Here is a 138,225-nt window from a genome sequence, read left to right on the forward strand (position 1 = left end):
CAGGGAAATCATGATGGAGTCATGGCAGATCATGGCCTGTTAACAGCATTAGTGATGGCCACAGTGGCCACATCAATATATATTTGGGACAGTGTCATGGGCACATCAATGATCAAGGACCCATGACATCAAGACATCTTGAGAGCTCAGCTAGGCTTGTGTGATCATTATGTGCTCCCTTGCAGCTCTCTGCCTGTCCTGAATCATGCATTGGCGAGGCACTAAGCTTGCATTTACTTAAACTAAGCACCATCTTTCAGATGTGACAAATTCCCCAGAGACAGTCAAAATGTTTGCACTGGACGGCGCGCTGCTTCACCGCAGCACTCTCCATAGTGTGCATTGAGGACTCGGCCTCATTGCAATGGAGATCACAGCTGTGATATGGCATCAATGTCAACTCCATTTGCCTCCAGGATGCCCGTAAGATATTCTATCCGAGAGTCCATGTCGCCTTGAATATCGGCCCATCGCTTTCCCTCAATGCGGAATGGAATCTGGACAACCTTTGCACCCCTGCCCCCACAGCACACAAACCATGAGTCCACAACCTGTCCGTTATGATTTGTGAATCACACAGCACACTGCCCCTTCTGTTCCTTCATGTGTAGTGGAATGCAGTTTGGCTTTCACTCGCACGCGCGCTGTCTGCATGTGCAGTTGGTTTCTGCGACTGTGATATGATAGCATGGCTCAGATACAAGGAAGTGTTAACAAGGCTGACCTGGCTTCGAGGAGCCTGTTGCGCAGAACGGTGTGCCCCAAGTTTTGGTGGGGGGCCAGCGCAGCAAAGTGCGAAGGGCCGTCCACTTCAAGGGCCATCGGTGGCTGCCCTGGCACCTCAATGAGAATATCCACTGTTGCGGGCCCAAAGCTGGGGTGACTAATGCGGCCCTCAACAGTGTGAGGCACCCCGAGCTCGGACAGCGTCTCAGAGACGTCCTTCTGAAGCCTGCAGCCCAGACACAGAGCAAGTCACCTCCAGAAATAGGAAAGGATCCTGCTTGTGATCTCTATTTTATAGGATTTCATATAACCAAAGATAAATTATGCGGGAACCTTGTTGAGCCTGAATCAGCCCAAATTACAAGCAGAACAGTGACAAAGTTCAGTAAAGACTCCTCCCCTTGCCATGAGTACCGGTTTGTCTAGAAGAGAAACAAGGGTTGGCGGCAACTTATAACAATGTCAACAAACCTCGAGGTGGAGATGATTTGATCTCCATCTGCGAGCTGCTGCAGCGCTGGAGGGAGGCATGAAGGCATCTCCTGCCCGCCACTCTGCTCCATTGCTCTCACCATTAGGTCCGCCTGATGCACAGAAAAGTCTGTGTCAGGCCAGACACACCTCATTGCTGGTGAGAAAGGTGCAAGCATGAACCCTGACAGTCACAAGGAAGCACTGACAGCAACAGCCAGCCAGCCAGCCAGGCACTGGGCACCTGCGGGCATATCAAATGACCAAAAGGCACCATATATACACGTATAGTGGCAATCCGTGGCATGCAGTTTGCTGCCTTCCAACAGCCAACAATCAGGCAGTAAAAGAGCTGAAGAAAACCATGCAGATATTGTGGCCAGGTGAGATCTCAAAAAATCCAAAAGCGGCGATTAATTGATTAAAGAATCACAGACCTGCCGCAGCTGATTCGCCTCGGCCTTGGTAAATTTGTCAGCAGCGGCAGCGGCTGCGAGCTGGCCGGCAATATGCTCCAACTGCGCGCGCGTCAATTGGTCCAGCGCGGCAAGGCCCCACAGAATGTTGCAGGCCTCCTGGTGCGGCAGTGCTCTGCTGCCAGCAGAGCGCTGCTGCAGTTCGCCCAACACCTGCAGGCATGCACAGAAATGGTCATGTCACGCAGATTTTGGTGTCACTGGGCTTTGATGGCCTTTCTTTACCCTGTTACTTCACACATATCTCTTAACAGCTCTCCAGCAAGAGAGCTATTCATTGAGAGAAGTAAATTTTGAATTACTCACCGCGGGAGCAATAAAGCCCACGAACTTTGATAGCACGTCAGTACATCAGCTGCGTGCAGCACTGGACATGTGACATGAGAATTTAAAGAGCAGACTCTTCTGCCCCCCTCGCTCAGAAAGGGGCGCACCAGATCGACGGCAGCTTGAGGGAAGGGGTGTTGCAGGATGCCAGCCGCCAGGACAATGTTGGCCATGTTCTGCACCGAGAAGTTGCCGGGGTTGGTTACTAACTCCGCGCACGCCGCGTTTAATAATCCGCCGCCCAGTGGATTCACCCGCAGTCGCGCGCACGCCCACGCCATGTTGGCCAGGTGGCGTTCCCAGCCAGGCTCGGCAGATCCTAATTGCGCGAGCGCGAGCCGCGCAAACTCATCGGAGACATCGCGCAATATATTTTCTGGCAGCTCGTGCTGCAGCGTGGCGAGCGCCCAGAGGATGTTGCTCAGCTCCTGGCGGTGGAAGCGGCTGCGCTGCGGGAACGCCTGCACACAGACGCCGTAGATTTTGAATTTGAAGGTTGACAGAAACGCGGGATTTTGTGCACTCAGTTGGCGCTGCACGATGTAAATATTGACATGCCAAATACACTGCTAGTATATTATGACATGCCGGCAAGCTGACACAAGGCATTTGCAGCAGTGGAAGCTCCAACAAGCTTCTTCATGAACAAATCCCTCCATTTCACACTCCTTTTTGACATTGAGCACCAGTTTCAGGGCCCAGCGGGTCATAAAGTTCCAAGGCTGTTATTGAAGGAGAAGCTATCTCAGATCAGTCTATCATGCTTAATTCTGGGATGGAGTTTCGGTGCACACAGATAATCTCCCGTTTTCCATGCCCAAAACCTTGGCGAGGCAGCCGACAATCTGGCAAATTTTTGGGGACGCTAAAATAAAAAACACCGGTTCGCCTTCAAAATTTGCTCAGGCCTTCTCGAACCCCGAACGCCCACCTGCTTGATGAGGGCGTTCATGAAGCGTCCCTGCAGGGGGTCGTGGCCAAGTTTGGCCATGGCCCAGGCAGCGTTGCCAAAGTGCTGGGGCGTTGCCTGTGCCATTCGGCACATGAACGCCTCTGCAAAGCTGTCCAGCGCTTCAGGAGAGGCCTCGTGCTGCACCACCGCCAGGCTCCACAGCGTGTTGGCCAGGTGCTGCACGCTGAACCTGGCGCAAAAGAGCAAAATACAGGATTTTAGATGGTGGCTTCAGAGTGTTTGGAATCTAAGAACCTTCTCCATTTCGTCATTCAGAAATGCACATTCTCCTCTCTTATCCATCCTCTGTGCAAAGGGAAACCGGCTTTCGTCCGCTAAAGAAAGCTACTATCTCCAGAAAAGTGATGCTTCCTCACCTCATGGTGTTGATCGATTACATGCTTTTCCAGGCCCAGCCTACTTCAGTTTCGCTTGCATGCACAGCTCTGAGGACTGGCAGGAAACAATATACCTTGCAGGGAAGATGCAAAATGCACTGGTTATTGTGTTTATTGCAGAAACCACCCAACGCAGGAGATATGGGAACAAAGCTGCTTACTTGTCCAGGTTCTCGCGCGCATGTGCCAGGGCGCTGCGGAAGAGCTGTCCGCCCAGGGGACTCGTGCCCATCTTTGCGTACGCCCACAGCAGGTTTGACACACCCTGCAGCAAGACATCGAGTTTCACTGAGTGAAAGAAAAAAGTGTGCCTAGCTAGTTGGCCACGTTATAATCACAAATGTAGACTAATCATGGTGGCTCTTGAGGCCGTGCAGGGATGGATGCTCACTGAGAATCCAAACTGCAGAGGTATGGTGGACTTCAAGACAACCCCATTTTGGCATGCACTTTTTTTTGCACATGACCAGTCTGACTTGAACTCTGCATCAATTACATGGGGTCTCTAGATGTTCCTGTGCACTTTCCCGACCTTAGAGCAGCAGCCAGCCAGGTCCAGGCTCATTCTTGTCAAGACGGACTGAATTGCAACAGTTTTGGACAGAGATCATGCACAGCTCCTAGCAAGTGATCACAAGAAGCATTCTGCATCGCTCTGTCACCCAAGAAGACCTCCCAGCACCCAGCCCACACACAATGCCAAGAGCACAGTACTGCACCATTTTGTGAAAAAGTTTGTCCCAGGGTGTATATTTTTGTATTATTATTATTATTGTTATCATACGCTTTTCCTGCCAAGAGGCAAGGTGCGTCCTGCAGACAAGCTGCAATTATTTTTTATTAGGGTTCAGCAATTTTGTAGTGAAATGAAGGGGCGTACATGGGAGCTTGCGGATGGCATGCGCAGCAGAGCGGCCTCTGCAACTGCTGTGAGCAGCTCTGGGGGTGCGCTATGGTTGAGGATGGCCAGCCCATACGCCAGGTTGGCAATGTTCTGGAAACTGGCGTCCGGCAGCACCTTGGGAGCCACTGCAAACACCGCCTCCACCATGGCCGCCTGCACGCCATCCCAGAGTCAATAAATATCTTTATCCTCATTTAATACCATGAGTAGATTTTGTTGCCGTCTAAGCGGATCAGATTTGTGTCTTGGGTAATGAAGTGACGCAGACACTGGACTCACAAACTGCGTCAATTATAGCGTTGGTGCACGAAATGATCGCAGAACTGGAAAGCACCGGCGGAGTCACTTCAGGGTATTCCAGGGCTTCGGGGGTTCCCATATTTGAGGCTGGCTATGACCTGGATAGCGCTGAGGGGCTGGCCGGCGCGGACGCGGGAGAAGGCCCAGAGGATTCCGGAGACGTACTGCGGCTCCGGCAGCGGAAGCTCCCGCACGCGTGCGGTCACCCGAGCCGCCATGCCGTCCAGGAACGCCTCGGAGACCGGCACCTGGCCCACAATTCCATCGGTCAAATACAATCTCTGTGAGAGCCTTGCAAAAGCGCACCGCACGGAATACTTCTGGGAGCAAGGTTCATTAGACCAGTGCACATGGGTCCGCAAAGGAATAGCAATGCAAATCCATCAGGAAGCAGCAAAGAATGCTTGAATGCTTCATTCTGGGTGCGTTTTAATTCCTTTTCATGCAGGGATATTGTATTCTGCCGCACAACCAGCTTTGAAGAGGCCTCCAGCTCCAAATCATAGTTATGTTGAGATGCAAGGTCGCAGAATTGCAGCGCTTGTTTAAATGAATTGGCAAAAAGATGGGTGGCGTCCTGTTCTGCCGCACCTCAAGGCGGACGAGTGCCCAGAAGACCATCATGACAGCGGGCATCTTGAACGACGCGCGTTCCCTCTCTGCCAGCCTGATCAGGCGCTCCGCCAGCCCCTGACAGGCAACGCCTGCAAACAGACAACCATTCACTGAATACGTGCTTTGCATTGATGAGAGCTGTTCTAGGTACACTTGAACAAACATTTGCAAAAAGATCAGTTGCCCTGCAACTACCCCTCACGACTCCCTTCCTCGTCTTGCACGTCTTAGTGCAAAGTTGCTGCACTATAAACATCGGTTCTGTCAAAGCTATGACTTCTGTTGCGTGTGTGCATGTAAAAGTGGGGACATCATTTGAAAAGGGCGCACTTCACCATGAAGGGCAGGGAAGAGACTATTTGCATGGAATCTCGCCTGTGCCTAGTTTGTAATTTTCATTACTGCAAGAAATCTTAGTGTAGAGAGCAGAGCAATACCAGCCGTGGCTTCAGCGCTGAGATCTGGGTCGCCCACAGTTGAGCCCAGAGTGTGCAGAGCGGTGGAAATGTTGACCGGGTCAAAGTGTTCTGCGCCGTCGTCCACAATCCGCTCCAAATCTGCCACAAAGCTGCGCAGGATGTCTCGCTGCTTTGCTGCTGACGCTCCCTCACTGGCCAGCGCATCCTGGAAAAGCAACATTTCTCGTCATGCAAACTGCACCATGCTCTCTCACTGACATACTGCAAGCCATAAAAGCAGCAGTCCTCTAGATCAAGCTGTGAACCTTGTACAGACCAGTCGAGTACAAGAAAAACACAGTTCGCACCAGCTGAGAAATCTGTAGGCATCTCAACCTCTAAAGACACTGCACCGTCAGAAGAGGATAAGGGCAATTCAGAATAATCAAGGATGTCTTCAGTACCTGGGCGGCTGCAAATGCGTCGCGCATGTGGCCGTTGCTCTCCAGGCAGAGCTTGACTCGCTCCCGGTGAGTCAGCCGGTACGGCCTGCGCCCTGGAGGCCCCCGCCTCTGCTCCCTATTTGTTTCTTCCCTGCCCCACCCCACCGCATCACCCCCCTGACCAACCCCTGGCGGCCCATTCCCCCACCCATTGCGGGTGTCACTCCTTTCTTCCCTGCTGACTGTGCGCCTGCTCACCTCCACTGCCTCGCCCCTCTGATCCACCCCAGCCATCCCCCCACCCTGACTGCTCCACCCCTGGCTGGCACTTCTTTGGAGCCCTGCGCCACTCACTGCAGCCCCGCTCTCAAAGCAGTCCCAATCCAGGCTGTCATGTTGCACACTGCTGCCAGGTGATGCCTGCCGCTGCCTTGGACCTGATTCCTGACTTCGTGAGTCACCGCCCATCTGTCTGCCGTTGCCTGTAGCAGCATGCCTGTCGCTTGACACCTGCCCCCACGAGCCGCCGCTCACCCTTTCCTCAGCCTGTCTTCTGCGGTTGCCTCTGTCGGCATCCCTGTCGCTCATCACCTGACCCCAGGATGCCCCGCTTGGGCTGGACTGTGTCTGTCTGCTGTGACTGGCCGAAGCCGTGCTGCTGGCACCATCACTGCTGCTCTGTCGCTGCCTCCCAGCAGAGGAAGGGGCCGCACTTTGCCTGCGCGGTTGCCCTGTGGCCACAGGTGGCGTCCTATGTGCAGCGTCTGCCCCATTATGCATAGCATCCGCCGCGCGTCTGCTCTGTGCTGGCTGACTTGCACCCGAGCCTGGGGCATCTGCTGGTGTCGGCTCACCTAGCAGCGCTGTCATGTCGGCTAGGAGTGTGTCGCTCATGGAAGCAAACTGCTGCCCTGCGGGCGCAGCTTTCTCTCTGGCAGCTGCGGGCGCCGCCCTTTGTTCCATGCCAGTAGGCGGGGACCGCTCGCTTGCTGTTTGCTGCACGGCTGGCATCCTGGCTTCGGTGTCATTTCTCTTCGGCTCCCTCGGCTGCACCGTGTCTGGTTTCCTCGAGGCTCTCCTGGCAGCAGCGCGGTCTGCATAGCTGCTGGCAGAATTACTGACCGGTTGTGCAGAGGCAGCCAGCTGCCTTTGGGCTGCGCTAGCGGCGTGGGCAAGCCTGGAAGGCGGGATCTCTATGCTACCAAGAAAGGATGCGCCGCAGCGCCTGAGTCCCAGGAAGCCGCGCTGTGCGGCCCTCAAGCCAGCCCCTGCCATGCCCTGATGGCTGCTATGCATTCTGCCTGGAGCCATCCTCGCCCTGTGATGCGGCCCTGAGAAGAGAAAGTAGGCTTAGCAGCGACTCACAACTTGTTTATTTATCCTGGATCCCTTCAGAGTGGGCCTCGTTTTGGAACAACTGCCCCTGTGCATATATCATGTGTGTACGTTGATACAAAATCCAATAGAGTGACTTCAAAGCTTTTTTGGCTCGTCGTAGGAGGTGTACTAGCAAAATTCAGTCTCCAAACACAAGAGAGACGGCCCCAGATAGGCGATTACACACCTTGTCAAGCAGATCATGTGGGCAAAGCGTGCGAAGAGTCGATTAGACTGAGTGGCATGCAGCACACATGTTTTCAGTCGGGAAATTCGCAATCGAACAGTCTCGGAAGTTGGGATGGGCATGGGGGCTCTGTAGGGCTTCCCAGCGACCCTTCTAGCTAGCTGTAGCACGATATTACCCTTGCAAACCCCATCTGACTCAGCCCGCTTCTTGCTGCCCTTCGAGGACCTCTTCAAGATAGCGATCTCTCCATAATAACTGTCATCTATTTATATACAGTATATCCAGAGCTCTTGATCTACACCGGGTGTCCCAGGAGAGACCCCCGCCGAGCCCGTGAACGGCTACATGATCACGGCGAACCTGCTTGTCGCCAGATGCCGAGGGACCATTCGGAGCTCCAGCACCAATCACAGCAAACCAATGGTAAGACATTATCAGGAATACCATTATCCGATAACGAATACCAGAGGATGTGACCAGGCTCTTTCCATATTTTCGACATGCCCATGTTCTGGAAGGGTTGACTACCCTCCCTTTCTCGCTTTGAACGCGGGTCACATAGATGTCCAATAATATTGGAGAATCCAGGTTGATGATATCTCATATTGCTTATTTCCCTGTCCACCGTGCACTTTCCGGAAGCGGGTCGGTGACAAGGAAGCCCAGGATTCCCACCTGTGTCTGAGTCATTCTTTTCATCTTAACCGCTATGTCCTTAGTACACGATCTCTTCTCATAGACGTTTAGACCGATCGCGTTTAGGATGGGACGAGTCAACATGCAACGCATCAGAACCCTGGTGGGGGACCCCTAGTGAAGCCATTGATGGCCAGGCATTTGTTGTGGTCTCCAGGTTACGGGCTCGAGAAGCAGGCATCTACATCGTTCCTGACTGAGGCACAACGCTTAGCATTGGACACCGCCTTGGCCAACAAGCAATCTGCGCTTCCAGCTGTAGGTCAGAGGAAGAGTCCACCATGCCATAAACCTGCACACCCATGCCAAGATGCCTTGCATGCAGCTAGCATCATTCCCGAAATGACTACGCATGAGCACGCAGGCAAACCGCAGTATGCTTGCCGTGTTTGCAATCTGCATTCCTGATAAGCTACACACCAGCAAGAGCAGGGGTTGCTGGAAACATAGTGCATGATGTGTGGTTATCTCCACCAGCTGGCATCTGACCCTCTCACTGGGCCATGAGCTCTTTATGCATTGCAAATTTCTAACATCAAACAAGTGTAACACGTGGATATCTTGTGCAGCTGTTCCGAAATCGAACGGGCGCCTCGCTCGCTCTGGGAGCACGACACCACGAGAGAACGGCCGCACAAGTTTTGACGCCCACCACCGCAGCAGGCAAGCAGTAGTAAATCTGCAAGACACTACAATCGCCTCCAGTTGGTCAGCAGAAATTTACATAGAAATCTACAGCAGAAATTTTTGTAGGGGCATTGGCATGCCCTACCCCTGGTTTAAAAGAGCCCATCTGTACAGCACAAGAATCAACAGATTGTCTAAGAGTGGTCGCTGGGCCTGCAGCTTTAACACTTCCAGGTTGCTTGCAAGCCTCTATCTATTAGAATAACTCCCGATGACCTGCACATGCATGCAAGGCCACGGCAGTTGGCAATGGCAAAACTGTGCGGAGGACCTATTTGCCTTGCGCTTTCCAAAAGAAGGGCTGCAGGCAGCAGTGTGTGACATTCGCTGTCTGCAACGCAGGGGCCGCGGCGTGAAGGCGGCTGGGAGAGTGAAGAAGGGTGGGGCGGGGGGTAAATTCACATGGGGAGGGCTAATGTCACCGGGGCTCGACCGCGCGCCGTCGCCTGTGCTAGACCGCAATGACCCCAACTACGAGTCAGGCGAGCCTCGGAAAGCAGATTTGAATTTTGAACATTAAATTTCGACCATCCTGATCATTAAAATATGGAGTGCAACATCTGAATCTAGAAAATGCTAATGTCCTGATCTTGAAACACTGCAGTGCAAGTCTAAATCAAGAGTAATTGAGTGTCCTGTCCTTCAAAATTTGCATACAGGGTGTGATGGCCTCTTTGATCCAATATCACCACTAGTTGTCCACGTGGCAGGACAATCTAGTGCATGTGGCCAATGACCTGGAAGATGTATGAGAAAGGGGATGTGTTAGATAGGGTACTCACGGGTGCGGGCACCGGAGACATCTGCTATGTCTTGTCGGCTGGCAGAGATGTGAGTTTTCTCTCTGTCTCAAGGTGACGACGGAGAAATGGAGCAGCACATGACCAGCGTGCAGAGCCAGCAGGTGAAACAGTACAAGCAGTCGGTGAGCAGTCCCTCCACGCACTCACCTGCTGGGCTGTAGAAGTTTTTGACAGTTTGTTTGCGGCGGCACTTTGGCATTATTTGGGATTCTGAGATGGACATTCCTGGAATCATGCTGTGAAGACAGTCGCGTTTGGGCCTGCAATGTTTGCAGCAGTCCAGAAAGGTCTTCGGAAAGGATCGTCAGTGTCACTCAGTCTTTGGTTTAGGTTTAATTTCAGTTGAAGCCCACCTGATCTGAAGGTTGTGTGATGCTTGGTGATCTGACCAAAAGCGTCCTGGGATCTTCTTACCAACCCGAGTCTCCTGCATGCGGTGCCATTATGGCACTGAAGTTGAAGGGATTTGTGTCTCCCAGGTGGAAGCCCTGATAGATGAGTATTTCAACAGCGGGGACCTGCAGGAAGCTAGCACCCGGCTGCAGGTGGGCACTGCAGTTTAGATATGCCCTAAAATTAAAAAATCCTTTTAAAACAGAATTGCGGACTTGTTACTCTGCATTGTCCCGGCGGGAAGGGGGTGGTATTAATACCGAGCACATGATGTGTCCACGGTTGAGTGGGTCTTGCTTGGATTTGGCGAGTCCAGCAAGGGGTGGCATTGAGGCTGCCTTTATCTGCAGCCTGTCTGCAGGACGTACCTTGCCTTCTGGCAGGTACAGTGTGCAAAATGAGAAAAGATTCTGCATGCTTGCTTTTGCTGTTCTGCACTTGATGTACAGGCATGTGCCTGCCCCCAGTATGACAATGATGCAGCTTGATGTACTTTGTGGAATGGACTGGCACACTGGCTGTTGTACAAGGCTAGCGTGCCAAGACCTTTCCTCAAAAATGTCTTTTCAAAACAGAATACTGGACTCAGTGCTCTGTATCGCCCCGGCCGGCGGTGTGCGGGGATTAGGTTTACTGGTGGTTTTTGCATATTTCCGATTTGAAATCACATTCCGTAAATCTGTGGCAGGAGCTGGACGAGCCGGAGTACAACCACTTCTTTGTGAAGAAGGTGGTGACGCGCGCGCTTGACAAGCACAACCACGAGCGCGAAATGGCATCCATCCTCCTCTCAGCACTCCTGGGCGAGGTAAAACTTCTCCTCCCCCTCAAGACACAGTTGCATGGTTTGGGAAGCCTATGTACAGGCAAGCACCGCACGCATCACGCATTCTTGTTTGTACTGCTTGCATCTTCAGCGGAGGGACCGGCTTGTGCTAGAGAACTTGCACGATGTTTTAGCTGCCCGGCATGCATGGTCTCAGCAAAATTTTGTCACAATTCATGCTCTTCCTGCTTTAGTTCCTCGTTCCTCGTTCAGTGACAAGGTGATAAGTGCGCACTCTGCCGCTTGTGTACATTCTTTGGATGCCGACAAAGCTTTGCTCCGCGCGTGCGCGCACCGGATAGGCCTCTTCACTTTCAAGCATCCTCTCGACGCTCACAAAGCGTAGGCGCAGGGGATAAGCCTGGAGTGTTCATGTCTCACCAGGATAACAAGCTGATTTGATTTGTACTGTGCAGGTGATAAGCGCGGCACAGATGGCGAAGGGCTTCAGGCGGCTGCTGGACGCGGCGGCCGACCTGCGCCTGGACGTTCCCGAGGCCCCACACCAGATCGCGGCCTTCATCGCGCGCGCTGTAGCGGATAACGTGCTGCCGCCCGCCTTTGTTGAAGACATTCCAGCAGGTGCAATTTGTTCCTCCATATTGTTCACATTCCCAACTCTGATCCTGTGGGATCCGCACAAGAAAATGAAGGAGAAGAGAGAAAAGGGGGGGGGGGGGGGGGGGGGGGGAACCTTCCGCGCGCCATGGCCGATGACGTGCTCCTGCCCGCCTTTGTCGAAAACAACCGGGCAGGTGCAGTAAAGGGCATCAGGAATTCTGCTCTTCTCAACACAATTCCTATGTTGCAAATTGCGCAACGATGCTTTGGATTTAGTCGCAGCAGAACTCCAGACTGAGCAGAAAATAAGTGTGTTTCTATCAAAGTTGGGCGAAGTGCACGTGAGGGTCTTGTAGGGTTGAAACGTGCAGGGATTCTTCTTCTGGCATGACCATGCCAACAATCTACACCCGGTTGAGCAGCTTCCATGGTTGATGACGCATTTCAGCATGAGGTGGTGAGCATAGGACCTGGACCTGCGCATGGAAGGCAAGAATTCTTGGGTGCCCTCTGACAATACAAATGATGTGGTCGCAGATGAGCTGGACGATGTGGGAGTGGTGAAGGTGCGATCTGGTGAGCTGCTGCGCGAGCCTGGGGCGGGCGAGCGCCTTGCCAACATCTGGGGCTCCGGTGCCGGACTCGTCCTTGAAGAGACCCACGCCGCGATGGGCCGCCTGCTCAAGGTATGCGCCAAGTCCTCTTTGCATTCAGGGTCTTAGCTGTATTGTTATTATTATTACACGCTTTTCCTGCCAGAATCAAGGTGCGTCTGCAGACAAGCTGCAGTAAAGGCTGCCAAATCCCTACCCCTCGATGAACTCGCCAGATCCAAGCAAGACCCAATCAACCGTGGGCACGATGCTCAGTACTTATACCGCCCCCCGGCTGTATGGCCCCCAATTAATAGCATGGAACCCTTGACATAAAAGCTTTTGGAAAGTGAAGCTGGTGCTGGGCGTGTGCAAGAGACCCACGCCGCCACAGGCCGCCTGCTCATCTTTCCCGGTTCTCTCACTCGAGGTGTAGGAGTAAGCAGCCAGAAAGCATCCAAAGCTTATGAGGTGGCTGTGTGACTTGCAAGGTTCGACTGTTGAGCTTGACAGTCGCATCGATGCAATGGCTGTATTGTTAATTCAGTAATTATGCATCTCAATGGACCGCTGTTTATCTTTCTGCTGCCCTCTGGTACCCGCATGCTTCCTCCCCATTCAGGAGCCGCCTGCATTTCGTCATCAAGCAAGTCAAGCCTGCTGCAAGATGTTTCATGCATTTCCAGGTTTCCTCGATGTTAATCATGCAGGGTAGCGACGAGTGAAAGCTGCCTTTACTTGCTGCCTAACATGTAATAGTCTGTGTCACAGGAGTATGTGCGGTCGGGGGACTCGGCAGAAGTTGAGAAGGGGCTGCGGGCGCTGGCGGTGCCATTCTTCCACCACGAGTTTGTGCGCCAGGCGGTAGTCATCGCACTCCACAACACGCCAAAACAGGACTCCATTCTGCAGCTGCTCGGCGGCTTCGCGGAGTCCGGATTTCTGTCCACCACGCAGCTCGTCAGGGTGCGTCCTGTTTCAGGAGATCAGGATGCGCCTGTTCTGTCTTGATTGCGTGAGGCTTGCCTGTCCCGGGAGTTCAGGGATCGGGATTGAGTGGTGTTCGGGTTTCAGGCGCACATCTCTTCGCAGGATTGGGAGATGAAGTGATTGTTTGAAACACCAGGGGTTTCAGAGGGTGGCGGACAACCTGGAGCGTGACGTGGCGAGCACGCGCGAAAAGTTCGAGGCAATAGTGGCGGCCGGGTGTGCGGGCGGCTGGCTGGAGCGCGGCTTTGAGGAGGGCTACTTGGGCGCGCACGGCCGCACCAACGGCACCGCGCCCACGCCCGAGGCCAAGGTGGGGCTCGTTGGCCTTCTTCATGCCCCTTTCTGCACTGGTTCTTGGTCTAGAACCTGAGGGTGTGAAGGGTCAATCATTAGGGCTGAACAGGCACGTGGTGCTACATGGGCGCACACGGCTGCGCCAACGGCACCGCGCCCACGCCCGAGGCCAAGGCGGGGCTCGTCGGCCTTCTTTATGCCCCTTTCTGCACTGGTTCAGGGTCTAGGACATGAGAGTATGGAGGTCATTAAGCAGGGCTGTAGGGGATGCGCAGTGCCTCACGAGCGCGCCGGGCTGCGCCTCCGACAGCCTGCCCAAGGCGGGACCTAGAACTTCTTGTTGAGTTGTCAGGGTTTCTTTATATTAGGGTTTAGGGAGGTTAGGGTGAGATCCAGCAGTCTACAGGTGCGGCACAAAACCAACCCTAGATCAAGCCTGTGTGGGGGCCCCTACCGGCATGTTGCGCCTGTGTTGCGGAAAACGAGGTGGTTACATGTGTCATGGCTTGTGACCGCTTGTCTTCCCGTCACATGCGGAGCATGGTGATGCCTGAATCCGGAGCTACTTAATTCATGTTCAGGATGAACATTGCGCGAGTGAAATGCGCAGCATGGTGCGGTCCTTGACCTCACATCTCTATGTTAGCTTTGATGTGGGCTGCTGTTGCGCACAGGCGTTCAAGCAGGGCGTGATTGGGATCGCGCGCGAGTACTTCCTGTCAGCCGACACCGAGGAGGTCGCCACCGCTCTCAGCGAGCTGGCCAAGCCCGAGATGCACCACATCTTTGTCAAGCAGGTGCGTGCCCAATGCTCCGTTTCTTTTCTTTTTCGCCTAGCGGTCACTCAGATACCATTGCCCCAATGCGACAGCTTTCGGGGGACTGCCAGGTTGTTGCATGGTGGGTCAGCCTTTTTAGGTTTGTTTGGTCAATATCTCTAACATTTGCAGGAGAATCCGTTGGTAAACCCTAATGCCTGCATATTTCGTTTTGAAAATCTTAGGTTGGAATGGATTCGAATTGCTGTCAAGGACTTCCTGCTGTGTCTGCGGAGGCGATCCTGCTGGTGCTGGCCCTGAGTGATGGCACCCTTACTCTCCTGCTTAGAAAGATGTTTACACTGTCCCAACCCAGGGTGAACAACTAATATATTCCAAGCTGATCTCCCTGCGCAGGCGATTCTGCTGGCGCTGGACAGGCGTGACCGCGAGCGAGAGATGGTGAGCGTGCTGCTGGCAGCGCTCAACCCCAAGACTGTCTCCGAGGACAGCATCGCTCAGGGCTTCACCGACCTCATGCTCGCATGCGAGGTGCGCCTACAGAATGCGTTAAATATCAGGGTGCGCTAGGTCGGGGTTGGTCTTGCACTTAGCAGTAAGTGCTTTCGGCTCGACCCCAAGAGCCTCTCCGCGGCATGCATTGTGCATGGGTCGCTGACCTCATGCTCGCCTGCGAGGTGAATCCCACAAGTGGTCCTTGTTCAAATGTCAGCTTGCAATGCATCAAGGTTGTCAGTGCAGGAAGAGCAGGCAGTGCATGAAAAGGCTGTCAGTGCGCATGGTTCATGAAAAGCAGGCTGCCTCGTTACTAGCTTCTTTGATTGTTAGGGTGGACTGTGCATGTGCATGACTCTGCTGTCATCGCAGAAGTTGTTCTGTGATCGTTGTCTCCCTTCTTGAAGAATGTGTTTATGTGCTGCTGGACCCTCGGAAAGGCCCCTGTGTCTCTCCCCGAAACTTTTAAAAGGCATGAAGGCTAATTTTTAGGCAATTTGGTGTCTGCATGTCTGGCAGGACTTGGAACTGGATCTGCCGGACGCAACGCACTACATAGCGCTTTTCCTGGGCCGCGCAATCGTCGACGAGGTTATATATTTTTTATTTATTTTTTGTTTATCTCATTCAGGGTTTAGGGTTTGGGTGCTTAAACCAGTCATGCACAGGATTCCGCTAATTCTGTACCCTGTGCTGCTGCTACGTATTCAATAATGGACTGTTGTGTGTAAACTGGAGGAGCTCCCTCAAAAGCCAGAATTGCAAGACATGCAAAGTGACCTGCGGAACGTGTGTTCCTCGGGATCTTAAAGCCTGACGTGACCTCTAGCGTGGCTATTTATCACACAACACGCGAGTCAGGGATGCTTGAAGCCATGGCCATAATTTAAGTTTGTGATGTCACAGGTGCTGCCGCCCGCTTTCCTGACTACCGTGCTGGCGCGTATGAACGATGACTCCCTGGGAGTCCACATTGTGCGCAGCGCAGGTGCTTTCTTCCGCCCTCTGCATTTTTACAGAAACAGGGTTCAGATACTGTAGTACTCATTCTGAAACCCACAATCAATAAATAATGCTCTCGACAAACCCAATCCCATGGACATGATCCCTGGGAGATTTGGACAAACATGTTTGTTTATGGCCAGGCAACATGCTGGGGGCCAGGCACGCCGCGGAACGGCTGCAGCGCTGCTGGGCGACACCCTTCGCATTCTCAATCGACCACCTGCGCCACAGCTTCCAGGCAAGTCATCCTTTTCAAAGTTGCCCCTTCATTTTTTTTTCAGGAATTTAATATTTTCCGTAGTGTTGTTTCAGGATGTGTTCTCTTTGAATATCTGTGGGCCGTGTGGCATCTGCATACGTGCTTGACCCACCCTTTGTGCCTTGCCATGTCACCAAGAGGGATCCAGATTCGATGCACTTGCCAGTCATTGCCCAGCTCTCATGCTGGAACGAGATGAAAAACAATGAAGCAACTGTGTAATTTCAACCCCTACTTGCCAGAAAGCACTCATCCTGCAGGCTTATAAGGATCCCGGGCGTGACTCGCCAATACCGTCATATCAGGGGCTAGCTTCAACGTGCATTCAAATCCCTCAACCTCCTGACTGCGACTTTCAAAAGCCAGGTTGTCTAGGTGACCTTCTGGTCAGGCAAGTTTTTCTCTGCCTTCTTCTTCAGGCTTCAAAATGCACAGCTTGAATACAGTTTTGAACCGTTCACACCTGTGCAGGCGCTGCTGAAGGAGTATGTAGTAAGCGGTGTCTACGCGGAAGCTGCCGGCTGCCTGCGCGCGCTGGACGCGCCGCACTACCACCACGAGTTTGTCAAGCGCGCTCTCCTGGCAGCATTCGAGGCGCCCGAGCAAGCGCCCGCGCTGATGAGCCTGCTCGCCACGCTGACCGAGACCGGCCAGGTGTCACAGGTGGGCATTCCTCCTTGTCGTTCTCAATTTGTGCGGCACATCAACACACTGTCAAACCTTCGTTGTATACTGAGTGTCCATGTGATTGATTATGTGATTGATTATGTTGATTGCTTTCCTGGCACCTGCGAGGAGGAGAAAGGTACAAGCACAGGCGTCTTCGCTGTTGTTGCTTGCCTACTTCACAGGAACTCGCTAGTGTCTCATGGTCAACGCAGCTTCTGTTCATGATAGTGACTACAAAATATGTCTGCAGCAAGATTGTCTCTTGAGTGCCTTTTTACTTACGCGCAAGATAACGACCTTGAGGCAGATGCCAGTAGGGGCATTTCAGCTGCCGAAACTGGAGCTGAAACTGCAGGTTATTTGCGTGCTCAAATAATGACTAGTGTGAGGGGCTCTGCTTTCTCATACTTTGGTCTCACATCGATGCAGCAAGCTCTTGAAATTTAGCAGCTGCAGTCTTGGCGATCTGTTCATAGCCCTGCATAAGGTATTTTTTGTTTGTCATCTGAGGCAGGGATTTGGCAGCCTTTACATGCAGCTTGTCTGCAGACGCACCTTGCCTTCGGTATGAAAAGCGTGTAATAATAATTATAATAATAATAATATTCTGAGTCAATTGCTGTGTTTGCGCGCAGACGCAGGTGGACACAGGGTTCCAGCGCGTGGAGGGCGATTTGGACGACATCGATTTGGACTACCCAAATGCCAAAAAGCTGTTTGCTGACTACAAGGCGCAGGCAACCGAGTCTGGCTGGCTCTCGCCCGCAGCTGCCTAGAGGGTGTCAGGGTATTAAGGGGTGCAAGATTGAACAGCAGGGTCAACCCTGTCATAACCCTAATCACACCCCTCAAACTTGTATGGCAGAGATAGCTCCGAAACTTCCTCCCAGGCGACGCCAGGCGACTTTTGCTTGTCTGAGACTGGAGCTTGTGAGGTGTGTGTTCTGATGTGCCAAAAAAAGGAAGGTGACTCTGGATCAAATGTAAGACAGCAGGCTTCGACGGCTGACAGCCTGTCAGTGACAGCATAGGACTGTCGTACTCGCCAAGTATTTGGGCGAGCATGTGACAGCTGCACGTGCCTTTGTGCCGGGGTTTTGCATGTGTCATTATGGCATCAGCCGTGTTTGGCACACCCTGTTTGTGTGCACGTGCATGGAGCTTGCTGCACAGCTGCAAAGGGTGTGTGAGTGGTGTACAACACATGCATAATTGCGGCATGCTATACCAACACAGAGTGTTGCAGCGACTGTGTACTCTATGAGTGTGAGTGTTTGACTTTTCTTGTAATCAAGTGCAGCAGTCCTGGTTGGTCTGAACCGGTCTGTGCCCTTTACGGGTGTAGTTCGATGAGCCACCCAAGTTCAGTTTTAATTCACAATCCTGCTTCTGCCAGATGAATGATCCTGTAGAACTTGTGCGCATGTTGCATAGTTCCTGGATCCAGGATCCAAGCATCTCATTCCCGAACCCCCTTGATATTGGAGTTCAATTTATAGCTCCGCTACTTAGATCCTATAAAAGCGCTACCTCCAGCTTTCTGGCGGCGGCAGCGGTACCTTGAAAATAGATAGACGCAGCAAACCAATATTGTGACACATTGTTTTGTTGTTCATCTGTTTGTGTGGAGAAGGGCACTACTTTCTATAGCAGCGGTAGTGTCACTCGTAGAAACATGCAAGTCTATTAACGTGTTCCCGCCACTTGGGCACATCATGGCTTCAATAGGTTCTAGACAGCTAGGGCACGTTGGTGCCGGTGGTTTGTTTGCAGATTCAGAGTTGGCATACATTTGCATGACATGCAAAAAAACAAGCAACCACACGTAATGACATGTTGTACCGCACGTGGCAGGCTATAGAGCACCCTGAGCCTACAAGATGACATAGATGCAGAGCAGTGGGTGTGTTCAGGATCTGGCAGGCAAGGAGCACAAGCTCGCCGTCAAGGCAGGCTTGGACATGTGCATGTGAATTAATCTAACAACAATTACTTCATTAGCATCCCTACTGCTATCCCTGTAGCCTTACAAGTGAGCCGGACAGACCTCCCATTAGTGACCGCTCTACCCCAGCTTTGAACTCTGTTGCCACAAGCGGCTGGGCCGGCGTTACCTCCCAGACACACTCACTGCATCTAGGCCCCTGGACCTGCTCGGCATATATGCAACATGAAGCTGGCCCAGCAATGCAAGGGTGCAATGGCATGTGTTCAATAAGCATCTGCGTGGTATGTTGCTGTTGCATGAACAGCGTCCAAGAGCTGCATTGCCAAAAGGCGCAGCGCCTGGCATGGCATGGCACTGTCAGACCAGTCAGAAGCTGCTGATCACGCCAACCCCAGCCATGGGTGGCTGAGTGCGCCAGCAGCCGATGGCCGCTGCCCAGGGTCATGCGCTGTGAGCTGCTGATACAGGTCGTGTGCCTGGTCATCCAGGACCACCCCAGATTCCCTCATCACGATGCCACGCTGAAAACGTCAGCCGCCTTGGTGTACGGCTTGCCGACAATGCTGTTGAAGTGCAAGGTCACCAGGCCATGTAGCACATCTCACCAGGCAGCGCAGGCGGGAGAGGCTGGTTGGCGTGCGTGGCAGGCCCAGCGGCATCCTTACTCGCCATTTGCCACCACCTGTCAGTTCAGGCAAGCTGAGCGGCTTGTGACTCCATTTTACAGTGGGTGCTCGTTATTATAATTCTCTTTACTGAATGTTCTGTCAACATCTTCCAGGTGAGTGAAAATGCTTATGCCTAGAGCTATTAGCGGGATACTTAGCCTGAAGACTTCTCTGTCTGTGCGTTGTGCGTGAGGATTTGAATCCCTGATAAACCAACCTCCTGAAAAAGAAACACTTGTGAAAATGAATACAGGCGAGTGGAATTGGCACGACAGCGCGCCGAAACAGAAGCACGACCCAGAAGCTGGTGGCCACACGGTGGACCCCTACAATCCCATGAGCCTCTTCCGGCAGTACATGCGCTACCGGCCGGCCATCACCTCAGCGGTGAGTCACCCAAAGCCTAGAAGCAAAGGGCAAATATGCAGGCAAGGCCAGCGCCAGACATTTATGGAAGGACGGCGTCGCTAGGGATCCGGTTAAACTGTGTGGCAGCCGCTCAGAAAAGAGATGTCCATAGTCAGCTGGGTAGCTACCGTGCTTGGTAGTGATCCAAAAAGCACACGAATCAATCGAAACTCTTCAAGAGGCCCATCGTAGGTTACAGACTGAGCAGTCTTAAATGGAGTCACCCTGGCTCACAGGATGTTGACTGGACATTGGCAGGGGCAGAGGCGGCTTCTATTAGCCTCCTGTATTTTGAGCTAATTTCCAGATTGAAGGTGGGCAGGAAAACCAGAAAATCCGTGTGAGTGCTAGAGCATCATTGACAAGCTCATTCATCATGCTTGCATCAGCGAAGTGGCGATGGTTTGAGAGGCGAGTAAATCAGTTGTAACGGGACGCTGCTGCTCATGAAGCAGTATCACATAAATATACTATAACGTAGGCCGTGCTTAAATTTCCCAGGCATCGGATCTTTGTCGCAGCATGAAGGTACTGCCTACTGGGCACTGGCAGAAAGCAGGGTTCCCTCCTCCCCCATAATGCAACAATCAAAGTGAACAACAACAACAGTGGTGTGTGCTGTGATTCGAAGGTGGGAAAGGCTGAGTCATCCTGGCTGACTGGGTGTTGACTGGACAGGGGCAAATGGCAGGCGGGCAGAGGCGGGCTGCCCGAAGAGCCCGACAGGGCAGGGCATGGGCAGGTCACGGGCAACCAGGAACGAAACCCCTTCCAATTCCTGACGCAACGCCCGAGGGGCCCGCGGCGGCGGGGGGTCCGGCAGCCGGCGCGGCCGCGGCCGCGGCCTGCGCTGAGCTTTCCCTTTGTTTCACTGCGGGGGGGTGTAGTCCTGGAATGTGGCGGCCGGGGAGTCCGCGGCACCAGGGATCCCGGCGGCCGCGGCTGCGGCCGGCGCTGAGCGGTCCCTCCCTAATCTCTGGGGGTCCCTGATAGTGGCGGCCGGGGGATCTGCTCGCAAGATCACGTCCTACAGCTTTCAAGATGCAGGCATCATAGACTCCGATCACTGCAAAGCAGACCAAATCTGTCAGGAAGCAATTAAAGGGTTCCCTGCCTTTAAGGGACTCTTCGCTGAAACAATCCTGTCAGCTACAGCCGGACGCGCCCCTAAGCATTATTACATTATCCTGCCGCCCGGGAGAAGTGTTTGGATTGGGGGTGTAGTGCGCAGGCACCCGTCATCCTGCAAGTGGGATTCTCAAAAGCTCCTAGGCCCAGATATGGCGCAGAAATGCGCTCAGCAGAATGATACTTGTAATAACGAATTTTTTTTGTCATGGTTGGATGCACATGCATTAATTGAGAGATTTTGCAAGAAGATATCTAATCAAATTATAGAGCACTCAATGACAAACCTAATCTTTTTCTCCCTCATTAAATTTAATGTGGCAACGGTGATGCTTGCAAGGATGCGCCACTGCAGGATACAGAAATTGTAGAGGATTTCATTGTCTGCATAGTCTGCATAGGAAAAGGAAAGAAGATTACACTTCGCTCCAGTAATTGGCTGATACATGTACCCTCTAATCGAGCAATTCCCTGTCCATCAGCTGCATAGAAAAGCACTCTGGCTCCGCCTCAACTCTACAGGTGCCCGTTCCTTGCACTGCCTGCCAACGCGTGGCAGCTCCGACACATACTCAAGGTGAAGATGACAGGCTATAGGTGTTCACAGCTACTGTAATCGATCTGTAACCAACACCATGTGCTGAGGACTGATGGAGTCAGCTATGACACCGTGAGCTGGCTGCCTTGCAGCAGATTTGTGCAACTTGACCTGCACAGCTGAAAAGGAGACACCCCAATCTCTTGCAATGTACCTCCTCACACTTGCAGATCACTGTACAGCCGCAGCAAAGGCCTGCCGTGTGGCCTCATCCGCTGCGCCTGCAACCACCACCTGCTGCCGCGCACCCATATGGCAGATGACTGCCTCTGAAAAATCATCACTAAACAGCACATTGTACAGGTGCTCATCCTGCATTCTGGGGTTGGCACTCCCTGGACTGCGGAAGTCGACCACCGCATGTAGCTTGACACCACCAATCTCCAGAAGCGGCTGATACTTTTGCGGATCCAGAAACCGGTTGAGGTGCTTGGTCATGTCCTTGCCGTCGCGAGTTGCCTCCAGCACAATGCATTCTGGCTCGGAGATGTACAGATCGGCAAAACCCCGGCCGCCAAGCGTCTGCATGCAGCACTGAGGCTCAGGCTTGTACAAGCATGCACACAGCTAGTCAAACAAGTCAGCCACCAGAAAGCAGTGACGCACCCGCCCAACATCTGGAGACACCACCCGTCCAGGGGGAAGAACGTCCAGGATGACCCTGTAGAGCTCCATCTGCCAGCAACGCTCCAGGCGTTTGTCATCGCTGCCCAGGCTCTCAGTCTTTCGGAGGATGACAGGGTCCATGCGTTCCACTGCGCGGGTGATCCACTCCACCATGGTCCACTGGCCAGATGTTGTACATGTGCCCGAGTAGTGGCGGTGCATAAAAGATGCACGATGCAGCGGGCTGGTGAACATCAGCCTGCATGCCAGACATGTGCCGACCTGAGTGTATGGCAGCCTTACCCACTCATGTCACAACCAGCACACTCCGTCCAAGGCTGCAATATTGATGATGCCATGACAACTGCCGTGCATGATTGCACATTGTTTCTGGCATGGTACCCCTACCTGTCAGCAGGGCTTTCTTCCAGTGTGACTTGACCGGCTCTGCAAAGCTTGTAGACAGCTGCTGCCTCTGCAGAGCCATCAGCAAAGCGTACTGGCAAAGGGTCCACCCAGAGCAGCTGCCGCAGCAACGCAACCGCCGCAGGGATCTTCTCGACATCTTCATACTTCATGATGGAGCGCACATGGAGCAGGCGGGAAAAGAAGCCCCTTGAAGTAAGTTTGTGCCTGCAGTGCAGCAGAGCTAAGCCCGTTCATGCAGCATCGTAGATGACTGGGTGAGACAGGCTTGCCATCCATATGGAAAATGCAACTACCAAGGAAAATGCACTGACCATGCATTGTGGTTGACAGCATTGGGCGCCTTCAGCTCATTGACCAGCTGCTCCTGTAGGTAATCCAGAGAGGCTGTCAACAGCCCAACCTGCACCACAACAATCATCTAGTATTTGTTTTTGTCCCTTCAGCTGTTGGGCAAGATAATGGCGCCAGATGTACACCAATTCCACATGCGCCTACCTGCCGTCCAGAGATGGACCCTACATGGTCCTTTATGAGATCGCCCAACTGGAGCTTAGTGTGGTCCAGATAGCTGACCCACAATTCAGCCCATTCTTCTTCTGACAGCTGCAAGCTAGCCCCGTGAAGAGATGGGAAGATGGTCACCACCATGTCTGGATACTCAAAGCTGACAGGGGTAGCGGCAGGAGAATCTGGCTCAGAAATGTCGGCTGCGCTGCGCTTGGTGCCATAGGCGGCAGCCATGACCACACGCGTGTCATGCCCAGCTGATGACCCGCGTTCTAGGCGTTTCAGCTGATTCCAGAAGTCAGTGCTGCCTGATCTCTGTTTCTGGTAGGCAATCTGCACCTCGTCCACACAGAGCAACACTGATTCGCCCCCTGCAAGCACATCAATGGTTGTGCAACCCCACCATGACATATGCTCCACACCATGCAGATATTGCTGGCAAATAAAGATGATACCACTGGAGTGCACTGCATGCAAAAGGAAAGGTGGTTGAAAGCCCCAAAGCGGAAGGTCCTTTCATGTTGAACGCCGCAGTGCCATGGTCATACCTTTGATGATGTCATCGAGGGTGCCACCCAGTTGAGCTCGGAGAACATCATTGAGCTGGAAGCCGGTCATCTCATCTGCAAGGTTAATGTAGACCACACGCAGATAAGGATCTTTCTTGCTCGCCCAGTTCATCAGGAGCTGCAGTGTCGATGTCTTGCCAGATTGCGGCGGGGCCTTGATCAGTAGATAGCCACGGTCCCCAACCAGCTGATACAGCTTTTCGCAGGTGGCAACACGTCTGGTTTGGTAGTTGCGGCCATGGAGCCCCTCCCGGCCGGAGCCATACTCCACAGGGAAGGAGCGCCGCACTGCCCAGGCAGGATGTCAGCCGTTAGTCGGTTAGCCATGATGGACTTGCAATAGCTGGAAGCAGCTGGCGTTTGGGAGCCATTTTGCGGTACAGAACGAAACCAAAGCAGACCGCAGTAGCGCGCAACCTGCATATTAAAGGCAGCAAGGCAGCAGCATTTCCTGCCAAGCTTGTAAAGCAGATGGAGACCAAGACACAGATAGCCTAGGTGCTGCAGGCCAAAGACAGGTTGTAAGCTCCCAGAGTGGAGCACAAACGTGGAAGCACAGAGTGGCAGCCACACAGATCGAGCCAGATGGCGACACGATTTGTGCTGCTCTGACCAGGGCTCTGACATTTGCAAGATGCCTCACTCAATTCTCAAGTATTGCTGTGGGCAGGACCTGACAACTCATTCAGCTAAATGGCTTTCCTGGTGCTTGACTAGCTTGACTGTAAACAGTGAGAAGCTACATTCTGTATAGGCTCCCACCTTTTGTGCCCTCGGCTGCTTCCCATATGACGTCTGCATCTCCAGGCAGCAGGCCGCATATGCTGCTCAGTCTGTCAGCGCTGCCGGCTGCTAGGATGGCTTTGGGTGTGCGGTACCCTTTCCCCTTTAGTATGTCAGCGTAGGGGACGGAGGCGTCGAGATCCTCCGACACAGCTTGCAGTATGTCCTCAAGCGTGTCCATTTGAATCTGCGAAACACCAACAGCATCCATCGGGCTGCTGCATAACACGACGAGAGTACCATGCAGGGTGTAGCCACCAGAGGCTTATATAACTAATTAGTCACCGCCAAACGGGTGCTTGCATGACAAAAACCAAATCTTGATAGGCCGTCCCTATAAAACGTGCTATTCAAACGTGGTGCGCTGGTTTCATCCCTGCAGATTCTCAAGGTGTGCATCTTTCTTAATCAGTGAGGGCCGTCTGGCACACTGAGTGCCGAAGGATCGACAGGAGGCTGCCTCGCCATAGTGAGGAGGTATAGCTCTAGCCTTGCTAGTTGTATGGGGCACGCAACTTCCTGCACCATTGCGGACCTTGTGTTCTGCTGGGAACAAGGTCAAGGACCTGGAAATAGTGTCGAATTGTCGTTGCTCTTTGCCCTGCACTGTAAACACCTCGAGTCTTTATGGCGAAGAGAACATTTCAGGACCTCGACCCTGCGATCGAGGGCGGTGGAGTGAGCTCAACTTTTTCGATTGATGGTCAATTTTATATGCAGCGTTTGCGTTCCCAAGCCTGTGCGTGGTTGCTTACTGCATGACTGCCTGGCTAGTGTGAGCGCTGGCACCGTCGTATCTCCAAGGAAATTGATTAAGGCCAATCGTATCCGGATTCAGATCGAATCCGCTTAAACTAAAGCTTAGTGAATGACTCGAGCTGTGCAGTCTTTACTATTTTCTTGTGCGTGTGTCTTTTTGGGGAGTGATGATGGGCAGCTGATCCAACACTGAGAACCACAACCGCCATGCGCCCACCTTCAGCTTGGCACCCTCTTGGCATGTTGGGATTTTGAGACGGATGCACATACCTCGCCATGCTGATGGCAGGCTGCCATGCTATCTGCTAAGCACTTGTGTCACGCTTGAGGTGTGCTGGTGCAGATCTATCCCGGACAGTTATGGGGCAATTGCTCGAGCATGGACGATCCGCCAGCCTAGAGGACAACACAGCGAGTCGATGTGACGAGAATTCCAGTGAAGACAGTGCTGAGGACGAAATTGAGGTCTGCTCCAATTATTGTTGAGCAGATCAGTGGCAGTACAAGTGTTCATTTGCTGACGCTTTGCATGATTGGCATAGTATTTGTGAGTTGGCACTGGTTTGAAATGTGGGCAGCAAGCACACGCAAGCACTGACACGTATGTGGGCCTGTGCACAGGACGAGGAGTCAATCTATGACGAGCATTGGATGAACCCTACCCTGTGGCAGGATGCTGACTTCATGGAGAGCGTGAGGAACCCCCTCCGCATTCACGTCAAGATGTACGGCTACAGTGACAATAATTGGCTCGCAGTGGCGCCAGAGTGGTCCAACGCTTTGGGGCATGGAACAGATGCAGACAAGGCGCTGAAGGACCTGGAGCAGAAACTGAGGGACTTGAAGGTGGGCTTCTGTGAGTGGATTCCCAAAGCCACCTTTTCTTAGGATGAAAAGCGCACCTCCATGGCTGCTCACCATTTGAGGCTGTCCCCTTTCGGATTTAGCTACTGGCTTTCGAAAAATTATCTTCAAAGGCATGAATGCCTGATTCCTGCGTTGTGAGTAGTAGAAATTCCCTCGAAAACCTTGAAAACAGCCAAGATTGATGAAATGTCTCCAAATTGACTGATCTGCTTATGTGGCTTCATTCGATTTAAGCACAGTTTTAACGCCACATTGGCTTTAAGCTTAATCTATAAGATGTGTTGCTCGCAGGAAGTCATCTTGGAAGACATATTGGTGGATCCTGAAGAGGAGGTTGTGAACCTGCGCGCCATCCCAGTGAAATCCAGCAGGGAGAGGGCGGAGAAGTGGTGTGACTGGGCTGCAGACTGGTTTACAGAACTCAAGAGTCAGTCCAGATCTGCTGATTGGGCAATAATCACAGTCTAAGCAGTGTAATTGTACAAGATGCCTGTGCTGTCAATTGCAAGCAGGGTTGAGGAGCCCTCACTAAGACACTGGCAGCTTTTGTAAGTAACACTGTGTTCGATAATGTACAGCATTGCAAGCCACTAGAGGGCATGAAGTGTCTCAAACTTTAAAAGGAGATCACAGATCATTGCCACGGTTTGAAGAGCATGGTAGTACAAGGATGCCTGCGCAGTGTAGTCTAGACTGAGCAAGGGCTGAGCAGCCTCACCAGCTGTATTGGGATGAGGAACCCAGCTGGAACAAACGACTCAATCGGAATGAAACATGATGTACATACTATAGTTAAGTTTAGTAGCAATCGAGAGTGTATCAGTAGTACATGTGTATACATCATATATGCCCTTGGTGGAGGAGGCCTAGGGTGCCTGAACCTTGTAGCCAAAGCAATGAAGGTTAAGGGTCAGGAGCTCATGCAGAAGCACTTCTGAGCTACACTTCTGCTCTTTCATAAAACTGGTAACTTGCTGTTTTCAAAGCCACCATCTGCAATTTGTGAAGGCTTCACATTCTGCATGCCCATTAACTTAATGGGCATCCATGCATGCCGCAAGTTAAGTGATCATAGAATATTCACAAGCCCATTCTACATGCCACCGATGCACTCGTTGCGTTTGATGCACCATGCAGACTTGCGACGCCACAATCTTAAGATCGTGCCTCTGGATGCTTCTTGGGGAAGCCCTCAGACAACTTGTCGAGGAGAGCCTACACAGACGCAATCCTGTTAGTATCAGGCTGTTCCAGATCAGACACATGCAGACAAATAGGACAGAAAAGGCAAACAAAACTGCAGAGACAAATGGATATTTATGCCTGACTCGGTCTGAAGAGGAACACACAGCCGTTGTGTGTTGTATAAGTGACTTATACAATTGTCTTGTACAATTGACTTGTACAATCTTGCGGCAAGCTTCTTGAAGAGTTTCTATAGTAGCTACAAGTCACTTGTTGCACAGTGCGGTGCAGCGGGCGGAAATCCAATGCTGGTGTATCAACTACATGAATCTTCAGGATGTTGAAGGCACCTTCGGATGCTTGCCTACAAACTTTGGCAGAGAGTGCTGGGGCTGGCTGTTTCTGAAAGTTGAGGAGTGCATGCAGTGCCCAAATTTGGCAGGATCCCGTTCGTCGGCCTTCCCTCCTTTCATTTATTCCCTGGTCTCGAATGGAGCGCCACAAAAGATGTCTTGCAAATAATGATATGTGAGTGAGAAAAAAAAATCAGTCAGTGAATATCAGAAGATTCAGAAGAACATTCAGAAGTGAAGGCGCATTGCAGGTCACGAAGTGGACCCATTCGGCTGAAGTTGAAGGTGTCCTCCAGGCTGGAGGCTCCAGCGAATTACACAAGATGATATATGCCAATCCTTTAGGGTTGGATTGACCTTTTCTTCAGTGACTTTTGCCAACCCTTTCCTTTTAGGCCTAAAGTTCACTGGCGCAGGGCCTTCTTGCACAGCTGAAATGCCGCGGCGCAGGCGTGAGCGATCTATCAGCCCAGAAAATGATCAGGGCGCCACTCAAGCAAGCAATAGCACTGCCAGCCAGATCAGAGATATTGACGACATGGACCCTGTGGCGCGCAAGGTAGGTCCAGCTCCTTCTCTGCGAAGACCTCATTCCTGTTATGATTCAGATTTTTGAATCTTTTTCAACTAGAGTGAGGTTGCTGGTGATCTGGTATGCAGGAACTGCGGAAGATACTCTGTGTAGGACCCCAGTGGGAAAACCCCCTTCTGTGGCAGGACTCTGACTTCATGGTGCGTGCGAAGCAGCTTCTGCCGATCCATGTCAGGGTCTTCCACTTTCCTGAGGAAGTCATCGCCCTCGCGCCTCAGTGGACATCTGCTGTGGGGACTGGAGCAAATGCAAAGGATGCACTGGAGGAGCTGCAGGAGATGCTGCAGGCCTTGAAGGAAGATGCGCTGGAAGATGCAGAAAACATGTTGTTCACGCTGCGGCGCATTCCACTCCAGTCCAGCCAGCAGATCGCAGAGCAGTGGTGCAAATTTAATGCAGAGTGGTTTGCCGACCTTGAGCGCGAGTGCACGAAAAACACGTGGCATGTGATCAGAATCTGAACAACGGTACTGTACAAGATGCCTCTCTGCCACGTCCCAGAAGATGCTTTAAATGATTTGGAGCTTTTGTAGCATAATCCTCTGCAATATGCAAGCTGCTGAGATTGCAAGGCCTTGCCATTGTCTGAAAAGGTGCTTGCACTGCTGTGCCCAAGCATGGCTGAGCAGCTTCACCAAGTCAGTTCTAGCTGTGTTGGCTTTGAGGGCTGCAGCTACTGTAGAATGCCAATGTCCAAGACAAGAACAAACCCATGATCCATGCGCTGATGTGGCAGCGGAGGGTGCTTAAACTGAAAAGCCAGAACAGTGAAGAAAGGACGGCCGGCATGCGCTTTGTGCTCATGCAGAAATAGGGTCTGCTACACTGGGAATGGCTTTCCATCATGCAATAATCTGGGCGCTTGGCCCGTGAGGTTTCCAGTTGTAGGCTGTAGATGGTGCATGCTTAATGTCTGGCAGCAGTGCTCATCGGCTGAGGCGCTTTTATTTGTCGCTGTAATTGTGTGTATATGGATGATGAACTGCCGAGGCCCATTTGATGCTAATACAGCAGTGCCTCTCTGGTGCGCCAACATTGTCCGCTACCGGTACCGCAATTGGGTGCTTGAGGAGTAATACAGCCTAGTTGCAGCTCCATGGTTGATACTGGCTTGAACGGTGCTGACCTGCAAGTGTATCTGCACTTTGCCAAACCTCACTCTGCATGCAAGCAACGCACTTGTTGCCAGCTATCCCCACGCTGACCGGTGGTGCAGGACCCAGGAATTCTTACTGCTGGTTTCTGTGGAAGTGCTCAGACAATACAAGGTTGTTTCTGACTCACTTGAAACTTCCAAGTTGGAAGTGCACGGGGCGGCTGCCATGTTCTTGTGCATATAGTAACCCCATTCTAATTGTGTAGAATCCCCAATGCATTAGTGATTATCTCAGCAGGTGGTCTTAATGGCGCGCTCAATACACGTGTGAATGCTTGCTTTCAACTTTTGAAAGTATGCTGGAGCTGCTACATTATTGATGGGCAGGACTTAAGGATAGACAGAGCAGCTTCCATTCAAGCACATTCCCTGTCGTTCGTCGGCCTAGGGATACCTCCTTTGAGAAGTTACCGTTCATCATCCTTTGAGAAGTTTCTGTTCTCCATCCTTCCATGGAAACGCCACGAGCAAAGTATCCTGCAGAAGGACAATCTGTGATTTAGACAGGAAGTTACTCGTTAAGTCTGCGACTGAACGTGCTTCAGACGTCACGACACGGACCTGCCAATGCTGTGGGGTGCGTTCCAGCACTTTTAGCAAACGCCAAATAATCAGATCAATGTGGAAAGAAACCTGCTGCTTTCTCACCAGCGATGGTTGCCCTATGCATCACAGTATCCTCTTCCTGCTTGTTAAGCTGCAACCATATTTTGTCTGGCGGTACTTACATTCTGAAACGGTTGGACCATATATGAGATGTGCCTGCCACTGTGATATCACAGCAGGACAGTCGACTGGGCAGCCCTCCCAGTTTATAAATCTATAACCATGATGGTCATCGGCAACTGTTCTTGTTGCAAGGGTTAATATTTTCAAATATGCATGCCATACTTTGGCACATTAGGCCGAGCCCGAGCACATGCATGCACATATGTGTACAGCTGCACTTGCTGCAAACACAGCACTTATGCAATCACCCCAGTGAATGGCAGAGTGCCAGTAGCGCAACTGCTCTGGAACTCATCAGAAGTTGATGTCACTTTCAAATTTAAAATTATTTACAGGTCAGAGGAGATGCGTGTGTCCTGTTAGGGGCCACTGAAAGCAGTCAACACACTGCACAGATCTATCAAGCAGGGTGAATGGGGGGCATACATGTTTGCCCTAGAAGCCTACAGAGCAAGCTTAAGCCTGTTAGCCCGAAACAAATCAGCAAAATGTTGTGACATTGTGGAAGAAGTGTTCAGCATGTGCCGACATACATCAATAACCATGCATTCAATGCTCTACTCTACACTACTCTACTCTACTCAGCAGACTCCGAATTTCAACTGTATGCTCGGCGCTGTTTACTGGATTGTACATCTGGGCACCCTTGCGAGCTTCAGGGCTCCAGTTTCAAATTTCGATTCAAGGTGAAAGAGAGCAATACCCCTGACCTTGCCAGGTGCATCAAAGCGGCCTGACCCACACATCAATTCCCGGACACTTCAGAACTGTGAAAAGAGCCGCAGAGCATCTCTTGTCAGAATGGCCGGAAAAACTTGCCTCCACCCCTGCAGGATCCTCGCCTGCCGTTTACTGTTATTACTACTCGAATTTACTGCCAGACTGCAATGTACGTCCTGCAGACAAGCTGCAGTAAGAGGGTGCCATAATCCTACCCCATGTTGGACGCGCCAGATACAAGCAAGACCCAATTAACCGTAAGCTCGGTGCTCATTACTTGTATCGCCCCCCCGCCAGCCAGTGCTGTCAAAGAAACCAGGCAGCGGCTTATTGCAGTAAGGTTTGACAGGCCGCGCCTCAAATTTAACTCCTGCTCTGCGCATGCTTATTGCGCACTGCCAGAGATAACAAGTCTATGAGCGCAGCCGCCGGATTGCCCTGCCAAAACAACATACTTCATTCAGCAATCTAGGATAACCTCACATCCATGTAGTGGGTCTCCAAGACCCTGTCTCCCAGACCCCTTTCACAGTCAGAATCAGGGGGCTCTATATCTACTAATTTCGAGATTGAGCCGCGGGTAATAAGACAGTGTTGTCCAAGGCATCTGGACAATCTATACTTCAAAGGTGACCCGTTGCACAGCATGCTCTGTCTTTTGTATATGTGGTGCAATTCACAGCTCTGCAAGAGTGGCTTTTGTGGACCAGAGAAAGCAGTTGAGAGCAGGGGAAAGAAGTCCACCGGTTGCTGAAGTCTGCAGTGTGATTCAGGAAAGAGAAGCAAGAGAGGGCACACCTTATTGAGAGCGAGCGCAGCAGCTGCTACAGCCTCTGCTTGCACTGTCTCAGGGTCATCGCTGCTGGGCGCATATCTGCTGCCAGGTCTGTTCACCTCCCCTGCGCATAACCCTTGGATTAAGAAACCCTGCAGTGGTCTATACTCCTGCCCGTCACAGTGGCAGACAGGACAATTGATTCCTATTTGCATAGCTGAAGAACATGCTGCACTCAGCAAATCAAAGCACATGTGCGCGTATGTCTCTGTACTTCTGGTCTCAGAGGCCAGGCACTGCAGGATTGGGGGAAAGAAACAGACGCAGAAGGATCTGAACATGGCAGAACCATGATGCGGATCTGAGCGGCAGGTTTCCATGAGGCAGTACTTACTATGCAACACGCCGGACTGGGTCTGAGGGATAGCAAGTAGCACGCAACAGGGAGGCACATGCAGAAGAAATTTGTCCATCTGGTAGAAGCGCACCTTGGTTGGATTGACAAGCAGCGGCTGCAATGCTATTGTTTCCCACAGCAGATGCTTCAGGGCCAGGGGCAGGGGCTGAGAGCTGCGGAAGCAGCTGGAAGCTGCCTTTGTTGGGAGTGAGCAAAGCGATCAGTCGCATTAGTCGCCGGTTCTCCTCTGCCGCCCTCTTCGCCTGCAAATCAAGGCACGCTGCTGTTATTGTAATGGCTGTTGGGAAGGTAGCATGTATCTCGGATATAGCACTTGGAAGAGCACAAGCCGGTCACCGTGTCATCCCGGCTTGACAGGCACATGTAGTGGGTGCATTACTGCCTTGCCAAGAGGTGTTTTAAGCTATGTGCGCCGCGTCTGTCACAACAGAGAATGGCACAATTCATATTGACTGTTGAACCTAGGGCCCTTCTGTGGCTCTAGCTAGCAAGACGCCAATGGCGTTTTCCCTGAAGACTTTCTATTCGGTGATGACTCTGTGCAATTGCCGCACAGGTTCTGCTACGAAAGGATATCAACTTGCGCAATGGCCGCAGCCTCGCTGCAACCTGGTTCTGCAGGAATCCAACAGCACGCTCTGGTGCAGGTTGAGTTTCGCCCTACATCTTGTCCTTCTGATCTCAAAGTGACCGAGCGCCCCACACATCAAGCCAGGACTGTCTTCAAGCATCCCTGCCTTGCAAGCCATGAAATAGATCGCCTGACTTAGAGGACATTGGAGATCTTCGGGTCCAGAAGAATACAAAGTGCTGTGGGGCAGGGCAGTGACGGGATTTCAGGCAGCGCTCTGTGTGCTCACCTTTTCATGCGTGGCATCGAGGGCTGCATGCAAGTGCCGCTTGTGTGCGCGCAGCCGCATGCACTCCTGCTCCATTACAGCGAGCACCTCATCATCTGCTTGCGGCATAGGCTCGTCTGCCTCTTGATCCCTGATCCACACCCCTCAAACTCAGCGCACTGGTCTTGCAGATTGGTGCTCATACATACTTGCAGCCACACCACAGCGCTACCCAGCGGCTGGTGTCTGTCAGATATAGCAATGAGGGCTGATGGATTTCTGGTGGTTGCTGCTGCCTGCAAGGCCACCCATGCTGCAGGTGGAGGATGACACATAGCTCCTGATGGGCTGCATAAGAACTACCTTTTCGTGCTCGTTATGCCTGCAGGCGGGACTACGATCCTTCTTTCTTTAGTGGTGTCATCTGGGTGGCGTGCATCCTCCATTTCGTACACGAGTCCATCGTCCCTGTTCATCCAATCTGATGGTAGGGAGAGGCTGGAGCATAGGACGCCCGCCGCCTTGCCCGCCCACATACCGCCCACTCACATGGATTGTCCTACACCATATTTCTGAAACACACAAATGCATCATGCTGCAGTTCCACAACGAGCAAAACGCACATCACCCAGTATCTTCAGAACCTTGGAGCTCATATATTCACACATATGTGCAGCTATTGGCAATTGTCTTTCCTGCGAAAAGAATTCCTGGAACATGATATCAAACGTCACTCTCAGAAGTCCTGGAAAAGGAGTCTGCTCACCCGTTTCTCAGACGTATCACCTTGACTCAATCCAAAGCAGACCGACGGCTCTGCAATTGGGCACTTTCTTCTGCAGTCGCCGGCAAAATACATATATGGGACCGAATGCGGGCAAGTGCTGATGATGCTGGTGGGAGCTAGTCTCTATGCGTCTATGCGTCAGGCCAAAGATTGAATGTCTCCTGTGCAAGTGCACGGGAGGGTCGCCTATTTTGGCTCTTCCGTTGCACGACCCATTTCCTGCGATCTTTCCTGCGTCAAAGCGACTGGGTTCGATGCCCGAAGACACTGCGATGAGGGTTGTGATCCAGAGTACAGGGTTACCCGTTGGGTTCAGGCGCAATGAGGTTGACTTGCTGTACGATCGATACGTTGCCTACTCAAAGTTCTCCGCGCTGTAGGGAACTCGTACGACAGATCAAGCGGAAGACTTGATACGCAAATGCAGTAAGGTCGTACAAGGATCCGTTTCGGGGTAAACATTTGCGAACAATCATGCAAAGCTAGCTCTCTAACTTCGTGCGTGATTTAGACAACACCCTTGCCCCTACTGACAGCCCAAGAAATTCGTACGTATCTAAGCGTCAATCTCCTGTAGAAATTGCAGCCAAAGATTCTGGTTGTGTCAAGTGTTGACATTGACGGGCGTGGACCCGAGTAAGTGGGCACATTGCCTCCCTCATGGCCACTGCAGTGTCTGAGGGTGGTCAACACAGGCCAATAGGTACGTATACACACTTTTTTGCATTGTATGATTCACACTTGCTGTAGTCGCGGGAGTGTATAGAATCTTGGGAGAGCTTGCTCGCTTTGTGAGATCAGTGGCATGGCTAGTAAGGCCTTCCTTGAAAGAGTTCGTGCACTAGCACAGGTGGAGATAAGCAGCAACAGCAGCCAGCAAAGCAGCAGAAGTCCAGGAGGAGTGAGGCTGGAAAGCCACTTGGCAACTACCTTGCAGGCATCAAGCACTATGTGCAGGTGCCCCGTCACTGGTCTCCTTTGTCCCTCTCCAACACACTTGTTTCTGTCTTACTCGTGCCACTCCTAAGCAGCAATTGACGAATTTTCTAATTCGTGCTGGTTAATAACAGTTCTTGTCCACACAAAGTAATTGCTGAGTACCCCTGTGCGATGCTGTGTTCAGACGGGATGCTTGGGGCATGGTACATTCGGTATCGTCATCAAAGCACTGGACCTGCGAAGTGACCCGCCAACAGAAGTGGCCATCAAGCTTCTGCCTCGAGGAGACTTTGTGAGTCTCCTTTCTTCACTCTCCACTTTGATTCCTTGCGCCTCTTGCGCGCAAATTTGCAAATCTGAGCACTCTATCAATTCCTGGACCAGTGGTACTATCAGCCTGGGGTCAGGCAAACATCTGCAGGATACTTTGCTCGCCAATGGTGTCACTGGATGCGACCCTTCTCTACTGCTTCATTAATTTGCAGGACAAATTTGCACCGACTGTTGCCTATTGGGTATCGGAGCCATGTGTGCCATAAAATGATGTATCATGTGTCCAGGAAATTATGTGGTATCTTGTGCTGCGCAGGTGAAGAACTACCAGCTGTATGTGCGGCGGGAGATCCAGAACCAAAGCAGCCTCAGGCACCCGCTCATTGTCTCGCTGCGAGAGGCAAGCACATCTACATTTGATTGAGTCTTGCATAAGACCAAATTATTGCTGGCATCAGTTGATTTCTGTTCCTGCATGCTGCACGATCAGATACCAGGATATGTGCATGCTGGATCAAGAGGTCCACATGCAGGCCTGAGGCTGATAACTTTGCCAGCATGTGTCCTGTTGCCTTGCAACTAGCCTGCGGTGATGTTTTGTGAAGGATGTTCCGATGCCCTTATCACACGCGCAACACTCAACAAAGGCAGTGCTCCACTGGCTTAAGCGCTCAGCAGTCTCGCATGTTGCTAGTTGAACGCGCATGCTGATGTTGAGCAGCCAGATCACCACATCCATGCCATGGTGACTGCCATCTTGCTGGCTCGTGCCGAGGCAATGGGGGCAACACCCTCGCTTCCCCACAAGAATGGCTGCATGTGCCGAGGCTATGTGGCTGCATGTGCGCGCAGTTGTTTCCAAGTGTTTGCCATGGATGCGGCGCGTGCGCAACTTTATGCTGCCTAGGGATCAGTGATTCTTGGTGCCTTGGCGTTACTATTTTCACTGGGAAAGAACCTTTACAACACCAAGACAGACTGCAAGACACACAATGCACTGCAAGCACCAAGAAGGGAGGAAGAGCTGCATGGGACTGTAGATTTAGTGCATCCACAGAACACGCATGATGGGAGAAAGAATTATGCAGCCATCCAAGCAGAGCAAGTGCTGTTACCAAGGAAAAATATTCACGAGATTATGAAACACATGGCGGCATGTGCGCGCAGGTGTTCCTGACACCCACGCACCTGGCGATAGCAATGGAGTATGCGCAGGGGGGGGACCTGTTCAACTATACTCTGGGCCACCGCCCCCACGGGAGGCTGGCCGAGCAGCAGGCTCGGTGGATCTTCCAGCAGCTCATCATCGGTCTCGATTACTCCCACCGCAGGGTATGTACATTCTTGGTTCATGCAGGAGATATATTTTCTCAAAGGCAGCCTTGTTCTACCTCGTGTTTGCCATAGAGCCTCATCGCAATTGCTGTGAGTGCATCACTCTGCAATCAGGCTATTGTAAAGAGCGGGCCTGGGCGTTTTTTCCTGGTTCAACTGTGCCTCACCTTTAAACTGGATGACTTTTGCTGGTCCCTTGAAATGTTGCACCAGAGAGTTGGCCTGGAGAAATTCTTCCAGGAGAAGCACTCTGGTCCGTTCAAGCGATGGCATGAGCAACAAATCTGGACTGTCTGGACCTGTACAAGGATTCCTGTGATGCTTTTGCAGGGTGTCGCCAACCGAGACTTGAAGTTGGAGAATCTACTCCTTGACAGGGATGGCCGGGACGGGACGCGGCCGCTGCTGAAGATCTGCGATTTCGGCTATTCGAAGCACGAGATGAATTCCAGCGCCAAAACAGGCGTGGGCACACCAGTCTACATGGCGCCTGAGGTCATCCTGGGCGATTCCAAATATGACGCCAAGGTGCGACAAATTCAAATTTGCATTTTTGAATGCAAATGCATGAAACGGCTGTGACATTGCATAATACTTGCTTTCACTGCCCATAAGGTGCTTTTGGGCAATTTAAACTACAACGCTATGGTGGGGTGGATTCCAAAATGGTAACCGCGGTCAAAAGGGGAGCTCCAGCGTTTTGCTTTGATAGGATGCATCCTTGAACCTTAGGATGCATCCTTAAACCCCCCTTGACAGCAGCTCAGAGCAGCAAACCTTGTTTCCGAGGGAATGATTTACTGTTGACATGCATACGCCATCTTTTAGGGAAGCAGAGCAATAGGCCTTTGAGACCAGCATCATAGCATGGTCATGTCATTGGTCTGATGCTGCGTGCAGAAAGCGGACATCTGGAGCTGTGGAGTCATCCTGTACGCTATGCTGTACGGAAAATACCCCTTCGATGCCAAGGAGGCTCGTTTCGCGCGCAAGATAGTCACCGCTGACTACAAGCTCCTCCCGGTGAGTCATCCTTTGCACACATACAGACGCGTTCCCATGTGTGACAAGCATTCTGTGGTGCTGCTGTAGAAAGCTGGAATAATGCCAGCACAATGCTCTATTGGGATTGATCTTTGCTCCTTCATCTTCCTCGCTTGTTTTCTGAGGGCATGAAGGATGCAAGCGTGCATCTCTCCTGCCTCACTTCATCTGTTAGTCGAGAAGGACTCAGATGCTCTGTGAGACCTGCCAATGCAGCATGCTGTGACATTTCACAGGCATTGCTTGATTCAGAACTTAGGGTGAGTAGCGAAGGGCAAGGATTGGAGCCAGCAAAAATGAAACAAATCACATCTTCTCACCGGAGATGGTGATGAGCGGCAACTGCCTGCATGCGCTGATGCACACGACTAAGGGTCAGGGTCGATACTGGGGTCATGGAACAGTCATGACTTAGGTTTAGTAAGTGAGTAGTCATTGTGCTGCACACAGGAGGTGGAAGTGAGCACGGACTGCCTGGACATTCTGACACGAGTGCTGGTGGCCAGCCCCGGAGACCGAATGTCCATGGACGAGATCAAAACACACGCCTGGTTCCTCAAGGTGACAATTGAGGATTCTGTAGCTGCATTTTCCATCCTTTTTTGTTGTGCATGTGGGCACTTCATAGCAATAAGATTGTTGAGGAGGGATGGTGCAAAGCCAACAGGTGAATGCTTGAAGACGAGCCGCAATCTTGATCGTGAGCATGAGGCACCCGGCAGACTCAAATACCCATTAAGTGACGGATTTGATAATAATGAAGAGAGCCGCAGTCTGTTGGTGCTTGAGTGCGTTGGGTAGCAGCATTGCTCACAGTCAATATTGTCGAATCTGAAGGTGGTGCCTGTGTAGGAGATGTGTCTGTGAGTCTTCACCCATGCGGTAATGCCAGCCCAAATCTTCCAGATATTCTTGCAGAAGCTTGCAAATCCAAGATGTATTGGTTGCTGCAGGGGCTGCCACCTGGTGCACTGGAGATGAATGACTTCCTGCTGCAGGGGCTGGCCAACCAGGAAGAGGTGAGTCATTACATTACATGACCCGTCCATACTTGAACTTTTTTGAAGATCCCGCCAGATCACCGCACAATTTGTTTGGGGATCACCCAGCAAGACACATTATGCTTAATGGTGTGTCGAAATTTATTGATTGTACACGCCCTAAGACCAGAATTGCTCCTCAGCCAGCACCTATCTGGTCTTTTCATTTGCAGCCATGAAAAGCTTCCTGCACATTGTGAATTCCCTACAGAATACTCACTACGAGGTCACATTCGTTTCCATGCCTTCTCTTATGTGTGATAGCCTGTTTCAAATCTGACGTCTGCCCATGTGTATTTCTGCAGTACCACACAAAGATTGACGCCATCGTAGACCAGGCCCAGCACCCAGGAAGCTCCGCGGAAGGCGCCTGGTTCTGCACGCTCTGAGCTCGAGCCCTTGACCTCCCGCGGCATAGAGAATGCACCAAATATAACCGGCTCTGCAGACTGCATGCGGCAATCGAGAGCCGTGCTTCTGAAATCTGGGCCAAATGGAAGGGCAGCGACAGATGTGGGCATGAAGGAAAGCATTTGTCACCGTGACAGCTGGCAAGGGTGCGGTGTTTGATATCGACCAGCACATTCCTATGCCTTGGGGACATCACCTTATGGCAGCCTTGCTTCTGGCTGGCCTCAACGAATGGGATGAAAAATATATGAGTAACTCCTAGGAGGCCAGGTAAAACAGCTATTGTACGGGTAATACAATCATTCAAACGCTCCCTTGCAAGGGAAGCATACAACGCAGTGGTGTTTCTGTCATCTGATCATCACTGCACTCTGTTTCTCCCTGCGCCTTAGCAGCCGGTGTGTGTTTTGAATTGATGGAAAAGGGCGTGTTGGGTTTGGAAGCTTGCTTTTCAGGATGCATGACAATATTGAGATTTGTGTAAGTTTGCTGTACTGCACTGAGAGAAGGAGCGCTGCCGTGATGATGGTAGTTCGATAAGTGGGATTTAGTACAATGCTTCCGTGAAGTCGGAAGCGTGTGCTAGATTGGGTTGTCATTGCAATGCGCAAAGACGGTATGAGCGAGTGCTGAGCAGCTTCTGAAAATCTGCTCCGTATCCACTGATGGAAATCCTGACTGCTTATCTCAAGGATCTTAGCATTGTTCTAAGAATGTGTGGCTCAAATTCGTGATCAGCAGCTGGCGTCCTTGCCAAGTGCGTGCCATTGTAGGTTGGAGTGTTGCAGACAGCTGCAGTCTATCATAAGGTTGAGCAGCTTTGAACCTTCTTTGTTTTTGTGCTCGTTGAACATTTCTTTAAGCAGATAGCTTTTGCTCTTTCATGTAAGCATGTGTAATGAAGTTAAAGTTGCAGGGTTAATGCCAATAACCAGTGGTCATGCAGCTCAGCTAGGCGGCCTACAGGGTTCCTTGGAGAGCCCCTGGATGCCTGCGCACACACATGGGAATATACAGAGCTCAAGGCAACGATGATCAGAACCGAGAAGATTTTACTTTCCGTTGCACACAAAACTCCATTGCAGAATTCTTCCTGTCCTTCAGACCATTTGAACCTGAAGCCCTGGGATTACGTAACCGAGGGTTGGTCAGAACGGAGCATCAGCCACCTGATGCCTTCCTCTGATTAAGTCGCTTCAAACAACTCTGGCATCCATTTTTGGCATCTGGAGCTTTACCCAACGCTGGACGGAGACCTCGCAACATTGTGATCCCTTCGCGGGCAAAGTGCTTGAAAAGGCATGCCGCTGGCAGGTGGTGTTCCTGCCCTTTTACAATCCCGTGATAATGTAGTATCTCTTGGATCTTAAATGTCATTGATTTGATGTAAAGTGATTCCATTCAAGAGGTGTAGGTGCATAATTTTCAGACCTCACATCACGTTGCATAGCTGCAATATAGTATTGCATTGGGATGAGAGCGATTGCAGATCCCCTATATAGTCAAATCAGTCTCTTATTGTGCAATCTGCATCGCTACAATTTGGTTCCGATGATGCTGCAGGGGGCAGCCGTGTTTTGGCAGACCAGCAGGTCAAGCCCAATTGCTTGCCACGGCAGAGCCACACCTGCCCGCCTTTCACTGCTTCGAGGTGGAGCAGTGCGAGAAGACGATCGCTTGTCTGCAGTGTCACTGTCAGAGCGCATGCAGCGCAGACCCTGCAAGGTTGATTTCTACCCTGTCCTACTTTAGGCACTCACCAGATGCCAGAAGAACGAGAGGTTTTGCCGTGGGAAGGACACAATGTACTGCCTTGGGGCTCAAACAGTCTTCTTTTCGATCTTGCAGGATGCAAATTGGCTGGATCGGGGAGCAGTGTACCGGAGGCAGTGTTGAGCAACACAGATCTGGAGAAGCTAGTGGAAACGAATGACGAGTGGATAGCAAGCAGGACAGGCATCAGGTCGGGGAAATCTCCATTCTCAAGCTTTAACTAAATGGGTATCCTATCTTAATGTGTGAGAGTCCTCGCGCTGCTATCAGTCCATCAAGAATTGTCATTATGTGAAGTCCATGTTCCGGCTTCCTCCGATCAATTTCCGGTGTCAAAGTGCTGCATCACTGCGATCAATGCACTTGCCAGTCTAGTAGAAGTGAGAGAAAATTCAGGTGCATTTGTAGTGCTCTGGTAACATCGTCCGGCTGGCCGCTGCTTTGCCCATCCAATAGCAGAGCAACAGCCAGCAAGGAACGGTGTACACATAGCATTGAATTAACCCAGTTTAGCCTCTAGTTCTTGGGAAAAGAACACACCATCAGGCATCAACTCCTGAAATCATGCGCCATGAATGAAGAACACCAGGCGAGAATGTGTACATGTAAGGTGGAGTGAATGAAACACCTCTGAGTAATGCTGATGTTGTGGCATGCTCCCTGCAGGAGGCGACATGTGCTGGCACAGGGGGAGTCGCTGAGTCAGCATGCAGCCACGGCAGCGCAGCGGGCGCTGGAGATGGCAGGGATCGCCGCGGGAGACGTGGATCTCATAATCCTGGCCACCTCCAGCCCAGATGATCTCTTTGGCAGCGCCTGCCAGGTGACCTCTGCCGCCTTCTCTATATTACTACCCTCTGCCTCATCACTATCGGCAAATCGAATCTTGGTAGCGGTTTTGGCCCCTCTTGCTCGGCTTGTTGCTTGCAGCAGCAGAGCGAAGAGGTTTCTATTGGTTTCAGGTTTCTTGACCCTATGGGGATGCAATCAGAGTCAGCAATAGATGAGCTGTAATGTAAGGGCCAGTGTGATGAGGAAGGACTGGAGAAAGCAGTCACATCGGTGCATGTTCTTTGATGCAATCCGTCTGCACGGTGCATGATGTATTTCATTTTATGCTTTGACGTTATTGCTACTTGCATGATGCTCTTGAAGGGGGGGTACTTTTGCAGGTGAAGGTAAGAGGATGTGTGGTTATTGAGGGAGTCATTTTGAATCTATTTAGGTGCAAGCGCTGATTGGAGCAAAGAAGGCGCTGTGCTTCGATTTGACAGCGGCCTGCAGCGGATTTGTCGTGGGGTTAGTCACCGGGGCGCAGTTCATCCGCACAGGCACCTACCGCAACGTACTAGTCATCGGCGCTGACGCGCTGTCCAGATACGTGGACTGGCGAGACAGAGGTGCGCGCCTGCTGTGGCTCTGCCTATATGTGATTTTCGGGCAAGGCTGGTGGACTGTTCCCCAGGAGGATCTCTTCATTGAGATCTGATTTAACAGAACAATCATCAATGGGGTCATCTGTGCCTGCAAATGCTCACCCTATGAAGGCTGCAATAGGTTCTAGAAGGTCTTAAGGGGAGTGGGATCATGCCAGGGAGCCGATGACAGCTGTGAGAGAAAGGGCAGTCTCAAATGTTGCAAAAGTTTGACCTCGTGGGCTGTAAGGCATCCTGCTTTGGCCTACGAAGAGGCTATTGGCGCAGGCACATGCATACTGTTCAATGCTTCCAAGAAGGAAACCTGTGCAAAAAAATTCTTCAAGTAGGAAACCTGTGTTTAGAAATTCGGAATACATGAACGGGGTGCTTCGCTAGGGTGGCTCACAGAGTGCATTGGCACATACACTACTGTTCAACGGGCAGCTGTGTTGAGCAACCAGAGTATGACGAAGGGCTCAGTTGGTGAGGTGTGAGGCACTTCCTGGAAGCACCCAGATAAAGGTACTTAACGGAAATTCAAGGGTGATTACAGGGGGCATTGCGCGCAGGCACGTGCATACTGTTTGGCGACGGCTGTGGCGCGGTGGTGCTGACGCAGCAGCAAGGGGAGCAGCCCTGCAGCCTGCTCGGAAGCTCCATGGCCAGCGACGGGCTCGGGCAGAAACACCTGAATGTGCGCGTTTGCTTCTCATACGACAACATTCAAGGCGTTCTCCCTAAACCCAAAAACCCCTTTACGAGGGGTGATGAGCCGTTAGGGCTCTGTCGTCTGATACCAGCTCTGACACCAGCGCCGGCCGCAGGCAGACCAGCGCGAAAACAGGCACCCCTCGAAACTGAACATGCCTCTCTTGTTCTAGAGGGGGCGTTATGCAAGGTCAATTATTTTACACACGTCTGAAGGGAGATGTGCAGCTAGAGGCTTCATTGGTAGACCACCTAAAAGCACCGCTCAATATCTGTGGCCACTTTAGCCAGAGCTTGGCAGATACGCTTCATTACACTAATGTCTGTAATGCCCAGGCTAGGCATGTCTTGAGCACATCCCTGCTCTGCATGCTGTGATAGGGTGCCTCAGGCGGGGGCTAGATAGTGAACGCCAGGAGATTTACTGAAGACAGAAAGTCCCTATTTTGATACTTCCTAGCTTTCTCCGGCTCTCTCGGGCTTGCCATGGGTTGCACAAGAAGCTGCATGTGCACCCAACTGCCGAGACCAGGCTCCTTACACCCTGTCGCTGTGCATGCGTTTGTTGATGTGAGCGTGAACAGCCTCTTGTAAACCCCTTGTTTTATCGGGCAGGCCATGTACTGCGGGGAGGGAATGAAGCCGCTGCACGAAACGCACGCTTCGGCGCGCGGCTCCTTTGAAAATATCTCCATGAGCGGCCAGGAGGTCTTCAAATTCGCCGTCCGCGCCGTACCCACGGTAAGCACCTCTTTCTGTGTTCTCCTGCCAAAATCATTGCAGGATAGCTTGGTGCCTCTTTGTGCTGCCTTCGCGGGTGGTGGTGTGATGAGCTAGATACAATACGTGTCCCTCAATAGCCAGGAGGTCTTCAAACCTTCCGTCCCTGTTGGGCTCACGTTGATCGGTCAGGGTGTTCATCTCCATGCTGCATGCAATTTGAAGCATGGGTTTATACATGGCAGGTGAGCCTGGTGAGTTTGTGTTGCGCAGGTAGTAGAGGCGGCTTTGGCGAATGCAGGGAGGACGAAGGATGAGGTGGACTGGCTAGTGCTGCACCAGGTATCAGCCTTTTATTTGAAAATGAGTCATATCTTTGCTGATTTTATCATTATTACACGCTTTTCCTGCCGAAGGCAAGGTGCGTCTGCAGACAAGCTGCATGTAAAGGCTGCCAAATTCCTACCCCTTGTTGGACTCGCCAGATCCAGGCAGGACCCAATCAACCGTGGGCACGATGCTCAGTATTTGTACCGCCTCCCGCTAGCCGGGGCTTTGCTGTTGGCCCATACATAATATGGCATAGAAGTGGATGCACAGTTCATTAAAGAGCGGTTGTTGGCACTTTGCAGAGCTGCAAATGTGGGATGTAGGAAAAATCTCTCCTGCTTGCTTTGACTGAAACTTCACTTGGAAGCAGCTGTTGCAAATATCAACCAGGTGATAGCAGCCTGCTTGCGCAGATCAAGCATGCGGGTGAGAAAGGGTGCAGACCTGGTCAAGGCCCTAAACACTACAAAAGTGACCTGTTGTTATTAGTCAACAGCATCTAATGGTTTCTGATGGTGCTTAACCTGAACATTCAGGCAAATCAGCGCATCCTGGACAGCGCAGCGACGCGTCTGGGCGTTCCCTCCGACCGCGTGATTAGTAATCTGGCAGAATACGGCAACACAAGCGCCGCATCAATTCCCCTGGCGCTCGATGAAGCCGTGCGCGCAAACACCATCGTGCCCGGCAATGTGGTTCGTATATCTTCTTTCTCCCTCTTCCAATAGAGAGGGTCAGGGGTGAATATTGGAATTGCTGAGGGTTGGTATGGAGGACCCCTCTTCGGGAGATAGAGGGTTTAGAAGGAGGACGGACAGGAAGAGTCAGGAAAGGATGCAGGAGCACATAGCCTGTCAGCAGTGTGCTGCATGTGTTTGGCAACACAGTCTGCGCAGGACCATCAATGGGGACCGTGGTTTGTGCACACCCTCTCTTGATGAAGCAAGGGGTGTAAAGGGGAGCGACGGAAACAGACGGCTGATGAAATGGAATATATCGTCTTTTCTTTTGCGCCAGACTGGCGCACTTTGCACCGGTTGCATTGTGCCCATGAAAGTTGCCATCTCAGGCCCCATCTTCCTTGAAAGACTGCCAGGTGGGAAGCCAGCCACTGGAGCTTTGAGAAACCTTACATCACCTGCTAGTGATGTAGCCCAATGTATCCGTCACACCGCCCATCCCTTTATCTGCTAGATTCATCCCTGTCAGACGATCCAAAGGCACGAGGCCAAGTTGTCCCAATATTTGTCTAATTGTGTCCGCGCAGCTGCTTTCAAGCATCTGCCCAACTGAAGGTGGACAGTGCTGTGTATCCGTTGCTGTGGAATCTCTCTGCCTATTATTGTAAAGACTGGAGAGCAATAATTCACATGTTGCTTGACATACCGTGTCCTTAAGGACTGGAAAACACGCAATGATAAAATTGCACTCTGACAGTGGCTGTGACTGCGCAGCTGGCGCTGGCCGGCTTTGGAGCAGGGCTCACGTGGGCGTCAGCAATTGTGAGATGGGGATGAGTCATGCAGAGGGGTTGCACCTGCGCACCCCAGAATGTGTAATCGCCCCGATGGATTATACATAGACTACAGAAGCTGTCTTCACAGCAGTACTCCTGACGCATACACAGCGCCATACAGCCTGCTCTTTCCGCGAGCAGCAAGATTATATGTTAGGCGACAAGGCATGTTGTGATTTCTGCTAATCTTCTTGAATTGTGAATCAAAACTGGCTCAGGTCGAGAGTGCAAACCCTGCAATGCATGAGCATGCCTTGCAGCAATTTGCTTCTGGTGTGCTTGCATGCGAGTTTTATACTTATCTGAGATGGTGCGAGGTGTGAGATTCAGATACTTGGAGAGACAAATGTGAGCGGGTGCATGGCAGCTGCAGATGATTTAGTCAGTGCATCATGCATGATGGTGCGAGTACGCATACTCAAGAGACAGCGTACGAGCAGTAACGGTGAGTTAGAGAGCCAGACTGAGCTTATGTCATGGCTGAGAAGAGATGATTTCTGCGGATGAGTAATCATAAGGCTGTTGCCTTTCGCATCCAAAGTGCTGGCAATTTGCTGCATCATTATCCATTGGGAGAACTTGCGCTAGGCTGAAAGTTTCAGCCTGAAACAGCTGTCATAACTAGGCTGTCAATTGCTCGCGAGTCTGGAATTTGTATGAGGGAGGTTTATGAACGGCATGCAATTGGGCAGGCAACCACTGGTAGCTCCAGTAGCACAGGTAGCTGGCAGCTCTTCAGTGAAAGGTTCCTCATTATGATGGCCCTTGCAATCAATTGATTTGTAAAGCTCATTGTGCGTATGGAGCATCTAGCACCGTGCCAGACTGTGACTGACAATATGCGTTTGTCTGTGATTAACATGCCTTTGAAACAAAATTTGATAGCGCTCTCGATCAACGCTCAAATTTACAGTTCTGCCTGATGTCGAATCTTCCAATGTCAAGCAATTTTCAAGCATGCTGCTGAGAATTCCCCTCAAAACCAGATCACTCGTTCCTTGTCATACATGCTGGCTAGTGAAGAAAGTTACTGGCAACACAGTTCTGCCACACAGTCCCAGTCCCACACAGCTGCTACGCTACGCGCCGGCTACATTCGCATATTGCCGCGCGCATCAATTACTACTGCGAGTTAGTCAGCAACCTATTGCACAATGACCTTGCCGGCCATGCCAGCTCCCTGGTGGGGCTCGCAGTAGTAAGAGTACTCGCCGGGGGTTGTGAACTTAGACGACACTGACTCACCGGGGGCGTTGAGGTAATCCTCGTGGCTCAGAGACTCTGCGTTGGCGCCGGACTGCAGGCAGCAGGAATACACTCAGCTCAACTTCAATACTGGATTTGACATGCAGCAGGATTGATCTACGGGTCAACCAGTAGCAGTGACTCTAGACAGCTGTGTGAAGGCCGCAAGCTTCCTTGCATGTAGCACGGCAGCACAGCGGGAGGAGAGTGTGCCTGTCACCAATACTGCAAAGAGCCATCCATAATGTTGACAATAAAAGCGTTGCATGCAATACAAATAGATGTAATTGCTGTCGTTCGAATATAATGAGCACTGAACTGACAATCAGCCCGCGGACTTGCTTTGGGCTGTCCCATTCCGAGCCAGAAGTGCAAACCACAGCAAGCTGTGGTGGCCACTTTGAAACGTGACAAAGCAACTTTGCGACAAACACGCACCGGAATAGCATCCTCGTCGAAGACGACGTTGTGGGGGAAGCCCACGTTGTTTGTCCATGTGACGCTCTCGCCAGCCTTGATGGTGATGGTGGCAGGGTCGAAAATCAGAGCACCGCCGTCACCTCCCAGCTTCACGCTGGCGGCGTTGGCTGAGAGGGCAAGGCCCAGGGAGGCAATGCCCACGCCAGCAGCCTTTGCATACCTACGCAATCCCAAAAGATCCTTGTGAAAAAACCTGCTCCAAGAATTTCTCCAGCGTAAGAAGTTCATCTGTCGGTAAGGACTTGTTCATACATCATCAAAAGCTCGACTCTTGCAAGCTGTTCAACCGATGTTCTTGGCAGACACCTCTCAAGAAGCTGCAGCTTGAGGAGTCAGCCATCTGCACACTCCCAGCACCACCATAACAAGCCTGCTTCTTCTTTGACCCGGCCTACTTTATGAAGGATCTCGATCACAGGCCTGATGAGCTCTCCAATCACGACTTGGAAAAGGTGCAGCCACAGGGTTGCGTGGAAAGACCAAGGGCCACAAAATATCGCCCATCGCAGGCTCCAGGGCCACTGCGCAATCCGGCTCCGCAGCTCTCGGAGGAATGCCAGGCGAGCAGCTCCAGCGACCGTTACAAAACCGATTCAAGAAATTGTAAATCCTCTGGTACGTGCTAGCACCTCTGGTACAGGCCTTACCGGGCCACGTCCTCACGGAGAGTCGCGGAGACCACAGGCGTCGCGCGAGCGCGAACGCTGGTCCTCTGTGGGGCGACGACCTTGGTGCCGAAAGCGGTGGATGCCTTCATTGAGAGAGCCATTGTATCGATCTGAGGTGTGCGGAAATTTCTGGGACACCGCTGATCAGGGTGCCTCCAGGCTACTAGGGTCTTATCAGGATTCAGATCCCCAAACCCCTAAAAATGTGAAACCTTTTTCTAGGATCAGGGAGTGCAGGAACCCTCCAGGGGTCAGGGATTTGTAGGGCTTCTCTGTGCCGGTTTGCACTTGCGCCTCCGTGCTCACTTCCGTGAAAATTCCCTCCAGTCGCCTTCGAATTGCGCATTTAATAAGGTTATGTCACAACCGGTGGCGGAGGAAGAAGTGTTTGACGCCAATCCAGCAGGTGCTGTTCAATCAGTTGCTGTTCCCAATAACTTTTGACCTGCGGCGAAATAATCATTGGAAAATTGGTGTCTGGTGATAATAAAAACGACCGCTTTCACGACATGATTGGGGAATCGGCTGAGCAAACATGTGCATGAAGACTCTCAGACACCTCCATGGTTATTCGCTTATTGTGTGAACTGTAAACAGACGATTGTCGTGGCTTTCGCATCTTCGTTGTCGGGACTTACGATTAGGAACACAATGTTACACTTTTGCGACCTAATTGCTCTCACTATCAGACATGTTGGCATATGCTGTCCCTCCAAAGATATTCTATTGCGTAATTTTGATGAAGGGCTGGCACACACAGGTCACATGCTAGGAGCAGAAGGCAACGCTGCATTGGTCGAGGTTATTCAGGTGCTGCTCTCATCCTGCCTTCCCTGAGGGCGTGCCCAATCAGGTCCTGTGCTTTGTTCCAATTGCTGTGTGCAAGTCACGAGCGAGTGAAACCGGTTTGTTGCTTGACTGAGCACCACGCCTAATATCAGCGTTTTCCAGCGGTAAATTGCCTTGCATGCATCCAAGAGCGTCTGGCAGCAGGAACTTCTCACATCTGCGCTCTCGCAGCAACTTGCATGGCAGAGATCAGGGGCTGGGTAGCAATTTGGCCATATAGCATGCCTGAAATTTGTATGATTGGCCGCCCAGGCGCGGCTGAACACCATGATTGGCAAATCGTCAGGCTTTGTGGAGACTCTGCCCGCGCAGATCCAGGCGCGCATCCAGGTGAGCACCAAGTTCCTCTGCCAGCATATTCTGTGCAGGTATTAGCGTGCACATATTGACATTCTAGTTACCAGCACCAAGACATTTTCTAGGCTGAGCATCGTATAGCAGCATGCATAGCAGGGATGAGCCACTCACAGCACATGCCTGGTTCTGGCAAAGGAGCACTCAGTCACTGCGACTCTTGAAAGACAGGTGATGCGCAGACACTAAACCCCCGTGTCATTGCGTGAGCCTGAATTTTCAAACTAAACTCAGATGCATTTTTTCTGTCTGTGCAGGCGCTGCAAGATCTGCAGGAGAGCCATGACGAGCACGAGAGTGAGTACCAGAAGGAGCTGAAAGCGCTGCAGGCCAAGTACGACGCCCTTTACGGTGAGTCTTTCTACATTTCCTGATCCTTCTTATAAGTATACTGCGCTTATGTCAATGCGCTGCTCTGATCAGGCAGCCTGACTTGTTGCCGACTTCGCTGGTCCTGTACATGATGCCCTCAGCGTAACTTCCCGTCCTGCATGTGTGGCTGTATCTGTTCTGAGGCCATGGCCTTCGCTCGGTGTCCTGCTTCTGCACGGTTGGGAAGTTGCCTGACTGAAGTGACTTGTGCTGTATGACCTCTGTGCCAGAGCATGGTGCATTGTGTTCTGACTGAGGATCGCTAGCCTGCACGCCCTTCTCATATACTTGCAGACGTTGGCTTGCTCACGCTCAGAACCATAGACAGGGCATGGTCTGAGGTTATCTGAGGACGGCGTAGAATTTGCTAGGAACATCACAATTTGCTATGAACATCACAATATTGCCATGCTAGCCCAGGCGCAACAAATTACTTGAGCCATAAGGTTCTGGCCGCCTTTTGGCTACATAAACAAAAAACGAAAATTTGCGAATTTCTCCTTCCAGCAAGTAGAGGCAAGATAGAGTCATTCTGAAGGTGGCCGTATTTGTTCCATCTTCCTGGCACCTTCCATTGGCAAGATATGCGCCTGTTGCACCACACTTGGAGTAGTTCTTGGGGGAAGCATGTTCTTTGATTGATTTTGATGCCAAGCAGGAGCACGCTGTGTTTTGTTTGCCATGAGAGTGTTTTTTCTTCAGAATAATAGTTGAAGTGTCTGTGGATGCAGCGCCGCTGTATGAGGAGCGCAAGGCGATTGTGAACGGCGAAAAAGAAGTCCCCGCGCCAAAAGAGGCCGAGGGCAAGGCCAAGGAGGAGGAGGGGGTCCCCGCGGGCATCCCCGAGTTCTGGCTCGGCGTCCTGCGCGCCAACCGCGTCATCGGCGAGTCGGTGAGTGACTCATTCTTGCATAGGATCCCCTTACATGCAAGATATGCTCCTTGGCCCAGTGTGGAGTGTCTGAGGATCTCATTTACCGCCAGCATGTTTAGTCAGGTGCAACCCCTTGTCTAGCAAGAAGGGAAGCACATGTGATCTTGTAATCCGGCACAATGCACAGCACCACTTGCGAATTGACGAGCTGTACATCGTGACGGCAAGCGATGGTGCATGAGTTTGCCGTGCTCTGTGGCTGTTGGCAAAGCTTTCATTGTTGTTCCTAGGGCAGCAAAGGAGCATATTACCTAGTTGCCTGAGTTCCAGTCAGTAAAGAAGGCAGTGGTGTTGTTTGCACCCGATCCGCATTATGTCTTTCCAACTCGAGCTCAGGTCTGCTACCCAGGCTGGGCTGCATGTGACAATCAGGGAATCTCTTTATCGTGAACTCAGTTCCGTGATTTTGCGATGCTTTCGGGGCCGCCAATATCTTCAGAGGGCCAAAGTGATTGATAGCGCTATTCTGCATGGCTACCGCAGAAGGAGCCATTCTCACCATGCTGTGATGGGTGTGCTGAGATCGCCGGTGCTGTGTTTTAAAATGGCCTGGAGCACCTGACTCAGCACTGGTCGCGTCCTTAAACATTTTTTCTTGCAAATCCGAGTTTCTTTTTGGCTCTGCCGGTGCTGCTGTCAGTAAACGACAGGGTTGTGCTGAAACCCCTGACTGACAACAGCGTGCTTTTTTCGTTGAAATTTTGCATTTTTGTATCCGAATTTGAATGCCTGTGAGCTGCGCAGCTGTCGGAGAAGGACGAGGAGGTGCTGAAGCACCTGACTGACATCAGCGTTGCTGAGCTGGCGCCCGAGGCTGATGAGGACGGCGATGAGATTGGCGGCTTCAAGCTCATCTTCCACTTCTCCCCCAACCCCTTTTTCGACCAACCCACCCTGGTGCGCACATTTTTCATCTTTCCCATCGTTTCGATTTTCTCAATATGGGACTCTGAGGCCCTTGTAAAGAGAGGTTTGAGATTATTTGGGAGTATTCGCTGTACTTCCACTTCTCCCCCGACCCTTTCTCCGACCAATCCGCCCTGGTGCGTTGTCATCCGTGCAGCAGAGCATATACACATAATCCAGCAGGATACATGATGCTGTCTTTCTGGCGGAGTCTTTAGTTTTGGGTCTTGTTTGTTACCGTTGGGGCACGGCATGCGCCCAAACCCCTTCTTTGGCCAACCTGTACTGGGGTGCCTGTCGCATGGTTCCCTGATTGATTAGAGAGCAAGTAACAAGGCAGTCTTGAATCGGTCTCTGGTGCACGCTAGTCTGAAAGTAATCGTCCCAGAAAAAGATATTGTTCAGGGCATTTGCTCTGGTACGGTGTTCATCCTCGGAGGAAATGCCAGGCCAGGTCTCACAAGTGGAATGCAGAAGATTGGCATTAAATATTTCCAGGGCTGCTTGAAAGGTGCATTGTTGGTTTGGCGGCACAACAACGTGCGCCGTGCTTTATTGCATGTGCAGGAAAACCCTTGCCCCTCTGCTTTCCCAATGCCGCCTGCCGGGATTGTTCCTCGGCTGTGATTGTGACTCCTGACTCTTGATTGTGACAAGGCTTTTGGCGGCAAAAAATATCGGTTAGTGCTCAAAGGTCTGTGATAATTTGCACAGCATCTTTCTTGTCTTGGCATGTAGTTGGGGAAGAACTTTTGTTGAGCATGGGGCGTTTTTGAGCACCTCCTTAGGTGGAGGGACAACCCTTCCTCGTATGTGCCGAGCTCCGGCTAGCTGTGTGCTGATCTTTGTGCATTTTTTCATTATAACGGTAAACGAGCAGACACGTGCCAAAACAGGCCTAGGCGGCAGCCATGAACGCGGGATGACATGATGGTTGTTTCGCATGTGCAGGAGAAGACGTACTACATTTACGAGGAGGATGGCGAGCCGATGCTGCACCGCGCGGAGGGAACCAAGATCGACTGGGCCACCGGCAAAAACCCCACCGTCAAGGTGCCTCCCCGCTGCCATCTAGTGCCTGCCACTTGGGTCTTGCATTTGCCCTGTGCTCCCTGCTATGCAGAGCAATTCTCACCTGAAGAGCAGTGAAAGTTGGATGAGGTGTGACACATTTGGGGGCAATCAATGTTGCAAAGTCCTTCAAGTGGCCATTGCTCACTGGCGCTGCCGAGACTGATGGCCAATGAAGCCAGCAGGAACGCCAGTGACCAATTGCTACGGAAGGGGCTCGCAAAAATGGTTTCTTTGTCGCATGTATTCTTCTGTGTGATGTATGTGGGGCTGGGGCCGCACAAGGCACTGATTGGCTTCACAGCATGTTCCCTCAGGGACAGAATACGGGCATTCGTCCTGTAGGGGTCAACACATGTGAGATTATGGCAGCTCCATAGAGGGGCTCATCACTGTGCTGCAGAAGCAAGGGGGCACAATGGGGCAAGTGCTTTTGCGGCGCTTGTCGGACGTAGGGTTCAGGAGTATTGGTGACATACATCCAAGGTATCTGAGGGGGTGGTTCATGCGTGTTCTCAGGTGATGCGCAAGAAGGCCAAGCCCGGCAAGGGCGGCCGCGGAACAGCGCCCAAGATGCTCACGAAGCTCGAGCCCGTGCCCTCCTTCTTCAACTTCTTCACTCCTCCCCAGGTATCACTACATCCCACCCATCTGCAGCTCTATCACCCATTTACTACACCTGGACCCTGGAAGTAAGATAGTCCTCTGTGACTTTCGAGACAAGGATGCAAGTACAAGTGCGCTTTAGCACATGGACCTCTTTTTATTTGACTGTCAGTCACTCGCTTGTGGCTTCCTACTTCCTCAAGACACCTGCACAGGTACACGTGTCAAATTGGCATGTCCCATTCATCCTTTAAGTGCAGCTTGTCTGCAGGACGCATCTTGCCTCTTGGCAGAAGAGCGTGTAAGAATAGTGACAATAATTCGGATAGAAGCACAAATGGATTGGCACTGTGGTTGGCAGTGCATGCACGCTTGCACTGCCCCGAGTGGTCCTGGATGTTACTGGCAATGTCTGGCAGTGTCCCAGCAGCTGCAGATGACTAACAATGTGTCATGCAATGACTACAGGAGCCTGAAGAGGATGAGGAGATTGATGAGGAGGATTTAGAGGAGCTGCGCAACGCCCTCGAGGAGGACTTTGAGATCGGGTAAGCGCCCCTTACAATCGTATGCTTACCCTTGCAATATGGGCGTTAGGAGGACGTCTATGGTGTAGGGTGAAAAGGCTGTAAATGTTGAGTGCTTCTCTGTATGGCTGAAGCCCGGGCTCGTCAGTGCGTCGTTTAGATGAAATTGCTTGTGGAGGGTTTTGAAGGTGGGTGCGCGCTCAATTTGATTGTTCTGGTAGTGCTTTTTGTTGTGTCTGTGTCGCCGCCCAGTTTTGCTGTAGCTTGACCGGGCTCCATCGAAATAGAATACATGTGAGAGTCGGACAGCAGTTCCCCACATTTGGTACTGCCCGCATCTTGTGACCTGATCACATAGGGGTCTTCCTGGTGGTTTTCCAGAATTGTGTCTGCCTTGAAGTTGAAAACGATGGTTGTCATGCCAGGGAGACGATCCGCACTCGCATAATTCCCCACGCGGTCAAGTGGTACACGGGGGAGGCGAATGAGGATGACGAGGACGATGACGAGGATGATGACGAGGACGATGACGTCGACGAAGACGACGATGAGGTCAGCACAAACCTCCGATGAACAAGGCAAAGAGAGAACCTGAGACTGTGCGAGCACCAGATAGAAGAACGGGCTACCTTGCAATTTATGAGCAGTGCGTGTAAATGACAGAACACCTCCTGGCAAGGAGTACGGTTGATGCATCGCCAGCAAGCATCCGCGGATGGCTGCAGTAGATTCAACTTACTGCTTTCTTTGTGGCAAGTTCTCCTTTTTTTCCTTTTTCCCCTCTTGAGAAGCCTCCCACACAACTCAAGAGATGATGATATCTCTTGTGCAGTAGATTCAACTTACTGCTTTCTTTGTGGCAAGTTCTCCTTTTTTTCCTTTTTCCCCTCTTGAGAAGCCTCCTACACAACTCAAGAGATGATGATATCTCTTGTCGACTCAAAGTGTCTTCCAACTGCTTCACAGGTCTCGAGAAGGAATCGCCACTTTTGGGTATTGCAAGGGTGTCTGACAGGGGGAATGCTGTGTACACAGGACGATGACGAGGACGATGACGAGGATGCGGCTGATGAGAAGGAGATCAAGCAGGCGCTCAAGGGCGGTGAGGTGTGCTGCCAGTAGACAGAGCCTGCATGGTTTCAAATCCGAAATTTCAAATCACCCAAGTCAAGTGGGGCTCCTGTGTGGACCCTGGTTGGTGCGCAGAGGGTGCTGTGTAACACTGTGTACAGGGCACACCGCCAGTGATCGAGTAGGGGCTTATTTTTTCAATTTCGCTAGGTACTGGGTGGCGGAGCTGAGAGAAAGAGACAAGCGGTGTGTATATTTCTGGCTGGCTGACTGTGTGCACCCATGCACAACTGATCACAGGCTGGCAGGTTGCTCATGCCATTGAAAGTGTTCGGCGTGACTTGCCTTCTGTGTAGAAGGGCAGTGCCGTGCTCTCTTTAGGAGGATCTTGCTGTGCGTGTGATGTCGTCTGTCCTGGACCTCACCTTTTTGTTGTACTCTTTTTGCAGGGAGATAAGGGCGAGAAGCCTCCGGAGTGCAAGCAACAATGAGCCCGGTCAAGCAGGAAAATTCCAGGTGTCTAAAACAAGGACCATATGGCCTGTGGACGAGAGAGGGAGCTGACAGGGAAAAGCTTTGCAGCAGAAAATTAAGCTGACTTAATATTTGCCAGTTCATTGTTCCAGGCAAAGCGGGTGCCAGCAGGGTGCCTCTAAGCAGTACATAAGTGTGTTTGTTTTATTGCAAGCGGGGCCGGGGTTGCAAGTAAACAACATGGGGTTTCTTGCGCAAATTTGAGGACAGGAAACGGATCGGTTGATTCCATTGTATGCAGGAAGTAGTGCCTGTGAGCGTGCAATTGAGACACTAGCAATGCTTTTGATTAGTATTGGGCTTGAAGTGACTCCAGGATCACCTCCCAATTTAAATTATGATCAAGAACATCATAGTGTAATACATGCACAGCGGCATCATGCGCATCTGCCACACAATGCACACATCGCACAAATGGACATGTCTTCGAAAATAAGGCTGCCATCCCCAGCTGCAGGATAGTCATAAGTGATGGCAATTGTCAGTCAATCTGACGACACAGAATATCAACTTACACATACTATGTAGCTATAGAGAGATGCAGAGCAAACGCCAGAAATGAAAGAAAGGGCAAGTGATCACTGGTGAATATCATCCAGCAAGCAGACAACAATCTTACAGCCATACAAGCCGTATGTTGCATGACCCTTCAGACTTTGAAGAGCAAACTCAAAACTCAGAGATCTCTGCCCTAGTCATTTCTGGACCTCGGAGCGACATTTCCTTCTGCGTTGCGCCCAGAGTAGAAGGCACTGTCGCCCTAAGCCCATCCAGTCAAAGTCAGTAGCACCACAGCAATTGAGCAGTCCACATTCTCAAATGCCAACAGCAAACAGCGCCTCATTAAGGCCTCTGATAAGCGCTTTGGCGTTCAGGAAGAGCGAGTGGTTGTCAGCCCACTTGTGCTGTGCCCACTGCTCTTCCCTAGAGCCGCCGCTGTCGTGAGGCTCGGCAATAGGCAAGCACTGTGCGCGCTGCGAATGCAGCGTGGCATGTGCCGCACGCACCGGTGGTCCCCCTTCCAGACATGAAATGCGCGATGTTTACTAAATAAGCGGTGGGAGATCCATGGCCGGCACGCAATGGAAATTACGTGGCAAGGGTCATTGGAGGAAGGCATGCATCCAGGCGAGTGAGCACAAAAAAATCACAGGAGGTGCCCATTTGCGTATTTATCCAGGTCGCCAGTAGAAATGGGCCTTGTGATTGTAAGAAAAGGTGCCCAGGGTGCTCGTGAGATATACGATGACCAAGGCTGATCGAGCCTGCATACAGCGGGGCCCTCTGTGTGAGCCTAAGAGGCATTGACACCTTGAACAGCCTGAAGCAGAACAGAGGTGGGTCCCACTGAACATGAATGTATTGCAAGCATCAGGCTGACAGATCATTGATGCGCAGCAAGCATATCCGTATGAGGGTGTGGACTGTGCCCAAGAGCAAATCAGACAGTTTCAATTGACTGTTGGAACTGTGCCGCCAAGCAAAACAAAGAGCTTTTCAAGACGTATGTCAACGTTGAAGTGACTGGAGAAAGGGTCCTTCGAACACATTCTTTGCTGCAGTCCAACCTCCATATATAACCTCCATAGATCTGAATTTCCTAATACAAGTTCAGCCTGCCACCCTTATGCAGCGACTTGCATTGAATGATCAAAGTCGCCATAGTGCATGCGCATGCGCTGCCTGCATGCACATGGCCGGCATATTGGGACCGAGCCTGTCATCATGATCAGGGCAAGTGCCCTGAGCTTTGATGCCTAGGCTGATCTCTGCGCCTGGCAGGGTGCCACTAGCAGCCTGGCTGCCAGCTGCCAATGTGCTCAGCAGCCAGCAATTTGCCAGCTGCCAGCTCACATTGTGCTGACTACGAGTCAGAGCTCGAGCTCGGAGCTGCAGCGGTCAAGAAAACACCTGTAGGAATCTATGGCCATCACAGAACCACATTTCCAAATGAATTGATAATGATAATGCATTTACTTGCCAGTGCCTTGCACAGTCCTCAGTTCCTGTGCCAGGACCAGCCTATGCCCAAAGCATAGCCACTTTCGCCAAAATAAATGTATGTGCAGCAAGTTTACGGCATTCCCTCCTGAATATATTGTCATGCTCAGGAGTGTCTCAAACTGTTGGCAGTAGTGGAAAACTTGAACTGACTGCCTTGCAACACTCTGCAAGCTTGTTTGGGCTGCATCTTCATCACTGTTGGGTACTGACTGGCTGGAAGTTACTGTACAAGGCGCGTTGCAGCGGAGATCTCCACAAGCTGCTTGCCTGCTTGAGCTCTCAATTACCAAGCCAAGTTAAAGATCACAAGAACAGGTGGGCAAGCTTGTCGAGCTGCGTGCTTCAGTGTCACCGCTGAAACTTGGCTGCCTTGCTTGCCATCCCTTCTGTATCGGCTGGTTTCAGTTGGGGTTTTGCTGTTATGCAGTGGCTTTGATGTTGAAGAAAACTGATTAAAAGGGGATGCAACAGGTGTAATACAGAAGATCACTTACCTCTGGATAACTCTCCTTGTTGTCGGCCTTGCATCCACTGGACCCAGCTGGTGCTCTGCTGCGTGGTACGTATGACCTGGACGCACAGTACCGAAGGCGAGAGACTTGTTCCCAACCTGTGGGCTGCGCCTGGAACGCTTTGTTGCATGCCGCAATCGCTTGCATATGCCTTGGCTTCGAGCATCAAGCAGGCTTGGAGTAGTGTGGGGTGATGTGAAGTAAAGAGGTTTGATAGTGCAAGGTTTGTTCACCTTGCTTGTGCAGACCGGTTCTAAAACAAGTACTCAACCAACCTATTTTGTTGTGCAGGAAGGCATCTATGACACCGTCCAAGAAAGGTTGGTCTGCCTCCAGTCTGCTTGTGTGAGACGGTCCCCATGACCTTGCAGTAGCTTTGGCGGACTGTCCGTCTAGTTTTATGGACAGGTGGCAATATCATCGTGACAGCCAGTTTAGCAGCAGCTGGTTCCTTCAGGTGCTAATCTGTGTGTGTTGCATATGATCTGATGCTGTGACAGTGAAAAATGCACTTTTGTAGGCTTCGACAATGTCATCTGAGAAGTGGTTCAAGTATGGGGAGCAGCTTCAGCGAGCCGAGACTGACCCTGACGGCCACCTCAACCTCGAACAGCTCGCAGCCACGCTTGGCCTCGACCCCAAGACGCTTCAGCTCGACGGCGTCCTCAGAGCCTACAGCCCCAGCGGCTACACCTTCACTGCCATACAAGGCGGTGACAACAGCGATTCTGCAATCATTGTGACGGGCAACCCTGCAACGGGTGCGTTGTGCGTTTCCCAGCCTCCATGTTCAGCTAGTCAGCAGCGTGTGTCCTGTAGTCTACATGGAAGCTCTCACTGCAACTCAGTTGAACTCGGTCAGCGCAGAGTAACTCCAACAGGCAGCAGCATTACCTGAACTCAGCTTGCGCCGTGCTAGCCGTTGGCTGTGTAGCCTGTTGGGCATACTGCAAGCTCTCACTGTATTCCAGTTGAATCGAATCAACGCACAGTGACTTCCACTGGCAGCAGCACCAGCTGAGTTCAGCTCGAGCCGTCCTGGACTGGCTGGTGCTCTTTCAGTACAGGCCTTGTTGGGCTGCCGCTGGGTCTGGTAGCACACAAGGCGAAAGCGCTTCACCTAGGCTCTCTATGGTGGCACCTAGCAACAACTCTAAAATGATGCCCTGTTTTGCTTACCGTGCAGCACACCTCCTCACGCTTTATGAGGTGGTGACATACCCCGTCGCGCAGCTCACCCAGCGACTCAGCCCCCGCTCTTCGGCCAGCAAAACGCAGCCCAGTCAGCCCAGGACCTTTTCGGACATTCTGCCATGGCCGGACTTCATCGCGGGCTGCATGGCGTTGCTCGGCAGCCTGGACAACAGTGAGCGCATCTATAACGCACCAAGCGGCCGCATACTGCCCAGCGCATCGCACACAGTACGGTCAGCAGCGGACGAGGCTGAGGTCAGGGGCCGGGTCCTCAGCCTGCTAGACAGCATCAACGACGTTGCGGAGGTGCTGGGCATCCCTGTGGAGTGCACAAGCGGGGGCAGCGGACGCAGCAGCTCCTTCACAGACCTGGTGGTGCGGCTGACAGGCTCGGCCACCAACCCTGCGCACCTCAGCGCCCTCATTCTCGCGGCTGGAGAGGTCAAGGGCAACTGGCAGTTCGAGCTGGAGCGCGGTGAAACCCTGGAGGCGGCGCTGCATGACCCCAAGCGAATCGTCAAGATCGTGCTGGCTGTGCAGCAGGTGAGGCTGCAAGCTTTTAACTGAATGCGTTGTAAGTTGGTGTCTGGCTGCATGCAGTTTGTGAATGTGTTGCTGCATGCATGCGCCAAGCATGAACAAGATTGCTGGCTGTTAGGCAGCCTTGCAGCAGATGGTCTCAATCTCTATCGTTGTGTAACATATTTGGTACGTCGCTCAATGCAACACCTGGACTGCAGGTGTACGGCGATGCTGTGTTTGATGAGGCTCCCATGCTCATCCTCACCAACTACCATGTCACCGTGTTCCTCAAGCGCAGCGCAGACGTCCAGGACAAGCGTCTGTGGGCTTCGCCTCCCATCTGGTGGGACAGCACAGACCCACCTGCACGCGCATGCTGGCTCTACTCTCTAGAGCAGGCTCACAGCATGCGTGCAATGAAGCAGAAGCTGCCGCGATTCGCTGTGCCCCCCACAATGAAAGGGTACCACATTCCAGCGCAGTCGCAGCTGGATCAGCCGGTTGTGCAGGATGCTGGCACAGGACTGAGGCGCAGCTCGCGAGCTCGCACGGCTACCCTCCGCTTGCAAGCGACCAGCGCTTCTGGCAAGGGATATGAGCTGGACAGCCTGGCAGCCCGGCAGTCACCAGCCTCAGCCGCATCAGCCGTCAGCGCCGCACCTAGCAGCAGTGGCAGCGCACCGCCCGCCGACCCGGTGCTGCCCTTAGCAGATCTGGCCATCACTGATAAGCTGCTTGGCGCAGGCCAGTTTGGGCATGTCCTCCAGGTAATTTAGCAATATATGCATGAGTGAGCAAGCTTCTGTCACCAATCAACTTATATAGTCGCAAAATTTTCAAGTCTGGCCACAACCCATGCTGCCTAGTGGGCCAAAGGTCTGTGGCACTGTGATCTAGCGGCCGGTCAGTCGTTGCTGCATACAGAATTTGGACTTGCTGCTTGTTTACTGTGACCCATCTCTGGTGCAGGGAAGCTACTGCATGCAGCCTGTGGCAGTGAAGCTGTATCACCGCCAAGTAAGTGGTGCGACTGCGGCATACGAGAACGAGAAGCAAGCCTACCAGGCTCTGGAACAGCTGCAGGGTTCAGCCATCCCCAACTTCTTCGGCTATGGCATGCTCGCGCACACCGCGGTGCCTGTCATCGTGACATCTGTTGCTGGCACTGCCCTGCGGGAGGGAGCCCGTGTGCCGCCGTCGCTGCACAAACCCATGCGGGATGCGCTCAAGGCGTTCCATGATGCAGGAGCTGCTCATGGAGATGTGCGGCTTGCCAACTTCCTGGTTGAAGAGCAGAGCGGCATCGTGCGTCTGGCTGACTTGGGAAGCACAGTCCTCAGGGCCACCAAAGACCAGCAGAAGGCGGAGCAAAAGAAATTGGCGTCATTGCTGGCGTGAATGGACACTGCCACGGACATGAACCTTGTGTGGCAAAGCTAGCAGCTGCAAGGATGCATTGTCTGATACATGCCAGCATTGAATGGGCCACACTGTAACATGCTGGTCCAGGGGCCTAGATGCAGTGAGTGTGTCTGGGAGGTAATGCCGGCCCAGCCGCTTGGATGCGACAGAGTTCAAAGCTGGGGTAGAGCGGTCACTGATGGGAGGTCTGTCCGGCTTACTTGTTGGGCAACAGGGGGAGCAGTAGGGAAGCCAGTGAAGTGATAATTGTTAGAGTAATTCACATGCACACGTCCAAGCCTGCCTTGACGGTGAGCTTGTGCTCCTTTGCCTGCCAGATCCTAAACACACCCACTGCTCTGCCTCCATGTCATCTTGTAGGCTCAGGGTGCTCTATAGCCTGCCACGTGTGGTACAACATGTCATTACATGCGGTTGCTTGTTGTTTTGCATGTCATGCAAATGTATGCCAACTCTGAATCTGCAAACAAAGCACCGGCACCGACGTGCCCTAGCTGTCTAGAACCTTATGAGCCCATGATGTGCCCAAGTGGCGGGTATAGACATGCATGTTTCTACAAGCGACACTACCGCTGCTATAGAAAGTAGTGCCCTTCTCCACACAAACAGATGACCAACAAAACAATGTATCTCAATAGGCACGGGCAGATGCACACGCACACACGGTCACTAAGAGAGCAAAGATATAAGCAAAACAAAAATCTCTATCTTTCCCTTTTCGTCGCATGTCAGAGGACTGCATCCTGAACCTCCCTAACACCAGAGAAACAAAGCAACTCCAATCGCAGCCCAAAATCACTGAGCTTCGTCAAACCTGCCAACAAAAGATTTTGACGGCTCCATTGTCTCCTGTAGGCACCCAGCATTCAGCTGCACCTGAAATGTGCAAGATAATCGAACATAAAAAGCTGACCTTCGGATGTCCCCAACATGACAAATACCATGTCAAAAGCTACACAAACAATACTTCTGTTCCTTGGACACACGTCCACCCGCCCTTTCACTTTTCTGATTTGGAGACCAAACGTCTGCACCCTGAACGCGACAGACACAAACAGAGGAGAGCATGATCGTGCAATTGCTTCTAGAGAAGCAGGAGTGTCTGTCTATCACACAAACGAGCTCCCCCCAAGTATGCATCAAGCTGCGAAAACCCAAATGAAGAGCTCCAAGAACCATGAGATATCTGCATCCTGTCTATCCAGCTGATGCCCTCTTGCCAACATTCAGACAGGAGTTCAAATGCAAGTACGCCACAGCCCCCCACACGCCTTAATATCTCAAATGCTGACCCCTCAGGACCCCTCTCCGTGTCCTTGTCTCCTTCCAGAGGCTCAAATCAGGCAATTTCTGTATTTGTTGTTCTTCTCCCCGGAAGCTTCCGCTGCAGCTTCCTTCACAGCGTGGAAGGACTGGACGGCCGGTCATACTCTGCGTCGTCCATCCTGGGGCGTTTCCGCAAGTGTTCCTCGTCATCGCTGCCCCCTGAAATATAACCACACCATTGCTGATTCTTCTGAACCCAATCGTGTCTACCATTACCAGAGGCAACAGGCAGCCGGCACACTTTAAACCCTGGAGCCTGATCCCCCTTTTTACTTACTGCAGTACTCGTTGTGAAACCCGCAATAAATAAACATTTTGGCCAAAAAGGGTCTATAATCAAGACCCTATCTACCAAGACACAAATCAACGGTAATTTTGAGACCAGTTGTTGGGCAAGCTTGCTGCCAGGACTGGCCTGCCCATACTGGGCTTTAGCATCCCGAAAAACTTCTTCTTCTAGACCTTTTTCTCCGCCTGCAAAAGAGAAAGTCACTCACCTGCGTCGTGGGAGTGCCCAGGTTCTCTAAAAGCCTGGGGGTCCCATTCTGTCCTTACAAATTGTGCTGGGCAAGCAAGCCCCCACCCTAATTAGCCAAACCTTCGGCCAAGGGGAATGATATAGAAACGTTTCCAGAAACCCACCTGCGTTTGTGGGGGGTTGTTGAGGCCCGGGGGCCCCAGTCTGCCCAAAGCAGGCAAAAACCCCCCTAACCCTATTTTCACAACCCATGATCAAGGGATTCAGCAGAGATATCATTACGTGCGTTGTGGGCGTGCCCGGATGCCTGTTGATTCTAAGTACTTTGAATACTATCAAACCGTGGGTTCCTATATAGTGTACGTCAGGAGGGAGGGGACTGTCGAATGAAGCTCACCTGCATCGTGGGGGCGCCCGGATGCTGGGGGGTTGTCAAGTCCGGGGGGTCCCATCCTGCCCACAGATGTGGTGCTGGGCAGGGAGGGCAGCCCGCTCAGGTTGAGACTGCTGAGGCTGCCGTTGCACATGAGGCTCCCTCCTGACATCATCGCACCGGCCTGCAGCTGCAAAAATCCCAAGACAAAATTTCAAACTCCCGATTCAAATCTCATTTCTGGTAACGTACTGGGTAAGATGCTGCTCAATTATACATACGTATGCGTCAGTCATTCCATGTCTATGGAGGTTGCGAGCCTGTAGTCGATGAACAAAAACCCCGCTGGACAGCCTATAGTACATACGCTGTTGGCGCCCCTGAGAGATGTTCAGTCATGATTGCAGTGCATGCAAAATTCATTTGACGCCAAGCAATGGTCAATCTGCACCATCTGCAGCAGTCGGCAGCATGCTTGACTTCTTAGGACATGGTTTAGGAGATGCCATTATTGTACTCAATACTCCCTTCTAGGCAGGCTATCACTTGTTTGCACTCCCTGTAAGGATGCGTCTCACGAGCTATAAGGAAGCCCTAGCGGAGAAGGGAACGCGCACCGGCAGGCCGCTGGAGTTGTCCATGGCGGATGAGTTTAGGGCCTGCCAATTCAAAGCTGCCATTATCGACGCAGCGTCCGCGTGCGGCAGCGGGCGCCCACCTGGCACACACAAATTCAAATTTGAAATTCAAATAAGGGAGTCCAGAAGCTCACATTTCTGGGAGCTGTCCGAGCCTTGATGGGTCTCGTGGTATCTTCTTTAGCCAAGGGCACCGCAAGTACCCTTGGGGGGAATTCCCCATGTGATCATCACTTCATCAATTCTGTGTAATAAGTAGATGTTTCCATTCAAGCCTCTGATACGCAGAAAAATGAAAAGAGTGGCAGTCAAGCTGTTTGTACATGCACCATAGCCTGACAATCTGTATCAGCACTTGTTGCAGAAAGAGGCTGTCCTTGAATTTATCCGGGATAGGGTAACCATCTGATGGCATTAATTTGACTGCAGGCAGGAATTCAAACAAAGTTTTTTCTGGAGCAGGACGGAGTGCAGGGGCGAGAAAAGGAGTTCAGGGGTGGTCGCACCATCGCCAAAGGGGCGTTGCGTCAGGAATTGGAAAGGGTTTCGTTCCTGGTCGCCCGTGGCCTGCCCATGCCCTGCCCGCTCAGGCTCTTCGGGCAGCCCGCCCCTGCCCGCCTGCCCTTGCCCCTGTTCAGTCAACACCCAGTCAGCCAGGGTGACAGCCGTTCCCACATTCAATTCACAGCACATACCACTGTTGTTTTCGTTCACTTTGATTGTTGCATGATAGGGAACACCGCTTTCCTCCTCACCTTTGATTATCCTCCCCACCTTCAAATCGGGAAATATAAACAAAATATAGGAGAGCCAAAATAGAAGCCAATCTGCCCCTGCCATTGTCTAGTCAACATCCAGTGAGCCTGGGTGATTCCAAATGATGCTCCTCAACTAACCTGAAATATATAAAATTGATACATTTTTTTTTCTGAGCGGCTGCCACACATTTGGCTGGATCACTCGCGACGCCGTCCTTCCATAAATATCTGGCGCTGGCCTTGCCTGCATATCTGCCCTTTGCTTCTAGGCTTGGGGCATTGCAGTGCCCGGTTCCCTTTTGATGCTTCTTACCACTGCATAGAATTACTCAGCAGACCGACTGAGGGTGACTCACCGCTGAGGTGGTGGCCGGCCGGTAGCGCATGTACTGCCGGAAGAGGCTCATGGGATTGTAGGGGTCAACCGCGTGGCCGCCAGCTTCAGGGTCGTGCTTCTGTTTCGGCGCGCCATCATGCCGATTCCACTCGCCTGCATTCATTTTTAAAAACTGTTTTGATTCCAGAGAATTTAATTTTTGGGATTTCAAGCCCACACGCACAATGCACGGACAGACAAGTCTTCAGGCTAAGCAGACCATTAATAGCTCTAGGCACAAGAATTTCACTCACCTGGAAGGTGTTGACAGGACATTCAGTACCGAACATTCCTGTACACCCATGTAAAATGGGGCAATTGACCATTGCCCTCTCTTATGGCAAAAATACCACGTGACAAATTAAAGCCGGGGGTTTGGATAGCCTAGAATACAGCCGGGGGCTTGTCGAGTCTGCTTCCTTTGGGCCGAACACACTCAACAAGGCACACTCCACGACGCATGGGGTCTCATTGCGCTGTGCATGATATGCTCATTCAGGATATTATGTAACAGAGGCGCGCACCCTGCAGGGAGACTGCCCCATTCTCAGCCTCATCGTGGTGATGCATCCTGCCCAGATCCTGCAAGCAAAGCAGGACAGGCGATGAATAATACGCCAGGACTTTCTTTTCTCCCCGTTTGGCCTTGTTCAGATCTGCTGCGATGCTCTTAACCTCTTAAGACGTCTTTTTCTCTCCATTTGGCCTTGTTCAGATTGGCTGCGATGCTCTCAACCACTTAACTCTTCTTTTTCTTTCCATTTGGCCTTGTACAGATCTGCTGCGATGCTCTCAACCTGTTAAGTACTTTCGAGAAATGAAGAGGCTGATCACCTCCTTTCAGAGCTTCTTGCCATTGCATTGCTCCTTGATCTCACTTCACAGGCATAAGCGCTTTGCTTTGACATAAAAAAATGTAATCAGGACGCATGTTTTTCCTGCCAAGAGGCGAGTGCTTCTGCAGACAAGTTGCAGTCACAGGCTGCCAAGTTTCCCTTGTTGGACTCGCCAGATCCAAGCAAGGCCCAATTCGCCCATGGGCACGATGCTCGATTTTTGTGTCGCCCTTGCACCTTTCTGGCCGGGCCGAAAGATCTGGAACAATAAATTGGAGAACCTGAACCATAATTAACCATAAGCAGGAGGGAACGCGCACCGACATGGCAGCGTCCAGCGTGGCGTCCGGGCCCATGCCGTTGCCAGCATCCACCTCAGCGCCCTGCGAAAACTGCATGACCCCAGAATATTTAGGGTCAGGGGTGTCAAAAAAGAACTCTTGCATGTCTTTGTGAGAGGACATGCCAGATACCGGCTCACAGCGCAAACTGGCAAGCTGCAGCCTCATGCAGCAGCGATATCACGCTCAAACATATGTACATGGTGTCACTATGATACCATTGCAAGCTAAGCTGGAGAATCTCCAGTCCCCACATGCCTGTCATGCACTGGTGAGCAAATCCCTCCCACGTGCTCATGGCGACATTGAGATTCAACCCTTGTCTTTCTCGTCTTCCCTACAAAGTTGAAGCCTCGCATGTCGCAAGATGTATGGAAAATGATAATACCCCACCTGCACGATCTGCTCCAGGGTCTCAAAGTGGCGGTTGCCGAGGGTGAATATCATCCACCCCGGGTGCTGCTCGTCCCACCAGCAGCGTGTGGCGGCCTCTGCAACCTCGTTCACCTGGTCACAGCAATCGCACGGTCAGCTTTTATTGCATGCTTACTAATGCTGGGTACTCATTTGTAATATCAATCAATTACTTGCTTGCTCATCCTCTATACTTGTTCCGAATAAGAACTAGAAAGGGCCCTTCATTGCATCTCCTGCATTCCTCCATATGTACCAATGGCTTTTTCTCCTTTGCTGTCCTATCTAGATGGGCCCTCAAAGCGCTCTGCTGTGGTCAGCATGGAGCCACCAAGTTGTGCTGATTTTGTGTCGTGCATAATGTAGTCCTCATAACCATCAAACACGCTCTATTTTATCAGGTACATGCTGTATCAGGGATTCACAGGGCCGAAGAAGTGAGGATATTCACAGGGATCAACCCCAAGAGGCAAAGCAACGCAAGCCGTGCCTGCTTGCGCTGCTGTGGCATCTAGTGCTCGCAGGGGGATGACCTTCATGGAATCTACTGATACAAGGGTTTTTAGGGTTATACCACAAAGATTAGGGTTTTAGGGGCAATAAATTGCGTAAACCTGCTTGTGCTGCTGGGGGCAGCTGGTGCTCACAGGGGATGTATTCTCAAGGACTCGACTGGATTAGGGGTGTTCAAGGGGTTAATATTACAGAAGATAAGGGATTTCAGCGTCAATAATTCACGCGCCTGCTTGCGTTGCTGCGGCAGCTGTTGCTCGCAGGGGATGACTTTCATCGAGTCGCCGTCGCCCTCAGCCCGGTTTTGAATCAGCGCCACCGGGCAGTCAGGCCGCACCTGACCAATCACCACATCATCAAGATTTCATTCATTCTAAAATCTAAAATTAAAACTGAAACTTTGAGCAAAACGTCAACCCTGGCATTCCTTGTGACACTTGATGTTGCTGGTAGACGCCAATATCCAGTCAAGCTCGTCACTTGCATCCCCGCCGTGATAAAATGGTGTTTTGGCCTCCGCAAAGAGCTCATCAGGGCCCACAGGCATGGTTAGAATCAAATCAGAAAGTCTTTGAAAGGACAGAATCCATTCCTACAACTGTAACTTCGTGAGAATTCCTGGACCCCAGTTCGGGTAATCTGGAGTGACCACAGTTCATTCAGAAGCGCACCTCCCCGAGCGAGCAGGAGTAGAGCAGCCCGACAGCCATATTCTTCTGGTACCATGCGCGCATGCGGTTATCCACCTGTACGCGCATGCATACAGACAATTTGTATAAAAGTGAATGTATATATAATAAAATAACAAAATAATATATCTAAAAATAAAAATAAAATAAAATAGGGGCTACAATAAAAAAATGCCACGGCCCCCTGGACGCGGGGATGAGTGTGTTCAGTGATCTGCCGTGCCAGCTAAAAAGGCCGCCGGACATTACGCTCCGACCCAAGCCCGGCAACTCATGTGGCAATATGCAGATGCTGGTATGCGCAGAGCTGGATTGTGATGCTTGTGCTCTACCATTATTGTGGCATCACCGCGGTCTTTATGTGTGTATACTGTCCTGATTTCGGATCTTGAATGTGCACGGTGGGGCCCTTGCCTGCACGTGCACGACAGTATTGCCCTAGTCGCAGTCAGCAAGCTGCTTATCACCGTCCCTCAAATTCTGACCCCTGATTCCCCTCAACCCCACCGTCTTTGGGGTTCAGGGTGAACTCTGAAGAAAAAAAAGAAAAAAAAAAGATAAGGGATTCTGTGACAGAAATAAGCTGCACCTGCACGGCGGTCTTGGCGTGGTCGCATGCGGCGTCCCACTTCTCCTTGGACAGTTTGAGGAGCTGCTTGATGCGCTGCTGCAAGTGCCCATCAGCCTCGCTCAAACGCGCCAGCGCCTGGAACTCCCGAACCTTTGTAATCCTGCGAACGCCCACATTGAACCCTCATTAGTGCATGAGAAGTCAGCCCTCTTAACACAAGCAGATGCACGTGTCCAGCGTTTCCATTCTCAGAAGATTTGATATCAAGCATGTCCCCCACAATTGTGAAATGCCTTAGGGCGCCAGAGCCTTTGCAAACCTGCGCATGCGCATGCAAGGGCAGAGCCAATAACTCATGTTCAGCGGCAGCTGGGCCTTATTGGCAGAGCAAAAGTATCAACCCCCGGACCCCCAAAAAGGAGAAAAAGGAATCCCTTGGATCCCTAATTTACGGGGGGCCGCGCACAGGCGGGATGGGCAGCTGAAGCTGGACATCAACAACAGTACTATGATACCAACCCCAGAACCCTAAGGCGAGTAAACAAAGACCCCTCAAAACCCTCACCGGTACAGCTCCGGCGGGATGGGCAGCTGAAGCTGGGCCTCGTCGGCGCTGGTCTTGAGCTCGTTGAGTTTCTTAACCGTCTCCTTGCCGATGTGGTTCAGCTTTGAGATGGGGTCGTCCAGCGACGGGATCTCCTGCTTCTTCAGGTTCTTCGTTCGCTTAGTCACCACCTGCGCGCCCGGCACGCGGCGTCAGCCCATGCAATGCATTAAGATAAGGACACTGATAGCACACAGAGAGTTGCCACATTTTGGCTGGTGCAATGCAACATTAACACTGACCCTTCCATCTGTGGTGACAGGATGACACAGTGCTTTGTTCTACTCTGCATACGCGGACAAGTATGGCATTTCAAAATATGTGGAAAGAAGAGACGTATACAATACCTGTGCGAAAATCTGTGCTGATGCATACTTGGCACCAACAGCAGGCCAAAAAGAGGGAAAGTGGCGGAAAAGGCTTCCCTCTTTTTGAGGGAAACCTTGTATGCTTTGGATCTGGCTCTCAATTTAATTGATGCCGAGAAACCTTGAAAGGTTTCCTGGCATCTGAGACATGGCATAACACGCACCACGAACTCCTCGGAGACGACCGGCCGGATCGGCAAGCGCACTCCCGAGGCCGACAGCGCTCGGCAGACCAGGCGGAACGGCGGCCGCTTTGTGCCGGCGAGCACCGACTCGCTGCTCTCTGTCACCTTCATGTCCCTGCGCAGACCAGGACTGACTTTTATTGTGATGCACGCAGGGGTACGAAGTTAATTATGCATAATGCATGCGCCTAGACATGGTGGAGAAGGTGCCAAGATAGGCCAAGTTGGAAGGCTGTCATAGAAACGCTGCTGCGACGCACCTAAGCCTAATTGGCTTGGATAGGCGTGTAATAATAATAATGATAACATTGCGCTTTGACTGCAACAACTGGCTCTGCTATCAAAGGCCAGGTGAAGGACAGCAATGGATGTATGGACCTCAAAGGTCAGCAAAGGATGAAGCTCCTCTCTTTACAACAACACATACGCCATGTTGGCTATCTCGCCATGTTGGCAATGAGGACCTTCTCTAATCATTGTTTTCAAATCTGATATATACAGCCACAATGAAGCAGCTTTCTCTCCAACTATGGCGCTCGCAATGCTTTCAAGTCTTGCATTCTCTCCCTTTCCCTGATGATGCAGTGGAAGGAGATTACTAACCCGATGGAGACAGAGGGAACGCCATATGGCTCCATACCCTAGGCCGGAACTCTTCCAAGAATAGGCAACAGGAGGGTGACTAACCTGAGGGACACGGAGGGAACGCCGTGGGGGAACTTGAGGACGACCTGCGGGTTCTCCGCATCATTGTTGGCGTTCCCTGCCACCAGCAGCGGCTCGTTGCGCTGGTTGCGCATCACCTGGGCAGAATTACTCATCAGCAGCCTGATCAGGTATGGCGGGGAATGGCCTGCCCAAATACTATGTTTGTGATGCACATTGCATGCGGCAATTGGAGACCGGAGTCTCCGCCAAGAGCCTCCGAACCGCCCCTCAAAAAGCCCCTGTTCTGCCCCGAAAATTCAGATCGGGACTGCAATTTCTAGTTTGAAATTGGCCCCAGGAGGCACAGCAGAGCACCGAAGAGGGTGCTGGGGCATTGCTTGACATCCGTTGACAGAGCAGCGGCGCTGGAAGAGGCACACGAGGTATTGGTAGCAGGGAAGTGGTGGCAAACACGGTGAAGGGGTGTTGATGCTGTTTTACTGATGCTGGTCTGGTATGCAGCCACATGGCGGGCGATAAAGAAATTCAAACAGGTGCACACGGGGTGGAATTCAACAGCATATTTGCTGGATGCAGGGCCTCTGACAGCAGCGGGGTCAAGTGCAGGCTTTGCCTAGGGAATTGCAGTGGCAGCCATCATTAAAGTCCAAGATAGGAAACACTGAGAAAGCCGCCAAAGCACCCTTATCTGCAATCACATCTGCTTTCGGGTGGCAAGCTGACACATTATAGGTTCAGAGTTTTGCCCCGAGGTGAGCAGGGGTGCTCACCTCGCACTCGTCGAGGATCTCCAGCCGCTGCTCTCCGGCCTCTCTACAGCGCGACGTGTACTTGTTGCCGTCCAATATGCACACCTGCGTACGAAAGAATGTTTTTGCGTTAGTAATACATTGCCCACGGTTGATTGGGTCTTTCTTGGAGCTGGCGAGTCCATCAAGGGGTAGGCTTTTGGCAGCCTTCACTGCAGCTTGACTGCAGACGCACCTTGCTTCTGGCAGGAAAAGCGTGTAATAATAATAATAATAATACATTGACCTGTTGCCAGTAACCAAAGAACCTTTTGGTGGGGCACCCTAGCACAGCAGGCATAGCAGGCATGCAAAAAAGACAAGGCCGGGCTTTGGCAAGGGGTCACCAGTCCGATGCAGCACATCCTAACACATCCATGTCTGCAGGGCGCGCCTTGCCTCTTGGCAGGAAAAGCATGTTATAGTAATAATAACAATAACACATCCAAGATGAAAGTTGGGGGCTCAGGTCATTCCACCATGCAGCAGGTTACAGCAGGTGGCACCATCAGACTCCTCACAAAAAGGATGTTCTCGGTCATTGCGGACTGCCTGTCATTGCGGCCGTCATAGTCCCTTGCCCAACATTTTGAATCCAGCATGTTTTGATCAAGAACCAGGGGTCATCACCTCGATGCGGATGCCCTGCACCTCGTCAGACATCCTTTCCCCAGTGTCTGAAATGATGACTTCAATCAGAATGCTGCCCTTACTAAATTCCCTCAAGCCCTGATCAAAGCCTGCCTACCCCTAAAATATAAGAAGCAGGGGTTGTCACCTCGATGCGCATGCCCTGAACCTCGTCGGACATCCGCTCCCCGGTGTCCGCGTCGATGACTTCGACCAGAATGCTGCCCTCGCATTTGGCGAGAAGCTTGTCTCCGACCCAGTACTTGTGCGCGAAGTTGCCCGTGCAGCGTTTGGCCGGGTTGTGCTTGCAGAGCACGCAGGATGCCAGATTGCACCCGTGGTTCCTGCACACAGAAATGAAACGCTCTCAAGGGTCTTCAATGCATGCAGCTGTCGCAACCCCGATTTCATGCTGGTGTGGCATTGCAGGGTAGCGGGCCCATGCTTTGCACAGCAGAAAGGAGCAGTGGTTCTTGTGCTCTGCGTGCAGAATTGGGACGCTCTCACAGGTTAAGATGTGTTGTGCTCCACATTTTCAAGTTGCAGTGGCATTTTGGAGGCACAGTGTCACGAGAGCCCATGCCTGTGGATGGAAGGGCCAGGGCTAAAACTGTGCCTCTGCGCTCATCCTCTGAAAGTAGGCAAGGGGAACAGGCCATTTCCTTTTCACATGCACACAAATGATGCTGTGTTCCAGGTGGTATGGAGGGCTCTTTTGCACACGGCATACTTTTAAGCATGCAGTACACTGACAGAAATGACACTGCGCCCTCGCTATTAGGTCATTGCTATGTCTAATAGCGCCAGCATGCCGGGCGCCTCAGCCCATGCACTTGCTGAAGTCTTCTGCAAAGAAGTGCATGTCAAGAACAGTGCAAACTTGTAGCAAGGATTGAAGTTTGAATTCAAATCTGACCTGCAGTCGTGCACGAAGACGAGCTCCAGGTTGCGGTGCCCATTCTGCGGCTGCGCCAGATCTGGCGTGGCCGGGTATGGCGAGGGGTTAGTCACGCCACCCGGCTGCTGACGTGGCGACGGCTGCCCGCCAGCTCCCTCCTGCTGCGCGGCAGCTGCCTGGGAAGCTGCCTGGGTCACTAGGACCTCCTCCAATGCTTGCCTGACCGCCTGTGATTTCAGCAGAGACAACTACTTGTCAGAAGATTGGACATGACAGTTGACATCCAAGAAGGTACATGCACGGGAGTGCAACCAGCCAGTTGTGATGTCAAGATCCCAGCAAGTCCCTCGGCAAGGGAGGGACTATCCGGAGGCAGGACAGAGCCAAGCGCTGCTGACAGATCTTCAATAGCAAGACAGATATTCACAATTTCAACAACATATGCTGAATTTTACAGCTTCACAGCCCTCATTGCAGATGAATTGAGCAGCAGAAGCATTGAGGACACCAGCAAGGACGGGTGCTTGCTGAGTCATTCATGGGGGTCCAGGGCAGCAATGCTGCAACCCCGCCTATTGAGCAGATTGGCGTCCCAGAGCAGTGACTGATCACAAGGTCCAAGATTGGTAAAAGCCGCGCACCGCTTGTATCACTGCTGGCGGCAGCGCTGTGTCAGGCGCCAAGATTTCGGCTGTTCTGAAGCACACACGCTCCACCTCTCCCTCAGACAGCATCCTGAGGCTTTCCTGTGATGCGCTGGCTGACGTGCCGCCCTTTCCTCACTATTGCTTGCGCAAGCTTTTTGGTTGATGGTGCAGGGAGTCTTTAAAGATGCAGTGGCCCTTTAAATGTGTCCTACTCCCGCCTGCCCTGCACAGCAGGACATCAAGAGGTGTGAACATCGAATCGATGGCAGCCCTGTCTTTCGAATTTACAAGCTAAGACAATGACATTGCATGAGAACCACAACCCGGTAAATTGACTAGACGGTCACCGGCGCAGGTGACAATATTGTATGCACCGCTCGCACAACTCAAATTGGGTGGGCAGATGTGTGTGGGCTCAACAATTGCACAGTCAAAACGCCAAGCGCAAGAATATCTCCCACACAAGCAAACCCTTTTACACATCAGAACAAATATCACCCATCAAATCAATGCAGGTCAATCATGCTTTAGGAGACTGCCTCCCCATTTGGCAGCAGATCCGTGCCAAGAGTGCATACCTGCTTCGGAGCCACCGGCGGTGCACCTTGATGTCTTCTCCAGCTGCAATCGATTATATACATCTTTGGTGTCACAAGAAGCTCCACATCAGCGCTGCAGGGTTTTCCTGATAAGTTTCTCACTGTTGATTGGAGTAAAGCAGCTGCGGTCTACACGTGAATTGAAGCTCCAAACTCTAAAGCATGATGATACCGTCTGCCGGATAGCTCCATCGCCACGCTGCTGCTTGTCGTACAGGCGAAAGGCGCGCAACCCTTCTGACACGCGATGCTTCAGCGATGCTTACCAACAACCTCTGTTGTGGTCATACTCCTCCTTCCGATTTGCTACAAATATTTCTTTTGGACACAGCGATCAAAGCGGGCGCGTGACAACACCCAATTACGCAGATAGGTGGACGATGCTTGCGGATGTGCTCTTCCCTTCCGAGCAGCTGTTTCCACCGGGGGAACCAAGCTTGCCTGACGGCCGCGGGCCGAACGCGTCACGCTCTGGGCCCCCCAGCATATCAGCTTGTTTCTCCACGGTACACTTCGCCAGCATTGGACGCTTGTGCAGCTCGAATCTGGGGCATGCAGTTCTATATATGATGTCTGCGTCACAGCCGAGATCTCGCAAGAGATTGTGTGACCGGCACCAGACAAGGGAGATGTCTAGCGGTTCTATCTAGGCCTTGATGTCAGGGTCGGGTTCTCTGCCCAGGCCTTGGTCACCTGACGGGACTCCTCCCAACGGGAGGAGTCCCATCGGCACAGCTGGTACTGCAGCCTCGGGCTCAGGGGGCACGGCGGCGGCGCTGCTGTCTGCCAGAGGCAGAGCGGCCAGTGCTGAGAGCTGGGTGCGATTGCACTGCAAGCCAGACACACCGTCGTGGGTGAGTGGCCCAAGGAGTAGAAAGAATACGATTGTGTTATGAAGAAAGGGTTGTACGATGGACCCTTGGGGGCAGGAGCCCTGCCCCCAACTGCTCTTCTCTCTAATCACCCTTCTTCCTGGGACTACCTTGCCCATATATGTCGGGCCTACGTCAGAGCATGTGCTTTCCGTTGTTGTTTTCTCGTAAAATTACTGCTCCAGCTGGTTGCAGTCTTCTCGATTGACGGATTGCCGAACAGGACTTCACAGCAGCCTTGCAAGATTGGTTGAGAAGAGGAGCTTCCTAACAATTTGCCGTTGATTTACCCCTCGCAGGCATGCCTCGTGTTACTGCCAGTCTTCCTCCTTGGCATAGCCTGCCTGTCAGCAGCGCCATTGGCTGGGTCGAGGAGTGGATGGGGCTACTTCTACAAGGAGGGCATGGACTCAATCTATCTGCGCGACCTCACACTGAGCAACTGGACGCATTACATTCATATCGGCTATAATGAGGTGAGGAACATCCCGTCATGAGCCCATGCTGTCAGTGGCAGTTACAGGGGCTGCCAATCTGATTGCCCCTTGGTGTATGCAAAGAACAGCTTGTGGGCACATTTCCCGTCTCGCTGTTCTGGTATCTAAATTGGTTGTACGTGGGGGCAATCAAAGTGATCAACGCTCAAGTGCTGTGCGCGAGCAGATAGCCAGTTTACTTGTCTCGGTAGCTGGGACCTTCATAAACCAGTAGCCTTACCACTCTCTTGCAATTTCCTTGAGGGGTCCAAGCAGGATTGCAGTCCCAACTGTTGGCGCTTTGGCAGTAGATGCTGTAATCTGGTGATAATATCTGCCATGATGGTGGAATTGTCTTTGCAGTATTGTGCAGCCTTGAATGGGCACAGACTCGGGCACTTACTTGTGCTGACGTGTGCATTTCTCATTCGTTGCAGCAAACCAACGCAATCCGGGAGTACTCTTACCAGCATCACTGGGAGTTCAACGGAAAAGCAGTGCAGCAATATGCAAAGCTTTGGGTGCGTCCGCAGCAATATCTGTGGACCTTTTGAAAGTGTGCAAGCAGTCCAAGAATCCTCGATTCCTGTCAGTGAAGATAGCAGCACTTGCTGCTAGAGCTGTGCCAAGGGTACATGCTCTTGCAGTGCGGCGCTTCAGCCATCAAGTCATCAGTCCATACAGGCCTGAATCCTGCAAGCAAGGGCTGATCACCCTCTTTGATCAGCGCCGCAGTCACATTAACATCTCATGCTCTCGTTTGAACCTGCAATATCGCACCAAGTCAGTTGAGGTATGGCAGTGGCATATGCTGTGCTGTCAGATGTGCTCCTCTGATTACCAGTGCTTGTTCAGGATATACGCAGGAGTGGTGCTGACTGTGGCTGTGCGCATGTACTGCTTCAGGATAACTTCGAGTATGGGAACACTACTCAGCTGGTCGGCGGCTACACAGCCGGCTACCTGTTACTCTCCTGCCTGACAGCGCTCGCTTATCTAGGCCTGTGGCTGCGCTGCATCGTCTTGATCAGGCGGCAGGAGCGGGGGGACCCGGAGCGGGGGGATCCGGTGCCGCCAGCGACGGGGGGACCCGGCCGGACCGGGACTGGGGGGACCGCGGGGCGGGAATATAAACGCGAAAGCCTGATCCGGCCGCTGGGGCCGTGGCTCTGGCCTGTTGCCCTCGTGCACACGTGAGTAGCCCACCTTATTTCCTTTCTGCCTCCCACAAAAAGAGCCATTGGAACACCGCGAAGAGCTTCAGTTGTCCTCTTGGTGTCTTTGGATCTTGTGCATGTGACCTGGTTTATTTCTGGGCTCTGTTAGGGGCGCTGTCCTGCTGGGCTTATTTATCAAATTAGCCTGTGTCTCTGGGCCGCACATCAGCCTGCCCTGCTTGTCAGAACCTTCTCTCTTTCCTGCGCCACATTTCACATGGTCCCGCAGTGCTCGCTCCACAATGAGTGATTCCTTGCAACTGAGCCTGCTGTGATGGTTTGTGACATAGAGATGGGCAGTGAAGAACTGCCTGCAATACCAACGAGCCTCAGGTGGCTCTCAACAGGTCTTTGAAGTGTTATATCAATAATGTGATGATCTGTTTTGCGCAGTGTGCTTCTGGCGGTATTGGTGATAGCCTTCTTCCTGCTGATGGACGCAACGACCGCATACCAGACGACATATGTGGCGCCGGGAGAGGTGAGTCATCGTTTTGAATTCTGAGTTGCGTGCATCAGAGAAAGGGGTATGCAGACATCAAGGCATAGCGCGCACTAGAAGATATGAGAAAGGACTTGCAAGTGCACGTCAAGGACCAACACAATGATCCCCAGGCCCAGGAGCACTAAATATCCACATCACATACATGCATGCAAGCGTGGCTGGATGCATTGGTACTGCGCCAGCATCGTTCACTTACAGATCCATGGAGAAACCCTTGACTGACCGTGTTCATATGGGATTCTCCTGCGCCGAGAGGGCTTGGTGTCTCGTTTGGCATCTCTTCTGACATATTCTTGCAGTCTCATTTTGCCGTTCGGATCTCAAAGCCATCCTGATGCTGCATTGTGTGGCGCAAAACAGGCCTTTCTATTTTTGATGTTTCCGGCATCAAGTATTTGTGGATTAATTATGGTGTTTTCTAATTATGGCACAGACCAGGCGCCTTCCTGTCCTTGACTGCACTTCTTGCTTCACTGGGGTGATTTGAATTTTGATTTAGAAGTTTGGTTTTGAATTCCAGGTGTGCCACGTGGCGCCAGCGTGGGCATGGTGGTGTGCCATGTCAGCAGTCTTCGCGTGGCTAACTGTCTCCTTCATAGCGGGGATAGGTGCGCGCCATCATTCATTCTTGCAATCATTCTGTACACCCGTACCTCTTACAACCGCAGCAGATTTGGGGTTCAAGGGTCGGCATGACATGCCCGGATGCAATGTACACATGTACTATGGCGCACTGTTCTACAACAAGCTCCTGAAAAGCAGACCTGCCAAAAGTGCTGCCAGGGGGTGCACAGGCATCCAGGCAGTTCATGCCACATGTTTTTGAAGTCAGCTGCAAGCAGGGCATTCCTTTTCTAGCGAGGGGCCGATGGTGCCACAAGTATGAGTTGTGGGGAGGTGTAAGGCTGCTTTCCCACAAGGCGTTCGGTCAGTGACACCCATTTGATTACCAGATCCCTCAAGTATGGTGCGCCCCTTGAATGCTACAAGAGTGAGAGGGGTACTTCACTCCAATGAGTTGAAAGTCGCCCCGACCGGCGGGGGCGGCATTATACTGGGCACTTTGCTTGTGATTGCTTGGATCTGGCGAGTCCATCAATGGATAGGACATGTTGCAGCCTGTAACAGCAGCCCGTCTGCAAACGGACCCTACCCCTCACAGGAACAGTTTGGAGCAGAATATAGAGGAAGAATTGAAATTGAAACGTCAATTGTTTCTTGCCGTGTCTGCAGAGGCGTTCCAGCAGGGCAGAGAGGACCCGTCAGAAGGCGTTGTCCTGCGCAGCCCGCAACCGCCGCGGCCGCCGCGCCAATGCCCTAGCCGTACGACCCCCGGGTCGTTAGCGTAGGGTTCGGGGATTTGGCCATACAACCCTGACCGGGACTGGCCGTAGCCACCCCCGTGTTGTCAGTGTAGGGTTAAGTTTTGCCCATAAACCCTAGCTGAACAAGGGGAATCAGCGCGCCTGCCGAGGCCGCCGCGCCAGTTCTCTAGTCGTACGACCATGCGTCGTCGGTGTAGGGTTAGGGGGTTTGCCCATAAACCCTATTTGAATAGGGGGGTAAAAGCATTTTCTGCGGAACATTGCTGGCGTGCTGAGTGAAGCTAGTACGGCACAGTGGCTGTGCAAAAGCTGATGGCTCTCTATTGGAGCTCCAATTTCAGAAACACCGATTCAAATTCGGAGTTGAAGTGGATCCAGAGAGGGCGGGCAGAGCAGTGTGGCGGCGGGGGGGATGCATGAGGCAATGGAACCTGGAGATTACTAATGCTACGCATTAAGCAGCATTATGCCGCATGCAATTGTTCTGCAGAAGCTGCACCAAAAGTTACTGTGGTGGTGCATCTTTTCGGATCGGCTTGATCCTGGCACACTCTGGTTGTGGCCACACAGTATTGCATGTTGGTTTCTCGTTTGAACTTGTTCGCCTTGGTTTTCTTGCGCAACGTGCACTTGAGTGGCTGATGCAGACTGCAAAGCCCTCTTTTGTGACGGTGGTTGTGGTTTTCTTGTTGTCTCAGCCTAGATTTTTTTCTCAAACCGCATCTTTTCAGCGCCATGACAGGGCAGTAGCACATCTTTTATATGTGTGTTCTTCTCTCAGCCTGCACTTATTTGTACTTGTGAAACTCCTCGAATCATGTGGGCAGTGCTGGTTTAGCATGTTCCTCATCAGACAAGACTGCAGATGAAACCAGGTGCTCAGCTCTGCTGAGGGTTGGTTTGCGATCACCTGTATGCACAGCCTTAGCTGGTGCAAGGGCGATGAACTGCAAAGTGGATGTGATGTTTTGAAGGGGGTTTTTTTTGCTGCTCGCCTAGCGCGGCGGGAAATCCACAAATGCAGAGATGCAAGTCGGGCTTTCTCTGCAGGGCAGGCTTGCATCTGATACTGAGGAAGCGGTTGTGTGGTAATACTGAATTTTCTTCGGTGTGTCTCTGTATAGATAATGTGTTTGCAACGCGCTGACATCATATGACATCGACCCCCTACTTGTCTGCCATCGGGTGGAGGTGCTTTGTGTGCCAGTTGGCATCAGAAGGGGTGATCGAATTTGTGTCGGTGCACCGGTAGACAGCTTTCTAAATTGAGTATTGATAATGAATTCATGTGAGTATTCGTTATATCAGCTTGATTTGAAATGATTACTTGTGACTTCTCTGACCGTGTTCGCTTCAAGAAGTTCTCGGCATCATCTCTGGCATCATGGCAGTGCCTGGCAATCCTTGCACACTCAAAATGCTTCGCACTCAGGGCACCCAAAAGGCTACATGCATGGAATAATATCATGTGGCTCCATGATGGCATGGTGTGTACTGCTGTGGCATGGCAACCGCGCATGCAGGGCATATGTTACAGACTAGATCTAGATTACAGATATCTCTCCCCCTTGAGAGGTACCTCCAGTGAATGCACAGCTGTCAGAGCAGTACACCTGTCACCAGTTCAGTCCTGTCAGATGCCCAGTCAGCAGTGATCCCAAAAGGTCAACCTTGGACACAGAGTAACAGGGGATTACGAGAGCCAGTGTGTATAGTCCAGAGCGGTCCAGCCAGAAGACCACAACCATTCAGCCATGACTGTCAAGTGCAAATGCTCTGTAATAGCATGCATGGCAGCTGCAGGTATGCATAGTCGATCGAAAGTTGATGTGCCAACCCTTTTTTTGCCCTTGTCAACTGTCACTTCTGAGTGGGCATTTGCGTGGATTTTTTGCAAGCAGGTGCTTGATCATCCATCGCGATCGGTAGGCTGCTAGGCATGCATAATCGCACAAGTACGCCCAATTACACGGACACCTGAAGTACTGAACCTGTGGATTACAAAACGTCGCGTTGTAACAATGTATGCGGATGCACTTCAGCTAGAAAGGTCTACACATAATCAACGTTTCCATACTCATACATTTGGGCACCTGCACAATCTGGTCTGCTACTTGGCTCCGGATTAAGTGCCTTGCGCACTTGCAAAGCTTCTAACAGATCTAAAACCAAGCCGAAAACTTGTCAGCTGGACAAAAGTGTCAATGATTGCCTTGATCAAGCTGCCGCCGAGGCAGAATGGGGCAGATGGCAGCCTGAGAGGCAATTATGACTCACTCACGACTCACTCACGACTCACGATTAAGTCAAACTGCTCAAAAATGGTCAACCTTCATGATCCAGTTGCCGGCGTCAGCGTCGTAGTGTACGAAAACACCGCCCAGCTTGCGTGCATGATTCGACAGCTTGGCTGTGAACTTGGCCACGCATTTCTCGTCCTTCTGCTTCACGAGCATGCGCCTGCGCACAGCAAAGCTCACTTGAGAAGGGCAGTCGATATGATAGCAAGGTTCATCTTTGACATGCTTCGCGCGCAGAAGAATCGACAGAGGTACCAAATGGCGATATGCAATGAAAGCATCTTGCGAGTCCGCCTGCCCTGACTTACAGAAAGTCCAATGCACAATGTAGAAACGACAGCCATCCACAAGAAATTGTCAGTCTTGGTGGCAAAGGGACAGAAATGCAGCTGCTGCATCCGATGCTGGCATCCAAAACGCGCTCTTCACTTTGCCCAAATTAGACTGATTTTGTAGAGCCAGATGCACATTTGTTCAGACTAGTAGCAGCTGAAAGCTACCTGAAGGTGAGCAGCGCGGGCCTATTTAGGCCCTCGCCGGCCGGCGGCCGGGGGGACCCGCCGGGCAGGCCATAAACCTGTATGCGCCCCTTGTCCATGTCTACGACAGCGTCCAAGTCCACCCCGCGCAAATCCACTGCGTCGATGAAGGCGACCTCTCCCACGTCCTTTCTTCCCACCACAAAACGCTCTACGGCCTGCGCATAGTTCTATTGTAGTAATCTTTCTGCTGAGCCAACCCTGTTTCTGACATGCAACAGCTTAGGCTGATTAGGACTGATCAGGAAATGGCCGTGTCAAAGTTCCGCTCAATGTGAAAATGAGGCTCACTACACAATCGCCTCTGAGTGGCGCCGTCAGCGGCATGGTGTGACAAGGCCTCAACAATGATCTTGGGTTGCCCGGACACCACTTCTGAACGTCTCTGGAAAATCCCAGATACTCATGACCTGGCTAGTGGATAAGTAGAGTTCAATCTCTGGCCTTGAACGTCACAAATAAAAGCGCAGTATTCTCTGACACATTTAATCAGTGTGCTTGTGGCGCGCCTTGAGCTCGTCATCACGCATGCGCCGAAGACGTTTCATGTCCGGCACGGTGAAGTAGTCATCCTTAGTCAGTCGCGGCGCACCGGGGTTCACCGGCGGCGGCCGCCTAAGCCGCCGCTGGTCAGATCCCCGCACATCGTCTGCGAATAAGGAGAAAAATATTTAATTGAAACATCCCCTCTTTCACTTCTCGGCAAGGAATACTCACCATCTGAAGTCTCAGGGTAGTGTACTGATGAGATTAGTGAAGAGACCACCCTATTTATTCATCGTGTTCAAGAGCCTGGCAAGAGTGCATCGGCCCCGGAGCAGCAAGCTGATTTAAGGCCAAGAAAGTATGTCATGAACACATCAATGTGATGTCGATTTGATGTGTGTCAACATCAATGATCACATCAATTTATATTGGTGCTAAATAAATATCACCTTATTATTATTTTATTCAACAACAGGAACCCCCTTTTGAAGGCATGCCGACCAAATGAAATGAGTGCCAGGGTTTTGCGTTAGCATTAAGAAGAAGCTTTGACACACCGTCTAGGTCAGGAACCATGACTATGAGGCCGCCGGCGTCGTGTGCGGCCTGTATTGGCCGTTCAAATTCTGCAGCGCTGTCCGTCATTTCCCGCCCGTGTCTTCCCTTGCCACTCCTTTTAAGCACTGGTGCCCCTTCTTGCAGCCCCTTTGCTGATGTCACCTCCGACCCTGTGACATCTGCACGCACCAGCGCACAGGCAGTGAGACAAGGACTGTGTTTTTTGTCAGTCAACCTTTGCTCGGCCCAGTCTTTACGCCCATAGACTGGACACAAGAACGCCGATTTTAGGATTCAAGCATGCCAGCAAGGTGCTGTCACTCTCATCAGCAGGACAAATCATGGTAGAAATTACTCCGTCTTGAAGGTTATAGATCCGCTAAAGGCAAAAGTCGGTTACTTGTAGAGGGACATGAAGACTCAGGTGCGCACCTGCAGCGGGCGCAGATGGGAGCATGTCTAATATGAGATCCGTAATAGACTCCGTAGTGGGGTAGTCGAAGATCAGGGTGGTGGGCAGGTCGAGGCCCGTAACGGAAGCCAGCTCCTTACGGAGCTCCACGGCGCCCAGGGAGTCGAGTCCCGCTGACATCAGCGACGCCTCAGCGCTGACATCAGCGCCCAGCACCGTCTTGACTGCTGCCAACACCTGTGCAACGCAACTTTCAGCTTATCGCCCTATTGATTCCCAGAGGATGTGAGAGTCATGGAATTTAAACTCCAAATTGCTCTCGTGATGATAATGGCAGCCAAGTAAATCTGTAAATACTGTTACATGACATGCAATTCAAGAGCAGAAAACGAGCAGCTTGGTTTGATCAAGCTAGCCTCAAAGCAGAACCGTTGCAGGACCTTTCACACAGCAATATGCACAGGTTACCTGAGCCGTGATGTCATCCCTCTGCGGCGGCCGCCACGCCTTGATCTGCCGGGGCGGCTCCGCACTTTTAACATTGGCAACCCTTGCCATCGGTTCGTTGCCCCTCGCCTTGCCGCGGCCTGATTTGGCAATAGGTGGCCGCGCCTGTTCTGGCACCGGTAGCATGGTGACTAATGCCGCCGCCAGCTCATCCGTGGAAGGGTAGTCAAAAACGAGAGTCGCCGGGAGGTCCAGGGTGGTTACGCGAGAAAGCTCTTTCCTCAACTCCACAGCGCCTGTGCAAAGTGAATTGTAAACTGATCAGCCATACTGCGGCTCATTAGAGCAGCCATGCATTTAAATCATTCTACTGCTGCCAAACAAATTGTAGCATGCTCTGTGCAGGTCTCTCAAGCATAGCTCTTTTCAAGTAGACCCGACATTAGCTTCAATGAAGTTCCTTATACTTTGCAACCTGAATATTCCGGGCTTTCTAACGCTAAATGTGGTTGCTGCGTCAATGTCAAAGGCCTCCAAGTAGTTTGATATTTGGCAGTGCTAATGCCTTGAATGGTCTTGGAAGGCAACGGGTGCTATCAAATGCTTTCGGCCATATCGCAGTGCTGATTTCTAAACCCAATCGGCAGGTGATACTCAGGCGCGCACCTAGCGAGTCAAGCCCGGCGCTCATGAGAGGCTCCTCTGGCCCAACAGTCCGGCCCAGAATGGCTATGACGGCTTGTGAGATTGCCCCGCGGACCCAGTCGGCACGCTCTGCCGGCTGCATGCCCGCCCACTCAGGGAGGTTATCGTCGCGGCCCTCGTTTTCTTCCCCTGCATTATTGAAAGATTCAGGGCTGTCAGCATCCACTCAGCAAGGACAAACAGGGTTACTAACAGGGTTTGTCATGAAACATGCTGTCTCAACGGTACTTGCACAAGACAGCCTTTTGCCGGAATTTGTGCTCATGCCCGAAGACAAACGCAGCCAGCAGGCATATATTTCGGCTTTCTTGTTCAATCCTTTTCAATTCAGTTCAACTCTGCAAAAGTGAACCGTGCTGCTGGTGGGCTTGCGCAGCATCAACATGCCAAGACCGCACAGAAAGTAACAGAACCTCCACCTTCATTGCAAAGGTCCTGCTAAATAGCAGAATGAACGACTGCAACCTTAGAATAAGTGATATTTCTTACCTTGGACAGCTTGTTCCGCTGACTTCACCGCTGCAAGGGTCTTAGAGGCATCACTGTGTGCCACAGCGTTCAAAGCCTTTTGGGCTTCAGGCACCGGCAGCTGCAGCTTCTCGGCAAATTCTGCGTAGAATGGCATTGATGCGCGCTCTCCCGCAAGCAGCCGCTCCCACTTGAAGACCGCACCCGCCATCTGTGAAGTGGCGTTCCCTGCCGTTGTACCCCAGCATAATTTCAGGGTGCGAGGGTGCAGAAGTAAAAAAGAAGGCTGTAGGTTGCCATATATTTATGGTTTAGGGTTAAACCTAACCCCAAACCCTAAATTACAGGTTCCACAAATGGGTGGCAGTGGCAAGGAGGAGCCAGGAGGGCCACCGAGCTTTATAAATTTTGTTAATCTGGGCCTGTTTAGTTTGAATCCCCAGGGTGAGAGCACTGCAGCGGTGCTACTCGTTGCCGGCAATACACCATACAAGACCCTTTTGCTATTTTCGAAATGAACGAGTTTATAACCTACATTTGCCACATGCTTTGGCCAGGTCTGGATAGAATACTATTTGGGCACGTGTGCTGTGGGCAAATTGCCTTTCTTCCAACAGGCTGCCACATCAATGCCGAGTTTTCCAATCAAGCTTATTTTATCGAGTCTGCTATACAAGCATGCGGTACAAATACTGAGCACCGTGCCCACGGTTGATTGGGTCTTGCTTGGATCTGGCGAGTCCAACAAGGGGTAGGAATTTGGCAGCAGCTTTACATGCAGCTTGTCTGCAGACGCACCTTGCCTTCGGCAGGAAAAGCGTGTAATAATAATAATAATAATACAAGCATGGCAGGCAACGTCAGGTAAAGAGCAGATCACCTGACAGCGCCTGCTGCAGAGCAGCGAGGCCTTCCGCAGGTCGGATGGCGCCGAGGCCGACTCTTTCCAATCGGCTGAGGATCGTGTTATCGTGCGCTGCCATTCCGGCCCCGCCCCATGCGCCCCATTGCAGGCTTACCGAGTTGATGCCCTGCAGGGTTTATAGCAGAGGGGTAAGATCCCTGCACTGGTCCGGTAATCAAAAGGAAACATGTGTTAGCTTGCCCAAATATGCCGTTGCCTCGTACTCCACAACTTTCATACAGTTGGTCACTTAAGGTTCCCTTATTGCATGCATGTAGGGACTCTGAACACATTAGAGTCGAGTTGACATTCTTTGACAGAATAACGTTGATATATGACGAAGTGTCAAGGATAAATTTCCATGAGATACCAAAGGTTCAAAGTGACTAGAGCCCACCTGGCTGCTTTGCAATGAGGACCACTCGTCTAGGACGGCGTTGGCAGCCGCGTAATTCCCCTGCCCGGCAGATCCTAACAGCCCGGCGATGGATGAAAACGCTATGTTTGTTGTCAAGGGAAACAATCCGCTTGATCTTCCACCCAGCTGAGCGGCTCCGGCTGCCTTGACTGCAAATGATTGCCGCATGCTTTCCGCGCTCTGATTCGCCAGCACAGCGTCCTGCCACGTCAGCATTGCCCTTGTCAGACGTCTTGCGTGCTCCTTTGTGGCTTCTTTAATCAGAACAGATCTTTTCTGAATGTTGCCTCTGCCGTGATGTCTTTCAGCAGCTCTAGTATTGAGACCAGAGCCCATCTGCAAGGAACAGTGCCCATGGCCGTACACCAATGGGACATACTACTTTTGGAAAAATTTCTCATTTCTTTTGAACTCACTTGGGTTCTGCCAATATTCTGATTATCTGAGTTGCATAGAAGCCCTCAAATCGGAAGTCAGCATTACGGAGCAAGAGTGTAATAATAATAATCTGTACAGCCCTGCAGGGTTAGTCTGCAAACCGCTCGAAACTTTGGGACGGATTTTGAGTGTAACAGCACCTTCAGAACGCCGCCTGCATGGATGATGCAGTCGATGGCAGGGCAACCGGATAAAGTATTCCCTGACACCATGGCCTTCGCGTCGCTGGCAAGCGCCACGTCACACTTAGTCATCGTGACCAAGGCCTGCACACATTCAACAGGATATTATTTAAACACACCTAAGCCAACTGTGGGTTGGATAGGCGTGTAATAATAATTATTTTCATTACTTAGTCACCAACCATTTGTTATTCATTTCAAAAATTGATTGGTGTGTTTCTGATCTCGTATGCCATGGGAGTTTCATGGAAATCCATTGCGGCCGCCTATTGCGGCCACAGTTGACAGCAATAGCCAAGCACATATTGCTCATGCGACTGAAATGTCAAGTGCAAAATCAACTGGCTTGCCTCAGCTGCTTCAAGTAACCTTTTTTTGCTTACAATTTACTGGATTACCTATGCGCGCATTAACAGCATTGTCTGTGAGCTTGAAATGTCAAGGGGATGCACCTGGTTCTGGCACTCAGCTAAGATGCTGAGGGTGTGCGGGTCAGCCACCCTCCCGGATCTACCCAGCAATGTCAGATTAGGCGCGTGAGAATTCGAATTATGCGCTGACAGCCACGCTGCCACAAGAGAGCCCAGCGCTCCCAACCCACCGGACACAATAACATTGCCTGCCCCACAGCAAGGAGACAGGTCAGTCATTCAGATAGTAACCTATAGTAAGCCACAGGAGGCTGATCAACACACTTCTGGTTATTCAGAACCAAACATGTGTCTGCATATGCGAGCATGATCTGAGCATTCAGTGAGAAATATGAGCGCATGGCATTTTAGTGTCACTCAAGCATTGCAATGAATGCACGTCACACGATGCAGATGGATTATGGTTCGGTGACTTCAAGTCAGGCTCTGGGCATCCCATTCCCTTAGCAGTCTAGCAACATCGGTACTGCAATTTTTCATCATGCTGTTGCTGATCACATGACCCGGAAATGAGCTTATAGGTAGTGTCTGTAGTGTGCTCTTGCACAGACCATGCTCCATAAAAATACTAGGGGACTATTAAAGTTTGAATATTTCAATGGCTCTTGAAAGCAGATATTACTCACATGGAGGCGAGCCAAAAGTGGCGGCTGGAGGGGTGGATGAAACTGGCAGCAGCCTGGGTACAGACCACAGCCTGCTCTTAAGCTCCGGTCCGTGGATGTCCGAAAACGAAGCTGCCACCTGATGATGCACAACTTCAATCTTATTGTACCATAGTGGACATTGCAAAGAACGCATATTCAGAACGGCACGCAAACTGAATAGAAAGGTCCTTTTCGCTACCGACTAGACACTATTCCGTCCTCACAGAACTCCGGTGTCGAGACCTGTCCTTATGCAGACTTTTTGCAAATGCCTCACAAAGAGATGTCTCCTACTCTGGCAAACTGCATGGTTTTGTGCAATTGCTTGATCACTGGGTGATGACTGATTCTGAGCGAGTACCTGATCAGGCGTTGAGGTTCCCCCGTCCCCGCTGTGCCCCCCCATCTGCCACTCCCGGCCGCCCATCTCAGCCGCCGCTACCTGTGCAAAATAACATAATGCACTGTTCAAATTCAGATTTAAAATTCAAATGTCCTGGCATGCAGATGTCGGCAAAGCCAGCCACAAGGGGCTTGTTCGCAATCGATCATATAAATCAGACATGGGCTGACCGCATAGATCAAGTGCAAGCCTATCTGCTTTGAGGCCATCTCTTCACCTCAAGGCCATCTTTATGCACATTTCCACAATGCACGTTTTCATTGGCGTGGAAATTAGTACTTGGTGAAAGAAAACGGCAGCACCTTCAGCAGCGCCCATGCAGGGGCAGCAGAGAGGCCTGCAGAGGAGGGCGCTCCACAGTTTTCACTGCTCTGGTCCCCGCTCCTTCCACCTCTTGTAGCCAGAGTTATCCTGCCTCCGCCCTTAGCGCCTGCCAGCAAGGACTGCACAGTGCAGCAACACACTCTTGAACGCCATGCGAACACTTAATAGTTAATCAAGAACATAATACACGCTTTTCCTACCAGAGGCAAGGTGCGTCTGCAGACAAGCTGCAGGTAAAGGCTGCCACAGATCCTACCCCTTGATGCCAGATCCAATCCCGCGTGGGCGGGATGCTCAGTATTTATTCGGCTTGCCAGGCAAGCCCCCTAAAGACCTCTTTTAACTATGTTGTAATTTAATGCAATCTATTATAGAACTTGCAATCCTTCAGCCATTGCCAAGGCTGGAAAAAGTAACTGAACCGCCGACTTGATCAGCTCAGCATGTTTAATGGGAAGCTGTAAGTGGATTTTGAAGCTTGCCTGTAAGTGGCGCAGATGGTGCTCTGCATGCTGGCCAGCGCGCTGCAGCGCCTCAATTGGCGACTCAGTCTTTTGTCTTTGCCACAAATGTCTCATGCTGGATTTGCTGTTCTCCTTGCCGTTAGTCAGCAGCCAAGTGGCGACAGGCTGGCTGTGCTGCCTGCTGTTGCGTAAAAAATATATCAATTTTCTGTCAAAACGCTTTTTCCGCCCCTAAATTTACCCTGCAATCTTATTTTGTACAAAAAATGGAGAAATGGACCCACTATTATCTTCCAAAACCTAAGATCAAGCAGGTTTGTCACAACCCTGAACCCTAAGCCTTGGATAGAAAGAGTAGGGGCATTTTCTGCTCGGGACATTGCCATTTATTGAGTTTCCGATATAGATAGTTGTCGACCCTTCATCCACCCTCTTAACTAAGTTCCCCAACGTATTTGGATAGAGACAAAGGCTTGCCTTTCATAATCTCCCAAATCCTAAAACCTGATCAGGTCAGACTCAAAGTCCAAAAAAAAAATGGGTGTGGGCATTGCCTGTTTTGGCGCGCTGATGTGGCGGGGTAGTCAGCGCATGTCATGGCCTGCCACTGCACCTGATAGCTGATGTTTGCCGCTGCCAGAGCCGGCTTTGCCTTTTTCGCTGCTGGCATCACCTTGGCTAGCAGATTCAAGATCTGCACAGAAAGCACAATACAATGTTGGATGCTGGCAATTCTGAGCTGGCCAGAACGGAAAACTCCTTCAAAACAGCCACCACCACCATTCCAGGCAGAGCTAGGTGTTAAAAGCTGAAAACAACACTGCAGTTCAGGCCTCGGCCCCGGCGGACGGGGGCGGTGTAAATACTGAGCACCGTGCCCACGGTTGATTGGGTCTTGCTTGGATCTGGCGAGTCCAACAAGTGGAAGGATTGTGGCAGCCTTTGCATGCAGCTTGTCTGCAAGACGCACCTTGAATTTTGGCAGGAAAAGCGTGTAATAATAATAATAATAATAACAATAATAATATTAATAATAATAAGAATCTAGTTATTATTAGTTAAAGAAAACATTCAGGCCTCTGTGAATGCATGCGCAATGCGCAAAGCACCTTCATCTGTGCACAGGCTCCAGCAAGGCAGAAACGATCTGGTTTTTGAAATTCTGCATGCACATTGTATTTGACAGATACGCACAATATTGGTGTTGTACACATTGCAGTTGTGGCAGAGAAGAAGCCCGGCCTGGAACCGAATCACTTCGAGTGATCATATCCAACCAAAGCCATCAAAAAAAGATTGACCACTTGGTGCCAAACGGCATTCTCCCTACACCTCAGCATCGCATGACAAGTACCCACTGGCAAATGGGAATGGCAGGTTAAAAGTAAGTAAAAAGAGACACCAAGCAATTAGGGTAGACGCGCCTGCATGAGAGGCCGTCCGTTCTGCGAAACCCAGTGCATGTGGTTGAGCGTGGAGTTTTCGGCGTTCCCTCCGTCCGGTTGCGCCACGCAAAAACCCGACGACGTTCCCTCCGCATGGACAGATCCTGTTCTGGCGCCCACGGCTACCGGCACCCTGCAGCAGAACGTGTTAAGGTAATCTTAGATGTAATGTCGAAGCTCATGCCCAGATTTGAAGAGATACCGGTTCTTGCTCTCCTGTGCTATACTGTCTTATGCAATAGTACCCTCGGATAGATCAGATCATCTCTTCGCATCCAGTCCAGAGGTCCAGAGCTTTGTGCATGACCCCTTTGTTCCTAAAGCATGTACTGCTCATTCCCGGAAAACCTCATTCCTACAGGCTTGCTACTACAGCGTCTAACCCCCGAAATCTAGGTGTCACCACAAACCTGTCTGCAGTCTCAGCAACAACTGCCAAGCAATTTTCTGCAGGGCAGCTTATCGGGCATGTCGCAATACCCCACCTGACACACTGAATGGGCTCTCCGGCAGGAGGCACCGCCGCGAGATGGATGCATGCGTCCCCCAGTGCTGGGTGGACCCCGTAGCCGGCGGCATCCTGTTTAGGCAATGCCTGAGCCGCCCAGTTGGCTGCCGCCTGGCGTTTACTCATCGGCCCTGTCGACACAGATTGCAGAACTTTCAGTTCAGAAATATGCAAGTGAGGGATGCACTTGAGGGAGAATAACACTGTTCGCTGAGTCTGAGACGTGGGGCTATGGCAAGGAGAGATGCAAAATGTTGTCATAACAGCCAGGATAGTGCGCTTACCAGGTAGTTGTGCCGACCGCAGAGGAAGAAGAATTCCAGTGAGATGTGTTATTTGAGTCACAGCAGCGGCTGCATGCGCTGATTCAGCAGGCAGCATCTGAGTCAGCACTCCGCTGAGGTGGACCTGGTCGCTGGCCAGCTGCACAGTGCCTTGCCTGCAAGAAGTGCATCATGTACTTTAGCAAATGGCTTACCATGCGCCCATGCACTTGTTTCTTAGCGAGCTGCACATGAAGTAGAATATAAATTGCAGCGCATACAGGTCTTGCAAGTTAAGTTTGGGTCCCTGAAAACTGCCAACCGGCAGCCCTGGTCTTCCAGGTTCTGGAAGGGCAATAGAGGCATGGTGGCAGTGCAAAAAAACACTGTACGCGAGAGCAAACCAGACTTCAATGCTGAAATCTTGCCGCACCGTGGATGCACTGTGCATGTCAGCTTTTGGGTAGCGCTGCCGACCCCCAAGCGGCAGGGGGCGGTAATGGAAGCTCCGGCCAAAACTGGCATTGCGCCTGAACTGGCAGCGGCCAGTGCAGCTGCGGCGGCAGCTGCAAACTCAAAGAGGCCTGCGCCTGGTAACAGCGCTCGCCCCATGACCTGCAAAGAGAAACCCCTCAGAATTTGACTCCGACATATTGATTTGCCCACAGTACGTCTGGCATAATTGTTCAAACCGGCTCCTTTCTAGAGGGCAGAGAATGAGTACAATGCTGCACCACTGCCTGTATCTCAACAAAAGATCAATTGTTGGGACAAGAACGTGCTGTCTTCTTTGCATGCATGTGTGCACCTTCAGCACATTCATAGGGTGTCTAATCGCAAAACTTGTCATAGATTGACATACAATTCTGCTTTTTTAGGGCTGACCCTGAACCCTTATGAGGGCAGGGAGATACAGGGTGTTTATACCTGGTGGTCATGGAGGTACGCCAGATTTGGCCCAGACAGGTCGCACGCGAAAACGCAGGTCCCCCCAGCGGCTTCAAGGGCGAAGCTGCGGAGAAGCCGGTGTGCGGCCGGGGCCGGCCAATGCCGCGAGCGTTGCCAGATCGGGCCGCACGGTGACTCAGCCGGTGACTCAGCGGCTGCTAAGGCTAACGTTGGCACGCTAAAGACGGCGTGCGCATTGACGCCGCTCATGCCGAAGGACGACGTTCCCGCCGCAACTGGAGATGAGTCATCCCCAGCCTGTGTGCAAATAGAAATGCTCTTCAGACACATGTGCTAGGCGACAAAAGGTATACGTCCTGTCTGTAAAGCAGGGTTGCATTGATATATTGCTGATGGGTGCAAATTGGACTGAGACATTCTTCACTGCATGCTGCAGGTAGCACATGGCTCCGTGCGGGTACAGGGCAGTGGCAATGCCTTGAAATCACAGGATTGCATCAAAGTACACGGCATAAAGTTCGCATGATCCACTGCAGTGCACTGTAGAATGAAGGACGCTGCAAACCATGAGCGAAGACGCAGGTGCTAGCTGGCGGGGGGCGTGCGCGTGCAGGCTCTTGAGGGAACGCCAGTCAGACAGGGCGGCTGTCACGTACAGATTTACGGACCGCAGGTTCACGATCGGCGCGGCCGCGGATCGGCGCAGCGCCGTAACCGCCAGCAGCGCACCCGTAATTCCAGCTGTGCCCTCCGTATGCCCGTAGCAGGCCTGCTCACACACATGGCACCCACGTCTGCTTTTGAAGCTGTTCTGTTCAAATGCACATTTGTTCAACAAGGGGAATGCAAGGTGCACTTTCACATCTGATGGCCCCTTGAGGGGCAAGCAGGTTCGAAAGATCTCTCTCCTGAAGCTGCATGGCTCTGTGATCAAATGACAACTCGCGCTAGAAATAGACACTTGCCTCCCATTTGCAGGTACTGTTTTGTCAACAACAAACCATGCCGGGATTCCATCCTCTTACTTGCAGCATGCTCAACACAATGTGCACGCTTACTAAGCATTATCAACAACATCTCCAGGTGTACCTTGTTGGATCCTATTACAAGACCACGGCTCCGGGAGGATTGGCCGAGCGCGCTGCCGAGCGCGCCGACCTCGATGGGGTCGCCCAGGGGCGTTCCTGTCCCATGCACCGCCACATACCGGACAGCTTCCGCACCTAGACTGGCACTTGCCAGACACGTACTCACCAGTGCCTGTACCAGAGAAAGCACCTCTTTTTTTTCTTATAAAAAAAGGCTGTGATCGCACAAGAGACTGCCAGGATCCCATAGAGCCTACATTGAGGCTCTGTGACAGGGGCCGAGGGAGGTTGTTCCTGGATGATGTTGTAAAATGGCAGTAATACTTCAGCTATGAATTTTTGGCTGCTTTTGGCCAGGGGCAGAATGATCACACGGCAGACAATGTGAATTCTGCACTTTCAGAATTGTCATTCAGCGAGCTGCAACCTGCAAGGTGAAGTAGTGCTGTAGTAGAAGGAGATCCATATCAAAATATTCAGTTCATTTTTTGCAGCTTGCTACTCATGACATCCACGCTGTGCTTCACCGCCTTCTGAGCCTTGTTTGGAAGCTTCTGGGAGCGGCGGCCGTGTCATGTATGCTCTGTTTGGGGTCCAGCAAGGTCTGAATGCTGATGAAGTTAAAAGGTAAGCAACAAGTACCTGCTGTGATGGGCCGTTGGGGGCAGTGAGGCTGCTAGATCGGCCGTCCTGATTGATTGCAGATGCGCGCATCATCGCCATTGTGTTGCCCTTTGCAGCGCTTGCACCGCTCCTGCAGCCGCATGTGCCATTGTGAGCAAGAATCTTAGAGGTCACAGCCTGAGTCAACAGCCAGAATTTTATAGACCCCGTGCCAAAACTGTTGAGGCATATTTTAGGGTTTAAAGTTTAAGGTTTAGCCTGTACATAGCCTATAACCCCAAACCCTAAAAAATTCATGGCTGCTTTGCAGCCAGCCAAATGCATGTGCAATGCACACAGTAGCACACTTATCTGAACTTTAAGGGCTCTTGGAGTGTGAAAATTATTCCCCTTCACGTGAGGGAAACTCAAGGGGTTTGAAGCAGCGGACCTTAAATAGGCAACAGTGAAACCCTCGCCGCGTCCGTACCCGTCTCCGGAGGCGTCAAATGTCTTGCAGCGACCCACGGGGGACAGAGCCTGTGGGCATCATGCATGGTTAATCTTCTGAATTTTTGCTTATGCAAGATGCTTGATCTGGTGTTACTTACCCAATCAAAGTCTCCTGAAAATCTTGCAACATCACATTGAGCATCAATCTCTAGTCTTGCTGCATTTTTAGGGTTTTGGGGTAGGGTTTGGGGTATGCAAATGGTGCGGGGTTCTGGCAGGGCAATTTCAGCCAGACATGCCTAAGATTACCGCGTGCTGTTCCTGCTAACAAGCAAGGCTCATATGCAGCCAGATTGTGAGAGCTGGCAGGCGAACATTTTCAAGGAAGTTGTAACTTAGAGAGATTTCAGGGTTCATGTTTGGCCCCGACTATCAACTTTGACTTGGTCCTCAACCCTCAACATCACTTGCTATCATCTTGCCATCATAAATCTTCATCTCAGGGTTCATGCTTGGCCCCGACTATCATCTTTGACTTGGCTTTAAACCCTAAATCATCACAGAGTATCAACTGACCATCAAGAAATAATCAGAGAGATGCGCGCCTGCAGCAAGCAGATGCGCGCAGTTGTCTGCGGCGTCAGCATCACGTTGACGCCCCCGGCCGCCGCGGCCGTTGTTTCACCGCCCAGCAACCCCTGCAGTCAAGGTTTTCGAATTATAATCTACCATACATCATATGCCCCGGCTGGCGGGGGGTACAAATACTGAGCACTGTGTCCACGGTTGATTGGGTCTTGCTTGGATCTGGCGAGTCTATCAAGGGGCAGGATTTTGGCGGCCTTTACTGCAGCTTGTATGCAGACGCACCTTGCTTCTGGCAGGAAACGCGTGTAATAATAAGTATACATCATAGACCCTTGCTGTGGCACTCTGCAGGGGGCTTCATGGGACTGCATTCGTGCCCTGTCGGTTTCGGCCACTTCCGTTCAGCAGCCGCGGCAGAATGTTCAGGCCGTCACCAGACCCATAAGCAATTGAGAGATGCAAATATATGAAAGACACAAGAGGGTTGCATGCTACCATGAGACTGCATGAGCTCTCTTCTCGATGTGTCAAAAGAAAAGCTGATCCAGATTTCAAAACTCTGGATCTTTTCTCCTATCGCCCGGAATTTATTCCCCACCTGGTGAGCCATGTGCAGGGCCACGAGCGAGGAGGAGCATGCAGTGTCAGTGGAGACACAGGGGCCGCTGAGGCCGAAGGTGTAAGAGATCCGTCCCACTAAGAAGCTGAGGCCATGGCCCGTGATTGCCGCTGAGTTCGAGTCCGCAACCCCCTGCAAACCCAACAGTCAACCATTGTGAATTAGGGGACAAAGCCTACTATGTCACTGCAGAAAGTCCAACGGATTTTGCAGAGGGAGTCTCTGAAGAGAAGTTCTTATTGCTCAGGACCAATGGAGGCAAGGATAGTCAGCAGGCCGTGTGGTGTTGTCCTCTTCAATTGCTTAAAACAGTGATGTAATACCTATGTTTAAGTTGAGCTGGGTTGGGGAACAAGTTTTGGAACTTACGCTTGGGCCCAGTATGGCATCCAGGTATTCAGTGTACATGCACCCAAAGTAGACGCCAGTGGCCGCAGCCTCTGATTCCAAATCACCGCTTGCCGCATGCATGCATTCCTGCCCCACCAGGCAAATGGATCAGTTGGAAGGTCAAATACACCTTCAACAGGGTTGTATGAGGAGCTGTAGCTCATGAAAAAATGCCAGCTGATGAACGAACACAGGAGGACTGCTAAATCGACACTGGCGGTTTTAAAACAAGCACTACTCCCTGCCATTTTCTTTTCTCCCGGCTGTACAAGAAGCTAGCAAAGTAGTAAGGCAGTGAGCACTCCTGCTGCCCTGCTAGCGTGTCCAGTTCCTCAGCAGCGCAATGCTGTGTGGTTCATTGCAGTGCATTCATGCAAATAAGATTAGAGACTCGCGGTCTGCTGCGCTGGTGAATTGTGATCTGTAAAAGAACGAGTGAATATAAGGGTAGGTAATGCATGCACACCTGCGTCTGTTCAAGGGCGAGCCTGGTCTGCGGGTCCATGGCGGTAGCTTCCCCGGAAGCCAGCCGGAAGGCGCCCGCGTCGAACTGCGCCACGTTATCCACAAAACACCCGAAGCGCACGTACCTAGAAGCATGCAGTACTCATCAGTCATCATAAAAGAATTTGTCACATGCCTTGCATGCTTGCAAAACATGTGCTTTTCTACGCGGCTTTGCAGGTGACAGGTTTGAGCTGGTATCTCTTGGCATAGCACGAAGCAACAACGACATTCACCAGTGCACAATAACGTGCTCTGATTGCTACGGGGCTTCAGTGGAGCATCATAAATGAGCAGTTGATGAAAATAGAGCATGCGTGGTGTGCTCACATTTTCTTCGCTATTCACGTCACTTCTTAGAGCTCTCCTCTGCGTGCTACCGAGCTGAATTTTTTGCATTTCCTGAAAACACGGGATGCAAGTTTGCTCACATTTTCTTGGCGGCGGCTTCAGGAGAGTACACGTCATCGATGTCCCATCTGCTGACGGGGACGGGGACCGGCAGGTTCGCCCCCGCAGACAGGGTGTGCCAGAACTGCTCCGCGCCTGATCTGGCGCTGTCCAGGGGTTGCAAAGCCGATGGCAGGGGGTATCGCGCCGCGACGGCGCAGACTGTTGAGAAGGTGGTGGAAGCAGATGTTGCCAATGTGAGTCTATTATCCTGCAGATTGACAACAAGGAGGAATTTAACTAAGTTCACGCACCCAAGGTGCCCCACAATGTTTGGAAAGGAAACGACACGTGACGAAACACTGCAAGGCAACCCAGGTCCAAATAGAACATATTCTGGACGATTCAGTCCCCTTCCCACAAGAGAATTTGCACATAGTCCGCCAACTAGCCGAGCCGCTATGATGGCACCACATGCCAGAGAACCCTCAACTTTCAGAATGAGGGTGAAAGTTAAACCCTAACTGCATACCTGAGGTGGTTGGACAGGGTCGGCAGGGGTGAGCGCGCCGCGCACATAGCCGGCCAGCGCGGAAGCCGTGGGGAAGTCGAACGCCACCGTGGCGGGCAGTGCGACGCCAAATCTGGCCGCGATCGCATTTCGAAGCTCCACTGCCCCCAACGAATCCAGACCCGCCTGTGCCCATGATGAAAAGTTTTTGACGTCCCCAATTTCTGCCATTTGAACATGGCAGGCTCATTGCTTTATTTAAAAAATTCTGCAAGCTGTGAATGGAGACCTTGTGAGCCGTACACCCAACACACGACTTCATTCAAAAAGTGCGCCCAACAAGCTGCAGGCTGTAAGGAGAGTGGTGTGCCTTGTCTGTATCCCCTACTTAGCAAGCATGCGGCTATGAATGTGCAAGGACTGTTAAAGTTGCAGGAGAAAAGTTCACCTGCATGAGCGGCTGGTCTGGTGCAACATCCGCTCCGAGTACAGAAGCGACAACTGACTGGACACTGACGAGGACGTCCTGCGCTGGAGGCACGCTGCGGGAGACGGGGACCGCCGCCTGTCTTGGCACCATACTGTCCACCACAAAGCGAGCCATTGCCTGCCAAAGCCACAATCACATAATCTCATCAAGCTCGCTGTCAGATTCCGTTGGCATCAGTTTGTCAATTTTGGGGGAAACAGGAGAGCTACTTGACCTTTTGGGCACTCTCTTGGACCGTAAAAGCATAGAATCGGTATGGAAATGATTTGCCTGCCTGGACACGTCCCGGTCAACCCAAGTGAGAACGAAATGGCAATCTTTATTTGGAGAAAGGGACAAATAGCTGGAAACATAGGGTGCACAGATTTCATAAAACACGGGATGTCCTTTGTACCTGGATTGTGGGGTAGTCGAAGGCGACCGTAGCAGGAAGGGTGACGCCAAATCTGGACGCCACTCCATTCCGGAGCTCTACGGCGCCAAGCAAGTCGAGCCCCGCTGACATCAGCGGCTGATCTGGCGCCAAATCAGCGCCCGTCGCCTCGCGCGCCAGGGTTTTGAGGACCTCAAGAACCTGTGCCACATCGAGTCATTCCCCTTCAGTTAGTGCTTCAGACTGGAGAGCTATGTTGTTTTTTACAATTGCCACTAGAACCATGCGTCACACACGCATTTTGTCTTCCACCGCTGGCAGTGCACTAGCTGAAACCGCCAATTCATAAGCATGACTGGCCTAACTATATGGCTACTCTGAACACCACATGAAAGCCATGAACTTGCCATTCCTTGAACAAACCAGCACATGTTAGTATGATTCTCAAGCCAAGAGCATCTTCGCACCTTGGGAAGTACTTCCTCCGCTGCTGCCACCGCTGTAGCCTCTGGCCGGCCGCCCCATTTTGAATTTGGATTTGAAATATTGAGCTCATTTGCTGCACTGCTCTCTGGCGCCATGTCAGCAAAGAAGGGCATGCGGGCCTGATCAGGCTTCAGCAGCCGGCTCCAGTCAAATCCGCTCACCGCGATCACAGCATCCACACCGGCGCGATTGCCGAGCATCGCACCTGCAAAACAACAGTTGGGCACAGTTTCCTAGTGTCTTTTGTTGACTAGATTATGATGCATGCGCCCTCTTGAAAACTCCGCACCCAAAATTATCTTGAGGGTTACTTGAAAGAAGTCCAGGCTGCAATAAGGGCGGGTGGTCATTGAGAAACAAGCTACCCTTGAGGCTTCTGCTTGGTCACTATGATTAATATTAATATTAATATTATTATTATTATTATTATTATTATTATTATTATTATTATTATTATTATTATTATTATTATTATTATTATTATTATTATTATTATTATTATTATTATTATTATTATTATTGTTATTGTTATTGTTATTGTTATTGTTATTGTTATTGTTATTATTATTATTATTATTATTATTATTACAGGTCGGCAAATCCAAAGCCAGAGGCCATAGGGCATACACAAAGGGCGTCTGCAGCCACATCTGCGGGGCCTTCATTAGCCTGCAGCCTCTTGGTCATACTGCAGCCGAATAGTGTATGCATGAGAGGGCTACTAATGACAGATCAAACAAAGAAGTACTGCTGTTTGAGTAAGACTAGTGGTGCTTAGAGAGGTTACCTAGGGCATTCAGTCCGAGGGAGGGGGTGACTAATCGCAGCCCGGAGCGCGTCAGCCGCTGCGCCAGATCTGGCGCGCCTGAAGCCATGCCGGAGCCTGCCCAGGCCCCCCACTGGATGCTGCAAGAGGGGAGACCCTGCGATTGCAATCCCAATCTCTTTCAGGCCTCTGGAAACCCCTCTTTATGTGGATTTGAGAGCTATCTTGTCACATGAATGGCAGTGACAAATGGCAAGCCTTGGCCGAGATTTACTGTCATTCTTGACATGTGTTATTGAGCGATCACATATATTCGTTCACATGCACAAAACTGTCAGGAATCTTGTGTGCAAGCGAGCATGCCAGCCTCTCAAAGTAATCTACTGGTATATCTCTTCTAGAGTATCTTTAATAGATCGCAATTGCTTATAGTTGCAGATACTATTATCATGAAAAGATACATTACTAGGAAATTGACAAATCACCATGACAATTTGCATGATGTCAGGCAGTGCGTCTAGCGCAGCATTGGCAGCCAAGTGATTCAGCTTACCTCAATAAACGCTTGTCACTTATCTACGCAATCAAGCAATGCTCATTTGAATAGAAATGCAAGCAAGGAGAATTCACCTGTTTATGCTGGTGTGAGGCGAGCACGTCTAGCGCGGCGTTGGCGGCCGAGTAGTTGGCCTGCCCGGCGTTGCCCAAGAGGGCAGCTATCGACGAGAAGTAGGCAACGCCGCGCGACGGCGCCGCGGCCAGGGCTGCAGCGGCGTTCCTTGCCCCGTCCAGTTTAGGCGCCAGCACCTTTCGCAGCAGCGAGGCCGTCTGCTTCTTGACAAGGCCGTCTGATACCACGCCACCTGCAGTGGGTTTATGGTTTAGGGTTTAGGGCTAAGGCTTAGGGTTAAACCCTAAATATAGAGGTATTTGGCAGCTGAGAGAGGCTTGTCCAGACTCAAAGAAGTCATGAAAGAAGTCTCAAAAATACCCACAAAGCACAAAGCTACAACCGCATAACAGCCACCAGAAAAACAACAGAAAATGTTCTTGGAATGGCATGCCACTTGAGCTTCCAGCCCACAGTACGACCTCCTCTTGCTGTTATCTTTTTTTTTTTTTTTTATTGATATGATTTGGCAGTGGCAATGATTAAATGTCTCCTATATGATTACCCTGCATAAGAAGATAGAAGGAAAGAAGTATTCTTATCTTTCACCTGCATGGATGAACACTGGAGACGGCCGCCCCTGGCCAGAGGGCTGCACAAAAGCCGCTGCGCAGTCTTCTGCTGCCGACAGATCGCACATTGCAAACTTCACCACAGAGCCACTCGATTTCAGCGCCTCAAGTGCCGCATTTCCTGTTTTAGAGGCGCTTCGGCCAAGAAGCAGAATGTGCTGTGCGCCCGAGGCGGCTGCCCAGCTGCCCACCAGGCTGCCCAGAGCGCCCAGACCCCCCGAGATGACCACTGATGACTTATGAAGGCCGCCTGCATATGTCCGAATTGCAATTCGTTGTTACTGTGCCCGGCTGGGGTTTAAATTTCATGTCTTCAAGGAGGGCTCTTCTAACATAGCTATACACTCTGTGAATGTGCTGAATGCTCTCATTTAGGTCACTACACAAACACATGTTAATTTGAATTTCAGTGCTTGCAACTGGCACAAATTCTGTGCCAGGCTCTGCCATAATGCGTTTCAGGAGTTGGCATTCTGCAAGGTCTGACCTTCGGCAAAGTTGTTGGCCGAATCACTGTCAAAGGGAGTTGCATGCGCCAAGAGCGGCACATGCGCCGCTCCGGCTTCTTGGCAGCTGCCGTTGTAGTCACCGGAGAGACCAGCGCCCTCTGAGGCATTCTGAGCATGTACCTGCGTAACATTTGGTTCTCAGAAAATATACAGCTGAGGGTAAAATTCGCACAACCTGGAGATCCCAAGCTGTGTCACATTTGCAGAGCTGCAGCAAACCCGTGCAAGCATCAATGAATCCCTGCGATTCACAGGCATGAGAATACTTGAGTGATTCAAGAGATGCACGGAGGCGTACACTTGCCGGGGGGATTTTAACAAGGTAAAAGGGAAAGGAACGCTATATTATACGGGGTACGCAAATGATGTTGAGAGAAGCGCACTTGCAGAGGTGTGGTCATTTCCATACTGACGGCGATGCCGGGCGCGAGTTCGGCGGCGACAGATTTCAGGAAGCCGTGCGCAGCTGCGCTGACAAGGCCCGCCTGATCTGGCGTTGGCGTGTGGCCTGCCGACCGCGCCGCTGTGAAGACGGCGTTCCCTCCTGCACAGAGGACTTTGTCAATGAGAACATTCCCCTGACCCTAGATTTTAAATATCCCTGAGGATATTGCTGCCTGACTGTGTTTGTGGACTGCAGGCCGAGGCATGCTGCACCCAGCATGGATGCCAGATTTTTCCTGTTATGCGGGAAACGGACAGTTTACGGATGCGTTGAAGTGAGCAAGAAAATGAAAGCTTTGAATTCACAGGAACTGATACGTTTGCAGCAAAGTATCATGAAGCCACCCGCACCTTGTAAGAAGCCATCCCCTTGCATAAAACACAGCATGCTCTGCAGAGCTCGCTGTACCGCGGCTGACGCAGCGCCTGAATTACTTCCCGGGCATCTGAGAAGCAGCTGCCCTGCACGCAGCTGCCACGCAGCTTCCTTGCTGCGCCGCTGCACCCGTGTCGAGTGTTCCCTGCTCTGCAACGGGCTGTGCGCCTGCCACAGTGTGACATACCTGCTGCGCTCCAAAACAGGCTCCTCCACCTTTGCGTCTACATATTGCACATAGCACCGTTCGAGCGCTGCACTGAGTAAAAACCAGACTATTTAGGCTCTGGGTACATGATATAGGGTTTTGGGTCAGATTACAATTGTCATGATGATCACCGAAAGCCCTCAAGGCGGCCATGAACGAAATCTGTCAATGGCATGAGCAAGAGGTCAATTATTTGCACCTAACGCACAAGCATCACTGCACAGCTGTCATAACATGTTTTGCATGAAAGAATTGATCTCTCAAAGAAGTCTTGCATGAGCGCACCTGCAGTGTTTCTTGCGACGGGCTTTGAGGAAATGAGCTTGGCGTGAAGTTCCGACAAGATTGTGTTCCCAGTTCGGTATGTGTTGAGGCGGCTGCTGTCTGAAAGCTGGCCACCGGCGTCCACGCATGCAAAGGAAACGCCGGACTTTGCTGTTTTGCCAGCAAATGCTCCTAGTGCACCTGCAGAGAATCGCAAAGTCGTCAGTATTATTATAATAGTATTACACGCTTTTCCTGCCAAGAGGCAAGGTGCGTCTGCAGACAAGCTGGCATGTAAAGGCTGCCAAATTCCTACCCCTTGTTGGACTCGCCAGATCCAAGCAAGACCCAATCAACCGTGAGCATGATGCTCAGTATTTATGTGTGTCGTCAATTTGGCTCAAACTCTCATTGAGAATCCTGCAATGAACTTCATGAGATCTTGACACCGTGGGTAAAGTGCTTCCAAAATGGCGGCTGTAACTCAACAGTTCCATATTGCTCACAAAGTATGTTGTATGCAGCGTCAGCGTGAATAGGTAAGTGGTGCTAAGAAAATAACGATTCCCGCAGATTGTGACTCCTGGAAAGCTGTTTGCAGACGTGCTGCCTCTTTCAAGGCATCACTTTACAGCGACAAGTCACACAAACCACGGCCTATGCTTCCAAAGCACAATCTCTGAACCCTCAGCCAGCTTCTCATCAAGTTTGAATGTGCATTTTTAGACTTCAGTATTAACTCACCGGGCACGCGGGTGCGCCCGTCCGGGCTGCCCACAAACACGCCCAGGTGCATGCAGCTGTCCACGACTGCGGGGTGACTAACGTAGCCAATTCTGGCGTGCTCGCTGTCCAGATCCACGCGGCCAACGGCGTTGCCTCTCGCCAGATGTTCAAGCATGGGTTTGGGAAATTTGATTGTGCTCGCCAGGGCAGACACGGGCAGCTGGGGTGTTCCCTTCCCACCCTGCACACTCATAATATTTCAATTTATTCGATGTAGTTCCTGTAATGCAATGCTGTCTCCGCCAAGCGTCCAGATTTTTTTTACACAAATCAAGAGATGCAAAAGCAGTTTTCCTTGCAAATCAGTCATTTCGCCGAGCTTTGAGGAAAAAGTACTGCAAAGGTTTCAAAATGATGCGATAGGCAATGCGAGAAGGAGCCACCTCGGATGGAAGGGTTGGTGTTTTCTGCAGCGCTCCTCTGAGATGAGTTGTCCACGCATTGGCATAAGCGCTGCTCTGAGACTGCAGCTGCACCGCTCCTGAAGAGATGTCCAGAATAGCGCGGGTTGGAAGCAGCTCGCCAGACCCCTAGCCACAATCACGAACACAGCTCAAATTAAAGGCTTCATTGCAGCACCCAAAGTATTGCCGACACGTGCATAACACGTGCATTCAAGCCAGAAGGGGGGGGCACATTCAAACATGCTTAAATGCGAATGGTGATCCCGACATTGTGTTGCACCAATTCAGCCTGGGAACATTGCTAGACGCTGAGTTTTCTGCGCTGCAATTCCCCTTACACTACACCAAGGAATTATGGATTAGGGTAAGGGTGCCAACCAGGGTTTTGGGCAGCAGCAGGGGCGCGTCTATGACGGCGTGCGTCAGCGCCAAATCTGGCAACGCGTCAGTCACGGCAGCCCCGGCCGCGCGCGCCGCTTCAAATATCGCCGCGCCGGGAAACAGCACGCGCCCGCTCACCTGCACGCAGATTATTATTTAGCCCTTATCCACAAACTGTACTTTCATCTACATGACGTCATAAATATCAGAACTTCAGAGTTTGAGACCCAAGAAAGAACATGTCGCATGTTTCTTGGGACTTTCTAAGCTGTTGCATGCACGAAACCGAAGTCATCTGAGATGCGCGCATGTCAAAGTATGATGACAACCTAAAATAACAATCTTAGCATTGGTATTGTCCTTCACAGGCCTTTGCAGAGTCTTCCTGAACACTTCCAATGCAACACTTTTAAGCCCATCTGGAGTCATGAATGCTGAGATGACAAAGCAATTTTGCCCTATTGGCAAAAATGGTTATGCTTTGCAGAACTTGCCTGGTGGTCCCAGAGGTACGCCAGCGCAGGCGCGGCCAGGTCAGCTTCCAGGGTGACTAACCCGCTACAGCCTGCCGGACCGTTAGTCATCTCACCTACGCGCCGCGCAAAGCGCAGCGGTGACGGCGCGTACCAAAACCGGCGGCGACGCCATGCGGCCTGGGGCGTTCCTGACCCTGTGACAAATCGCCAATTCATTGCATGCAGAGCTCCTAACTCACAAGGGTGTGTACAGTACGCGAGTCGATGCTGAGATGGACATAGAGCATGCACGGGCTGAAATGACTTAGGTAACCTGTAGCAACTACTGATATGCAAACAAAGTTCGGTCCTAATGGCTGTTGAGCTCGCTTGTCATGTAGGGCGCGTTGCATTTGGACGCAAAACAGGAAGGCGCATACGCAGACAAATAGCTGAAGACATGTCCTGCAAACCTTGCATCTCCGCCACTTATGGGCCCAACTTCGTGCATCTTGTTTTACCTTGGAGTTCTTCTGCAGGAACAGTGCGCAAGAGCACATGTGCATTTGTTCCCTGGAAGGCAAATCCGCTGATGCCCGCAACGGTGTTCCCTCCCGCATGCGCCAAATCAGGCGCAGCCTGTTCAAAGGAAACAAAATAGTAAGATTCTCAAAATCAGGTTACAAAGATTAAAAATTATTCAGCATTAATTCTCAAAGCAGGCAACTATCAGCTGCAATCTTGAGGATGGGCTAAACCCGAAGGCCCACGCAGTGAAAGGCCAAGTACCAACCAGCAAGTCGGTTGTGCCTTGTGGGTAAGAAAGGGAGTTTCAGGGTGACTTACTTGGCGTGGGATGTTGGGAGACAGTCCAGGGACCTTCGCAGCTGCTTCCATGATGTTGCGCACGTACGGGTTGAAACCCCTGGGCAACAGACCCTTTTCAGTAATTTTGCTTTTGGAATCTACCTGCAAACTTTTCCGCCACACCGTGTTGCAGATCTCATGGAGCTTTGCATGATAATGAGAGGTAATAAGGAGGGTGCTCGGCCCCGGCTGGCGGGGGCGGGTGTAAATACTGAGTACCGTGCCCACGGTTGATTGGGTCTTGCTTGGATCTGGCGTGTCCATCAAGAGGTAGGATTTTAGCAGCCTTTACTGCAGCTTGTCTGCAGACGCACCTTGCTTCTGGCAGGAAAAGCGTGTAATAATAATAATAAAGGGGGTGGTGAAATCAACTGAAATGTCTGAAATGGTAAGAACGGGCGTTGTGTCACCTGAGGTGCAGGATCGGTATCTGGGAAGAGCTCGAGAGGCCCAGAATTGAGCGTCCGATGCCGATTGCTCCGGCCGCCGTCTCCGCATGGCCCAACTGTGACTTCGCCGCCGTCAGCCGCAGCCCTGCACACGATATTTGGTTTTTTTTAATATTTTTCTTATTCATAGGGTTTGATTTTTTTGGTTTAGGGGTAAAATTTAGGGTTTCAGGCGCCGAATTCCTGTATCTCATTCTGGGCGCTGAGAGCGCTGACTTCGCCTGCCAGATCACATGTGCTACCATATTGTGGAAGATGCAAGCCTTCTCACAGCATGAAGATGCTTCCATCTAACCACACGCTACAAAAGTCAGCATGTTTCTGCTGCTGACTGCCAAGTTCTTTGCCATTTGTTGCAGCAAGTGCGATGTGCGGTGCTGCTGAGCCTACAGGCTGTGTTGTCACCAAATTGCCAACTTGCCACCAGTATACTGCGCTCGCAGGAAACCCTGATTATATTTTAGGGGTCAGGGTTTCAAACCCTCACCCCTTAATTAACATCAATCTTGTTTTTTATACCATCAATCCAGTTATCAACACCAATCCCTAATGTGGTGGGGAATTTTTACTCGTACTGCCGTTGCTGCCGGCCACGGCGAATGCCGCGCCGATCTCGATTGGGTCGCCGAGGGCCGTGCCGGTGCCATGCATCTCCAGCGCGGTCCAGTCAGCCGCCGCCACGTCAGCGTCCGCCAGCGCAGCACGGATGACCTGGCAAGACATTAGATAATGACTTATTAGTGACGAGTCATCTTCACACTTGATATTCAGGCTGCGGAAGCGTGAATGAGTCATGAGTGATTCATTGCACGATGTCTTGCAAAGAGGCAAAGGCGGCTCTGCACGCAGCTTGCAGCTGGTAGATAATGCTCTAAAACCTGTATTAAGTTAAAACTTGGCGTGAATCACGTCCACTGTGGTCTGAGAGCAGCATGAAAGCAAGTTCTGAGACGGGAGATATGTTGCTGAAATCAGGCAAGTGCTTGCCTGCTGCTGGGAGGGTCCGTTGGGGGCAGTCAGGCTGCTGGAGCGACCATCCTGATTCACAGCCGTGCCCGCAAGCACAATACCCAGTTGAGGATTGCCAGAATTGTCAGAGACGCTGTCTCCGTCCCCGTTCCCTGCTAGCCTGTTACATACCAGATATATATAAAATCTCCATGTGCAGCCACCATTATATTGCGGTCTCTTCGTCTTCGCTTCATGCCCTTGCACAGCAAAAATGTTCAGGACTGCGAATGCTGGTGCTCACATCAAATTATTGTTTTTATTTCTATTAAACGCTTTTCCTGCCAGAAGCAAGGTGCGTCTGCAGACAAGCTGCAGTAAAGGCTGCCAAAATCCTACCCCTTGACGGCTCGCCAGATTCAAGCAAGACCCAACCAACTGTGGGCACAATGCTCAGTATTTGTATTGCCCCCCGCCAGCAGGGGCTCACATCAAACTAGCTTGCGTTTAATGGCCCATTGATGGCAGCAGCCCAGCTCTCAAAGTAGATTGAGGAAGGATAGATATTTCACCGTAGATTCGCAATGCTGTGATGCCTGTATTTGAATTGAAGGGTGCTTGCCTGAATAGGATTGCGACACACGCCTCCGAACGGACGTACCCGTCTGCAGAGGCGTCCAACGTCTTGCACCTGCCGCAATGTGCCCCTCAATTCTGTCATAATTTGAGTACCATATTCACAGAGTGCGTGCTACTGATTGGTCGAGATATGCGGGGACACTCAAATCAGCCCTGTGTGGCTATAATGACGGGAATTTCTGGCACCAACGGTACCTTTTCTGCTGATTCTGCATTTGCGCTCGTGCGTGAGTCAGGTTTACTTCTTGGTGGTACAATCTCTTGGGCCAGTAACACCCCCTGAAAGCTACATACGTTCATTCATGCCCCTTAACACAATTGATTTGTCGTGGCAATTCTGTTGCTCTTACCGCTAGGTGCAGTCATGCCAGTCAAAGTCTTCCATCCTTATGGTACCAGTTCTCTAAACCCCACCCACAACCCCTAGATCCTAAAAGGGTGAAAACAATAACCCTGAACCCATGTGATGTTTTCTCAAGGAATTACCGCACCTGCCGTCAGGTGCGGTCATACCGGCGCCGACAAACATGACCGAGGTTTCCCACTTCATGATTTTTTATGACCCAATTGTACCCCCCAACCCTTTGACATGTTACCAAAAAACACCCTCAAACCCTATATCAACACTCACAAACTATTGGCCGCACCTGCCGTCGGGTGCCGTCATACCGGCGCCAACAAACATGACCGAGGTTTCCCAGTTCATGGGCAGGTTCGCCCCCACAGACAGGCCCCGCGTGCAGCCGCCGTGGCGCATGGCATTACACACAAAATGGGTCGTGACTAATGATGACGAGCACGCTGTGTCTATGCTCACGCTTGGGCCCTGCAAAGCACAACGAAAGCCTGAGAACGATTTATTTTGTGCAAGCTATTCTGAACGACATCAGTCAGGCATGCGTGCTTCACTGAGGATGACAATGGATGAATGCTTCAGATGTTTATGTACGACTTTTCCCAGCCTGCCAACAGCAAATAACAGTAGTTTTGCGCAGGTCTTGATGTTAAAAGATGTCTAAAACTCCCGTCAGTGAGCCGCTATATACAAAAGGAAGCCTAGGATAAGGGACCCCAAATCCTAAATGGTAACCCTCAACGAAGGACGTAGGAGATTACATTACATGAGCAAGAGTGAGCCGCCTTGCATCTCCCTTGTGATGCATGCCGCCTTGCAAGCCACACAGGCTCAAGAAGTATTTGCCCATAATTGCAGTATAAACAATGGGAATCGTAGATCCCATAATATTCTCAAAGCCAGAAACCCCGCATAATGGTGCACCACCTGATGGCCTCTGGCTTTGGGTTTGCCGACCATGTAAAAATAATAATAATTACCTTGAGGCCGTGCACGTAGGAGAGGCGGCCGGCGGCGACGCTCAGAGCGCGGCCGGTGCCGACGAACGAGCTGGCGTCCTTGTGGGCGCTTACTAATGCCGGCTCGCCTAATTTCGCGACCCCCACCGCCACCGCAGTCAGCCGCCAGTCGGCGTCCCCTCCCGCCAGCATGCCCCACGTGTCCTGATCAGGCATAACTTGTTTGAGTCTCAAGTTCACTTCTGACAAGGCATCTTGTTGATCGATACCTCATCCTCGGAGGGATAGGATGCTATTGCTACCGGCGAATTTCTGTGCGCGCACGTTTGCTATTGCGGGCGCAATATATTCTAATTTGAGGATTGATGTGTCACCGGGAAGGACTTCTCTTCCATATGTTATGCTTCTGGGGAGGATTGCAAACACATTTGGTGAGGTGCAATGTGCTGAAATTCATCCTGTAAGATACATCTGTTGATTTCTAGGATTAACAACATCTAAGAACAATTGAAGAGCATACCATGTGATCTTAGGAAGCACTTTATTGTTAGAGTAGACTGCGTTTCTGGCAAAGCAGTGAGTATGACAGCTCATGGGAAACCAGGAAACTTACCTCGAGCATGACCCTTTGCTGAGGGTCCATAAGCGCAGCCTCCGAGGGGGTTATGCCAAAAGCCGCCGCGTCAAACTCAGCCCAATATTTTACAAATCCCCCAAATCGTCCCCCGAGGTTGCTTTCAGGGATTGCGTCCGCCTCCCAGCGGTCCAGGGGGATTGCGCGAATGGCATCGCTCGCATTCAAATTCGAATTCTCTTGCGATGGCATATTAGGCAACCGCGTGCTCATGTCCTGGACCACTATCAGGGGCCGCGCGTCAACAGCAGGGGTCGATAATGCATATGATGGCCCCTCCCTGCATTCAAACAACGTGCATTTCATGTTAGCCACAAGCGAGAAGGCAGAAAGCTGTTTGTTCAGCGCAGCTATGTTGCTCCTCTTGTGCACATTCCGGTCAGAACAAGAGAAGCTTGCACCAGACTTTAGTAAAGGCTGCTTAGTAAGCAGCCACATGCGCAGCAATGATCACAGCAGTCTTCGACATGTCCTCTGCCTTGTGCTTTTTACAAAGAGCAGCAGATGACAAGAGGTGAACCGACCCTCTTCGAGTCAGCTACAGGCCGCCATCTGGCACACCGAAGCACAACAGCACATTTCAGGTACAATCACATTACCTGAGACGCAGCGCCGATGTGACGGCAGCCTCGGCTGCCGCGGGCGGCTCCAGTTTGACAGAAAGCAGTCCGGCTATAGCGGAGATTGTAGGGTAGTCAAAGATGAGCGTCCCTGGCAGCTCGCTGTGGAACGCTCGGCCGATCTCGTTTCGGAGCTCCACCGCACCTGCGCAAGGCATGCGCCAGATATACTGAGAATCTGCCTTGCGGAGGAATTGTGAGTCCTATATTGAGCCAAGCTACTGACAATAAGCCCATCGCTTGGGTGTGTGCCCTCAAGAGGGCGTGCTGCACTTCAGTCCCATAGACATGCCAGAGAAAAGGGCTCATGCCCTTTTGCCCTTAGTATCTAGTATCACATGCTAAGCCTTAGAACGAGATATTTATGTTGCAGGTCAACGTGTGGAAAGGGTAAGAAGAAGCTTGTGTGCCTGAGTAATGGGGTAGGCTCACCGAGGGAGTCCAGGCCGGCCTCGACTAAGGGTTGGTCATCCGCCACGCTGGCGCCCAGCACGGATGACACAGCGACCCGTAGTAACCTGGTTATGTCATCAGCAGACAGTCTTGCGGCGTTGCCTCCCGCCCTTCCTGCTGCAGCTTGCACAGCGATGGCTGATGTGCCCTTGCCCTGGGTTGGCTGGGCGCCCCTGAACTCCCCATAGTAGGCGGCTGTCGCTTTGAGCCTGCATACACAGCAGAATTTCATGTCAGGATGAAATATTAATTGGGAGCCCGGTGTCCCTATGGGGACTGATCAGAACCTCTCAGAAAGCTATGTTATCTGGCAGGACCTCTAAGCCCCCGCCCCTAATTTCCCATACAGACCTGGAAGCTTCATATGTAGGGGTCTTGTTCCTCACCTCTCCTACAGGATGACGCCAGCATTAAGACATGCCGAAGTCCATCCTGCCTCACTTCCCCTAGCAGGCAAACCAACTGCAGCTATGCCGGACCTCTCAACGCCCCTAAACCTCTATACACCATACATACCCTGGACAACTTTTGACCATTTGGACTGAATCAGATCAGATCAAATCAGACCCTCCACGTGCTTCACAGTATGACGCTGGCAGTCCGGCTTGCCGGCGTATTTCCTGCCCGCAGCCCACCCAGTAATCCACCCAAAGCAGCCGCCGTTTTGAGAGCGCCAAAGCCGATGCGCTCCATCCCGACCCCCTAAGCGCTACTGACCAAAAAAACCCAACCCTCTCTCTAGGCGAGATGCCCTGTCTTGTGTAAGTCGCTTCCAAACCTGTCCCAGAGAATTTGGCTGGTTTGAGCCCAGCAGGAGTGTGTCCGGTCTGCAATCCCCCAAGCAGCGAGCCAAGTGCGGTCATCCCGGCCGCCGATTTCAGAGTGCCGAAGCCGTTGCGCTCTATTTCTAAACCCCTAAAGGCTACCCTCTACTTAAACACCACACCCTATATAGAGCAGGCTGATTCCCCACCTGTCCCACAGAATGACGCTGGCAGTCAGGCTCGCTGGAGTCCCTCCTGCTTTTAATCCCCCAAGCAGCGAGCCTAAAGCAGCCATGCCCGCCGCCGGCTTGAGAGCGCCGAATCCGATGCGCTCCATCCGCTCGATGCCTGCGCGCTCGGCCATCCCCGAGCCGGCCCACGCGCCCCAATTGACGCTCACCGCCGAAACCCCCTGCATGCAAGGGTACAGAGAATCAGGTTTTGTGGCTAGGTTTTGGGATTGCCTGAGGGGTCTAGGCGGCCCAGAGTACGCTCACCGCCGTAACTCCCTGCACGCAAGGGTGTTCAGTTCAAGGCTCATAGGGTTCACCTGTGATGATATACAACCTCAAATTGACCCACCCACCCCAGTAGCTGCACACACCCATTTCTTCCACGCAACACTTGCTGAGAGTAGGTTTGCCGCGTTGCTATATTGAGTAATTGTGAAAATTGGTGCTTGGTGCTGCTGAGGAAATGACCGCTGCCGCACTTCTGCGCAATCTTGTGGTTGGCGAGAAAAGCATGCAACTGGCAGTGACAAGCAATTGCATTGCGAGACAGCTCTGCCGCTGCAAGCCTTCAGGAGATGCAAGAGACATCGTCACCTGTGTTTGCAACTGAGCGGCAGTTGCGTCTAGCACAGCATTTGCAGCCGCGTAGTTGGTTTGACCTCCCGAGCCCATGGATGCAGCGATGGAGGAGAACAGTTTTACGGCCGAAACGGGCGCCCCGTAAGTGCCCGCAAGTACAGACTCCGTGCCCGCAACCTGCACGCGGGCCGAGTGTCAGCTCGAGTCCATTGATTCCCTCTTGGCATGATTGACACCACGGCTCTGTGCTATGCCTAATGAATTGCTGCTTTGATTTTTAGCATCCGAAAATCTCTTGTACTCCTTTCCCGCTTTAACGTGTCTACAAACAGGATAGATTTTGCGATATGAGACACTAACGTCCCAATCCCCTGTAAGCTCCACTTCAAAGGGGTTTGCTTGTAGCGCTCTCATGTGCCAGAAAGAAACTTGCAGCAGTGAAACGCAAGGGAAAGAAAATCAAAAGGAGAACAGGAAGGGATAGTACCTTTGGTGCAAATACTGTGCGCATGCCCGCTGTGGTCTGCTTTGCCAGCGTGGCGTCGCGAAGAACACCCCCCGCCAGAAGCACACCCGCCACCGGGGGGCCTGCGCCAGTCAAATTAGGTAATCAAAGACAAACTTCAAAATCGATGTTGCAGTGGAGAGACTGCACTTGTGTATGGCAACCACCTAAAACATTTGCCACCTTGCATTGCGTAGGCCTGCTGCCATACATTTGAGGAAAGAGCTTCCAGGAAGCAATTGGAAAAGATTACTATCATGGATGAAGGTACATTTTGCTGGATGTTGTGATCAATCATATACTGACAAAGTAGCATGGGGGACGGAACATGGCGGGGTCTCACCCAGGCGCCTGTCAGGCGCCAAAACAGAGCGTGTGTCTTCAGTGAACGCCACGTCGCACTTAGTAATGGTGACGGCGGCGGCCCAGCCGTGAGTCATCATCCCGGTCAGCGCTGAGCTGGCGCCCTCCAAGCGACCGCTCCTCCCCAGCGCCACGATATGCTTCACACCTGCACAGAATGTAAAGTACAGCGTTTCAGCTGTGCCTACATTCTTGCTTGTGTTGTTCTAGAAGACTTCTTTGGATCTTGTTTTTGGAATGCCAGTGCCCAGATGGCACAGTGAAGGCTTGGCTAGGCCCTAGAAAGACAAATTTTCAGAGCTACTTGAGACGCCCCGCCCACTAGCATGCACCAGGCATTTAAATGAACAGAACTATTTCCCACTGTAGACGGAAGATAGCTTGGAGCTTTATCTACATCACTTTGGCACTCCCTATAGAATTTATGGTATGTAGATACAAATGGCACGTTCTAAATTAATAACCCTACCTTGACTTGCTAGCCACTCCATTGTCAGCGATCCGATCGCGCCGAGACCACCCGAGATTATCCACCTGCCCACCACATGCACTGCAATCAGTCATCTCTCATTCCATTAATGATCAATTTCTCTTTTAATTTCCATGGAATCTTTGATAGCTCCTACTGCCAGAGACTGGAATGCTCTGGTGACCATGAACACTGCTCAGTGAATATCAAGCAAAGCAGCTTCACTAAAATCTGCGCGGGCTATCCTTTGAAATAAGTAACCCCGCACATTACAGAGAGGTCATGCACAGCAAGTGTACAAACAATGCTTTGATCAACTCCTGAAGTGAGGGGAGCGTGAAATTGTGCACCTCCCCTGCGCCTGATCAGGCACCGGCAACGCGGGCTGAGCTGTCACCACGATCTTGCCCACGTGGCGCGCAGCCGACAGCTGGCGCAGCGCAGCGTGCACATCGGCCAGACCGTAGATTATCGGCGGCAGCGGCTTTATTTGGCCTGTGCAAAAGATCCGAATAACACATCAAAAATGTTTATGGTAAGGAGCAGCTGGACTTTAATACCCGCTGCATCAAGCTATGGAAGGCGTTGCCTGCACACTATTGTGCACGCCACATGAGATTGCGGCGGTCAGCCAAGGAAGTTTTTAGGGTTTAGGGTTACCAAACATGTGTACTACCCTACACGCAAAAATTGTACTGCGTATGTACTACCCTAACCCTAAAATCGTACAAGTGCTTGCACAATTTATGGCAGCGCAGGTGATCAGAAGTAATCACCCAAATTGTGCTTTGCATGGGAATGACACCATATAGAGGAGATTATAGGTGCCCTGCTGGCAGGGGTGTTGACATATTCTTGCCACGGAACATGACATGACATGCGTGTATGCGCTATGGCCTCTGGCTTTGGGTTTGCCGACCATGTAACAATAATACTAATAATAAAAATAACGTTGATGATAATAATAATTAGAATAATAATAATCAGCCCTGATCAGTACACATGCATGCAATATCTCAACATCAAGGTTTGCTTGCTGAGAGCAATGCTAATTAACTTTCTGTGCCCGCACCCGCATGCAGCATAGCAGCCAGGCGGCGCATGTTTGCCCCGACGACAGCAGGGGTCCAGAAATCGATGGCGATGAGGTGGTACGCCAAATCAGGCCGCTCCTGAGCCGCCCGCTGGGGGGACCAGATATCTCGCTTGCCCACCTCCACAAAATGGGCCCCCCGCTCCAGCACTGCGATTGACGCCGCCACCATGCCTGGCAAAATATCCCGGCATAAAATAAGCGCTTTATTTTAATGCAATCCTTCCACTGCTGTCTTTGTTTGCCGAGTCGATGTACGTAATCAATCATTTTTCATGTGCCCATAGTACTAAAGCGGGCCATGTGCTACACAATGGCTGAAAAACTAATTAGCCAATTCCCCAAGATAATTTCTCTTTCTTTGCTGCTCCTGCCAGTGCTGGACACTCAGCTGCGCAGCGGGATGGCCTGATTGAAATCGTTCCGGCAGTGCTCAATATGGTGCCCACTTCAGGCAGGTTCCTTCTTGTATTTGTTATACTCACCTGGGGAAGTAAGTGAGTTTAGAACAATGTTCGGCCGCCGCTTTGTTGCAACAAAGACGTCGGCGAACTCCAGGCTTCTGGAGGAGGCAACGCAGTTGACGCCCAGGCCCCGCAGGTGCGCGCGCTTTGCCGCGCTGCCGGCCGTACCGATGACGTCAGCGCCGTTCGATTTTGCAATTTGAATCGCCGCCAGGCCCAGGCCGCCTGTTTGGGCAGCAAAAACACTATTTAGCAATAACAAATAAGACCCACATGTTGCCGCTTGCACAAGCACACGGAGCCATTCCCCGGATCAGCGGCTTCGCGAAGGCAGTCATAGGCGGTGAGGAACAATTGGAACTGCGCCGGCCTCCTGAAACCTAATTTCTGGACCTCTAAACCCTACAGCTCCGGCTGGCAGGGGGCGGTATGAATACTGAGCACCGTGCCCACGGTTAACTGGGTCTTGCTTGGATCTGGCGAGTCCAACAATGGGTAGGATTTTGGCAGCCTTTACATGCAGCTTGTCTCCAGGACGCACCTTGCTTCTTGGCAGGAAAAGCGTGTAACAATAAATTATAAAAGTCTAGACAAACCTTATCAAAAGGAAAAATGAGCCCCACCTGTTGCGGCGTGCACTAGCACGCGGGAGCCACTCCTCGCATCAGCACTTTCGCGCAGGCAGTCGTAGGCCGTCAGAAAAACCGTGGGAACCGTGGCAGCTTCGGCGAATGACAAATTCGGCGGCATCGGAACGACGGTCCGCGCATCGCACAGCACCGCGCTGCCGAGACAGCCGGCCGCCTGGCCGAACACCGCGTCGCCAACCCTACAGGGGAGATAAGAAGAATATTTCACAATTTTGAACTTCAAATTAAGGATGGGCTTCTGTAAAACAATGGCATGCAGCAAGTTTTGAGGGAGATATCTCCTCATGTGCATATTCTGGACCACTCTGCGACCAGGCCTTTTGATTTTCAGCAGAGGATTGGATTCACCTTGCACTGCCTTTTTGAAGAGCAAGCATGGGCTCTGCAAAATAGTCAGCTGATTACAGAGTTTATGTGAGGGTTACATGAGAAATTAAGCTTTGAGTGTGGGGGTCATAGTTGCACCATTCGGTCAGAACACTTTTTGGGGACCGTATATACGGCCGAATATATGGTCATACGGTGTTGAAATATACGGAACACGGTAAAAACGGCATATTTTGGCCCAAAACACCGATATACGACCGGATATTCACCGTATGCCGAACGGCCGAATCCGTATGGTGCAACTATGGCGGGGGTGCATTACCTGTGCAGGTGGCGCGCTTCAGATCCAACAGCCGCCACGATGCCTGCCACGTCACCGCCCGGTTCGCCCGGGTCCCCGGGGTACATTCCCAGGACGTTCAGTACATCCCGGAAATTCAGGCCCACCGCCTTCACCGTCAGCAGCACCTGGACAGAACAAATTGTGTGGGATTCACAGCTTTCAACTTATGTCAGAGCAAACCTGAGCATTCTTCTTTCTCAGGTTTCATGACAGCAGTTCCTGCAATGTACTCTTCAAGCTTGGAGCGCTGCATATGAACATCTTTAAAACCTTAGCTAGGCACTCTCATCCCTTGCCAGCAGCTGACATCGATAAGCTTGCCTCAAAGCCCCATCGAATTCAATACTAGCCCCTCGCATGCATTAGCTGATTCCAATTCTCAGGGCTTCACAGTGAAAGTGACAAGGTACAATACCACTCTTTACCAGAGCCGTCTTCCTGAAGACTCACCAATGGCAGAGGATGTCCCGAAAGGGTACAGTAAACCATTGTTTTGTAATTCGCAAATCAAGGCAAGGGTCCCCCACCTGGTGCGGCAGTGGGGCGGTGGAGGGCAGGGAGACCGCGATCAGATTGGAGAGGGAACCCCGCGGAGACGGCGTCAGGTGGTACGGGCCGTCCGGGTGACTGACCGCGGACCGTAACAGCCGCGCGCTACGGAACACCGCGCCGCCGCAGCTGTCGCCCGCCACGCTGGCGCCCGCGTCCTGAACAGGACCGTCATTCGTTTACGAAATACAATTCTGACAGGTGAGTCAAAGCACTGCCTGCCTTATTATGCTTGCTTCTACATTGTGCCATGCCTGGGCAAATGAGTTCCATGTGAATGCCTATGCAAGTGACATTTCAGGATATTTAGGAATATTAGGAATTGCTTTTCTGTCTCGTAGACCGGGACTATTGGGTACATAGCCACAGTGCACGCCAATCGGCAGCAGCTATGCATGTAAACTGCCACCCATGATGCACATCGTCTTCAAAGACAAGGACAGTGGCCTGTATATCCATTCAGTAGCTGACCTGTTTCAGAGTGCCCAATGGTGCTGCTGCGCTGTGGTCCACCCCGCGCCAGTTCAGGCTCGGCAACTCCAGCGCAGCACAGCGCAGCATGCCCCATAGAGCAGCGCCCCCGTTAGCCTTATTTGTCACCCTGCAGATTTGTATTTTTTCATTTATTCATCATGAATCTACTTTGCGTGTATTAGAAAATCTAAGAAAAAAACCAAATTTGGGCATTTGAGCACCTCAAGCTTCGGACACATGCAGATGAGCAAGACTTTTTGAGGGTACAGGTGAAGAGACTTCAAAATCACCACAAAGAAATAGACATTCGGGGTCAAATCCAATTTATTGTCATCCTTGACGTGGCAGTGTATTTTGTCTAAATGCCGGTTTTGACGAGCTGCAAATGCCGATGCATGAGGTCCTGCAGCTTGTTTTCGGACAGCAGACAACTGCAGCTGTTTTCAAGAGATAAAGCAGTCCTCCATGTCTTCAAGAATATAAGGCGATTGCAGCTATCGCAAAAGGAGACTTACCTGTTGATGCTCGTGCTATCCAGCAGGCCATGCGTGGCGAGGGCGCAGCTTCCGCCAGCTTCCCCGGATTGTTGCCTGCCGGCCGCCACCCGCTGCCACAGCTCGAGCGCTTGCGCACCGGCCTGCGCGGATTGTGGCCTGCCCGCTGGGAGCCCCAGCGTGACGTCGGCATGTGCCGGCACATGCAGACCTGTTGCAGCAGCAAAACAAATCTTTTACGTCGGTGTGGTCCCAAGTATACGCATCACATGCAGAGCTATTGCAGCCACACCGCTGCACTGGCAGAAAATTATGTATCTCAGCAAGTCTCCTTGTCTCCTTTAAATCACTGATCCCTTTTATGCTGCCTTCTGTTCTGTCTTGGTTCCACACCGTCCCATCTTGCCCCACACTGACATGGCAAGCAACGCTTCACAATAATAGCAGACTTTGCAAATCTGTCATAGGTTTCCAGTCCCTATTTTCCACTTGTCTGTGCCCCTTGTGTGTCCTGCAACAAACATCTCAAGGTTTTCACTTCAGTGTAATGCACCAGAAAGTTGCACACCTGAACTTGCTTTGGGTCCGCGGCTGGGCACAACGATCGAGCGCTGGTCATTAGTGATATCAGTAATGCTGACGTGGAGGCCGCGGCGCCAGTGCCTGGTTTGGCGCGGTCCGGTCAGCGCGATGACGTGATCGGCCTGCAGCTGCGACTCATAGACCACGTTCTCCTGTACGTTGTCTGCCTTCGCAGCCCTCGCAGGCGCCTGTGGCACAGCAAGACTGTATAGATATTCACAGCGCTTTAGGGATTATGGTTTTCTCCCTAAAGAAAACCTACATATACTAGGAGCCGGCAATTTTTACCACGATCACGCAACTCTGCTGCAGAAAAGGACATCTTAAGAAATCACCGTTCATGTGATTTCAATATAATTCCTTTGTGCAATCAGCGCGGGTGGGTGCAATTTCAAAAGTGGAAGGCCAAGTGCTGCTGCTAGCTTTTGGGGACTTGGTGGGTTTGTGAAAAAAGAAGCAAAGATCTCCTCATGACAGCGATCCGGCAATTCTCAAATTTTGTTGGGCTTCATATAAATTTTTGCATTGCAGCTGCTGGCTGTTGGTTGAATAAATACAAAAAAAAGTTTTAAGAGTTTCACCAGTGGAGAGGACAGTCGCTTTGCAAGCAGGCCTTCCAGGTTCATGCCAAAATTAGCAGAGCCTGTTTTGGCGGCGGGCAGGCACCAAGCGCTGCTGACTGCCGATGACTCATCCAGCTTCTCCGGCGCTCCAGCCACGGCCCATGCTGCGCCGCCTGTTTTCCAAAATTCATTTGAATTTTCAAAAGCCTGAAACGATTCTTTTCTTAACTTCATGCGGATCTTCAGCAAGCAGCATGTGATCCATGTGTCACCCAAAAGCCCCGCTGCACTGCTGTGAGCCCATTCGTCAATGCCTTCGTTTGAGTTTCCGACATCTCAATCTAATACTTTTTTATAGCGCTCTTTCTGCCAGAGTCCTACTGCTCGATGGACTTGCTAGATTTTGGGCACGGTGCACAGCACTTATACCGCCCCCTGCCAGCCGGAGTCAAACAACATTATGTATTATTATTACACGCTTTTCCTGCCAAGAAGCAAGGTGCGTCCTTCAATTGATGCAGTTGAAGGCTGCTATAATCCTACCCCTTGTTGGATTCGCCTGATCCAAGCAAGACCCAATCAAACAACATTGCAACAAATTTATTGCACAAACTAACTATCATATACAAGAGGATTGTGTGACGGGTGCACACCGGGCCCCGTAGTGTCATGTGAAGCTGTCAAGGCGCCAAATCCTACAGGGATCTTGCTCGGCTGCTGCGGCGCCGAAGTGTCGGTAATGTAAGGCACGGCGCCTAAATGCAGAGAGCAATCGGCAGATGCAGGATGTATGTTATACCCGCTCTTGCCAACTTGACCTGCACATCAGCCGGTTCTCTGGTTAGAGCCCTTATTATTATTATTATTGATACACGCCTTTCCTGCCAAAAGGCAAGGTACGTCCTGCAGACAAGCTGCAGCTAAAGGCTGCCCCAATCCTACCCCTTGTTGGACACGCCAGATCCAGCCAAGAGCCCTGATATTCAAATAAATTCAGATATATTTGCTTTGTCGCTGTGGGGTGGCTGCATTGAATGGCTGCCATTTCCCAGTGACAGAAAACCTGCTGCAGGAAGAGCCAGGCATGCAATCACCGAATGAGAGCAGCGCAGGAGAAAGTCACAGATATAGATAAGAGCGGGAGTTGTGTTCTTGCGTGAAGTCAGACCTGCACAAGAGAGAGGCGCCGCCACAGTTGCCACGGCAGAGGCAACCAGCACTGTCGTATCTATGCGCCACTTCTGACTTGTGCATAACACCGCCGTAATAGCCCTCACAGCTGGTCCGCTGTGAAGCTGCATGGAGAATTCATTTGTGCTCCCCGGTGCAAGGGTGGTTGCGGCGCAGGACAGGTGCGACGACCCGTTTGTAACGGCAGTATCGGATCCCCCGGAAGACCCCCCGGTCCGGGAGCGGATGACTAACTCGCCAGAATTGGCAGAGTTGCCAAAATAGGCCGCGCACTCCAGGGTTTGGCCAGACCCTAATGCCGGCCCCTCGGCAGGGGTCGCCGAAGCGAGGATGCAGGGGGCGGAAATCGTGGCGGCAGCCAGGGCAACAGTGGCGGCAGGGTCTAAGCAGAGGCTGCATGCTGCCGCGAGAGCCATTTCGAAGAAGGCTGCCCCCGGGACCAGCGCTCTCTTGGTCACCCTGCAAGCAGTAAATAGCATTTGCTTTCATCTTGAAAGAATGTGCCAGATTAGTAAACAACCCTTTTAGCTTCCACAGCGTTCATCAAGCGCGATCTTCTAGCTACTAGGCTAGTGCTGTGAATTTAGAGACTTGGAATCCACCAGGCTTTGTCTCAGACCGGTGTTATGCGTAGCCTCAAGCAGTCAGCATTCAGCCCCATAGCTTGGGCTGCGGAGGCACCTTGTCTCTGGCGAAAACAGAATGAAAGTATCAGGAAATATAAATCAACGGCATTGTTGCATAGGAACACGGTGGATGACTCACTGGTGGTCCTGCAAGAAGGCCAGATGAGCCGAGGCAAGGTTGCATGCAAAGACGACGCTATGCCCGGCTGATGTCATCGCCGATGTCACCGCCGATGTCAGCAACGCGCTAACGCGCGGGGCCGCCCAGCAGCGCAGCCGCCGCCACGGGAGCGCCTGATTTGACCCTGGGGTTCTGAGTAGGGTTTTGTCTGGCGTTGCAGCGCCAATCAAAGTGTGGCAGTTTACCCCGCTCAGCCCGAAAGAGCTAGTGCCTGCGCATGTGCGACGGCCCTATTTAGCAAAATATGTATTCTAGCAGAGGAGCATATGAATTTTGCTCGGCTCGACTGCATTGACCAACTTCTTCCAGTACACATGCAGCGTAAGTCAGTATGCACATGACTCGGGGCTTTTCCTTAGTTCAGTTGGTCTGCCAAGAGTGTGGACATGTGCAAATACTCTCCCAACCACTGAGGATAGAAGAGGCTTTCTTTAGAGGTGCTTCCACTCATGGGAATTCCTCTCTGCATTACACTGTAGGCGCTCTTGCTTGGTCCTGACTTTGCTGCGATGTGAAAACCTTTAAAAGATTGGCCTTGTATCTCACCAACATAGCGACCGCCCTCAAGTTCCGTCCCCGGCGCCAGCTGGCGGGGCACAACGGCGCGCAAACCCTTGGCAGGCCAGTCAGCGAGCGTGCTGCTGACGTAAGCGTTCATGTTGCGCAGGTTACTAATCGCCGCCGCCGCCCGCTGAGTCAGCGCGCACATGGCTGCCAAGATCCCCGTCAGCCCTGCGCATGACAAGAGCTCAGATTGACATAAGAGATCAGATATCGAAGAATAACCTGATTGCGTGGATGCCTTTGCAATCTACCCCTTACAATGGGTCATGCCAGGTGAGTTCATGTGTGCAAATGCAGCCTCGTTTGAGCTTGGGCTGCATAGCAACTGCACTGCGCTGATCAAGCAGAGGCGCTGCCTATCCAAAACCCAGATATTATGCCAGAAGTTTCGCTGTGTGGGGCCACAACAAAGTTATTTGGCGCATGGTGAGGTGTTTAGAAATCAAGATGAAGCAAAGGAGGGGCGTGCCTGCAGCGCCCTCTGTGTGCCCGTAGACAGACTTTACGGACACCAGCGTCAGCCGCCGCGGATCCTGCCCATGGCCCGCCAGCGCCGCTCCAACAGCGCCCACCTCTGCATATCAACTGTTCATATTTAAACCCAAATTTGACTCCCTGGAGTCGCTCAAAATGCATCTAATTTTCATGCCTAGCTTTATGCAATTGCAGCTGTATCTCTTCAGCCATGCTACTGCCACAGTCCATAGACACTCAGGATGTAGGTCTAATGAAATTCCAAGTTTTGGAGAAGGTGTGTATGGGCACCTATGGGGTCGCCCAGGGGCGTTCCTGTCCCATGCACAGCGATGGCCGCCATGTCAGCGGGCGCCAGCTCAGCCGCAGCAAGTGCCGCGGTGATGAGGGCGTTTTGGGATGGCCCATTCGGCGCAGTCAGCGAAGATGACCTGCCATCCTGGTTTATTGCTGACCCCTGCACATGGCAAGGACAAACGCGGGCCACAACTTTTCAAGATTTGCATTGCTACTTTGGATGATTATCTGTCAGCACGCAGGGATATTGCCAAGTCCCCGCTGCACTGACAAGGGGGGGGATTTTGCACTTTCAAGGTGCGCAGCAGAGGTCAAGAGACATACATCACACTACAGCTTGCCGTGTCTCAGGCCAGTGAGACGAACAGAATGAGAATAAGCTTTCTCCTGATCTTGACGTTCAGCTGTCAATGCTTTGCTGAAGGGAAAAAATAATACTGGCCTGAGGATGCGGGGCAGGTTGAGATGGACCCAGCTAAGAACCCTTCTAGACAGCAGTAGGAAACAATGAAGCATCGAGGGAGTGAAGGAACCATAGGCACCATACGGATTCGGCCATTCGGCATACGGTGAATATTCGGTCGTATATTCGGTGTTTTGGGCCAAAATAGGCCGTTTTTGGCCGTAATCCGTATATTTTAAAACCGTATGACCGTATATTCGGCAGTATATATGGTCCCCAAAAAGTGTTCTGACCGGTTGGTGCAACTATGAAAGGAACTCACCTGGATGGTGGCGAGAGGATGCATGGCAGATCCAGAAGGCCCAAGGCATACGACGGCGAACCCTTCTCCGCGGCCGTAGCCGTCAGCGCTCTCGTCAAACGTCTTGCAGCGGCCCACGGGCGACAGCGCCTGCAATCATTGGTTCATGTATTAGTCACCCTTATCATCAGGGTGTGGGATTTAGGTTTCAGGGGTTGGAGAAAAAATGTGCTGCAGGCTCTTCCAAAAAAGAAATTTGCAAAGCTGAAATCTTGTGTGGCTGCCAGGCCCATGACGCTGCTTGGGAAAGCACCCACTTGAATGCTTGCTTATCTAAAAATGACCGTCTTGCTTGCTCTTCTGGCCTTCTCCGCGCGAAGGACATGAACCAAAGAATCCAAAGGCGAGAGTGTGCATTATTAATATTATTATTACACGCTTTTCCTGCCAACAGGCAAGGTGCGTTCTGCAGACAAGCTGCAGTTAAATCCCACAATCCCACCCCTTCTTGGACTCGCCAGATCCAAGCAAGACCCAATCAACCGTGGGCACGGTGCTCAGTATTTGTACCGCCCCCCGCCAGCCGGGGCCAGTGCATGACGTTACAAAAATAATGTAAGGAGCAGAGGCCAGCGCGCCTGCAGCTGGCAGATCTTGACGGCGGTCTTTGGTGACAGCATCGCGTTCACTCCCGCAGCCAGCGCTGACCCGCACTCCCCCCTCGTGATTCCTGCCACATAACAAGTGAAATATTACCTTGCACTTGAGCGCTCATGAGACTCTCTCATTGACGGGAGATAAATTATCTGTCTAAATATACCGTGTGCATGTGTTATTCTGAGGTGGTGTGCTGTGGTCTCTGCAAGGCAGGCCTTGCTGAAGGCTAAGGGTTATTTCTCATTATTATTATAATTAATAATACATTATATACTTATTCTTATAAAGGCTAATTTCTCCTGCAAACCTCACTGCACCCACCGAGACACATACGGCAGATTGTGGATGCCAGAAACTGTTTGAACGTGCCACATATCAACAGCGGGATTCAAGGTTTGGCTGCTCCACCTGACTGCGCAAGGTGGGTTGCCACGAGCGATGAGGAGCAGGCAGTGTCGGTTGAGACACAGGGGCCGCTCAGGCCAAAGGTGTAAGACACTCGGCCAACCATGAAAGGGAAGGTGTTGCCAGTGCTTGCCGCTGCGCTGATGTCCGAGACCCCCTGACAGCATATTTGCACCATTCGGTCAGAAGGTGCACCATTCGGTCAGAAGTTACACCATTCGGTCAGGATCCCTTTTGTGGACCGTATATACGGCCAAATATACGTCATACGGTAGTAAAAAATACGGAATACGGTCAAAAACGGCCTATTTTGGCCCAAAACACCGAATATACGACCAAATATCCGCCGTATACCGAATGGCCGAATCCGTATGGTGCAACACTTTGCCTGACAGTCAAGTACGCACTGCTCAGACTTGGCTGCAAAGAGCAAGAAACCCGCATGCTTTTGCAAAGCCGGCTGCACAATGCCACGCCTGATGTGACACTGATGATGAGCCTCGGCTACGAATCTAAATCTTAAAATTTCTCCGAAGCCTAATATGTACGGGGTAAAAACGGTTGGCCCCGGCTGGCGGGGGCCGGTACAAGTATTGAGCACCGTGCTCACGGTTGATTGGGTCATGCTTGGATCTGGCAAAAAGGGGTAGGATTGTGGCAGCCTTTAATTGCAGCTTGTCTGCAGGGCGCACCTTGCCTCTTGGCAGGAAAAGCGCGTAATAATAGTAATAATAATAAAAACGGTGAGCGGGTGGTTACTGACCAGCTGCGGTAGCACTTCCAGGAATTCGTGTGCCCACATGCAGCCCACATAGACACCTGTCCTGCCATCCGAGCCGATGGATGTTGCTGCGTCCAACAGAGCTTCCTGCAAAAAAATTAAAAATTTATGTAATTTGGGTTTAGGTTAAATTTAAACATCAAAAACCCTAAAGACCTGCCCTTATGTAAGTGGACAATCTGTTTCAGAGAGATTTATCATTTGGGGCCATGCAAGAGCATATGTCGCTGGCCTCAACACGAACTTGTGAAGTGTACATGTGTTCTTTAGACAGCAAAAGACCCCTGAAGACCCACGCCTCCGCATCTGAAGTGCCACAAAGAACGGCAACAAACGCGTGAAAAATTCCAAAATTCGAACCTGGGACAGCTCGAGTAACATGCGCGTGTGGGGGTCCAGCGCGACCGCCTCGCTGGCGGGCAGTCGAGAATAGGCGGCGTCGAAATGTGCCACATCAGCGCAGAACGCGCCAAATCTGGCATAGGTGCCAGACTTGGCTCCCTGCTGGCTATAGTGAAAATCCACATCCCACCTGGCAACGGCAAACTGTCATATTTGACATTGACAAAGAACAAAATAGCACCAATTCTGTTAATGGACTACTTCCTGACAAAGAGCCTTGCACGAGCAAATGAGGAATGGGTATACAATTGAAGCTGTAGATAAAATTGCACTGACATGGTAAACTCACGTAGACACGGAAACCCGACTCCGAGTTTTGCACAAGTTGACATCAGTGCTACCATGATGCACTGCGGGTAAAAAAATGACTCATTCTAGATCCCACCTGTCAGCAGGCGTTGTCTCCGCCAGATCCCTGCACCTCTCCAAGCTCGCCCAGAAACCCGCCACCCCTGCAGGGAATCATACTACAACTGAAATATAAACTGTGTGCTTTTGTTTCCTGGAACATTTGAATCTACTTGCCCAAGCTCAGCGCTAGGCGCTTGTCGTTCTCAGAAACTGGCACTCAGAGAGCCATTTGTGACAGGAGACATCTCGAAACAGCCAATTCTTTTGCATGCATCCGACAGGTTAGTAATAGACTCTTACCGCTATCTTCTGCACCGGGGTATTTAACGGCTGCTGCGATGACTTCAACGGAAGATGATGTGGACCTTCTTTCAGCCAGCGCCAAGATGTTGCGCGCCCCTTTTGCCATCGGGGCAACGACCCTCTGCGCCATCAGGGTCCCTAGAAAGGCCGCGAGGGAATTAGTCGTGGGGTAGTCGAACGCCAGCGTGGCGGGAATGTCTACGGCGAATGCGGAACGGACCGCGTTCCGTAACTCTACGGCTCCTAGTGAGTCCAGCCCGGCCTGTGTATGACAGCACCGTTACTTATGTGAGCACATCATTTTACTGATTCAGCAGGGAAGCTTTAACAGGGCATTGTGGGTATCCATTTCAAGGCAATCCCGAGGGGGTTGTGTTTACAATATTCGAGGCATGTAAGTGCGTAGAAGCCCGTGCACTACAACCAATGGGGTCTGTGTGTGGCGATCTTCTTTGACGCACTTACAGGCTCAATTTCGGTCAGGAATACAGTGCCAGTCTTGCCTGAAAAATCTCGTCTCTCTTAAGACCTGGAAAGATTGAACATTAACATTTGTGCTTTCAGAGTCCGGGCGATGCCTCTCCAAGAGAACACACCTCCATGAAGGGCTCTGAGTCGGGTACTTCAACGCCCAGGTTATCGGTAACGAGCCCCTTGAGCGTCCGTAAGACGGCGCCCCTGTCCACCTCGACCTCCTGAACAGGCGCTGTCACGCTGCGGACGCTCTGCACGCTGCGATGCGTAAGAGACTCGCCGATGTGGGCGGCCAGCGCCTGTGCAGCCATTACCCATGTCATGGATTCTTGTATCTGTTACTTTGACACGCTGTTCTTGCCAGAGACACAAGGGTCAGCAGACAAGCTGCAGGTAAAGCTGCAACCGATTCATCCCCTTGTTGGGCTCGCCAAATCCAAGCAAGACCCATTCAACCGTGGGAACAGGGCTCAGTAAATATCTTCCTTCCGTCAGGCGGAGTCATGCATGCCAAGTATAATATCAACTTTTTCAATCAAATTTGTTGAGGTGAGCCTGTCGCCCCTCAAGAACATGCATCGCATGCACTAAGGAACAGTTGGTGATTGTTCTGAGCTGAGCAGATAAACCTACAGAAAAGGTGTTTCTGATTATGTCTCACGCGATTGATTTGGCAGTCTAAAGGACTGCAAAGAGGAATGGAAATGTGCTGGTCCTTTGCAGAATAGAAGGCCAAGCAAGTGGCAGGCAGTTTTACAGTCATTGCGTCTTGTTTGCAGGACAAAGCAGGTTGCATCCCACTGCAAGAACAGCGTATCCCCTGGTGATTATTATTATTAACACACGCCTTTCCTGCCACAAGGCAAGGTGCGTTCGCAGGCAAGCTGCATGTAAAGGCTGCCAAATTCCTACCCCTTCTTGGACTCGCCAGATCCAAGCAAGACCCAACCAACCGTGGGCACGGTGCTCAGTATTTGTACCGCCCCCCGCCAGCCAAGGCCCCAGGTAATATGCGTGTTTAACTCACCTTGACTGTGGGGTAATCGAAGGCGACAGTGGCAGGCAGGCTCACGCCGAACCTACTTGTCACTGCATTGCGCAGTTCAACAGCAGCCAGAGAATCAAGACCCGCTGACATCAGCGGCTCGTCCGGCGCCACGTCAGCGCCCATCACATCGCGCGCCAACCCTGTTAGCGCCCCCAGCCTTGCAGTTGGGGTTCTCTGAGGTTGTAACTTTAGGGGGTAATCATAACCCTGACACTGAATAATGTGTTCTTTCCATCAGGCGCCCACAGCACAGCACCAACCTGTGCTCGTCTGCAACACCATTTTCAGATTAGGACATTGTTACTGCTTTGTCACAACTTTGCCAAAAAAGCACTCCCAACTATATCAGAAAAACCAAGAGATATCATCCTTACATACACAGTGGATTTCTAAGAAGAGCTGCCGCCAAGACACTCTTGACATCAGAACTGGGATGGAAGGTGCTAGAAGGTCGACACTGCCAGTGGATAAAGAGCAAGATCCGCTCACCTGAAAGGATTTCAAGGATGTCCTTTTGAGACATGGCTGGCTGCGTAGCAGGCTGACGGTGCGTCCAGTCAGCCTCCGCCTCCGGCGCCACCTCAGCAGCACTGACGTCAGCTTTACTAAGATTCTGCTGACGTGGCTTCACGTCTGCAAAGAACGCCTCTGCAGACCTCGCTCCTGCACACAGCATGGCATATGACAGTTCATCAGGTGCTTGCCAGTCTCACACGCCAGTGTCAGCTCAGAATGATGACCAGAAAGCTTACACAAAATGTGCACCTATATTTAGGGTTTAGGCCCTACCTAAACAGAACCCTAAATATATTAACCCTAAACCCTAATTATACAAAGGTGCTTGCCGGCACCTAACACAAAATGTGCAGCTCTTTTTGGTGGCAGAGGTGCATGGTAATCTGTGTCAAGCTTATCATGATATTCACCTCTGGTGCCTCTATGCTGAGGTGTTACCCATGTGCTCGCAGTGCTGTGCGGGCTCTCCACACTTTTAAGCTCTTTGGATCGTTAAGTTTTTTGTATCGTTACTTAGAATCTGTAGCCAGGGAGGGAACGCGCGCCTGTCAGGAACAGGGTCCAGTCGAAGGGGTTGACGGTGACGGCGGCAGGTGACGTCACCTGATGACTCAGCAGCTGACTCAGCGCCGCAAGCCCCTGTGCAGGCGCCACAGCTCCGTAGCCCTACGCTCAAATATTCAGAATTGACATTTGAATTTCAAATTGTCAATTCTGATCATCTGAGCAACACTGGTTGCCCAATCAGTGTGTGACTGAATGTGTATGGCCGGTGCAGTGCAATCTGCACGTAGCAAAGATGCGTTTGCAGGTAAAGTGGTCATGCCATTTATGGGGTCCTGGCTGGTATTAGTAGCAGCAAATATTTTCAATCCTGAAACTTCGTTGTAGAACCTGGATGGGGACAATGCTGGGCCCCAGTATTTACAAATGCCAGAATGGTTTTTTTAGATCAGGTGGAGAGTGACCTGGCGTTGTAGCCTGCCGAGCAGCGCTGAGCTGGCGGCAGCCATGCCCACGGCGGACCAGGCACCACACTGCAGACTGGTCCATCCAGTGCCCTGCATACCAGAACACTGTGTCATCAGTTGCAGTTTAGACAATGTATAAAACATGCATTACTGCAAAGCATCCTGATGGAAGAGCAATGCCCCTTTGGGGATCACCACACGTATGTGGCAACCTCTTTCTTTGGATACAGGGCCTGTAGTTTAAGGGTAAAACACGTTGCTCATGCCATGGAGCTATGATCTTGCTGCCTGGAATGATATGAATCTACATGTTTGACCCTTGAAGGCAAAGCTGATCGGCCTGAAATGAGGGAGACACCTCAGCCCTCCGTACTTCAACCCAGGCGTCCAGCGCAGCGTTGGCAGCGGCGTAGTTCCCCTGACCGGGGGATCCCAGGACCCCCGCGATCGATGAGAATGCCGCGGCCACCGCGGGGGGACTCGCTGCCACCGCCGCCGCCAGGTGGCGCGCTCCCGCCAGCTTCGGCGCAAATACCCTGTGCAATATGAACAATCCTCTGTAAAGCTTCTAAATTTTCCATATGTGTAAGATCCCTCAAAAGATGTGACAGGTCTGCGTTTATCTGCAAACTAAGACCTTAGATGACCTCTTTGAGGGCCTTAATTATACGACATGCAGGGTAGGGCTGCTTGAAACCAATCCCTGGCTTGGTTTGGGTGGTATTTCTTATTTTTTATCTGGCAAACTACAGATCTGCAAACATTGAACCTTCTTCTACAGGGAATATGTATGTCTCATGGTTAGTGAAAGCCAGATGAGCACAAGCAAGTATCATTACCTTCTGAGAGATTCCAGATTCTGGTTTGGCAGCAGGCCGTCCTGCAGGACCCCCCCTGCATGCACCAGGCTAGCGGCAGCGGGGGGACCCTGAGTCAGCCCCCAAGTGGCAGCGGCTGCCGCTGCCTGCATGCATGCACACAAACTTTCTGAAGAAAAACTCCAGGCAATCCTACTTACAATGGCGTTCGCCAGCAAGAACAGCAATCTCTTAAGACTCCCTCAGGGGGTTTCCTGAAGAGGGTGCTTTGAGGCGAAATTGCATACTGAGCATCAGCACAGGAAATACAGAGTAGAAGGCTCTTGATATTAGCAGATGAGCCCAGTATCTGCTTTCTTCAGAACGACGCACCTCTTCAGCGCTCGAAATGTCACAGCGGCGCAGTGTGACGCATGCGCCGCCAAAATCTGCCGGTTCCATATCTCCCCTCCCGCTCCGGCCCAGCAGCGTAATTCCCTCGACGCCTGATCAGGCAGCAAACCAACAGTCAAAACTGATGATGGCATGCATCGACAGCTTAGGAAGAGTTGGGAAGTCGATGATTCATGAGGGTCGTTGGCACAGCGGCTGGTGTAGCGAAAAATTACAGGTGGATGCAGAAGTTGGAGCATTTTTTCAGCCCTTATTGCACGCAATGTTTACATGCAATTGATAATAGGCATGAAGGTGCGGTTAGACCCTGGTTGACAAGCCAGGCAGCCTGAGTCTGCCGTGGAGCAGGGATATCAAGCCTACACAATGCAATATCGGTGGCTAGCTTTGATTGATCTAGCTACTTTGCAACCCAAGTGAGATCACATTGGTCCTTCCACAATTGGATTTCAGTGTACTTATTCACTGGCAATCAAAGAAGCAGGCAGATTATCAGGCACTCAATGTGGGAGCAGAGCCCCGACTGGCGGGGGCCGGTACAATTACTGAGCACCATGCCCACGGTTGATTGAGTCTTGCTTGGATCTGGCGCGTCCATGAAGGGGTAGGATTTTGGCAGCCTTTACTGCAGCTTGTCTTCAGACGCACCTTGCCTCCGGCAGGAGAGCGTATAATAACAATAATAATGTAGGTGAAAGATAGAAGGCTCACCTGACAGTGTTAGAAATCGAGCTGTTAGTAGGCCAAGACCGCCCAATCCTCCAGAGACCAGGGTGCTCTGCACTCGCACACCCCCTCCGGCCTGAATCCCTGCAAAAGCAGCAATAACGATTTGAAGTGGAATATTCAAGTACCACTGCTTGAGGTCTCGCCAAGCAGACGCAAGATCGCCAGCAATTGCACGTTGGCTGGAAGAAGCAAAGCACAAAAGCCCGGTTTTGGAGCTGACATAAACGCAAACAGGCGTACAGTAAGTCAAGCTTAGTCGTTCGGCCACCGACTTGAGTTTTTTATGGGCGAATATTCGAACAACTCTCGGCCAGCTTTTCGATCATGGCCAAAAGGCTCCATGGGAACGAGATTTAGAATACGATTTCGGCATTCAAAGCTCAATCGGCCACTCCGAAGCACCTCCTACTCAGATTCCGGTGTTTCGAACTTGAAGCCCAACGGAACATCCTGCGTTGCTGTTTTTGCTCAGAAGCAGACAAATTCCACACACCTGGACTGACGGGTTGCAGCCGAGGAGCGCAAAGCATGCCCGATGCCTCCTGCGTCCCGAAGCTGCCGGCTCCAGCTGGAGCCAGATCAGGAGCCGATCCCCCATTTAGTCCCCCCGCTGCTGTTGCCAGATAAGATGACAGCGATTCCCCCGGCGGCCGCCCAAACGGGCTACGGTGGGCGCTCCTGAATCGGCGGCCGGGCGCCTCGGCCGCCGCTACGCGCAGCAGAGCATGCACTGCCGCGCCAGAGTATGCGCCGGTGGCGGCTGTGCGGCCGGGACCGCCGGTGGCGGTTTCTGCTGATCCGAACACCGCACCCTGCAATTCCATTAGGCATGCGTGTGTCAATGTGCAATACTGTAGTAGTCAATCTATAACCCGCACCTCTGGCCGTGCAGGAAACCTTTCAAAGCAATTCTTAGGGGTCTACATGATTCCAGCATTACCAGGGTCATGCTGCATTGGATATGGCTTGTCAAGAGCTTTCAGAACCTGGTCTCAGAATTTTTATAGGGTTTATATTTCAGGAGATAGGCTCTTATTTATTCACCCTTGGCTATACAAAACTAATGATTGCGTGTTTTCGAATTTGTACTACAGTTGAAAATGGCGGGGTTTTTTTCAAAAGTGTTAGCAGGACATATCTATGTCGTTCTTAAAGTGTGGCTCATGAGAGCGACGGGCTATGCCGTTTAGCATGCTTGTTTCAAGACAGGAACTCACAAAGTGAAGGACTTGGAAAGGCAGACACTGCACCTGGCCTGGACTCTCTTGCAACGCCTGCAGCGCTGCAGCAGAAGCCCACACATCATTTGCCTCTGCAGTCTTACACAGAGCATGCCCCATTGATTTCGCGCCGTTTGCGCTACCGCTGCATGTGACTTTGCCAGACCGATGGAGAGTCAGAGTGAACTGACTGGACGCTGACTGGACTCCAGGTAGCGCGACCTGATCTGGCAGCGGCCCCTCCGCCAGCCACTGCAATGTGTACAGCAGCTGCGGAGTCGCCTAAAAAGCCAATCAAACACATTTATTCGGCAACGGTGGACTCCAACTTGGCAGGCTTTGTATGTCAAATTGAAAGCTCACAGGCACACAGTAGAGCGCACAGCAGAAGGAGATATATATTTCACTCACAAAAACACTGAAAATTGGGAGCTAGAGGCATCATCAATGTTTCAGCAGCAGGGTTGCTGCTGGGGATTTCTCGGCATGCAAGGCCAACCAAATAATGTGGAGACCTTATTTGCAAATTGACAAACACATCATGGCCCCAGCTGGCGGGGGGCGGTATAAATACTGAGCACCGTGCCCACGGTTGATTGGGTCTTGCTTGGATCTGGCGAGTCCATCGAGGGGTAGGATTTCGGCAGCCTTTACTGCAGCTTGTCTGCAGACGCACCTTGCTTCTGGCAGGAATAGAGTGTGATAATAATAAAAAACACATCAGCTGGGGAACAGCACAGACTTTGTTAGATGGCGTCACCTTTAGCATTGCAGCAGTGCCGCGCGCTTGGCGGCCGGCAGAGGCAACGCCTTTGGAGACGAGCCCCCTGAAGCGCAGCCAATTATTTTGACTTCCTCCCTTCCGGCCCCTTCCGGCCTCCAACACTGACATGTCGCCTGTGACGGGATCGCTGCCGGATGGGACCCGGGAAGCTGCCGAGAAGGCCCAGGGCGCGTGCACGACGGCGTTCCTGCGCTCCGGGGCGGCCAGGAACGCCAGGGAGACGGGGATGCGCGCGGGGGTGACGTCAGCGGTTACGTCATCCGGCACCGCGCTGATGTGGAGAGCGGCGTCCGCCACCGCCGGATGCATGTAGTAACCTGGATGAGTAACAGAGCGAATATGTTGGCAATGGCATCAAGTGGAAACAATTGCAAATCAAGCAATTGCTGACTAGCCCAGATGATACAGAGCTTTGCCTAATGTATAAATGCGGCTGCTGGTGCAGCAAGATTCACCTCAGGACACAGAAGCTTGTCTACGAGGCATACAATGCAGTTGCCTCATAGGAGCAAAGCCGACAGAATAAGAGTACTCCAAACTTATTTCTGTGAAATTATTCAGCTCTGGCCAACCAGTGCACTAACCTGTCAGGGAGCGCCCAGCTGTGTCGATGCACCCGATTGTGTGGGCCATCCTTGCGTCTGGTTCTTCCAAACCCATACCAGGTTGGATAAGACGCCTGAGGGCGCTCCTGACATGGCTTGCATGGGACGCATGAATCAATTCTGATGCGCCGAGACCGTAAGCGGCGGTCACATGACGATCCTCGATGGGTGAGTCATCGGCTGAGCTGGCAATGTGGACCGCGCCTCTTTTGGCGTCCACTGTGCAGGAGAGCAGCTGGCTTGACCTGTGCTCAGACACAGTACGCCTGATTAGCAACATACTCTTTGTGTTATCCATAAGGCGGTTCCTTTGCGGGTTTTAGACCAAATCGGGTACCGCAATGTCCCAGAGCATTGCTCAGCTTTTTCTGGCAGCGCTTTACTCCTAAAAAATGCAATTTCTTTTCAAGTAAAAGGTAAGAGGCATCCTTCCACAAGTGTTGGCTTCAGAAAGGCCATCAAAAGTGCCATCCCCTACAAGAATTATTGGATTTTTGCGCACCTACTGAGTAGCAGAGCCTTTGAGAACGTAGCGCCGTGCAGCAGCAACCATCCACTACTCCCGTCTTCTTTAAGCATGCGGCCGGATTCGACCGCGGCCTCTAGAAATGTTGCGGCAGGGCATAGCGGCCGGCCGGCCACGGCGTGGTCGCGCAGGAACGCCAACGCAGACGCGTTCAGGCTCGCCATGAACCTGCGTCGAGAAACCCTTAATCCCCTGAAGGGGGTCACAGTTGGATTTTGAACCCCTTAAACAATGGGAGCATTTTGGTCTATCCCGGGGACGTCGATCATACACCGAGGTTTCCGAAGAGCCAGAGTGAAGACCAAAGAGATGAAAACGATCCTGCCAACATGCACATGAAAAGAGATCATCCTAAAATGTGGGGGATCAGTAGTCATTTGCTGGATGAATGCAATGAAGCTCTTACTGTTCCAGGACTGACCTCATCGTGCCGGGTGAGTCAGCGCTGACTGGGTGCGCCAGGTGGTGCAGCATGGGCCCCGGCCAGAAGCGCTGCGGCCGCCAGCTCAGCGCTGAGTCAGCAACTGGCAGCGTCGCCTGATCTGGCCCGCTGAAAAGCATGTGTGCATTGACTCCGCTCATGCCAAAGGAGCTCGTGCCTGCAGAAATATAAGAAGTTGAGCAACTGTATTGGTCCCTCCAACTTTAGAGACATATCTGCAAGCATGGCTTCCAAGATAGGCATCACTGTCAAACTGCTTGTCAACAACGGGGAGACAAGCATAACCCTCTTCCGAGCAGGTCCACGGGACTTTGTGGCCTTTATCACCATTATCACAGGGCCCAGGAGAAGCCAGAAATAAGTAAATCATCGAGGGTTGAAGTTGAGATTGTGGCAGTGTATATTCCACGGAAATCTCACCAGCCAGGGAGGGAACGCTGTGCAGGGTCGTGGCGCGCGGCATCAGCGGCGAGTAACCACAGCGCTTGCGCCAGTCTGTCAGCCACTAACCATCATCTCACCACTTTGATATATATGGCTTACAGCATAACGGAGTGCTGTTCATAATATTCAACACTGAGTCATCTCTACAACTCCTCTGGTTATTTCATAATCCGATGTGCACAGAATAATGACTGGCTGCTGGAAGGTGGTAGAAATCTTCGTGTAATGTTGACCTGTGAGCGCAGCTGAAACGTAGGGGTTGATCTCGCGCAATCCCATAATCCCAGGCGCAGACTTTTGTCTCAGCACCTCAATCGCCAGGAATGCGCCCGTAATTCCCGCGGCTCCCTCCGTATGCCCGTAGCATGCCTGGCAACAAAATTCACCGTTTTATCATCTGACATTGCGTGTCAGTGAAAATAAATAAAAGCCAAAGCAGTGGCTTAAACAAGGCGCCCAAATTGTTGCAGCACCATTTTGTGGAGTGGCTTGTACTACCATTTCGATGGAAATACCAAAGCAAATGGACAGTAATGCAAATATCCGAGCGCACCTTTACAGAGCCAATGCAGGCTCCAAGAGAGCTTGATGACATCAGCGCGGCCGCCAGAGCGCCAACCTCGATGGGGTCGCCCAGAGGCGTTCCCGTCCCGTGCACCGCCACGTAGGACACGTCTCCCGAGGCGTGCCCTCCCGATTCCAGCGCCTTGGAGATCAGCGCCTGTAGCAACAGAGAGCATGACCCTTCAGAGCACTGATGTTGTTCAGCATGTCAATGGAGGGCAGTGAGAAACTCAAGGTCAAAGGGCAGGAATACCTCTTTCGCATTGCAGACCAGGTGTTAGGTGAGAGTCATTGATCTCAGCTTTGTTTCCCTTGATCCGAGAATAGGACAATCATCAAATCTACTTGACTACTGCAGCTTGCATGGGCCATTGCACGACGTACAAATTCACGTTCATTCTGAGCCTTTGCTATCCGTCAAAACCATCAACACATACTGGGGATTTCTGTGTATGGTTCCGGGAGTATTCCACGCGATCTAACAGCAAGTTGCATGCATGCAAAAGATCAAAGTGTCTCAATTGCGCGCCTGCTGAGCCGGCCCATTGGGGGCTGTCAGGCTGCTGGAGCGGCCGTCCTGATTTACCGCAGACCCCCGGAGGAGCGCCAGAACAGGCATGACAGGGTCCCCCCTTTCCAGAGGGTCCCCCCGCAGCACCATTGCGTTGAACCCCTCGCCGCGGCCGTAGCCGTCCGCCGACGCCTCGAACGACTTGCAGCGGCCGACTGGCGACAGCGCCTGCAGGTTACAAACCAAGATCTAAATAAGGGTTTCCAGGGGACTTGTCAAGGTTGTACAAGTACCGAGCAGGTCGTGCAGGGTTGATGTGCTTTAGGCACGCAAACAGTATTAGGCTCAGGAACTTAAGATATTCAAAAGAATACAGTTAAACAGTATATAACGGAAGCTTCCACTGAACTTGGTGTCAAACCTATGCGATTAAGTGGATCCAGGGTTTAGGGTTTAGGGTTAAATCCTAAGTCTAAGCCCTAACTCAATGTGCAAACCTGGAGTTGGCAGATTCCAGCGGTGACGTCATGCCACAGCATCATGTTGATGCCTCCGGCCAACGCGGCTGAGCACTCGCCTCCTATGATGCCTGCAGGGAACACATTGCAAGCTACATGTCTCCTCAGCTGGTCACACATCATGGATTACATGTTCAGCTGCACAGCAGATGCGCAAGCCAACGGTGCGCAAGGCTTTTGCGCCAGCACGCAGGAAGTTCCCCATAGTTGCACGACACGTCTCGGCGCGGGAACTATCGGACGATATAATTCGAAATTTAGGCTGCCTTTTTCAAGGAAGGTGACGTTTGCCGGATGCACTGGTCGCAAAACGCCTGAATTCGGCTCGATTTTCTAATTGGACGACCGGAAGGCCTCCGACATGTAGTTCCGACACGCGTGTCCGATATATTTTTGGCGGCGTCGTGCAACTATGAAGTTCCCCAAGGTGCCATGGAATGCATCGCTGAACCTGTCACTTGGCGCGACCTTGATCAGTGAGCAGCCAAGTCATCGCTGCTGACATGGCCGGCTTTAGTCACTGTGCAGCTGCCATGCTGTCGCTGACGTGGCTGCTGACGTGGCGGTGGCGCATGTAAAGAATCTTGTCTCTCTGCCACACGATAGCACAAGGCACAGCCACAAGGCTATCAAAATAGACTACAACGGTCTGGTGAGGGCCGGAGAAAACCCCCGGTGGATGCCACACAAGCAACGAGGAGCCACATTCCTCGAGTGAGGCCATGTACAGGCCATCAATCCTGCCATGTACATTTCAAGTCTGCCATGCAGATCTGGGCATGCGAAAGGGTGGGCAAGGTATAGGTTGAATAGGGTATTCAGGGGTGAATGAAAGACCTCGGTGGGCGTTGTGAGCGGCGATGAGAGATGAGGAGCAGGCAGTATCGATGCCGTTGCAGGGGCCTTGAAGGCCGAATGAGTATGCCACGCGGCCGCCCTGATACGGAGCGCCGCTGCCCGTCATCACCTGCATGTGAAAATTGAAATTGGTAGGGTTTTTTGGTGTATTGAGGGGCTGAAACCCAAAACTTGAAGCGATTAAGAAACTTTAATGCATTTCAATTGAGGGCATGAAAGACAAATTTGGAATTTACCCCAGTTAAAGGGTGACGCGGCAACAGATTTTGTTCAAACGTTTATAGCTTTGAAGTGTTTTACGATAGACACATGCCGTAATGGGAACCATTTTTCGGCAAAGCTTTCTTGATAGAGACCAGGGCAGTGCTTGTGGAGTGCTACAAGAACTGCATCGCTCGGCGACAAACTCCACTCAAAATAGAGGACTGCCCTAACACCGGCACGCAAAGATTGAGATTCTGAGATGAATACTAAATTCCATTTTTTAGGGTTTAGGGTTATAGTTAGGGTTATAGGCTATATAGGCTAATACAGGCTAAAAGGGCAGCGCACCGGGCCAGTGCTGGGCAGGCCATAGCCCTCGCGCTGCAGGTTCATGTAATCCACAAACATGCAGCCGACATACGTTCCCGTGTCATGCCCGGGCCAGCCAGCCTCTGACAACGCCTCTGCAGACACCTACGCCACATCACCCAAATTCAAACTTATAATTAATAATCGGACTGACGTGCATGAGCCATCCCCCTCCAATTGGGCAGCTCTGAACAAGATGAGTGAGCAATAGCATGAAGCAAAGCCGCCACTACACTCTCCCTTGCTATGAACCTCAAGCAACCTCAGCCGCTTTCGGGTGTCCCCACCAGGAAAGGTCTGTCGCATCTCCTTCCAAAACATTGGCAGTGCCCAAGTCCACGAGACAGATATGTGCTATGTTGAGACCCGCGTTGCAACAGCGGGACATCCAACAATATGAGGGATTACGTTACTCTATTGATGAGTCATGGGTGACTCATCACCTGCAGCAGGATGCGCGTCTGCGGGTCGAGCGCGACGGCTTCAGCGCGCGCCAGCCGGAAGTAGGCCACGTCCGCCAGGTCAGCGCCGTCCGTGAACGCCGCGAAACGGACGTACGAGGTCCCTGCGTTGCACCAAGATAGCTCAAGCGCCTTTTCACTGCCTCTCAGAAGCTTGTGTCTTTGCGAATGGATCCGTATTTTCAAATTACAGCGTGGGAGCACTGATTTGTAATGCGCATGACTGGCAAGTGGCCGCGCATGAGTAGCAGCCGCTATTCTGAGGCACAGAAATTTACATTAGTAAGAAAACAGAGGAGAGCTTATTGATTTAATGAACCTGCATTGTGCTTGTTGTTGTGGAGGGTGTTTGTGTTAAAGTAGCAAGGGATGTAGAGTAAGCGCAGGTCTGAGTACCTGGGCGGCCTTCGGGGTCGAAATGCCGATCGATGTCCCAGCGCTCGAGCGGCACCGGCCGCTGAAGATCCGCGCCATCGCGGATTGCCTCCCAAAACCCGCGCACACCTTTTGGCACATCAATCATTATTATTATTATTTTTATTACACGCTTTTCCTGCCAGAATCAAGGTGCGTCTGCAGACAAGATGCAGTAAAAGCTGCCAAAATCCTACCCCTTGATGGACTCGCCAGGTCCAGGCAAGACCCAATCAACCGTGGGCACGGTGCTCAGTATTTGTACCGCCCCCCGCCAGCCGGGGCTTATTATCGGTAGCAGAAACTAGAGTATCAATGGGCTCTCAGACCGTCATGGGCTTCAGAGGTGCAGTCTGTAATCTCCCTGCTATGCGATTGTGGTGGGCTGATCCCGTCAGCTAGCATATCAAGTACACTGTAGATGTGCCGCCGGGCAGCAAGTCTAAAGCCCTCCCCTTGTCATGCTGAGATCAGCCTCCTCTCAGTGCGGTAACTCCCTGCCTGGCTACCACACCTCATGAAAGCAGACCATACAAAAGGTGCGAGCTTTCACAAGCGTGACCAAACGATAAAATAACAGACGAAATGGGATTTGTTTAAAAGACCATATTCAATTTCAATACAGGGTCCAGTATTGCTCATAACTGCCGCACCTGTGCCTTTGCCAGGATATTCGCAGGCCATGCCGACCACTTCTGTGGCGGCATGGTCCAAGAAGGGAGCCAGAGTAATAGGCGCCAGGTTGTCACGCGTAGTCATCACGAAGCGCGCAGCCGGCGCCATCTCAGCGCTGATGTAATCGGCCAGGGAAGAAGCTGTCGGGTAGTCGAAGGCGGCGGTCGCCGGAAGCTGCAGATTGAAGGCTGACGAGATGGCGTTCCTGAACTCGATTGATCCCAGAGAGTCCAAACCCGCCTGATATCACACATTGATGTGTTTTGGTCAGCCACTTTGTCCATGAGAAATGCCTGCCTTTCGAGAAGAACACCAGGTGTGACAAAATCGAATCAAGGTTTGGTGTTCAAATCAGACGCCCTGCCAAAAACAATATTTTTCTGACGGTTACAATTGTTGAGGCATGGTCTTGGGGATTTCAACCCGAAGCAACCTGAATTTTCAAGTATACCCTTCAAAATAA

The 138,225-nt window shown here is 51.6% G+C and overlaps 18 protein-coding genes across 18 annotated transcripts; 10 read left to right on the forward strand and 8 right to left on the reverse strand.

Annotated features, from left to right (window-relative positions):
- Positions 1-371: 371 nt before the first annotated feature.
- COCSUDRAFT_60280 (hypothetical protein) lies at positions 372-7,285 on the reverse strand (the record flags this gene model as incomplete). Its single annotated transcript, XM_005642797.1, has 12 exons — positions 372-516; positions 725-952; positions 1,198-1,310; positions 1,635-1,826; positions 2,108-2,461; positions 2,932-3,142; positions 3,512-3,615; positions 4,231-4,407; positions 4,653-4,802; positions 5,146-5,258; positions 5,607-5,793; positions 6,032-7,285. The coding sequence occupies 12 exons, from the start codon at positions 7,283-7,285 to the stop codon at positions 372-374; spliced, it is 3,228 nt and encodes a 1,075-aa protein (XP_005642854.1).
- Positions 7,286-9,209: 1,924 nt separating this feature from the next.
- On the forward strand, positions 9,210-9,480 carry COCSUDRAFT_60281 (hypothetical protein; the record flags this gene model as incomplete). The annotated part of the gene is made up of 2 exons (XM_005642798.1): positions 9,210-9,220; positions 9,303-9,480. 2 exons carry the CDS (start codon positions 9,210-9,212, stop codon positions 9,478-9,480), a joined length of 189 nt encoding a protein of 62 aa, XP_005642855.1.
- A 348-nt stretch (positions 9,481-9,828) lies between these two features.
- On the forward strand, positions 9,829-17,932 carry COCSUDRAFT_68289 (MA3-domain-containing protein; the record flags this gene model as incomplete). The annotated part of the gene is made up of 14 exons (XM_005642799.1): positions 9,829-9,885; positions 10,243-10,308; positions 10,845-10,964; positions 11,399-11,564; positions 12,081-12,229; positions 12,908-13,102; positions 13,263-13,436; positions 14,095-14,217; positions 14,596-14,730; positions 15,214-15,285; positions 15,601-15,682; positions 15,840-15,937; positions 16,430-16,621; positions 17,263-17,932. 14 exons carry the CDS (start codon positions 9,829-9,831, stop codon positions 17,401-17,403), a joined length of 1,770 nt encoding a protein of 589 aa, XP_005642856.1. The 3' UTR covers positions 17,404-17,932.
- Positions 17,933-18,955: 1,023 nt separating this feature from the next.
- On the reverse strand, positions 18,956-19,234 carry COCSUDRAFT_60283 (hypothetical protein; the record flags this gene model as incomplete). The annotated part of the gene is made up of 2 exons (XM_005642800.1): positions 18,956-19,051; positions 19,181-19,234. The coding sequence occupies 2 exons, from the start codon at positions 19,232-19,234 to the stop codon at positions 18,956-18,958; spliced, it is 150 nt and encodes a 49-aa protein (XP_005642857.1).
- A 252-nt stretch (positions 19,235-19,486) lies between these two features.
- COCSUDRAFT_60284 (hypothetical protein) lies at positions 19,487-20,609 on the forward strand (the record flags this gene model as incomplete). The annotated part of the gene is made up of 2 exons (XM_005642801.1): positions 19,487-19,630; positions 20,343-20,609. The coding sequence occupies 2 exons, from the start codon at positions 19,487-19,489 to the stop codon at positions 20,607-20,609; spliced, it is 411 nt and encodes a 136-aa protein (XP_005642858.1).
- A 570-nt stretch (positions 20,610-21,179) lies between these two features.
- COCSUDRAFT_68290 (hypothetical protein) lies at positions 21,180-24,482 on the reverse strand (the record flags this gene model as incomplete). The annotated part of the gene is made up of 7 exons (XM_005642802.1): positions 21,180-21,899; positions 21,984-22,242; positions 22,392-22,616; positions 22,724-22,812; positions 23,055-23,290; positions 23,468-23,776; positions 24,251-24,482. The coding sequence occupies 7 exons, from the start codon at positions 24,480-24,482 to the stop codon at positions 21,549-21,551; spliced, it is 1,701 nt and encodes a 566-aa protein (XP_005642859.1). The 3' UTR covers positions 21,180-21,548.
- A 3,110-nt stretch (positions 24,483-27,592) lies between these two features.
- On the forward strand, positions 27,593-29,003 carry COCSUDRAFT_54939 (hypothetical protein). The gene is made up of 3 exons (XM_005642803.1): positions 27,593-27,720; positions 27,852-27,994; positions 28,096-29,003. Exons 2-3 carry the CDS (start codon positions 27,872-27,874, stop codon positions 28,486-28,488), a joined length of 516 nt encoding a protein of 171 aa, XP_005642860.1. The 5' UTR covers positions 27,593-27,720; positions 27,852-27,871; the 3' UTR covers positions 28,489-29,003.
- A 1,992-nt stretch (positions 29,004-30,995) lies between these two features.
- COCSUDRAFT_60287 (hypothetical protein) lies at positions 30,996-33,200 on the reverse strand (the record flags this gene model as incomplete). Its single annotated transcript, XM_005642804.1, has 5 exons — positions 30,996-31,070; positions 31,431-31,531; positions 31,896-32,067; positions 32,686-32,815; positions 33,118-33,200. 5 exons carry the CDS (start codon positions 33,198-33,200, stop codon positions 30,996-30,998), a joined length of 561 nt encoding a protein of 186 aa, XP_005642861.1.
- A 500-nt stretch (positions 33,201-33,700) lies between these two features.
- On the forward strand, positions 33,701-39,407 carry COCSUDRAFT_49286 (kinase-like protein). The gene is made up of 10 exons (XM_005642805.1): positions 33,701-34,154; positions 34,302-34,408; positions 34,575-34,682; positions 34,980-35,063; positions 35,831-35,995; positions 36,329-36,526; positions 36,899-37,021; positions 37,493-37,603; positions 37,996-38,061; positions 38,388-39,407. Exons 1-10 carry the CDS (start codon positions 34,112-34,114, stop codon positions 38,469-38,471), a joined length of 1,089 nt encoding a protein of 362 aa, XP_005642862.1. The 5' UTR covers positions 33,701-34,111; the 3' UTR covers positions 38,472-39,407.
- Positions 39,408-39,714: 307 nt separating this feature from the next.
- On the forward strand, positions 39,715-44,959 carry COCSUDRAFT_54940 (beta-ketoacyl-acyl carrier protein synthase III; the record flags this gene model as incomplete). Its single annotated transcript, XM_005642806.1, has 10 exons — positions 39,715-39,807; positions 40,057-40,218; positions 40,342-40,456; positions 40,933-41,089; positions 41,492-41,666; positions 42,254-42,378; positions 43,008-43,133; positions 43,386-43,454; positions 43,979-44,137; positions 44,897-44,959. The coding sequence occupies exons 1-10, from the start codon at positions 39,795-39,797 to the stop codon at positions 44,957-44,959; spliced, it is 1,164 nt and encodes a 387-aa protein (XP_005642863.1). The 5' UTR covers positions 39,715-39,794.
- Positions 44,960-46,102: 1,143 nt separating this feature from the next.
- On the reverse strand, positions 46,103-46,911 carry COCSUDRAFT_20734 (Plastocyanin, chloroplastic; the record flags this gene model as incomplete). Its single annotated transcript, XM_005642807.1, has 2 exons — positions 46,103-46,255; positions 46,642-46,911. 2 exons carry the CDS (start codon positions 46,909-46,911, stop codon positions 46,103-46,105), a joined length of 423 nt encoding a protein of 140 aa, XP_005642864.1.
- A 756-nt stretch (positions 46,912-47,667) lies between these two features.
- On the forward strand, positions 47,668-54,951 carry COCSUDRAFT_49289 (NAP-domain-containing protein). The gene is made up of 12 exons (XM_005642808.1): positions 47,668-47,757; positions 48,112-48,161; positions 48,453-48,530; positions 48,812-48,905; positions 49,658-49,818; positions 50,605-50,757; positions 51,718-51,819; positions 52,357-52,467; positions 52,912-52,991; positions 53,396-53,522; positions 54,006-54,077; positions 54,491-54,951. The coding sequence occupies exons 1-12, from the start codon at positions 47,709-47,711 to the stop codon at positions 54,530-54,532; spliced, it is 1,119 nt and encodes a 372-aa protein (XP_005642865.1). The 5' UTR covers positions 47,668-47,708; the 3' UTR covers positions 54,533-54,951.
- A 2,669-nt stretch (positions 54,952-57,620) lies between these two features.
- Positions 57,621-60,205, forward strand: COCSUDRAFT_60291 (hypothetical protein; the record flags this gene model as incomplete). The annotated part of the gene is made up of 4 exons (XM_005642809.1): positions 57,621-57,852; positions 58,278-58,828; positions 59,026-59,574; positions 59,777-60,205. The coding sequence occupies 4 exons, from the start codon at positions 57,621-57,623 to the stop codon at positions 60,203-60,205; spliced, it is 1,761 nt and encodes a 586-aa protein (XP_005642866.1).
- A 1,420-nt stretch (positions 60,206-61,625) lies between these two features.
- Positions 61,626-72,418, reverse strand: COCSUDRAFT_45394 (hypothetical protein; the record flags this gene model as incomplete). Its single annotated transcript, XM_005642810.1, has 19 exons — positions 61,626-61,714; positions 62,431-62,596; positions 63,024-63,124; positions 63,551-63,674; positions 64,159-64,292; positions 64,703-64,760; positions 65,335-65,406; positions 65,749-65,862; positions 66,554-66,619; positions 66,954-67,028; positions 67,561-67,702; positions 68,108-68,277; positions 68,679-68,814; positions 69,387-69,502; positions 70,139-70,222; positions 70,787-70,885; positions 70,935-71,130; positions 71,703-71,911; positions 72,326-72,418. The coding sequence occupies 19 exons, from the start codon at positions 72,416-72,418 to the stop codon at positions 61,626-61,628; spliced, it is 2,244 nt and encodes a 747-aa protein (XP_005642867.1).
- A 1,423-nt stretch (positions 72,419-73,841) lies between these two features.
- COCSUDRAFT_45395 (hypothetical protein) lies at positions 73,842-77,349 on the forward strand (the record flags this gene model as incomplete). Its single annotated transcript, XM_005642811.1, has 6 exons — positions 73,842-73,946; positions 74,102-74,278; positions 75,185-75,471; positions 75,889-75,976; positions 76,521-76,608; positions 77,234-77,349. The coding sequence occupies 6 exons, from the start codon at positions 73,842-73,844 to the stop codon at positions 77,347-77,349; spliced, it is 861 nt and encodes a 286-aa protein (XP_005642868.1).
- Positions 77,350-77,990: 641 nt separating this feature from the next.
- On the reverse strand, positions 77,991-78,659 carry COCSUDRAFT_34534 (hypothetical protein). The gene has a single exon (XM_005642812.1). It carries the CDS (start codon positions 78,476-78,478, stop codon positions 78,053-78,055), a length of 426 nt encoding a protein of 141 aa, XP_005642869.1. The 5' UTR covers positions 78,479-78,659; the 3' UTR covers positions 77,991-78,052.
- Positions 78,660-79,640: 981 nt separating this feature from the next.
- COCSUDRAFT_60294 (ketoacyl-synt-domain-containing protein) lies at positions 79,641-97,271 on the reverse strand (the record flags this gene model as incomplete). Its single annotated transcript, XM_005642813.1, has 34 exons — positions 79,641-79,785; positions 80,126-80,322; positions 80,722-80,813; positions 81,208-81,387; positions 81,641-81,857; positions 82,089-82,363; positions 82,734-82,901; positions 83,262-83,468; positions 84,121-84,271; positions 84,542-84,763; positions 85,141-85,266; positions 85,635-85,801; positions 86,240-86,357; positions 86,622-86,702; positions 86,966-87,106; positions 88,065-88,145; positions 88,906-89,029; positions 89,382-89,535; positions 89,689-89,843; positions 90,101-90,282; positions 90,595-90,873; positions 91,142-91,345; positions 91,666-91,836; positions 92,307-92,418; positions 92,719-92,807; positions 93,371-93,418; positions 93,907-94,059; positions 94,297-94,404; positions 94,784-94,907; positions 95,253-95,482; positions 95,744-95,908; positions 96,171-96,329; positions 96,607-96,786; positions 97,053-97,271. 34 exons carry the CDS (start codon positions 97,269-97,271, stop codon positions 79,641-79,643), a joined length of 5,424 nt encoding a protein of 1,807 aa, XP_005642870.1.
- Positions 97,272-97,460: 189 nt separating this feature from the next.
- Positions 97,461-97,796, forward strand: COCSUDRAFT_60295 (hypothetical protein; the record flags this gene model as incomplete). Its single annotated transcript, XM_005642814.1, has 2 exons — positions 97,461-97,662; positions 97,786-97,796. The coding sequence occupies 2 exons, from the start codon at positions 97,461-97,463 to the stop codon at positions 97,794-97,796; spliced, it is 213 nt and encodes a 70-aa protein (XP_005642871.1).
- Between the last annotated feature and the right edge of the window lie 40,429 nt (positions 97,797-138,225).

Source organism: Coccomyxa subellipsoidea (assembly GCF_000258705.1).
Source record: "Coccomyxa subellipsoidea C-169, whole genome shotgun sequence".
NCBI classification, from domain to species: Eukaryota; Viridiplantae; Chlorophyta; class Trebouxiophyceae; family Coccomyxaceae; genus Coccomyxa; species Coccomyxa subellipsoidea.

What these genes read in the sequence shown, in the direction of transcription:
- COCSUDRAFT_49289 (XM_005642808.1), top strand. Translation starts at nt 47,709, where the DNA reads ATGTCACAACCGGTGGCGGAGGAAGAAGTGTTTGACGCCAATCCAGCA. An exon ending in CAAGTACGACGCCCTTTACG is followed by an intron (nt 48,906 to 49,657) that starts GTGAGTCTTTCT and finishes CTGTGGATGCAG; the next exon opens with CGCCGCTGTATGAGGAGCGC. An exon ending in AGGCGCTCAAGGGCGGTGAG is followed by an intron (nt 54,078 to 54,490) that starts GTGTGCTGCCAG and finishes CTCTTTTTGCAG; the next exon opens with GGAGATAAGGGCGAGAAGCC.
- COCSUDRAFT_54939 (XM_005642803.1), top strand. Translation starts at nt 27,872, where the DNA reads ATGCCGCGGCGCAGGCGTGAGCGATCTATCAGCCCAGAAAATGATCAG. An exon ending in TGGACCCTGTGGCGCGCAAG is followed by an intron (nt 27,995 to 28,095) that starts GTAGGTCCAGCT and finishes TCTGGTATGCAG; the next exon opens with GAACTGCGGAAGATACTCTG.
- COCSUDRAFT_49286 (XM_005642805.1), top strand. Translation starts at nt 34,112, where the DNA reads ATGGCCACTGCAGTGTCTGAGGGTGGTCAACACAGGCCAATAG. An exon ending in TGGTCAACACAGGCCAATAG is followed by an intron (nt 34,155 to 34,301) that starts GTACGTATACAC and finishes GCACTAGCACAG; the next exon opens with GTGGAGATAAGCAGCAACAG. An exon ending in CTGACTACAAGCTCCTCCCG is followed by an intron (nt 37,022 to 37,492) that starts GTGAGTCATCCT and finishes TGCTGCACACAG; the next exon opens with GAGGTGGAAGTGAGCACGGA.
- COCSUDRAFT_34534 (XM_005642812.1), bottom strand. Translation starts at nt 78,478, where the DNA reads ATGATGTCAGCGCGTTGCAAACACATTATCTATACAGAGACACACCGA.